Here is a 144,179-nt window from a genome sequence, read left to right as displayed (position 1 = left end):
TAATTAGACCAAAGCTGCCCTCAAAGATCTTAAAGGATCATGATTCCTATCACTTCCACACTTGACTTAACAGTTTGGCCAGTGCAAGGGCTAGATCTTGGGAAATAACTGTGGATAATCACAGACTTAATGAGATAATGACTCCAGTCACAGCTGTGATTCTGGGTATGCTAATTTTATAAGAGCAAATAAATAGACCCTCTGGCACCTGGCTTATAGCTACTGACCTAACAAAATTGTTTAAGTTATTCCTATTAGCAAAGATGAACAGAAGTCATTTGCCTTCTTAGAAGAGACAGTGGTTTATCTGAGCATATTCAAGGCTATGTCAGTTTACTTGTTCTCTGCTGTAATTGAGTCTGGAGAGTCCTTGATCATCTTGATTTCCCACAGAATATCATTCTGACACAGTATAATTATGATATTATGGTAATTGGGGCCAGTGAATAGCACAGGGACACAGCAAGTTAGTAAATAAGCAAGTCATATGCATTCCAAAAGGTAAGAGATGACACCAAGAAGATACAGGGACCTACCGCACCATTTCATTTTCTTTTTTTAAATTTAATTTTATTGTCAGGGTGATATAGAGAGCAGTTACAGTTACATACATAATGTAGTTAGTACATTTCTTGTCGAACACTGTTACCCCCTCCCACTCATTTCACTTTCTTTTTTAATTTTAATAATTGCATTTTATTGTCAGGGTGATGTATAGAGGGGTTACAGAAAGCCTAGTGGTCTGGAGTATGTTGGGTTATCACTTCTCACTAAGATAAGCTGCTGCTTCTTAACCTATCACAATGATTTTGGAGTCAGTACAGGCTGCATTTCAGGCATGCGTCTTTATTATTCTTTTCATATATTTTTATTGTAATTAATAAAAGGGTTACAGTTATATTTGCCAGACATAAGGTACATTACTTCACACACATTGATACCCCTTCTTGTACTTCTGTCCCCATTTCCTTCCCCCCACCCCATCCCCTCATCTTGTTTCCCCCTTCCCTTTCCTATTTCAAATAAACAAATAAACGTATACACAATTTACCAGATAACAAGGTAAGATACTGTAACAATATGAGAATAGCCAAGGGACAACAAAAGAGATGAGAAATAACATAGTACATTAAAAAATCATATTAAGTGAAGTAAGCCAGACCCAAAGGAACATAGCAATGGTTTCCCTCATTTGTAATAATTAGTACAAACCTTGGACTCCCCTAGAAGAGGATTACAATAGCTCAAAACCTAGATACAGAAGACCATATAGGATGAGGCTAAATGAAAGTTAGGGTGATAAATTGCCCTGGTATGCCTCAGACCAAGGGGATTCCTAACATATACAACATTCAGGGAAATCCCAGGCAAACCCCATTCTCAATTTTGAAAAAAAAAACAGTAGCAAGTGATCATTGAGTTAGGCCCTTTGTCCAAATAGTTCTAGGTGTGCCAATTGGTGCCAGGATTGGTTCTAAAAGGCTAATTCATACAATGGGATTTTAGAAGCAGAATGAACAATGATGTAAATGCAAGATTTCTATTGCTGGTTCTAAGTGGGGACAGTAGTAATTCCTGGTGTCTATCAGCATCAGAATTATTTAAGCTTAATATATAGGTTTGCAGATTAATTATGATGAAGTACAAATTGAGGGCAAGGGATTAGGAGATCAAGGGTTGATACCTTTGATTAGTATGGGGATGGAGAAAATTATAGATTGTTGGGTGCGCTGGTTGCTTTTGACACGACTGGACAAAGAAATGACAGGGTTAGCTCAGATAATTGTCTATTGAAAGCACCTTGTGAAGGTTATAAGGCCTTCATGGAATCACTTAGAGAGATACTGCTTTCATGAGCAATTGAGTGCCTTTATGAAAATCTATCTCCATATGTTAACTGTAGCAAAATGGCAAAGGAGACAGAATCTACAACCTCGGGCTTCTCTTATACTAAAGACAGTGGGTTCAGAAGAAACACATAGGAATCTGAGAACTAGGATGGCAACATTCAGGTAAGCAAGGCTGAAAATGTTCATCTCCACCCAAACCTCGTTGGGATTACAGAAGCAGCTTTTGCTACTACACTAGAAAGTAGTAGCCTTTTCATACCTGGAGACCATCCATTCCTGTATAATAACAAAATATGACGGACTGAATCATTTGTAAGCAATAGCAATTTATTGGGTACATTTCCAGAGCTGAAAGATCCAAACTCAAGGTACAGTAGGTGAAGTCTCATTCTTCACAGATGACATCACCCAGATGAGTTTATATGGTCGTAGGCATAGAAAGGCAAAAAGGGCAGAAAAGGATAAATGCTGTATTCTCATATAGCAGAAGAGTTGGAAGGGGAAATGTACCTAGAGTACCTAGGAGAAATGGGCCCTCATACCTCTTTTACAAAGCTGCTAATACTAATACTATTCATAGTGTTTCTCCTCTGATAACATAAAGGGTTCCAAAGGCCTCACTTCTTAGTGCTACCACATTAGTGATTAAATTTCAATACATGTTTTAAAATTTTATTGTATTTTTATTGTCAAGGTAATGTATAGAGGGGTTACAGTTACATTCGCCAGGTAGTAGGTGCATTACTTCTTACACATTGATATCCCTTCTCATGTTTTTTTCCCACTTCCCCTCCCCCACCCCTTCTAATTATCTTGTTTCCCACCTTCTCTTTCCTATTTCAAATAAACATACATACATACACACACACACACACACACACACACACAATAAACCAGGTAACAAAGTCAGAGACAGTAACAATATGAGATTAACCAAAGGGCAAAAAAAGAGAAGAGAAATAACATAGTACGTTAAGAACAACAATCACACAAGATAAAGCTTTTTACTTCAAATCCCAGAGATCCTTTCATTTAGTCTCATATCAATACATAAATTTTGAGGAACATTTTCAGACCAGAGCACCATCTGGGACAAAACCTCTTCAAGGATACTTTTTCTCAAGATTTATCCCATTTTCCCTCACTGTTGGAAACCAATGATAGGACTTACATATCAGTACCTAGTAAGAAAGAAAAACTTGATCTGTGCCCTAAGAAGAAGTGGTATGATCATCAAAACAATTACAAGACTTGATGTGTTGATATCAACGAGACCTGTACACCAGGCATGGCTGACTTGCACCTGTAATCCTAGCTAGTCAGGAAGCTAAGATCTGTGGATCATGGTTCAACTCCAGCCTAGGCAGGAGAGTCCATGAGACGTAAATCTTCAATTAACCACCAGAAATCCAGAATGGAGTTGTGCTTCAAAGTGGTAGAGTGCTAGCATAGCCTTGAACAATGAGTCTCAGGGATGGTGCCTAGTCCCTGAGTTCAAGCCCCATGACAAAGAAGAAGAAAAGAAGGAGGAGGAGGAGGAGGGAGAGAAGGAACAGTGGTAGTGCTAATGGAAGCAAACTAGTAGGAGTAGATTATAAAGCTAGATAAAGGAGAATTTATTTTCACAGCAGCACTGTCCCATGACTAAATGTATACTCTCTGGGCAGGAACACCCAAGGCTGGCCTTAATGCATTGTAGGATAGTTCCTTGAAGCTTGGGCAGATGTGAGAATTGTCTATTTCAAAAATGCTGCCTGCCAGAGAACAAGAAGTTCCAAGAGCAGGAGGAGAGATATAATAATAGATTCTATATTATCCCATTTTTGTTAGAACAACAATATAGGACATGCTATTTCTATAAAGAAAAGAGCATAATTTAGCCAGGCACTGGTGGCTTATGCCTGTAATCCTAGTTACTCAGGAGGCTAAGATCTGAGGATCATGGTTCAAAGCCAGCCTGGACACAAAAAGTCCGTGAGACTTTTTTTTAATTGTGTTTTACTGTTGTGGTAACATATATAGGGGTTACAGTTACATTTGTCGGATAGTGAGTACATTACTTCTTGAAGATTTACACTCCTTCTCGTGTTTTGAACCAATTTAACTCCCCCATCCCCTCCCAATCATCTTGCTTTTCCCCTTCCCTTTCCTGTTACAAATAAACAAATAAACTTATATACAATATTCCAGGTAACACAGTCAGATGCAGTAACAACATGTGATAAACCATAAGGGGAAAAAAGAAAAAAAAGAAATAACGTCTCTTATCTCCAATTAACCAGAAGTCGTGCTGTGGCTCAAGTGGTAGAGCCCTAGCCTTGAGCTAAAGAGCTCAGAGACGGCCCAGCCCCAGAGTTCAAGCCCCACAATTGACCAAAACAAAAAAAAGAAAGAAAAGAAAAAGAAGTTAATTTACTTTGAGAGATGAACTTTGGACAACCTTATTGGTTTGGCTCCTATCGTATTTACATACTTAATGGTAGATGATATCATAACAGGAAAACATTGTAGAGAAAGAGATCATGTGATCACAACTAAGTTGAATAACTTACTTCAGGAAGCCAGTTTCATTTCCTAAGTTCAGGGCTCCAGAGTCCTAAGAACCTTCAATGGGGCTTAATCTCTTAAAGGTTTGACTACTACACTGAGGATCAAACCTCCAAAATATGATCCTTTGAGGAAGCAATTACATCAGAACCATAGCATATTGCTATGTGTAGCTGGAGGACCATGTAAGGCACTGAAATAAGCTTCATGAATTCATGTACCTGTCAATACACAGATTTGGTTCTGGACTTTTCGTTGACTTTTACAAAAGTGATACCTGACTTCGTTCTCTGGGAGAATCCATCGAACACTACCTGCTTTAAAGAGTAAGGAATTTTTTGGTGAGGAGTGCAATTCTATCTTTAAGAAAGTAAAGAAGTCTTTATGGCCGTTTCCTGTTTGGAGAGTAGGAAATGTTTCTCTTTAACCAGGTTCTTGAGTCACCTAACTAGAGCCCCCATTTTCCCTTAAAAGTGTGCCTTCTCTCTCTCTCTTTCTCTCACTCTCAAATACCTTGCATTCTCACATTAAAACAGTCAGCTTAGGGGCTGGGAGATTGGCCTAGTGGTAGAGTGCTTGCCTTGCATGCACAAAGACCGGGGTTTGATTCCTCGGTACCACATACATAGAAAAAAGCTGGAAGTGGTGCTGAGGCTCAAGTGGTAGAGCTCTAGCCTTGAGAAAGTCCAAGAACAGTGCTCAGGCCCTGAGCTCAAGCCCAGGACTGGCAAAAAGTCAACTTAGTTGTCTTCTGTATTTTAATATTCAAAATAGGAGCTGTGACAATGAACTTGGGCTCATATCAAAGACGATGTTGAGAACAGATTCCCTGCCCTCTAGTTGCTATTGGGGCCCAGCAGAACAAAGTACAAGTAGGAGAGAAATGAGTTCTTGAAACTTTCTCATCCAATCTCTCCTAGTGAATCTTTCCACTATTACCCTCCTTGAAGGTCAAAGCTCTCCATCCAGCCTTTCTGCCTCCAGATTCATGACTCCCAGCCCCTTACATCTTAGACTAGCTCCAGATGATTGCACTGTTCCTTTGGGTTTCTCAGTACCTGGCTTTACTACTGTAAATAGTTTATTGCCAAATTCTCCTTAAATTACTTAATTTGACTTTACCATCTGCTTGCTGTCAAGATCTTATGCATATTCAATATACATTTGGAAATTTCCCCCAGAATCCATGGGAAGGTGGGTCTATGTGGCTACAGAACATGTGTTGGAGGACATATGTTGGAACTTTGAATTATATCACTTCTTGAAAGGAGTATTCTACATTCCTGTAAATTCTGAAGAGCATTGTTGATGTGTGAAGGGAGTTATGGCAGAGGAATGACAATGTGGCAATTGGTATGTCTTCAAAATATGACATAGTGTTTCCCCTTCTAAGAAAGCAGATTTGTCCTGGGAAAATAAAAGATTCATATAGGAGTAGGATTCACCATAGTCTTTATATGACAGAAAATTTTCTAACATTGTAAATGCTCCAGAATAGGGTCATTTGTAAAAGAAACCATGCTTCTCAAAAATAATGTTGAGGATCACAGGAGAATCTCATAAATTTTGTTAATAAAAAGTAAAATATAGAAGAGTATGTATAATAAACCATATTTATGATTTATATATATCTTGTGTATTATATATGTATTATATCTAACTATTTTTTCTGTACAGAACACTGAGTGAGGAATAGTTACATGTACTCAAGGGCATCAAGTTTATGAATTTGGGTTGAAGGAGGCTACAATTAATAGAATATCCAATCAAACAAGTTTAAGCACCAGGCACCAGGGGCTAATGCCTGTAATCCTAGCTATTCAGGAGGCTAAGATCTGAGGATCATGGCTCAAAGCCAGTCCAGGCACTAAAGCCCATGAGACTCATTTTATTGTATTTATTGTATTTATTTATTGTATTTTATGTTATTTACCATACCAAAGATATGGAACCAACCCAGATGCCCCTCAGTAGATATTGGATCAAAAAATGTGGTATTTATATCCAATGGATTTCTATGCTGCTGTCAGAAAGAAGGACATTGCCCCATTTGGAAGGAAATGGAAAGATTTGGAAAAAATCCTATTAAGTGAAGTAAGCCAGACCCAAAGGAACATAGGCTCAATGATTTCCCTCATTTGTCATAATCAGTAGAAACCTTGGGCTCTCCTAGCAGAGATTTACAATAGCGCAAAACTTAGATACAAAAAGTCATATAGGATGAGAATAAATGAAAGGATCTCCAGGGTATGGAAACAAGAGCTTACTCTTGTGTGATTGTTGTTCTTCATGTACTATGTTATTTCTCTTCTCTTTTGTTGCCCTTTGGTTAATCTCATATTGTTACTGTATCTGGCTTTGTTACCTGGTACATTATATATATATATATATATATATATATGAAATAGAAAAGGGAAGGGGAAAACAAGATAATTGGGAGGGGTTGTGGGAGGGAAATGGGGAGGAAAACATGAGAAGGGGTATCAATGTGTGAGAAGTAATGCACCTACTCTCTGGATAATTTAACTGTAACCCCTCTATACATTACCCCAACAATAAAAAAGTTTTCATACATTCAAAGTTATACGATTTTTTTTCATACAGATGTTTGGTTTATTTTAGAACTAGAGGGTGATTTCCCAGGCAGCTACTATTTGCGATAAATGACATGTTCCCATTTTGTTTCCCTAGTTGTAGAAAGATTGCATACATACCAATTTAGAACTTTGAACTTTATCTTGGCTTTTCTTTTTTTTTTTTTTGCCGGTCCTGGGGCATGAACTCAGATCCTGAGCATTGTCCTTGGGCTTTCCTCAAGGCTAGCACTCTACCACTTGAGCCACAGCACCACTTCCTGTTCTTACTAAGTGTGTGGTACTGAGGACTCGAACTCAGGTCTTCGTGCATGCTAGGCAAGCACTCTAGGCCAAACTCCCAGTCCATAAGATTAAAAAAAAAAAACAAGAAATAATTGGAAAAGGTTCAGAACATGATTCTTTTGGTCCCAACCTCCCAAGTACCTAGATTTACACTCATGAGCAGCAAGTACCTGGTTTATTACATGACTGGGGGGGGGAGGGTGTCTGTGTTCATACTTTTACTTGAACTCTGGATCTGAGTACTGTCTCCGATCATTTTTTGCCCAAGATTGGTGCCTCTGTCACTTGAGCTACAACACCACTCCTGGATTTTTTTATGTTTAATTTGATGAAGATACTGGTTTAGGGGTATTCTGAAATGAATGATCCTCACATCTCAGCCCCTTGAGTAGGTAGGATTACAGGCATGAGCCACGAGCACTCATGTAACTATATAATATATTTAAAAGTCAATTTGCTTATATGAACACAAGTCTTACCAGAAGTCATTAAGTAATAGAAGGCTATGAAACACATGGCAGTGAATACAAGTTTCCAAAATATTTAGTTTTACATGAAATTTTAAATTTTATCACTGGCAACAGATACTGTCAGTTGAGTTTTCCTTATAGTAACAGGCATACTTTGTTCATGTTTGAGAAAATACCTGCAAGATATTTGCATCCAAGAAACTATAGTTTGTCCATCAGTCATTCTTCAAGTAAAAATGGTACTTCTTGAACAGAGCAATTCATTCCATTTACAAGTCAGACAACTCCAGAAGTCCTTCACCTTGAGACAATCATCAATCTCTGTTTTGCAGCATAATTCTCATCTCCTCACTCAGACTACTTGCAGGGGAGAATTCAAATAGTGTAATTCCTTACAAAAACTTACGGTCTACGAAAATGAATGCAGGGACACTGGTACATGAAAGGAGAGATGTCAAAGGCAAGTAAAGCAAAATCTAAATTATTAATGACTTATACAAATTTAGTCTTAATAGGAATCAATGAAAAGATAATTTGGATTCTTATACATTTTTTCTAAAATAATTTGTGTTACTTAATGTTCAATAAGTCAGCATATTATCAAATTTCCAACGATGTGTTATTATCTTTTCCTTTCTCTCCTTGACCCATTCTTACCTCACCACTAATATTTGTTGAGATTGGAAACCATGTATGGATCACAGAAAAAACCTACGCTTGAGCATAATGTTTCACAAATGTTTGTTTTAGTAAATGAGTATATTTACCAATCAAGACATTATATGAACTGGGTGCCAGTGACTCATGCCTATAATCCTAACTACTCTGGTAGCTAAGACCTTAGGATTGTAGTTTGAAGCCTACCTGGGCAGAAAAGTATATGAGACTCTTATCTATATAACTGTGAAAGAGCCAGAAGTAAAGCTGTGACTCAATTGTTAGAGCACTAGCCTTGAGCAAGAAAGAAAAGTGAGAAGGGGGAGAGGGGTGATGAAGGGAGGGGGGTGTCATCCAGTCCAGAGTTCAAGCATCATGACCAATCAAAAAAAAGAGAGAGAGAGGGAAAGAAAAAGGAAGAATGGAAGGAGGGAGGGAGGGAGGGAAGGAAGGAAGGAAGGAAGGAAGGAAGGAAGGAAGGAAGGAAGGAAGGAAGGAAGGAAAAGAAAGAATAAAGAAAAAGGAGCTCAATTAGTTAACATATACAGCCCATGAAAAAATATATTTAAAAAGGTACAAAATAAATAAAAAGAAAGGTACATTCTTTTGTGTGACTGTTTGAGCTTCTCCTCCCAACTTCACATGCCCTCCCATATTTTATACCTGAATGAAAATGCTAGACTTCTGTCTTTTTTGAGACAGAAAATGATGAAACTGCTTTCTTCTACATTTACTTTCTTTCATCATTCATGTTTATCTAGTTGCTTCTGAATACAGCCATATACTTGATCAAATCACTATTTGAATAATTTTCAATACCAACCATTATAAGATAGGGTTACTAGCAGTATGTAGCTTTAATGTTTTTACTTTGAAGGATTTCTAAGATACAGATCACTGTCAAAAGAATAATTACAGTGGAGTCCTGTCATACCTCTATTTAACTGTATGAATTAGCCTATATACTTTAGACAAAAAAAGCTCAATTATAGTGTAGGCTGCTATTACAAGGTATCCTAGACTGGGTATGTTATAAACAATAGACATCTAATACTCATAATTCTAAAAGGTCTGAGACAAGGATGCCAGCATGATCATCTTCTGGTGAGGGCCCATTTCCTGGTTATAGACTGCTTACTTCCAGCTCCCCCTTTTCCTGGGTCTTGAACTCGGATCCTGGGCATTATCCCTGAGCCTTTTTGTGCTCAAGGCTAGCGCTCTACCACTTGAGCTACAGCTCAACTTGCGACTTTTTCTGAGTAGTTTTTTGGACATAAGAGTCTCATAGCCTTTTCTTCCCAGGCTGGCTTCAAACTGTGATCTTCAGCTAGGATTACAGGCTTGAGCCACTGGCGCCCAGAAGCTGCTTACTTCTTACATCTTCCATTAGAAGAAAGGACAAGAGATTCTCTGTGTCCCTTTTTGTATGAAGACTGTTTTTATTTATAGGGGATCTCCAGTCATGATGTAATTAATTACCTTCCAAAGGCCTCACCTTCTAATACCATGTTATTTCAGCTTAGGATTTCAATATAAAACTTTAAGGAAACAAAAATTCAGTCTGTTGCAGAGAAGTAATTATTTAAAACTTTTAAATATTTACTATCAGGTGGTCTTAACAAGTTTTTCGCTAATGGCAATACTTCCTAAAGAGAAAGAGCATGCTCTATGACCCATGAATTTAACATTCTCTCATTTGGTTGCTGTATGTAGTATCTAGCAGAAATGAAACATTCATAGTTTCTATAAATGCTTACTGAGAAATTACTAAGCCTCAATGCATTTCTAGGTTTCAGAGATATGGCAAAAAGAAAGATAAATATGGTTCTCAAATGGTATATTAGAGGGTTTTATACACTACACGTGAGTGTGTGTGCATGCATGTGCATACATGTACATGTGAGTACATGTGCCTGTGCCTGTCTTGGGGCTTGGCCTCAAGCTATAAAAATGCTTTTTCTCCTTATAGTGAAGCAGAATTATGTTATTTGAAGGCAAAATTAGATTACCTTTAGATATGTAGAATATTTTGTACATTTAAATGTCATTCATCCTGCTAGGATATTCTATGAACTAGCTCGATCTGTGATTTGGTATTAATCATTAATCTTGCAAAATTTTTCAAATGTTTTAACACTGTTCAAAAATGTACTCGTTACCTTACATACATAAGTACTTATGTAAGGAAACTTACTAATGTAACTTAAACCCCTCTGTACATCATATTTCATTTAAAACTTAAAGAAATTCCAATCAAACATGTTAAATCATTTGTTGTTATCTCTCAACTGCTCTTGGATGCTCTATTCTACATGTTTTCTTCTTATTTCTTTTATTTTTTTGGTGTGGATAATTTCTATTTATCTTTAATTCTCCTTGGCTGCGTAAAAAAAGATAAGCCCATCAGAGTCATTGTTCATTTCTGTTACTGTGTTGTTTTTATGGAATTTCCGTTTGATTTTTTCCAATAATTCTAGAATTGTTAGAAATGTACTGAAATATCACCTACTTTTTTCCATTAGGGAGTTTACCATATTAGTCATAATTATTTTTAAATTTCCATCTGATTATTTTGTGTTTGTGTGTGTGTGTGTGTGTGTGTGTGTGTGAGAGAGAGAGAGAGAGAGAGAGAGAGAGAGAGAGTGTGTGTGTTGGCACTGGGGCTTGAACTCAGGGCCTCATGCTCTCACTCAGCTTTTTTCTACATATAGCTTGTGCTCTACTACATGAGACATGCCACCAATGACACCTTTGTGCTGGGGCCAGAAGAGTAGCCTAGTAGGTAGAGTGATCACTTACATGCATGGAGCCCTAGGTTCAATTCCTCGATACCACATACACAGAAAAAGCTGGAAGTGGTGGTACTGTAACTCATGTGGCAGAGTGCTAACATTGAGCAAAAAATGTCAAAAGACAGTGCCCGGGCCCTGAGTTCAAGCCCCAGGACTGGCAAAAAAAAAAAAAGATAACACTCTCGAGGAATTGTGTGTTTGTTCTGGCTCCAAACCAAAACTGTCAGATCTCAGCCTACTGAGTAGCTAGGATTTTGAATGTAAACCACCAGCACACTGCTCCATCAGATTTTTTTTACTTTATATTTCATATGGGAAACTAGTTCCAGTACTTGCCTTGTATATTGAAAAGAGTGTTTATTCTTGGTTTTTTTTTTAAACCATGCTTCATTTTCTATGCTGACAGCCCATACCATGTATAGGATAGAAAATCCTGAGGCAAATATTTTTATACATGGAAATATGCATTGCTTCCCTTCTGATAAGCTTTTTAGCATGAAAGTTTTTGTTAACTGACTCAAGTTGTGAGATTTGTTGTTGCTATGGTTACCCTCAGTAAGCCTAAAGCGGCAAATTCTTCCAGTGACATGTAGTGTTTCGGATGTGAGTTGCTTTGCCAGAGGTTACTTTTCTCAGTTATCTTTTTCCTTTTTTTTTGGCCTTGGGTTTTCCATTTTTGCTGTGCCACAGAGAACATCTTTTGCAGCTTTCCAACTCTATTCTGCTGTTATCTCTACTTAATGTTTGTGGCTCCATGAGTGCCAGGAGATAGTTTCAGCTTCAATCTTAGGCAGGTGCTCTGTCTCTGATTCTCATGGACAAAGCCTTCACAAATGCCCTTGTCTCTCTCCTCCACTTGTAGTTTGGTCCCAGCAAATATCCTTGCCTTTCCTACAGTGATAAAGCTTCTTTTATTTTTCAGTCTTCCACGGTTGCCATGGGTTTTCACTAGTCCCCCAAAATGTGAACTTTCTGTTGTTCCTCTTACAAACATAGGCTTTAGTTGCATGTGAGAAATAAGAGAGATGGGTTGAACAGTTTTAGAAGTCACTGCTGACTGTCTCCTAGGCAGGAGCATGATAGAAGGTGTGTCAGGATTCTACCTGATCTCTCTTGCAAATATTTGGTGAGGTTCTTGGAAAAGAATCCTACAAGAGGATAAAGTCTTCAAACTAGCCCATTCTTGGCCTTTAGAAATTCTTTAAAAGTATTTAGCTGAATCTTCTTACCAGTTTATATAGAATACAGCAGCATCTGCCCCAGATTAATATTTAGGTCCTGGCTCTCCCTGAAGGAAACTGATTTTCTTTGGTTCTGAAGTTATATTGTTGTCCTATAATTTCGGTTCCCTGACTATGTCAAAAATATTAATTTTAACTTTGTCTAGATTTTTCTTTTATGTGCAGCTGAGAGATACTCTCCTTCTGGCTCTGTACATCTTTAAACGGAACCCAGAAATCCTTAGTGGAGGTTTTTAAGCAGCATAGTAATGGGATTTGATATATGTTAAGGGTTTGTCATGGCTATTATATGAAGAATGTACTGTAAAAGTCTGGAGAGAAAGCAAATGGAGAAGTGGAGAAACAAGATAGGATGCTGTTGCATTTGTTCAAATAAAATACAGGAGCTTCACTGAGCTGCTAACTCTAGTAACAAGAAGAGAGAGATGATGCATTTTTTTTCTTGAGGCACAATATAGAAGAAAATTGATGACTGGAGTGTATTAATCAGTATTGAGCCAAGGGACTTGAACCATGCCAGCAATTTGAACAGGAAAAATAATCTAAATAGTTATTCACTAGTAACCGTAGATTTACTTCTTAGAGGGTTGAAACAATTCTATAGAATAGTGGATGAGGGAAGTGTAACCTGTATCTATGGCTAAGAAAGAGCAGAAGAAGGAAAGAATTAACTCAGAAGAGAACACATATTCACCAGCAGGAGTGAACTTGAAATCTTATTTTAGGTAGGTGTGGCTGCTTCCCCCTGGAGGATAGAGATAGCCTCTGAAATGTCATGAACTTCAGATGAAAAGCCAAACCAACAGTCTACATACCAGAAAAAGTTACAACAGAACTGCCTACCATGATGGCAGCTAAACTCCCTACCTCTCAAATTTGTGGTAAGTTCTAGATACATATACTTACTTATTCTTTGACTCCATAATTCCATTGCTATTTTTATTCAAGAGAAATAAAAAAAATCATGATTCCAAAAAGGCTTGAAAGATCTTTCTGGGATAATAAAAACCATCTCCAGACCAGGAGTATAGCCTAGTGGTAGAGTGCTCACCAAGCAGGCATGAAGCCCTGAGTTTGATTCCTCAGTGCCACATACATAGAAAAAGCTGCAAGTGATGCTGTGGCTCAAGTGGCAGAGCACTGTCCTTGAGCAAAAAGTGTCAAAGGACAGTGGCCAGGCCCTGAGTTCAAGCCCCAGGACTGGAAAATAAACAAGCAGCAACAGCAAACCTTCTCTGTCTTGGTTACAATGGCTTTTATTTATGTATACAGTTGTCCAAAAATCATGGAAATTTCCATTTTAGTCACTGTTGCTGGCAGGGGGAGATGTCTCAGATACAAGAATAGGAAATGAAGTAGAAAATATTTGTCTGGAATGTAGGGAGTAAATTTCTAAGAGGAATCTAATGAGATTAGCCAGCAATGCTGAGGGCCTATTAGAGATTTGTGATAAATTTAAACTAAGTGCTCAGATGGGTTGTATAATTTTTTTCCAGAAAGATGATGCCTTTTCAATATTGAGACAGAAGACTGATAGAAGGCTGAGGCAAGAGAATAGGATTAAGGGAGTGGGAAAAAAACATTCAGCTATGTAGTTTCTTCTGTTGGTTGCCTTATACCATTACAGTCAGCTGGTAACTCAAGAGGGATCAAGATGGCTTTATTCATGTATCTGCAAGCTGATGTTGGTGGATATGCACACCGCAAACTACGTAGTCTATAGTTGATCCTATGGAAATTGGATCCAAAAAAAGCAGCAAAAGCAAAGGCAAGCCCCAATGTGCACACACATTCTCAGTGTCTGCTATTGAGTTTGCTAATACCCCATTCACCAAACAATAAAATGTAATTGCTACACTAGTAGGTTTGAGGTAGCATTAGGGGAAATGCATGGACCATGGACAGAGAGATGTTATGTCTGTGAAGGGAATTAGTGTAGCAATCCACCATGAGGAGATAAGGAACAGTATTTTCTTCCTACAGCCAGTAAATAACAGCTAAACTAAATAGAAACAGGAGCCAGTTATTTTTCTAGGGGGGGGGAACCCCATCATTTTCCTAAGAGTATTATAACCTCGTTTGGGATGTCTGCAATTTTTCTCAATGTCAGAAAACTCTAAAGACAATCAATTTGAAAAAGATAAGTGTCATAGAATATTTTGTAAAGAGAGAGCTCTTCCTATACAATGGTAGTATTTATCAGTTTCAAAATCTTAACTCAAACTTTCTGTTTAAATGAGCAAATTTGTAGACAAGTGATTGAACTGTCTGGCCTTTAATGTTCTTTTCAAGTACTGAGATTTTATGGTAAACCATTTAGTAATCAGTCTATTACAGCTCATATCTTGACTGAGAAAAATGCCCTTTTTTTCCCCTCTCACAAGCATATACACATACGCCTCTGCACAAAGTCAAGCTCTGAAACAAATGACAGTCCTGTTTCATAATATTTGTCTCCTGACAGAAGAGGACAAGCTCTTGAGTTATTGCCTCATTAGTGAATATAAAAATCATCGACAACTCCCAGAATTAAGGGAATGGAAAATGACAATTTTTTCCTTACAAAGGCTGTTTCTCTGACTTTCATTTTTCTTTAAACATAACAAAGTGGATTTTTTAAAAATTCTTATTCCTAGATAGTAAAAAGACTACAGAAGAAAACGTTGAAGGTTAAAAGTAGAGAAAATGTAGGCGTACCCAAAGAAAAACAAAACCAGTCAGCTTTATGTTTCATGGTGATTAGGGAAATATAAACAATTTTCATTGTTCTCTAAAGAATTGTATCTAAGAAGAAAATTTTCTTTCACAGAAAATAATAAATAGAGAACTCTGCTGACCCAGAATTAGATCCCCAAGTATTTTTCTTTGCTCTGCTGGCATAGCAAAGCTTATGGGCAACTTATAATTGCCTGAGTGCCCACAGGTTATGGATCAATCATTTAGACTGCCAGTCATGCCAAGTCAAAAGGCTGGGAATAGTCAAAGAGGCTTGGGATCTTTTTCTTACAAAGGAAAATGGCTTATTGTTACATTTGGAAGAAAAACAGAGTGAAAGGAAAATGCTATTGAGCATACTTAGTGAGAAACATCATTTATATCTGACAGTAGCACATTTTTAATAATGAGGCCAACAGGGAAAAGATAGAGAACAGGAAAGACCTTATAGCAAGAGCTCTGCTCAGTGAGCCAGCTCAGCTGTTGTGAAAGTGGACCCAAAAGTCCACAGAGGAGAAAAAAATATTGTGTTTTTAAAATGCAGTGTATGTCATTGACCTTTATTTTAAGGGGGAAAAATTCTTGAGTCAACCCCACCCACTGACTTAGTGTCATTGCTATATTTATTCTTGCTAGCAGAAATTTTGTTCTTATATACTTGTTAATTCCTTTTCAACCAAGCTTTTTCCATTATTAAGGTATTGGCTATCATCTTTAAATTAAAATAATTCAGTTTGGTGAAGTGCTACTATTAGCATTAGAATCACATACAGTTGCCAACATTCTATCTATTTCTGACCCTAATGTAGAAACTTCACATTATGCATCTTATGATACCTATAAATGATCTGCATCTAGTAGACTTAGTGTTTTGCACTTTCCGGCAAGAGATTAATTATTAACTACATGTTCCTAGGATCAGAAATGTTTGGGAGGGGAAAGTAATGAACTGTATACCATCCCATACACAAAATTAGATTTCAGACATCACTAATTATTAAATGTTATAAATAGGAAAATTAAGCTATATGGACATAGTAGCCAACTTGAAATACATGACAAGATCCTAGTCATCCTTGTGTACATAATGAAACCTGCTCACAAAAAAAATTGTAAACTTTTGATTTACAGTTTGTTTATGGCCAGAGATACTGAGCATTTCTTCACTTATCTGTGTGCCATTTTTACTTTTCTTCTGATAAGTCTCTATGTATATCTTTTGCCGTTTTAATAAATGGGTTTTAATAAATTGGGTCATTGATTCTTTGAGGGTTTAGTTTCTGAAGCTCTCCCTATAGTCTTTCCTTTCTTGGGACTAGAGATCGAATCCAGGATGTTGCTCTTGCTAGGCAAGCACTTTGCCACTGCACTACATCGTAGTCCTCCATATATTCCAGACATAAACTTCTGTCAGATGTATGCCTGGCAAAGATCTTTTCCCAATCTGTAGGCTATATTTTTAGCTTGACTGTGATGTTTTGATTTGCTGTGCTTCTGGTTCTTTACTCAGAAAATTCTTAACCTGTGCAGAGGAGTCCTAATTGTTCTTTTAGGCCTTCCTGTAAGAACGTGTGTACAATATAAATTATTGAGGGGATGTCTCCAAGGTAGTTCTTATTTTAAAACTTAGGGAAAGGGGCCATATTACATTCAAATAATACTTTTAAAGTGGCAGAATATCAATACATTTTCTTTATAACTGTAACTAAGATAAAAACTTAATTCTTTTTTTTTTTTTTTTTGCCAGTCCTGGGCTTGAGCTCAGGGCCTGAGCCCTGTCCTTGGACTTTCTCAAGGTTAGAGCTCTACCACTTGCGCCTCAGCACCACTTCCGGCTTTTTTTTTTTATGTATGTGGTACCGAGGAATCGAACCCGGGTCTTTGTGCATGCTAGGCAAGCACTCTACCACTAGGCCAAACTCCCGGCCCAAAAAACTTAATTCTTAAGGCTGAAAAAAATATAGTGACATTATTTTTTAAAGTTGGAACCTACCACACAAAATGGCATACACCTGTAATCCCAATATTTGAGATTTAAATTGTTTGCCACAGTGCTCATGCCTCATTGACTGTTCCTAGATAATAGCCCAATGGCCAATAATTGCAATTTACATAGAATGCAATTATATTCCACTTCACTTCCTTCTCCAGAGTGGAGAATAGCTCATCTAGAATCATTGTAACAATTCTAAGATGTCATATTGGCAGGGTTGGGTGATATAAATCTTACTTTGTAGACCTGGTGAATTCTGGCTTCTATAACTATTGATGGTAATAATAGCCTATTATTATCCTATTAGCATTTCCCCCTCTGCCCCCAAAACTCTCCATTCCTCTTATTTTGCTTTCGTTCTGGGCATATACCACCTTCTAATGTTTTCAAGAATTGGCACATTTCTTATTTTATTGTCTGCCTCCCCCTACTGGTATAAAGACAGGCAAAGTTTTATTGTCTTTTCATTTCTTTTCATGGCTTTTCTTTTCTGGTTCATTCACTACTAATCCTTTAATACTAGATTAGTACTTTCTCAATAACAAGACCTCAACAAATACTAATCAAATAAGTAAACGAAGAAGAGATCATTTATTGTAATTTATTTTATGGATCTCATCTACCTGATACTTTAATTCAATTTAGTAAAGAAATTTGTAGGAGGAAAGAGATAGAAATAGGCAGCAGGAGGTACATAGGTAAAAGGAGGTGGTGGCAACCCACACTTCAAGCCTTGCTAATGGCTTTGAGGGTGGTGATAGGAGTTGGTTAGTGATAAGTAGCCCACATCTCTTTTAATGCAAATTTGACAAGTTGCTTCTATCTCCCCACCAACTGTCCCCCTCTGTCACCATCATAGTCAGGAAAGGTAAGTGGGCTAAGAACACCCCTCTGTCACTTTCCTCCAGATTTAAAGCTGATGGATATTTTTCCAACAATCGAGAGCCCCATATCATGTACTGGAGGAGTGTGGCAAGACAATGTCATTAAATTGTGTCTTAGAAAGAAGACTAGTTGATAAATTCAACAAAATGTTCCTAATGGTAGTCATTTCTAATGGGTTTCTTTAAATGCACATTTAGCCTTACAACTTAGGAATTTTCTTTTTTATTACCAAGGTAATGTATAGAGGGGTTACAGTTACATTTGCCAGGTAGTAGATGTATTACTTATACATTGATACCCCTTCTTACGTTTTTGTCCCCATTTCCTTCTCCCCACCCCCTCCCAATCATCTTGTTTTACCCTCCTTCCCTTTCCTATTTCAAATATACAAACAAACATATATATGATATACCAGGTAACAAAGTCAGATACAGTAACAACATGAGATTAACCAAAGGGAAAGAAAGGAAAAGAGAAATAACTTAGTACATGAAGAACAACAATCACCTAAGATAAGCTCTTGTTTCCAAATCCTAGAGATCCTTTCATTTAGTGTCATCCTATATGATCTTATGTATCTAGCTTTTACGCTAGATACTCTCCTCTGCTAGGAGAGTTCAAGGTTTGTACTAATTATTACAAATGAGGGAAACTGTTGAGCCTATGTTCCTTTGGGTCTGGCTTAATTCACTTAATATGCTTTTTTTTTTCAAATCTCCCCATTTCCTTACAAACGGGGCAATGTTCTTTCTGATGGCAGCATAGAATTCCATTGTGTATAAATACCACATCTTGATCCAATCATCTACTGAGGGGCATTTGGGTTGGTTCCATATCTTTGTTATGGTAAATAGTGCTTCAATGAACATCGTTGTGCTAGTGGCTTTTACTTAGGATTTTTCTTTGGCTTTTTATATTCAGACACATTATTTCTGGTGGTTGACTGAAGGTAAGAGTCTTACAAACTTCCTGCCTGGGCTGGCTTTGAACCGTGATCTCATCCTCCTGAGTAGCTAGGATTACAGGCATGAGCCACCAGCGCCTGGCTCCTGAGCTTCTTTTGCTCAAGGCTAGCACTCTACCGTGTGAACCATGACACTATTTCCTTTTTTTTTCTGTTTATATGGTACTGAGTAATCAAACCCAGGGCTTTGTGCATGCTAGGCAAGCACTCTACCACTAGGCCACACTCCCAGCCCTGTTCATTATATTTTCCTGCTGTGAAAGATTAGCTTTGAAATTGTTTAAGTAGAACTGAAGTTTATGCATACACTGCTTTCTTTCCTTCTCCCCAAGCTGTCATAGCTACTGGCTGTTGCCCCTTGGTTAATCAATTAGTTCTAATGTGCCTACAAAAAGTAAAGCCTTCATCTTTAACAAAAGAGGGAAAAAGGCATCTTCTGCAGGTATAAAGCACTCAGGTTTCACAGTGTGAACAAAAAGTTCAATAAAATTATTACCAGTTCCTGACATGAAGATAATTCTTCCAGAATTGCAGGTTCCTGTCCAAATTATACTTGAAAAACTACCAGTTCCCTAGAATAAACTCTATGTAATGTCCAGCTCATACCACCCCCGCAGTAATAGGAAGAATACAGCTTCATATTTCTCCCTTGAAAGGCAATGCAGTGTATTTGATAAGAGATCAGAACCTGGCTGGTAGAAAATGTGCTATTTTATTCTGTCCTCCTCTCTTCTCCTCGAATTTCTCTTCCTCTCCCTTTCTTTCCTGTCTCCTATCTTCTATTCCTCTTCCTTTCCCCCATAACTCTCATTTCCTATTCTCCCACTTTGCTGTTTCTTTCTCTCCATTTTCTCCTCTCCCTCTTCTTCTCTCAATAGTTTTGGGGCTTGAACTCTGGGCATAATCATTCATCTCCCCTGAGATTTTGGCTCAAGACTAGCACTGTGCCACTTAAATCACAACACAACTTCTTTCTTCGTGGTTTATTGGATATGAGAGCTCCCAGGCTTTCCTGACCTGGCTTGTTTAAAACCACGATCCTCAGGTTTCAGCCTCCTGTGTACATATTCTCTGTCTCTTAATTGTTTTCTTCTCCTGTCAGCAATGTATTTCCTAAATAATAAAGGTATACTAGGATTGACAATCCCCAATGTCAACAAGGATGTAGAGGAACTAGATTTCTCATATATTGCTAGTGTAAGCATACATTGGCACAGCCACTTTGGTAGTTTTCATAGTTATTTTTTCCCCATAGTTTCTCTTTTTTTGGTTGTTGTTGTAAGTAGTTGTGGGGCTTGGACTCTTGGCCTGGGCACTGTCCTTGAGCTCTTTAGCTCAAGGCTATCGCCCTACCCCTGGAGTCACAGCACCATTTCCGATTTTCTAGTGGTTAATTGGAGATAAGAATCTCATGGACTTTAGTGCCCAGGATGGCTTTGAACCTTGATCCTCAGATCTCAGCCTCCTGAGTAGCTAGGATTACAGGTGTGATCCACTGCACCTGGTTCCCATAGTTTCCTATAAATCTAAAACATACATCTATCCCATGATCAGGCAATTCTAACATTAAGTATAAACTCATGTGAAATAGAAACTATATCCACGCAAGACTTATTCAAGATGTCATAACAGCTTTATTTGTAATACCTCTGAACTAGAAACAATCCAGTGCCCATCAATAATGCACAATGCATAACTACTTAAGAAAAAATGGCTGCTGATATAAGCATGAATTTGAATGAGTCTCAGCAGCACAAAGTTGAATGAAAGATTGTGGACATAAAATATTACATATTATTTTTTAATTTTATTGTAAAGGTGATGTACAAAGGGGTTATAATTACATGATTGTATGTATTGAATTATATAAGGTTTTGTGTTTTTTTTGGGGGGGGGGTTATCCAGGGGCTTGACCTCTGGGCCTAGGCACTGTTCCTGAACTCTTTAGGTCAAGGCCAGTGCTTTACCAACTGAGCCACAGCGCCACTTCTGGCTTCTGGTGGTTAATTGGAGTCTCATGGACTTCCATGCCTGGGCTGGCTTTGAACTGCAATCCTCAGATCTCAGTCTCCGGAGTAGCTAGGATTACAGATGTGAGCCACAAGTGCCCAGCTCATCTTTTTAAAAGGCAGTTGTAAAGCTGAAAAAGCAAATATAGGACTTCACTCAAGTAAACAAATGTTTTCTTCCTCCTTCAATGTGCTGTTTGGACATTCTTATTCAGCTACTTCTCATGAACCATTGTCCTCCAAAGGGGTAACGTGGGGATCGTGATGCCTTCATTTTATGACTTCAAGGTAGCTCTAGTGTGACATTTTAACGGATTAGGCCTGGAAGCAACAAACATCCATGCTGCCTACATTTCTGGTTTTATTGTATTTTAATGTCAAGATAATGTATAGAGGGGTTACAGTTACATTTGAATCTTGATACCCCTTCTCATGTTTTTGTTCCCTTTCTCTCCCCCACCCCCTCCCAATCATCTTGTTTTCCCCCTTCCCTTCCCTATTTCAAATAAACAAATAAATGTATATACAATATACCAGGAAACAAAGTCAGATATAATAACTACATGAGATTATATTTCAAGAACCAGAATTCATTTGCACAATTTTACTTAGATATAAAGGTAACCAATTAATTTAATTTCATATGTGCCCAGCAAAAAGAAGATCCACGGACTAGGAAGGTGGCTTAGTGGTTGAATGTTTGCTAAGCATGTATGAAGCCCTGGGTTTGATTCCTCAGTACCACATAAATAGAAAAGGCTGGAAGTGATGCTGTGACTCAAGTGGTGGATTGCTAGCCTTGAGCAAAAGGAGTTTAGTGACAGTGCCCGGGCACACAGTTCAGTATCCAGGCACAGAGTTCAGTACCCAGTACTAGGGATAAAAAAGAGCCAGATTGGTAAATACCAGCTGTCTTAACCATAGCAATTCTACATGAGCAATTAGAATACTGTAAATGCACACTGTTTAATTGCTCACCAGTAGCCAAAAGAGATATAGTGTAAAGTAGGAAGTGTGAGGAAGAGGTAGCATTCTACTCATTGTAAAGAAAGTATACTACTTCTTAGGACTATGTGAACAAATAAACAGCTGATACCCAAAGAGCAATCCTATGTCAGAAATCTAAGGTATCAATGAACCAGAAAATAAAAATAGTAGTGATGTTTATTGAAAATTACACAATTGAAGACCTTATAAAGTTGCTACTATGCTTTATGAACCCTAAACGTGGAATTGGTACATTCCTTAAAGCTGCAGAAAGTTGGAATGTGTTGATTGGACTGAACTGTTGGGAGATAGAGTTCTAGGAACTTGGCCGTGAGCTTAAAATATAGTTAGGCTCTTATTTTGACTTTGTTTAATATAGACTAAAAATGAGAGACATAAACATGGAGATACTATATGATCTAGCAATTCCATTTCTGAATATGTACCCAAATGAATTGAAAGCAAAGACTCAATCAGCTACTTGGAAACCAATGTTCTTAGCAATATAATTTACAATAACCAATAGAGAAATGACCTATCCATTAACATACTAATGAATAAACAAAATGTGTCATATATTCACTGAAATATATAAGCCTTAAAATGAAATGAAATTCTGATATATGTTTCAAGAATGATGAAGCCTCAAAGTATGAGGCTAAGTGAAATAAGCCAGCCATGATGGAGCAAATATTGTATTATTCCATTCCTGAGATTTCTAGAATAGGCAATTAATTAGAAACAGAAAGTAAAATAAAAACTACCAGAGTAATTTTTGGCCAGGTAATATTGGCTCATGCCTGTAAACCTAGGTACTCAGAACACTGAGATCTAAGGACAATGGTCAGAAGCCAACCTGTGCACAACAGTCTGTGACCAGCAAACTGTTAAGAAAGTGTGATTCAACTGGTAGAATACTAGCCATGATTGAAAAGGATAATGAGAAGTGTTTTGACCCTGAGTTCAAGATCCATTACTGGCACACCAAAAAGAAAATTATGAGGAAGGAGTAATACATAATAATTGCTTAATGTGTACAGAGTTTCTAATTGGGATGATGAAATAGCTCAAGATGATGATAGTTCTAGATTTTGGATTCTGGAAATAGTGATGGTTGAACAATGTCTGAATGTGCTCAATGCCATTGTGCACACGTTATTTTATGTATGTTTTCCTACAACTAAAAATCAAGGGGAAAATAAGGGACATTCGCTACATAATAGAGAAGAAATCTTCAGAGTCAAATAAAGATTCCACTTGGTAGATAGAGATTTGAAGAATCAAATACAGTTTCATAGAAGAGAGAATTAGTTCATCTGAGCCTTGGAGAGTTCCAAGTTGAATAATGACAGGAAGAAGGAAAAAGGATGACATTCCAGGCTGCAAGAAAATGTAAACAAATACAGTCAAGAAAGTATATAGCATACATATCCTATAAAGTAGTGATATGTCTGGTCAATTAAGTGTATTTCCTTCTCTCCCCTTGAGGGGGCACTGGTGTTTTCTCTTTGGAACTGTGCTCCATTAATTGCTGGTAGCTCAACGTAGAACATAGAATATTGCTACCTGGTTTTACATAAGAAGATATAACACTCAATCCCTGCACATGCATGTGTTTACTTTGTTCTTATCAAAAGTATTTGTATAACTTTGGCATCTACACATTACTTTTCTCAAAGGGATATCATTGTATTCTGAAGAACTTTATTATCAATATCTTGTCAGATGCATAGTATATTTTATTCTTGAAATGTTAACTAATATCTTCTCCCCTTTGTTTTTTTTCTTTTTCTCCCTGTTCAAGCAAATAGGTAAGTTTGTACATGATTCCTCAAGGGAATGAAGTGGTATTGGTTTTGATTCTTCCAAAAGTTAGAACTGTTTCTCTAAATGAGTCATTCTCATTGATTCTTCATTGATTCATTCACTCATTTATTCATTTGTCATTGTTAGGGTGTGAACTCATAGCCTTGTTCTTGCTCAGATTGTTTAATGGTTTAACTGGCACTCTACCACCTGAATCACACCTGCAGTTCTATTTGCTTGTTATTTTAGAGATGACTAAACATTTTTCTGCCAGGGTTGGCTTTGAACCTTGATCCTCCAGATCAACACCTTGATCCCCTTGATCAACCTCCAGATTAGGATTTCAGGTATGAGTCATGGTCGCCTGGTTCATTTCGATCCTTTCTAAAATTAACAAAGTGGGAATTTCTAAACATAAGGAATAAGGTTCGCTTATTCATGTGTGTGTGTTTTAACTACTGTTCCCTATCCAAGACCATTCTAAGCAGCATCAAACAGTGCTTTCATTCTTTTCCCTACAGTTTCAATCCTTCTGCAGAACATTCGCGTTATCTTTTTTGTCTCTGAGCTGCTTTGGATCAGGAACTGCTTGAGCTCATCTCTCTCAGGAATTGTTTGGACATGCCCCAGAGCCAAGCCCTGTAGGTCTGCCCAGTGTAGCCTTTTTTGGGGCAGAAATAAAAGGCTGAGGGGACCTCCATGCCCCAATCAAAGGACAGTTTTTCCTCTAGTAATTTCACCAAAAAGGAGATGAATATAAGCCCTAAACACATATTTTCAGTCACAAAATAAGACACTTTTTTAGCCAAATGATGAAAGTCAATACCACACTGGATACTGGTGGTTTATACTTATAATCCTAGCCACTCAGGAGGCTGAGCTCTGAGGATTGTGGTCCAGTGCCAGCCCAGGCAGGAAAGTCCATGAGACTCTCCTCTCCAATTAACCACCAGAAAAACGGAAATGGAGCTGTGGCTCAAAGTGGTAAAGTGCTAGCCTTGAATGAAAAAAAAAAAACAAAGGGACAGCATCCAGCCCCTGAGTTTAAATAAAAATGTGGCCAGGCGTTATGGATCTCATGCCTGTAATCCTTACCTACTCAGGAGGCTGAGATCTGAGGATCAGAGTTCAAATCCAGTCCAGGCAGGAAAGATCTTAAGACTCTTATCTCCAATTAACCACCAGAAAACCAGAAGTTGTAGAGCACTAGACTTGAGCTAAAGAGCTTTAGGTACAGCACCCAGTTCAAGCCCCAGGGTGGACAAAAAAATGTGGCCAGGAGTTGTTAATTATGTAAACCTAGGAAGTTGTGGGCCAGGAGTTTGGCCTAGTGGTAGAGTGCTTGCCTAGCATGCACGAAGACCCGGGTTCAACTCCTCCGTACCACATACATAGAAAAAAGCCGGAAGTGGTGCTGAGGCTCAAGTGGTAGAGCTCTAGCTTTGAGAAAGTCCAAGGACAATGCTCAGGCCCTTAGCTCAAACCCAGAACTGGCAAAAAAAAGACCTAGGAAGTTGTTACTGATGCAAAAGATACACCTATTTACTTACGGAATCGGGACTCTTGAGTATGGAATGCAGTCCAGTCAGGGCAATGACAAGTACAAGGCAAGTGAAACGCATAAAGCACATAGTCTAAGGACATACCTAGTCTTGGGGTCATGCAAATGCAGGGTAGGTAACTGACAGGATAGGTGTGACAATTCTGAGTCCTCTGGATGCTATATTTTCACAAATCCTCCTTAAGATTCTGATGAATGCTGGAGTTTGAGAACCACTTTTTCATTTATTTTCAGTAAATCATTATAGGAGAAGTTTTTATCTGAATCTTCTGGGCATCAATTGAGACTTAATGAGTTAACCTTTGAAAACAGAAATTTTCATCTAGTCTGTAAGCGACTGTGATCTGTTTGTAAGAGTGAAGATTTAGAAGAACAAACACAAACTATTAACTATGATATTTGGATAAGAAAAATGTATAGAGGCACATAGCACTTAGAAATACAGAGCTAGATGGGCTGTGCAGCAATCTGATGAATTCTTAAAAACAAAGAATGATTCCCAGCACTAAATCATTTGTGTTAATATAAAAATTCATTGTTTTTGTTTTGTTTTGTCATGCTGATAGTGAAGCTTAAACCCAAGGCCTCATGCTATTGCTTAGCTTTTTTACACATGGTTCCTGCTTTACCACTTGAGCCATGCCTCCATTCCAGCATTTTTCTGGTTAATGGAGTTAGTTTCATAGACTTTTCTTCCTGGGCTGGCTTTGCACTATAATCCTCCAGGTCTCAGTTTCCTGAGTAACTAGGATTCTATGTGTAAGCCACTGCACCTGGCATTACAGTCCATGGTTTTTAAATGTTCTGTTTCTTTTGGGAAAAAAAAAAGATACATCTGTAGAGTAGCAGAGAGGAAGTGGAATGAGTAATTTGTAAATAATACACCAGTAAACATAAAACAGAAAGACTTTGTGCAAGTGGAGATAATGATAGGCTATGAATTAGAGAATGTGATTAACTCAGCTGCTATATGAACTCCAAGGTGTACAAAAATCTCACAAGACTGGCGTGGAAAAATCCATCACAAACAAAATCTGCTTGCGTCTTGTGCACTGCCCCCTTCCATCAATTTTTAATTCTGAGCCATGTTTCTTCTTTAGCACTTCCATAATTTGGTCACTGTATATCTTTCTAATCACCTGCTTTGCCTTTTACAGTCCAGTAATCCAGTAAATACCATGATGTTTCCCACCCCCAGATCTTTATTCATGCTGTGTCTCCTGCCTGGAACATTCTTTTGAAGTTTCTTCACCTGACTAATTCTTCTTTTTTTTCAATTCAAATTAGTTCTATTCTTCCAGGAAAGTATATCTGATTTCTTGGTCTGGGTTAATTTTAACCCCTAGTTCTCACAGTCATTCATTATACTAGAATCATTGATTGGGGTTTTATTTTTAATCTCTTCAGCCAAGGACCTCCTCATGTCACTGTTTTACTTCAGTACTTATCAATATTGTTCCTGCAATTCAGTATGTTCTTAAATACGGTAAGGCTAACCCAGAAATAGAAATATTATATATTTGTTCATTTACACAAAACTAAACTGTCTATAAACAGATAGCCTTAGAAAACTACAGAGAGAAAGACAGTGGAGAGAGAGAAAGATAGAAAAATATTTCACTGTAACAAACCAGCCCTCTGCAGCTACAAGGATCCATCATAACTATCTCTCTGGGCAAACCACGATTCAGAGCCAGAGCCTGATGTTTCATCTCTGCCTGCTACTGCCATCTCCAGGGGACTGGTTAGTTTTCACCCAGCTGCCAGTTTCTAGCTGCTAGGGGAGTCATAGCTCTAAATTAAGATCACCTTCATGAATGAACCAAAAGTTAATTCATTCCATCCTTTTCTTCTCCAGATCTCTGAAAAGGGTATTGTAGATACCATAATTTCTACTCGGATAGAGACAAGAAGGGCCATTTTATACAATCTCCTTATATACTTCAGATAATTTTTGAATTTATAGTCTCACAAGGAGACTCCTGAAATAGACTGTCTTTATAAAGCCAAGGAGTTACATGAGAGATTAATACAGCAAATGAGAAAAAAATTACAAACCATCCAGAGAAAATACCTGAAATATACAGTCTTAAATAGTTCTTTTTTCTGAGGTTTTTTTCGATCTTATATCATTACATTTTGTAAAGACCCACTGGAGGTGTGGCTGAAGTGATAAATCACATGCCTAGCAAGTACAAGGCCTTCAGTTCCCACCCCAGTACAATAAAAAACACCATTGTAAAGTTTGGGGTTCTTTTTGACCTACCAACTTATATTTTCTTAATGATAGAAAAAAAAATGAGAAAAAATCTATTGTACTGGAAAAAAAACTTGAGTCAAGTAATAACCTGGAAAATTGAATGTATCTGATTCAGCACTAGTGATATTGTGCAGAGATATCCTCTCTGTGTGTAGTGTGGAGAAGCTGCTTCATGGACAGTAGGACATTAAGCAGCTTCCTGGCCTTAGCCCAATAGACACCAGTGGCACCTACCTACTTCCAATTATCAACAACATAAATGTCCCATGAGTGATAGTACAAAAAAGCACTACACTAGAGGGAGACACAAATCCATTCTCAGATAAAATGGAGTAGGGGCCAGGAGTTTGGCCTAGTGGTAGAATGCTTGCCTAACATTCACATAGGCCTGGGTTTGATTCCTCGGTACCACATACATAGAAAAGAAAAAAAAGAACGAATGTGGTGCTGAGGTACAAGTTGTAGAGCTCTATAGTCTTTAGAAAGTCCAAAGACAGTGCTCAGGCCCCGAGCTCAAGCCCAGGACTGACAAAAAAAATAAAATAAAATCAAACAAATAGTGGAGTGTGTAAATTAGGACATGAGACTGGTTACACATATCTTTCCCCTAATCCAAACCCTATTCGACTTACTTCAAAAGTATCAAACTGGCTCTCAACTGTAATCCTAGCTACTTAGGAAGCAGACATATGAGGATCATTGTTCAAAGCCAATCCAGGCAGGAAAGGCCATCAGACTCTTAGCTCCACTTAACTACCGCAAAATCTAGAAATGGCTTAAATGGTAGCATACTAAACTTGAGCAAAAAAGCTCAAGCATGATGCTCAGACCCTGAGTTCAAGCCCCAGGACCAGCACACAAAATGGCGAACTTGCCAAAGCTATATTTGGAAAAATAGCATTTCAAAAATCTAATGAAGAGTTATCTAACCTAGGAAATCTAGCTTTCATATTGACTTATGTTTTTTCATTGAATAAGAGCTTCTTAATTTTGGCTTCTGAAAAATACTACCCAAGATGACAAAAAAAGAGCTATGCTTATCTCAATAAACAAATTCCACCATTCTTGATATGAAATAATTACAAAAGTAAAATACAGGAAATAATTATTCAATGTTTATAGTGAGTAGAATACCAAACATTTCCTCCTAATTGTACTCTCAGCTTTTAGCATCTGAATCCCCAGAAACTATTAGGGTCATGGTAAAATTAGGAAAATGATGGCATTAGCCTGGATTAACCAGCAGAGTTCATAGTAATTACCTAAACCATAGTAAGCAAAATAGAAGACAGTGAGTCAAAGATGATATGACAGAAGCAGAATTTAGTGAAGAAATTGCTAGATTTTGCTGGGTACTAGTGGCTCATGCCTGTAGTCCTAGCTATTCAGGCAGCTGAGATCTGAGGATCGTGGTTCAAAGCCAGCTCAGGCACGAAAGTCCATGAGACTCTGATCCAAAGTTCAGTCCTAACAACTGACAAAAAATGTTAGCTTTGAAGATGGAGGAAGAGGCTAAGGAATACAAGTGGCTTATTAGTTGGGAAGAAAGTCAAGGTAAAGATTTTTTTCCTAATGCCTCCAGGAGTGATAAAACTCAGTTAAAACATTGATTTTAGCCCAATGAGACTTTGATCACGAAGGATAAGTTAATAAACTTGGGTATTCAAGCCCCTAAATATATGCTGATATAATAACAATACAAATCTAATATGTGGACCATATAAAAGCACAGTTGCATTGCAGGGAAAGTTCCAACAGCAATATTGTGTGCTGTAAAGGCATAATAAGGAGATTATTTCTTAGCTTTTATTAGCACAATTAAATCATAGTTGCTGTGATGCACTATTCACCCTGCTAATAGCAAATAACTGTATTGCTTTTTGACATCAGACACTATTCTGAGGGCTTTCAATATATTAATTCAATCAGTCATAGTAACACTACAATGAAAATAATTTTATTGTTTCTGTTTTTGTTGACAAGGAAATAACTACAAGCTCATATAGCCAGGAAAGGGAGGCCCTGCTTCACATTCACTCTCCGTAGAAATTCTATGAAGTAGCTGGGTGAGGTGGCTCATTTCACCTCATTCAAACCAAACTCCATTCAACTTTCTTACCTCAAAAGTATTAAACTGGCCAGGCACTGGTGGCTCTCACCTGTAATCCTAGCTACTCAGGAGACTGAGAGCAGAAGATCACGGTTCAAAGCCAGCCAGGGCACTAAAGTCCATGAGACTCTTATCTTCAATTAACCACCAGAAAACTGGAAGTGGTCCTGTGGCTCAAGGGGTGGTGGGGTATCCTTGAGTTGAATAGCTCAGGGACAATGCCCAGGCCCAGAGTTCAAGTCCCACAACTGACAAAAATAAATAAATTCTATGAAGTTCAGGAATGCTTATAAAGTAAAGCAAAACTCTGAACTTCTACAATGGAAGAAGATGCTAAATACAGGATACTTATGGTGTTGACCATTCTGCATACATGCTAGCTCATTTTCATATTATCATCTCGAATTTAACTTATGTGACATCCTCCCTCATTGAATACAGTTTCTGCCCTACTATAATACAAACCAGACCATTGCAACCTGCCACCACTACCACCTGATGAATTTGAATCTCAAAAATTCAGAATGGTTCTTTTCAATACCTGCTCCCATTTTTGTGGAGTTTCCCAACCTTGTCTTTTTCTGACAATTGCTTTTAATTCTGATTTGATGAGATTTTCCATATCTATCTACTAAAGCCCCCTTTTTCATATAAGTCTACAAGGTTCTGTTACTTTTCTTGTAACAAAATACATTAGCTAAATCTGACCAGTCAAGAAACTTAATTTGTTGCAAACCCCAGCTGAACCCATTACTTTTCCTATCACATGAAAAGAGGCCATAACATTCCTCTCAAAGGTGTAAAAGAAGCAGAGCACAGGCATTGGATTAGAGGCTAGATAGAGCCTCTTAAAAAGAGGCTGCAGACTACAAAGCCATTCAAATAAAACGAAGCCATAGTCCAGTAATCACTCAGTAGTAGTTTGGAACACAGACCATTTTTCCTTAGCAACCACTGTTGCACAGACTACATGCCTAAAGGGAACTATGACTAATGATTCAACCATCCCCATATCCACTGGCATGGACATACAGTAAAAGTTGCATTGAACCTCAACAGTGCTGGGAAGTAAGGACTAGGGTAGCATATTTAATCTTTTGATTATCTTCAAATACCACTATTGGTAATTGTCTTCACTCAGTATACGCTATTGAACATTGCTGCCAAGTTTTTATTGACAGAGGTGACAAATCAAATAGGAATTACTTCCAACAGAATGATATCATAATAGGGCTCATTTATTTCATAGCTACCTTTATAAAAGTAGGACATGAATAAAACTTATTTTGGATTCTTTCAGCTTCTGCAAGCCTATGCATCATTGCAATCTAAAAATGTTTCATTGAGGTACATTTTCTCTCTCTGCAGGACCTATTATGTATATAGCTATAAATCTACAGTCTCCAATCTCTCATTGTTAAGATAAAAAAAACTTTGAGATGATCAGCAGCTTCACTGGCCTGATTTTAACAGGTCTTAAAGTCATTTTTAGTTGTCAAAACTTTTTAAATTACAAAAAGCTACATTTTTTCAGTAAATGAAATGTCAAGCATTTTGAGATTGCCTGAGGCAGACTTTTTTTTTTAAGTGTTGTGGGTATTTTTTAAACATTTGATTCGTGACTGATTCCGGGATATTAAAGTCCTCATGTATACTGTCATCACCCCATCATCTATTTCAACAAGATTGTCCTAGATTCAGCCTATAGAAGTCAGGTTTTACTGTCACTCTAAGAATGCCACGAGGAAGTCATTCTACTTTACTTTTCTGAGGTAGCTAGCTCCATGTTGGGTACTACACACACACACACACACACACACACACACACACACACACACATATACTACACACACACGTTTAAAACTTCAGTTTAGACTTTTGACTGAACAATCATCATTTTAAAGACATTAAAAGAACAAGTGCAATTCTGAAAATATATTCAAATTTCAGCATATTTTGTTTCATCACAAAAGTCTTGGTTTGTACTCATCAGTTATCAAGGAGACTTCTAAGCATAACCTACTCATTAATTAGCTATACATCTAGGATAAGCTACAAAATTGTCCCAAATCTTTCACTTTCCCTATTATAACTTTCTTCATTGAAAGTCGGGATCTGATTCTTTCACCTAAACTTTTTGGTGAGTTCTGGGGTTTGAACGCAGGGCCTGGGCACTATATCTTCTTTTGCTCAAGGCTAGCGCTCTACACTTGAGCCACAGCACTTTCAGCTTTTCCTGTGTATGCTATACCAAGGAATTGAACCCTGGGCTTGGTGCATGCTAGGTCAGCACTCTATCACTAGGTTCTGCTCCTGGCCCCCGATTCTTTCACCTTTGTGATTTGCTTTGGCTACTAAAAAACAGTGAAAGGGATTTTCAAGTTGCAAGTTTCAAAAGACTTAACAGGTTCCATTCTCCTTGCTCTTGAGACTTCACATCAATATATGAATAGATCTGAGCCAGCCTCATAGAGTTAAGAGACCTCCATAGAGAGATGTACTAGCCTAGCCCAGCCTTCCCAGCCAATCCACCCTGACATGCAACTGAGTCCAGACAAGATAAGCAGAATCTGGGGCCGGGAGTTTGGCCTAGTGGTTAAAGTGTTTGCCTAGCATGCATGAAGACCCGGGTTCGATTCCTCGGTACCACATACATAGAAAAAAAAGCCAGAAGTGGTGCTGAGGCTCAAGTGGTAGAACTCTAGCCTTGAGAAAGTCCAAGGACAGTGCTCAGGCCCTGAGCTCAAGCCCAGGACTGGCAAAAAAAAAGATAAGCAAAATCTGGTTCAGACCATAAGGATTGCCCTCAGACTTGGGAGTTAAATAAATGGTGGTTATTTTAAGCCACTAAGCTCTTGAGTGCTTGTTACACTGCAAGAGTTAACTGATATAGAAGCACTAAAGCTCCCTAGGCTTTGTAAAAGATAGAAGTGGCACTACAATTTTCTCATTGTAAAAACTTTCTTAGTATCCAGTTTACTCTTGAGCACTCAAGTGGTAAGAAATCACACAATTCTATATAAAAAAACAATATATATAGTATAGTATGTGAAATATAGTATATATGAGGAAAATGTTAAAGCATTCTACAAAATTAAGCTAATTGTGTAGTTGCATAGAAGTTGGAAGTACAAATTAGTCTAAGGGAAATAATGAGACACTAGGGCAAATTTAAAGAGGAGTGCTCCATCTCTGCAGCATCCTAAGTAATAGGAAAAAAGGACTAATTATTATTGAACATTTGCAATGTTTTCAGTTAATATATATATAGAGATGATACAGACATATTGCTATGTATGAGAGAGAGAGAGAGAGAGAGAGAGAGAGAGAGAGAGAGAGAGAGAGAGAGAGAGAGAGAGAGAGAGAGAGAGAGAGAGAGACAGGAGTCCTATAGGAGCCCTTCCCCAATCATCTCAGTTGATTTCGTACTTACAATTCTTCCAACAGATAAACACATCTGTCCATGAAACAAGACAATGTGCAACATATTTTCACAAAGGTACCATGTGTTAAATTCCCAATTTCATGTCTGAATATGTAAAAATGGAAAGAGGTTCAAGTACTTTCTTGTAAATTAGAAATATCGTAAATTATGAGACAACTGCCATATTTTCTAATAATCAATAAAGACCTCCTTGAAATATATATAATATATTTATATGCACTTTATTCATAAATGTATTCAAATTAATTTGCAAATATCACTAAAAGTCTAACTTTCTTCTTTTCTCTTTGGTTATACTTAGTTTAAGTATTAAGCTCCTGAAACAATCTGCAAGTTACTTGAGGTAACTTAGGCATTTCTAGCTCAAAACGCAGAGCACTGTACACTGTGTTTTCCCCAGGGATGAACTGTTTCTTTCCTGAGTGGTTTACTAAAAAATCAGAATTCAGAGGGTTTCTAGATACAGAGATTCTGCCTTTTCTTGGATTTAACTTGCTTATCTGGTATTTGTCATTGAATTTAACCCCATCATGGCCTATGAGACAATTCTGATTCTTCTAAATTTTGTTCCTAGGCAGGCAACTTCAGGTCCACTGGCACTCTTTGAGACCCTTTGAAGTCTAGAAAGACTCAGCTACTTTTCTTACACCAGGCAAATGTGCATAGACCTGTGGGAGGCTGACATAAATTAATATGATTAATAAGATTTTTTCCAAATCTTTCCATTTCCTTACAAATGGGGTGATGTGGGGTGATGTCATTCTTTCTCACGGCAGCATAGAATTTCATTGTGCATAAATAGCACATCTTCTTGAGGGGCATTTGGGTTGGTTCCATTTCTTCACTATGGTAAATAGTGCTGCAGTGAACATTGTTGTGCTAGTAGATTTGGTATGTCCTTGTTTCTGGATGATTGGGTAAATGCCAAGTAGTGGAATTGCTGGGTCATAGGGGAGCTCTATGTTTAGTCTTTTGAGGAACTGCCATACTGTTTTCCAGAGTGGTTGAATGAGTTTGCACTCCCACCAACAGTGTAGTAGTGATTTCATCTGGTCACATCCCCACCAGCATCTGTTGTTATTAGATTTCTTGATAATGGCCATTCTAACTGGAGTGAGGTGGAATTTCTGAGTTGTTTTGATTTGCATTTCTTTTATGGCCAGAGATGTCGAGCATTTCTTCATGTGTCTATAGGCCATTCTTATTTCTCTCTTTACACAAAGCACAGCCAAGACTTCCAACCAGGTGACAGGCAGGTTGTGTCCCAAAACCAGGAAATGAGCACCAGGGCACAAGGTAGGCCTCCTTTTCTACAGCATAGGTTTCCATTTCTCTGATGTGATGTGCCCCACATCTGCTTTTACCTCAAAGTCTTTGATCCATTCAGACCCAAAGGAACATAGTTTCCCTCATTTACCATAAACTTGAACTCTCCTAGCAGAGGTTTACAATAGGACAAAACCTAGATATATAAGGCCATATAGGATGAGGCTAAATGAATGGACCTCCAGGATATGGAAACAAGAGCCATATAATGTGGGATTGTTATTCTTAATGTACTATGTTATTTCTCATCTCTTTTCTTGTCCCTTGATTATCTCATATTATTACAGTACCATACCTTATTATCTGGTACATTGAATATATGTTTATTTGTTTATTTGAAATAGGATAGGGAAGGGGAAAAAATGAAAGGAGGGGTTGGGGGAGGGAACTGGGGACAAAAATATGAAAAGGGGTATCAATGTTTGTGAAGAAATGTACCTTCTATCTGATGAGTATAATATAACTCTTCTATTAATTACAATTAAAAAAAGAATATGTTTGGAGACCTCTCTGTCTCTGTGTCCTCTACTCTGGTGCACTGGTAAATAACAAACTTGTCTTACAGAGTTATTGTCTCCTGCTATACTTGACATAGAATACAATTCTCTCTATCCTCAGATTTCCTCACATTCATCCCTTTCCATTCCATATGCATCCAAGAGAATTAGGTCCAGGTTCCATGACTCCTATTATTCACCAATCTACTATCTGGCGAATGTAACTGTAACCCCTCTATACATTACAATAAGAATAATATTCACCAATCTCTAACTCCTCATTCCTTCTTTAAATCCTTCCTCACCCCTGGAGTCATTTGTCTCCTGGTCTGACACAGAAACTACATTCACATCATCTGGAATTCTCACCCACTTCGTTGTTTACAGATAAACCTTATGTTCTAACTCACTTAGGAGGCTATAAAGGGGGAAAAAGTGGTAAAATATTCTTTGGAAATTCTAAAGTTCTTTGAAAATATAAGGTAGTATTTCAATTAGTTTTCCAAATGGATGATACTTTTCTAGTTTGAACTTAGGATTTCTTCTAACTTTTAATAGGAAACAAGAGAAAAAGAAGTATACAACTAATGGTCCTAATACTCTGAATGTATAAAGTTATTCACACAAGGTATTTTTTTTGTGTGGGTCATAGGCCTTGAACTCGGCCTGGACGCTGTCACTGAGCTCTTCAGCTCAAGGCTACTGCCCTACCCTTGAGCCAAGCCCCATTTCCCATTTCCTAGAGGATAATTGGAGATAAGAATCTCAAGTCCTTTTGTGTCTGGGCTGGCTTTGAACCTTGATCCTCAGATCTCATCCTCCTGTGTAGCTAGGATTACAGGCATGAGCCACCATGCTAGGCAAACTCAGAATTTTTTTAAACAGACTATCTTACTTCTCTAGGCATGATTCTCTTTTATAAATATTTACATTAGCCATAATAGTAGCTGATTTTTCTCCTAGGCATCAAAACTAGTTTAAGGCTTTTTTTTTTCTTACTTCTTGGGTCACATACAATTAATTATACCTCCCTCAAAAACTGAACCTGCTGTTTACATATTCAGGTCACAGACAATGGTCTAGAATTAAAATGAAGAAGAAAACGTGGGACATTCATCTTAAGATCAGAAATAAGGATTCCAGAAGTATCAAAAGGAATTCTGCATGTTGGAAGAAGAGTTTCATAACCCTTTTTTCGCTCTTGATCATATATCAGGCCATCCTGAAGGCACTTTCTCCCACAGTGCTTCTTATTTTTTTTATCTTCTACTACTTTAAGCAATTTTACCTTAATATAATCTGAGTTTTAAAAATCAAAATACAACCTTTTTTGTGGGGCATGGGGCTTGAACTCTGGGCCTGGGCACTGACACTGAGGTCTTCAGCTCAAGGCTAACACTCTAACCCTTTGAGCCACAGCACACTTCCAGTTTTCTGGTGAATAACTGGACCTAAGAGTCTCTTGGATTTTTCTACCCAGGTTGGCTTTGAACTGCAATCCTCAGATCTTAGCCTTCTGAAGTAGCTAGGATTACAGTTGTGAGCTACAGGTGCCCAGCAAGATACAATCTTCTAAATTTTTATTAACACATAATGTGTACATACCCATGCCTGGATTCTGTATGATAGTTCCACAAATACATATAACATGTACTAAATAGATCCAAATACTGTTTTCTAGCTCATTCCCATTCTCTATTTACTATATTTCTACTTCCAGATAGACTTTTTTGAGTTTCTATGTTTGAAAGAGAACAGGTAGTCATTGTCTTTCTGTGTGTTATTTCACTTAACATAATGTTTTCCTTCAACCAACATGATACCATTCCTTATTATGATTTTATTCTTTGAATAATATTTCATTGTGTACATATACCACATTTTTTGTTCATTCATCTGCAGAAGGGTACCTAGGATAATTCCATATTATACTTACTGTGAATAGTGCTATAATGAAAGTGGTTTGCAGACATCTATTTGGGATTCTGATTTTGTTTCCTTTAGATATATAGTCTTTGTAAAAAAAAAATGAAGCCTGGTACCAGTGGCTCTCATGTATAATCCTAACTATTCAGAAAGCTGAGATCTGAGGATTGCAGTTCAGAGCCAAACCAAGCAGACAAGTCTATGAGATTCTTATTTCCAATTAACCAGCATAATGTTGGAAGTAGATCTGTGGCTAAAATGGTAGAATGCCAACCACAAGTAGAAGAGCTGAGTGAGACCAAGAAGGCCTAAATTGAAGTCCCAGTACTATCATACACACATAAAAATTACAAACAACATCATACCTTATACAAATAACATACATATATAATATGTTGATTATAAAAATACACATACAGAGTAACATTAATTATTAAATATATAATTCTAGGAATCTGACATTCTAATAAGTTCAATGGACTACTAAACTTTAGAAAGAAGCAAGAACAGGTTATCGAGTGGTCAATGCATGTAACATGTATGCAGATAGGTAATTATGAAGAGAAATGAGGAAACACACCAGGCTACAACATTTGAGTTTTCTCTTCACAAACAGTGGAATTGCAAAACCCCAGATGACCAAAACACTGGATCAACAACTAACATAATGTCTTTATATCCTCCTTGTCTAACATACTTCCCCATATAAAGGCCGCATATTAACCTTGAAGGATACCCTGAATACTACATGACCTTTTACTGCCTGAAGGACAAAAAGAATCAAAGATCCAGGAATTCCCCCTCACTTTCTAAAAAGCACAGGTGTAGAAGTTTGCATACTTGAAAGTCATACCTGTGAAATTACCAAACCATTTAGGAGGTCCACAGGGGATGGCCCTAATGTCAGGTATCCTAGTAACCCTGTCCTATCAGATAGTAAACCTTCAAGCCCTAATAATTTTAAAGCAGTTGTCTCTTATAAGAATTGATGGTCTCCCAACTGGAGGTATGATTTGTCTTTGCTAATGAATACCTTCTTGGCATCTTCTTACTCTCTGTGGTCCTTTTGTATGTGAGGCACTAATCATAGACATTGCGTTCAAAGAACCAAGGAACAGACCATCTACTGGTAAAAATATATCTCTGAAACATTTTTATTACTCTTAAAACATGTGAAACAAATATAGAAGAATGTTAACATTTGATCAAGTCAAGTGTTAGGTACATAAAAACTTCTTTCCTTTTCCATAATTTGTGTTTGCAATATTTTACAGTAAGATATTCTTAGGACCTAGCAATAATTAGTTGATGCTTTCTATTATACATTTCCAGACACATGCAAATATATGTTTATGTTTTTAAAAATGTTGAGCTCATAGGATTCACAGCCCTTTGTTACATGCTATTCTCACTTCGTACTGTTAGGAGTTTAGTTAAGTGATATAACACTTGCTTAGCATACATAGTCTAAATTTAATTTCCTACGATGATAAAAAATAGTACCATGAATATTTTACATTGATGAAAATATATTTAAAATATTTTACTAGATTATAATTCCATCATGCATTTATACCACAATTTTTTGTCAGTCCTGGAGGCTACCCATCTATCACAGCTCCATTTCCAGTTTACTGGTGGTTAATTGGAGATAAGAGTCTCAGGGTCTTTTGTGCCTGGGCTGGCTTGAACCTTAGTCCTCAGATGTCAGGCTCCTGAGTAGCTAGGATTACAGGTTTGAAACACAGAGCCTTGTTTATAGCACATTTTTTTTTCTGTCATGGGACTTGAACTCTGGGACTGGGCATTTTCCCTGCACTCTTCAGCTTAAGGCTACCCTACTACCCTTTGAGCCACAGCGCCACTTCTCGTTTTCTAGAGATTAATTGGAGATTAGAGTCTCATGGCCTTTAGTGCCTGGGCTGGCTTTGAACCGCTATCCTCAGATCTCAGCCTTCTGAGTAGCTAGAATTATAGGTGTGAGCCACCATGCCCGGCTATACCACAATTTTTTGTGCAAGTGCTGCTTCACTGTTCTTTAGAAAATTCAAGGTTACTCGTGCCACAATTCCACTTCTAGCTTATTTATTGTTGACTGGAAATAAGAATCTCAAATACTTGCCTGCCTAGGCTGGCTTTGAACCTTGATGCTGAGATATTTGCCTCCTGACCAGTTAGGATTACAGGTCACTTGTGACTGGCAAGAAATGTACTTTTAAAAAGAAATGTAAATATTTTATTTTATCTGGGCTTGAGCATTGTCCCTGAGCTCTTCAGCTCAAGACTATCACGCTACCTCTATTTTTATTGCCAGTCCTGGGCTTGAGTTAAGGACTTGAGACCTGTCCTTGGACATTCTCAAGGCTAGAGCTCTGCCACTTGAGCCTCAGCATCAATTCTGGATTTTTTTCTATATATGTGGTACTGAGGAATCAAACCCGGGTCTTCGTGCATGCGAGGCAAGCACTCTACCACTAGGCCAAACGCTCAGCCTTCACTCTACTTCTTGAACAACAGTGCTGCTTCCGGTTTTCTGGTAGTTAATTGGAGATAAGTGTGTCCCCACTGGCTTTGAACCATGATCCACAGATCTCAGCCTTCTGAGTAGCTAGGATGGCATCCTAAGTAATGAGTTTTGATACCCATTACCAATTTTCCCTTTAGAAAAATATATTCCAAAAATGAAAGAAAATATATTCCAGGGGCTGGGAATGTGGCTTAGTGGTAGAATGCTTGCCTACCATGCATGAAGCCCTGGGTTCAATTCTTCATTATTACATACACAGAAAAGGCCAGAAGTGGTGATGTGGCTCAAGTGGTAGAGTGCTAATCTTGAGTAAAAGAACCTCAGGAACACTGCCCAGGGCTTGAGTTTAAGCCTCAGGACTGGCAGAAAGAAAGAAAAATAAAGAAGGAAAGAAAGAAAGAAAGAGAGGGAGGGAGGGAAGGAGAGAAAGAGAGAGAGAGAGAGAGAGAGAGAGAGAGAGAGAGAGAGAGAGAGAGAGAGAGAGAGAGAGAGAGAGAGAGAGAGAGGTATATTCCAGGGGTTGGGAATGGGGCTTAGTGGTAGAGTGCTTGCCTATCCTGCATGAAGGTTTTATTCCTCAATACCACATGGCTAAAGTGGTAGAGTGCTAGCCTTGAGCAAAAGCAGACCAGGGACAGTGCCCAGGTTCTGAGTTCAAGCTCCAGAAGAAAATGTATTCCATTTCATATTTTATATATACACATATATATATTATTGTCTTTTTCTCAATCAGTTTTAATAAAGTGCACATAGAGATGTTTGGAAAGTTAAATATCATAACTGACAAAGTTAGCCAGGGCTGGTTCTTCACAAGCAATTGTCTTAAGAGTACCATGTTTACTTAAATGTGAAACTTTCAACAAACTACCTACAATTGCATCTTGCTGAATGACAGGAAATGTGACATATCTTAGCAAAATATTGTCTATATCCTTAGGGCTAGTGTTATACATTATGCTAAAAGTAATTTTGTCTTTAGAGAAAGTATAACATTTACTTCAACTGGCAATTTAACTTGTCCTAGAATCTAATTGAATGGAGATAATCAAAGATTTAGGAAAGTAATTCAGAACAAGGAGCACTGGGAATTTTCTGCTATTTCTTAACATTGCCACAGAAGTGTCAGGAGAGAGGAACTTCCCCTTCTGTTTCTAACAACAAACTATTGGCAATTAAAATCACATTCCAGGTTTTGGTAAATGTGGGCCTCACCCTTCCAGATTCTGGTTTGACAAGTACTGTTGTGATACTACAAAACAAAACACAACACCAACTCAGCCTGGCTAATAAAATGTCACTTGTAAAGAGAAACAGAAGAGATATCCTCAGTGGCAATAAAGTTAATTAACTCTTATTCAAACTTATTGCTGCCTAAGAAATTCTCAACTGAAGCAATCATATTAATAATATTGTAATGTATGTGAAATATATGCCTTTAATATATTACAGGATTTCCCCTACTTTAGACCTGTATTAGCCCAATTCTGTATTTTATACATAATTTAGAAGATATTGTAAATGTTTATTTTTACATTTTTTCATATATTTTTTATTGTAATTAATAGAAGGGTTACATTATATTCACCAGATAGAAGGTGCATTACTTCACATACATTGATACCCTTTTTACATTTTTAAGTGAGTTTATTGTTTTTAATTGACAGATAAAATTGTGCCTACCATGTACAACACAATAGATGGAAGTATATATATGTATATATATATATATGATTAAGAATATGAATTTAAGTTGGAATAATGGAACCATTTCTTGCTCTTTCTAATACTTGCTCCAATTAAAGAATAGAAAAGGAACTGCCTGGGGCTGGGAGTTTGGCCCAGTGGTGGAGTGCTTGCTTAGCATGCACGAAGATCGGGGTTCAATTCCTCAGTACCACATACATAGAAAAAAGCCGGAAGTGGTGCTGGGCTCAAGTGGTAGAGTTCTAGCCTTGAGAAAAGTCCAAGGACAGTGCTCAGGCCCTGAACTCAAGCCCAGGACTGGCAAAAAAAGGAGCTGCCTAAACCACTTAAATAGCTTACTATTAGGCTTTTCCAATTATAGTATTTTGGCAGTAATGCTAATTTTTTGCCAGTCCTGCCTTGCACTCTGGTCCTTGGGCTTTCTCAAGGCTAGAGCGCTACCACTTGAGCAAAGCACCCCTCCCGGCTATGAGGTATGAAGGAATCGAACCTCGGTCTTTGTGTATGCTAGGCAAGCACTCCACTACTAGGCAAAACTCCGGGCCAGTAATGCTAATTTTAAAGCCTTCCTTGTTTCAGTCATGGGAAAATTCAACATTAGCAGTGGAATTTTGAAAAAATGCTCAACATATACCTTAAAATTTGCAGGATTATGGTAGTTTTCTAATGATTATATTATAAAACATATGCCCTTTACAAAAAATGTTCCACTGGTTCTTCACAACAGGAATTATATCTGTATAATATCTATCCCAATTACACCAGTGTTTTACATCCTTTATCCCAAGACACACATAGAGAGCCATAGTACCCAATGTTACTCCAATAACAGCTTGAAGGTAAAAGCTGTCTATGGCTAAAGAGAATCCAGGTTTCACCATCAGTTCCCTCAGCTCTAATACTCCTAATAAGTCTGGCTTTGAAGGCATTCCTGAGACTGCTAAGAGTGCCAAAATACTGACTTTAGTAAGTGATTCCTCAGGCATAACCCCCTATTTTGAATTTGGTAAATTAGATTAGAGAAGCATTTCAATTACTAACCAGTAAGCTTTCTTTTATAATCCAGGGAAACCACTTACTAATATAATTAAATCCTTTTAAACTGTATTCCTGGCAAAGCTTCCTTGCATAATATTCAGTTTTTCATGGCAATACCCTAATCCAACCCCAACTATAGATTACAGTCTGAAGATTCACTCCGCTTAAATATAGTATCTTGTTTCTACTTAGCAAATTTCATTTATGAAGACTGTTCAGATAATATAACTTTTGGTGATCATCTATTAAAACACAGGGTTAATTTAATTGACTGCTCCTTAAACATTGGCTGTAAAATATGAGTGTCAACTGTTATTATTTATACTTACTAGGTCCCCAGTCTCAGTGCTATTGTGGGAATTACCATCTGTCCTAATAGCTCCTGATAGATAAACCAGTGATTTTAAATGGTGTAATCAGGACCCCGTACTACCCTACTTCCCTAGCCTTGTATCTTTTTGTCCCATATATTTTTATTGTAATTAATAGAAGGGTTACATTATATTTGCTAGATAGATTTCACATACATTGATACCCTTTCTCATGTCTTGGTCCCCATTTCCCTCCCCCCACCCCCACCCCTCATCTTGTTTTCCCCTCTTCCCTATCCAACTTCAAATAACCAAATACAAATATATCCAATATATCAGATAAAAAAGTGAGATACTGTAACAATATGAGATAACCAAGGGACAACAAAAGAGATGAGAGATAACATAGTACATTAAGGACAACAATCACTCATTATATGGTAGACTTGTATCTTGTCTATTTACAAAGCTCTTTTAGATAACCTAGAATCACCTCTCACTTTTACTTCTGTTATGCAAAATATATATTTAAATGAAATTGACCTGCCAAAAATATTGATAGATTGTTCTTTTATCTAATCATCATCATAACTTCTTCTTAAAACCAGTCATGCTAAAACATCACCATCATTCAGAGCTGGAAATCTTATATTGTAATTAGGATTGGCTGTAAGTGACAAGAATGCAAAATAACATTAGCTTAAGTGTGATCAAGTTATTTCTCTTGTAAGTGCAGTCCTAAACAATTTCCTAAGCAGGCTCCGTGGAGCGCCTTTATAATAGATACCTACCTCAGCTTTACTTAACTTGCTGGACCATCTTTAAAACATAGCAATCCCATCATGTCCAAGGTAGTTACTTGAGCTTCAGTCCTCATATTCACTGTCCATCCAGCAACCCATTTAAAAATGCTTATTGCCCTCCTTTATAATGACTCCATCATAGTCTAATGACTAGAACTTAGTTAAAAGTCCACTTAAGTGCAAAAAAGGCTGGGCAATGTCTTTGTTTCAGGAATTAATAAGCCCAGTGAAAGTTTGGTGTTTCTGTTACTAAACAGAAAAGAGAAAGCCTAGCACTGGTAACAGACACCTGTAATCCTAGCTAATGGGGATTATCATTTGAAGCCCCCCCCCCCAGGCAGAGACGTCCCCATGAGACTCCAATTAACCACTCAAAAACTGGTAGTGGTACCATAGCTCCACTGGTAGAGCACTAGCCTTGATTACAAAGAAACTCAGGGACAGTGCCTAGCCCCTTGAGTTCAAGCCCCTCAAAAAAAAAAGAAAAACAGAAAGGAGAGAATGAGTATTAATGTACATATACCTTTCATACATGTACACATACAAACATCCTCTCTAATGAAGATAATGCCGAAGTCCTACCCAGTTATTGCCTCCATGTTAGGGAATCATGTATGGAGATGTGTTTGATAGCCAAGCACTTAAACTAAAAGAGGAAGTCATACATTTTCGTATCCTCGAAACACAATGGTGCCATAATTTGAAGCAAATATCCAGAGTTAATACGGTTATTAGTCTTCTGTGTTAGTCAGATGTTTGTATTGCTATGACAAATAACCTGAGGGAGAATTTTAAAGATGAAAGATTTATTTCATCTTACAGTTTCAGAGGTTTTAGTTTATAGTAAACTGATTCTTGTTTCTGGACTATGGTGAGACTGAGCATAATGGTGGAGAGGGTGTGGTACAGCAACTCCATGACAAACAGGAAGCTGTTTAGTGGGCTTCCACCTTCTTCCCCTTCTATTCCATATGAGCCTCCAGCGCACTGGATGGTATCATCCATATTCAGGGTCTGTCTTCCCCTTTAATTATCATTTCTGGAATGTGCTTTACTAACCTCCTTAGCATCTCCCAATCTAGTCAAGTTAACAATCAATTTTTACCATCACATCATCTTACCCCACTTAGTCAAAAAGTTAACTAGCAAATGCAGATTTATTTTAGAAACCATCTACCAGAGAAAAGTAATGGGTTCTATTACTACAGAGGAACTATGGGACAAATATTGTGGCAAGACTATTAGTACTTTCTGACACAAACCCCAGCTCATTTAAATGTACATATCCAATTGTTACATATTCATATTTAATTTTCTGTGTGTTAGGAAATTTAAACGTGCATAGCCAATAACTCCATATTATTTACTATTCTTCAGGGAACCCACCCTTTGAGTTCAACCAGAGGGCTGTATTAAATTATCTCAGAGATTCATCATAATCCTTGCTTTGGCATATGAAGAATCACTAATAAATTCTGCTTTGAAATGATAGGAAATGAGAAATCACTGAAGGGTACTTTATGGAATAGACTCTGAATTTGTTTGAGAGCCCAAAACTATTTTCTAAGGAATGTGCTGGTTCTTCTTTGGCTTACCTCCATGCCAGAGTGAGTTATTATATAAATTAGAATTAATATCAAAATCTACCCACCACTAGGATTTTAGTTAATCATACAAGTCTACCTTTAATCAGCAATATAGAAACATTCTGTAGTCCAAGCATGAGTAGTGATGTTTTCATATTTACAGATCTCTTTTAAGAGAAAGTGCCAGTTCATGGTCCCTGTATGAGCTAAGCAAACTGTTGGTTATAAGTAATAGAAACCAAAATCAATCTAACTCAAGCTTTTTTTCCTGTCATCTTATCTGATTGAGAAGCCCAAGAGTGGCTAGGTTTATGTGCTTATCTATTTATCTACTTGGCTGTTCTGTGCCTATTCCATGGTATGCATTCTCTGATGGTCACTTTCCAGTTTCCTGACCGGATTGCCAGATCATATTCCACTACTCATGACTCCATATATATTTTTCACATTGTTCCTCTTTTCCTCTATACAAATTTCAAAACAGGTGATCTGCTTAGAATTCTGACTACTGAGAAGGTTGTATTCATCGCTGTCTTTAAATGCTACCCCAAGCATTGTTAGGGAGCATCCCTTGCTGATTTTTCAGGCTGCATATATATACTGATCTGGACCACACATACATAAAGCATACTGTTATTTTTCTCTATCTTAATGTAGTTGGCTCTACAGAACCTCCATGTGTATCCATAGAAGTGAATTGAAGAGGTGCTGACAAAACCATGATGGCAGACATAGGATCTGATTAACCTGTTTCTGTCAGTCATGGGGCTTGAAATCTGGGCCTGGGAATTTGCCCTGAGCTCTTCAGCTCAAGGCTAGTGTTCTACCACTTGAGCCACGGTGATACTTCTGGTTTTCTAATGGTTCATTGGAAATAAGAGTCTCACGGACAACCATAATGGGCTGGCTTTGAATCACAATCCTCAGATCTCAGCCTCCTGAGTAGCTAGGATTACAGGCATAGGTCACCAGTGCCCAGCACTTGCTCATGTTCTTTGGGCCTTCTTGGGCTTGATTCTGAATGTGGAATTGCCATCTTAATGGATTCGTTCTGAGCCTAGCTACCATTATAACTCTCTGTGTCTGACAACAGCTGGCTCATATTGGCAGTTTATGACACACAGTACCTTGATGTCTAATTATCAGTCACCACATATCTACCAATGCCTAGTAGCCTACCACAGAATGATAAACACTTATTAATTCTCTCACTACATATTGGCATGAACACCACACTCCATACTGATACTCCCAATACCATGGAATCTGCTGGATAAATAAAGCTGACTGCACTGTAGCCTGCACCTACTGACCCTTTCCTGTGTTTAAGCCATTCAATGCTGGGAGACATTTGTATCTCCCAGTACACATGCCCAAAATAGCATTACTAGGTATAGAAGATATTGACTCTAAAACCTAAAGAAATCAGTAGTATTAGGGTTTCCTTTTTTTGTAAGAGGGATAAAAGATTCAGCAATCAGTTTTTAATTTACAGAAGATATCTTAGCATGTCCTAACCTGTGAGACCTTACAAAATTTTACTGTAGTATAAGATTCCTGCTGGCCTACTCCCTCTCATCCTTTCCAGTCAGCATAATGTCATCAATAAAATGGATTGATATAATCTTATGAGGAACTGCCTAGATCTCTTTGGAATATATTACAATAGAAGACAAGCAGGGTAACCCAGACTTGTGTTAAAAACTGTGAGTGCATATTATTTTTGTCCATTCTAGGTAAATGAGAATTATTTCTGATCTTCTTGCTTAACTAGGGTAGAAAATAACACACTTGCCAAAAGGATGGCTGCATATCATGTCCTGAGGTCATGTTAATCTCTTCTGACATAAATACCATATCCAGCAGAGAAGCTGTGGGTGGGCTGATAATCATTTGTAATATTTCATGAAGGATCCATGACATTAATCCCTGCCATCCCCCTAGAAAACAATATTACTTGGCACATAGTCACCACAATGGCTTCTATAGGAAACAGACAATAGAAGAGAGTATGCTTCATTTTTTCATTTACAGAGCCTCCTTTCTTTTTTTTTGTTCTGGTCCTTGGGCTTGAACTCAAAGCCAAGGCACTGTCCCTGAGCTTTTGCACTCATGGGTGGCACTCTACTACTTAAGCCATAACTCCACTTCCAGATTTTTTTGCTGGTTAATTAGACACCAGAGTCTCATAAACTTTCCAGCCCAGGCTGGCTTTAAACTGTGATCCTCTGGTCTCAGCCTCCTGAATAGCTAGGATGGCAGGGGTGACCCACACACACTCAGCTAGCCCCCTATCTTCTATGAGAGCTCTTGGCCCTATACAGACCAAACATCTAACATGGGAGTGAAACCAGTCACCATGCTTATCAATCCCAATTATACAATTCAGGAAATAGAAAAATGACCATCAGGTAGGTCCCCAGTAGAAGCATTGTAAGTTATAAGTTGGTTTGCATACTCCTGTACTCTCCTAGGAGAAGAGAGCAGGGGCAGGGGCAGGGGCAAGGGTAGGGGCAGGGGCAGGGGCAGGGCCAGGGGCAGGGGCAGGGCCAGGGGCAGGGGCAGGGCCAGGGGCAGAGGCAGGGTGATCTCTGGAGTTCAATGTTAATTCAGATATTTTGTTTCAATTTTCCCCTTTTCCCAGTATAACAGTCAGCTAAATTGACTATCATTCCCTTTCCTACTATGGAACCGCTGTGCCTTATACTTGCAACAATGTTACAAGGGGTCTTTATTTTGGAGGCTTCCTTTCCTGGCTGTCTCTTAGGTCAGCGGCTCATGGTGATGAGAACTAATTCAGCTCCAGGAATGCACAATGAGTCAGGACTTTTTATTGGCATGCACTTTGGTTTTCTTTTGATGAAGCAGTACCCTGTTTGTATGTCCATCACTATTGTCCCCAGGGAGCTGTAGCTTTCAATCCTCTTCACAATTCTGTTACTTAAAGCCCCTTGGAAGCCACTCCAACCTTCCTGGTCATAATGATAATTGCACCCCCATGACTCCTGCTGATGAAGCACTCTTACCTGACCTGCTTTTGAGTCTCACCATTCCTACTGCTATCAACCAAGCCTGTTTTACAACAGCCTCAGTGTTTTAACCCAGGCAGCATGCAGAGGAAGTCACCACTAAATGTCTTAGTAATGCTGGTGGCCACCTCATCAAAGCTTTCCTGATAGCTTTGGTGAACAATGTGTTTTGTATACTTTTCTCACAGCCAATGATCCACTGGTGGATCTTTTCACCTCACAATATATGTATTACTATCTGCATATTCCTCTCCTACTCTAGTCTCTGACCATTTGTTACAGAATATTAACATTTTAACTTAGCTCAGCTTGTTCTATCCACATTCTCTGAACATTTACAAGCACCTAACAGTGAATTTGCCCCATACCCTTGGGTTCTTGTCAGAGTGTCCCCCAAAAATGACATGAAGGCAATAGCTCTTCCTTATGAGGTTGTTGTTTTTAGCCTTACTAATCAATCACCATCAAAATCCAGTCCACTGTCAACTTCTGTAGCTCTTGCCAGTGCTTGCTTAACAAGTCTTACAACAATCTAGGGGGCATTGCCCCACCCTTCTCTTTCCCCTGATGAGTGACATTAGAAATAAGCTCCATTTTTACAGTAATATATATGTTAATTGTACAAAGTACTGCATATACTCTTAATAGGGAGGATTGGAGAAACTCTGATGGTTGTATAATATTTAAAGGAAAGTATACAGCCCAAATCCTGAGACTTACATATTCCCATTACTTGTTTCAGGGTGCAAGCCTGCCCCAAACAGAGCTCTGAACCTCAGCAGAACCTTTAATCTTCTTTGAAGGCCAATGGAGATAACTATTAGGTCATGAGTTTTAGCTGGGTGCTGGTGGCTCACACTTGTAAGTCTAGTTACTCTAGAGGTTAAGATCTGAGGATCATAGTTTAAAGCCAGCACAGGCAGGAAAGTCCAAGAGACTTTTGTTTTTCAGTCCTGGGGCTTGAACTCAGGGCATGGGCATTGTCCCTGGGTTACTTTTACTCAAGGCTGGTACTCTACCAGTTGAGCCACAAGACCATTTCTGGATTTTTCTGTTTATGTGATAATGAGGAATAGAACTCAGGGATTTCTACATGCTAGATAAGCACTCTACCACTAAGCCACATTCCCAGCCCTCTATGAGACTTTTATCTCCTATAACCTACCAAAAAGCTGCAAGTGGTGCTGTGGCTCACCTGGTGGAATGCCAGCCTTTAATGAAAAGACTAAGGAGCAGGGCCTGGAATTTGGCCTAGTGGTAGAGTGCTTGCCTAGCATGTGCAAAGACCCAGGTTCGATTCCTTGTTACTACATACATAGAAAAAAGCCGGAAGTGGTGCTGAGGCTCAAGTGGTAGAGATCTAGCCTTGAGAAAGTCCAAGGACAGTGCTAAGGCCCTGAGCTCAAGCCCAGGACTGGCAAAAAAAGACTAAGGAGGAGTACCAAGCCCTGAATATAAACTTTAGCACAGGCACTAGAAAAGTCATGAGCTTTGTTTTCAGCTTTTTCTGTTCTTCCACTGAAGCAGGTAAGGGTCTCTTTATAAACTACAAAAGAGTTCTTCTGGCCTTCACACATGTATTTTCATTTGTTCATTGCCTATCCTCAGTTTCAGCATCTTCCTGTATAGTACCATTGAAAGTTAAAGCAACCAAACTATCCCATTGTCTTTATATGAAATTGTGATTACTTTTTTTTTTGCCAGTCCTGGGCTTGAGCTCAGGGCCTGAGCACTGTCCTTGGACTTTCTCAAGGCTAGAGCTCTACCACTTGAGCCTGAGCACCACTTCTGGCTTTTTTCTATGTATGTGGTACCGAGGAATTGAACCCGGGTCTTCGTGCATGCTAGGCAAGCACTCTACCACTAGGCTAAACTCGCAGCCCCACTTCTGGCTTTTTCTGTGTATGTGGCACCAAGGAATCAAACCCAGGGCTTCGTGCATGCTAGGCAAGCACTCTACCACTAGGCTAAACTCGCAGCCCCACTTCCGGCTTTTTTCTATATATGTGGTACCGAGGAATCTAACCCGGGTCTTCATGCATGCTAGGCAAGCACTTTAACCACTAGGCCAAACTCCCGGCCAAAATTGTGATTACTTTTTAAAGCCTTGCATCAGCCAGAGCATTTCCCTGTTAATAGAAATTTTCTCCCAGATTACCACCAGTGGAAGTTTTAGCAATCTTAAGCCAAAAGCCATCCTAACTACCCAGGATGAGAGGTTCTCCTTTGCCAGTTAGGCATTGAGCAAACTGAGTTCGATTGCTCAGTGCCGCATAAACAGAAAAGACCAGAAGTGGTACTGTGACTTAAGTCATAGAATGTTAGCCTTGAGCCAAAGAAGCTCAGGGACAGAGTCCAGGCCTTGATTTCAAGTCCCAGGACTGGCAAAAATAAGTATAATAACTATTTCTTAGGAATCTGATCTTGGGCTGGGAGTTTGACCTAGTGGCAGAGTGCTTGCCTAGCATGTATAAAACCCTGGTTTTGTGCATACACAAAACCTTGATTACCTCATACACAGAAAAAGCCAGAAGTTGTACTGTGGCACAAGTGCTACAGTGCTAGCCTTCAGAAAGCTCTAGCCCAGTCCCTGAGTTCAAGCCCCAGGACTGGAAAACAAATCTGCACTTTTCAGATACTAAATCAAGTGCCTTATGTAAATTATGTTTCATCCTTAACCTTTATGTTATTCTTTGGTGCAGGATAAACAGTCTCCAAAAATATGATACTGGCAAAATTGAATAGTACACAAGCTGCTGTTTTCCAAGATTCAGGTCAGGGAATTCACATCAGGAACTTCAGTCTCATCCACTTTCCCTGGTGCCTTATCTCTTTAATTCCAAACTGGAATCTTTTACTGACACAAGTTCCTGGTTTAATCTCTGAGTTTCTTTTCCATTTGAGTCTTCCTTTGATTTGTTGCCCCTTTCATTTGTTGCACTTGTTTTTTTTTTCCTTCTAGGCTTTCCATCCAAAAGCTCTGCTGATTAGGATTTACTCATTTCCTCAGCCACCCTTATATTGCTATACTCAGTCATGAGCATAAATGTATCCAACTCTATTTTCTCTCTCTGCCACAGGATATTTCCTACTTGGTTTCTCTTAGCTAATGAGCAAGAAAAATTAAATAAAATCGCAGGCAAGGTAGATATGTTAGTTCCAATTTCACAGATAAAGAAACTGAGTCCCAAAAAACTTAGGTAATTGCCCAACAGAGCATAGCATGGTGTTTTAGCTATTGTTAAAATACATTATTTAACACTTGGGAAATAAGTAATATAACTGAGGTTGCATGTTTTTCATTCCATCCTGGGATATTAACAAGATCACCCATGCATTATTTAATTTTCTGAGGGATGAATCTCTGTACAATTTTGCCATTAACTATTAACGAAATGCTCAGACTCTACATTTATATGTTAATTTTTCTGTCTGGTATAAAAATAACCCCAAAGTTATATTTCACTGCCCTTTTGATATCAAACATTTTTCTTTAACTTTGTAAACTTATTTCAAAAAGCTTTATCTGGTAGATTGTTAGTATGTCATTGCTCAAAATGCTCTATCAACCAGACTTACACTATTATTGATTTTTCTCATTTTGAATTGAGTAATACTTTTGATATGTCTATTTTTATATTTGTATAAGAATTGTGTTTTTTAACTTTTGAAAATCACTCTTTGCTCTGTTCATCACCTTTTTTTTTTTTTTCGCCACTCCTGGGCTTGAGCTCAGGGCCTGAGCACTGTCCTTGGACTTTCTCAAGGCTAGAGCTCTACCACTTGAGCCTCAGCACCACTTCTGGCTTTTTTCTAGGTATGTGGTACCGAGGAATCGAACCCGGGTCTTCATGCATGCTAGGCAAGCACTTTAACCACTAGGCCAAACTCCCGGCCCATGTTCATCACCTTTATAATAAAAAATAATCAGTGAAAATCACTCTTTGACATTGTAATATTTGATTTCGAAGTTGTGGATCTTTCCTATTCTAGATTACCTTTGAAGACAGGAATGCCAATTTACAGAACAGGAAAGGAACCATGATTTGGGGGGGGGTTAATTTTTTTGCAATAGGGAGAGACATTTTATACTGCATTTTTCTTCATGTCAAGGATAGGCCTCCATCTTGGGCTATGTTTTGGGGAAAAAAATCTTCTTGCAGAGATTTCTGGTAAAAATAAAATAAAACACCTCAGAGGCATTGGCTATGAGATTCGCCTAGAAAACGCATCCCCTGAACTGTTGAAATCTCCAAAGAAAGTAAGGCTTTCTTTGCTTTAATTCTTTAAGGGCTCTTTTGCCTTAGGAAAGCATTTGAATGAATAAAAGGAAAGCCAAGACCTTCTTCATAAATAGACTATGAAGAACCAATCCACTCTGCATAATAGAGAACATTAATTTTGGCAAAATGATATACAGAGAGTTCATGTTCCTTCATGGTCTGGCAATATCCTACAGTCCTTTCTTTCCCTAACACAAAGCAATGTTAGGTAAGATATGAAAAAAATACTTTTTTTAGACAGAATGTTTTACTTCATAAATTGATATGTTTCTATGACATACAAACCCTTAGTCTAATTTTGATTAAGTTCCAAATACTAAGTCCCAGAGATTGTAATTAGAGATTCCCTCATTGAACACTTGTTTGTTAAACTTGTCATTTAAAATACAATGTAAACATAAGCCATATAATGAATGATTGTTGTTCTTTTTTTATATTTTTTATTGTAATTAATAAAAGGGTTACATGATATTTGCCAGATAGAAGGTGCATTAATTCTCATACATTGATACTCTTTCACATGTCTTGGTACCCATTACCCTCCCCTCCACCCAAGACCCACCCCCCGTCTTGGTTTTCCCCCCTTCCCTATCAAATTTCAAATAACCAAATACAAATAAATTCAATATATCAGATAACAAAGTGAGATACTGTAACAATATGAGATACCCAAGGGACAGCAAAGGAGATGAGAGATAACATAGTACATTAAGGACAACAATCATTCGTTAAATGGTTTTGTTTCAACATCCTGGAGGTCCTTTCAATTAGCTTCATACTATATGGCCTTATGTATCAAGGTTTTGCTCTATTGCAGATCTGACTTTTTAAGTCATAATCAAGTTGAGAGGAAAACCCCCATGTGCCAAAGCAGTAGGAAAGAAATGAAGCCAGACAACTTTTCGAGTATTAGGCCTGGATATATCCCTCAGGTGCTTAGCTTTGGCACAAAAACAACCCTGGAAGTCAAGCTAAAGAAACAAGTCAAATCAAGAAACTGGCCTTAGCTAGACTTTGTAAATAAGGCTGGGTACTAGGACGGGACTTCCTTGTTTTTTGCCAAAAAGTAAAAACTAAAATGTACAGAATTAGGGTACATATCCTTGGTCATTGTGGAAATAGAGCTACCTACAAGAAATTCAATCCCTTATTGTGATCTCTGAAGTTGGGAACAAGGTTTTAAAATCTTAGCATATGAGTGTCTTTTAATGAGAAACAAACTAATCTTGACTCTATAAAATGTGCAAGGTCAGAGTAGAGGCAAAAATTAAGTCATCTGTTTGTGACACCTCCTTGATGTACAGTATACAGAGAATGTCGTGGAAAATAATTCTCACTGAAAATGAGCTCACAGCAAAAATAATGAATGACATGAGGTAGCTCTAAGTCCTGAGTGTTAGATACTATTAATCACAAAATTCACTGCAAGGAACTGTAGTGATATCTAATAAGTATATGGGGAGCCATTCTCTCCCTCTCCCCTTATTTTTCTTGGGGTAATTATAAAGGAAACTTTTTCCTCTTTAAAAAGCATTGATTCTGTATTTTTTTTGCCAGTCCTGGGCTTGAGCTCAGGGCCTGAGCCCTGTCCTTGGACTTTCTCAAGGCTAGCACTCTACCACTTGAGCCTCAGCACCATTTCTGGCTTTTGTCTATGTATGTGGTACCAAGGAATCGAACCTGGGTCTTCGTGCATGCTAGGCAAGCACTTTAACCACTAGGCCAAACTCCCGGCCCTTGATTCTGTATTTCATGATACAGAAGTAGCTAATGGAATAAACAAAATATAAGCCCACAACTCATAAAACAATCTAAGGAAGCCCCCCATATCATTTGTCATAAAGTATAATTTAAAAAGGGCAAAGAAATTACACTTTCTAATTACGTTACCTTTCATTTTTTTATTCCCCAAGTAAGTGATAAAATCTGTTAGTAATTCTTAAATGGCTTCAGCATTTCTATGAAATTAATCCCACCATATATATGTGTGTGTGTGTGTGTGTATATATATATATATATATATATATATATATATATTTGCCAGTCCTGGGCTTGGAATCAGGGCTAGGATGCTGTCCTTGGACACATTTTGCTCAAGGCTAGCTCTCTGCCGCTGGAGCCACAGCACCACTTCTGGCTTTTTCTGAGTATGTGCTACTGAGGAATCGAATCCAGGGCTTCATGTATACTAGGTGCGCACTCTACCACTAGGCTATGCTCTTAGCCTCCCACCACATTTTATGGTAACAATTTCCACATAGAATATAATTGGCAGCTGAATGTTTTCAATATAGAACCAACACCAAATTATATTTCTCAAGGAAACAGTAAATGATAGGAAAACAATGCATCACCAAGGTAAGAGTTAAACTGACTGAGATAACATCTAGTAAATGATACAATTTACCTGAGATGCCATGTATTGTCATTCTGACATCCATCCTTACTTGAGATGCACCCACCCACACAATTACATAATCTGAAGCATTTTAAAATTCATGGTTATCCCAGTGATTGTTGTCCTTAATGCTCTCTGTTATCTCTCATGTCTTTGCTGTCCCCTGGTTATCTCATATTGTTACAGTTATCTGATATATTGTTACCTGATTATCTAATATATTGTATATTTGCGTATTTGGTTATTTGAAGTCAGATAGGGAAGAGAGGAAAATAAGATGAGAGGCATGGGTGGGGGAGGGAAATGGGGACCAAGACATGAGAAAGGGTATCAATGTATGTGAAGTAATGCACCTTCTAGCTGGTGAATATAATATAACCCTTCTGTTCATTGCAATAAAAATATATGAAAAAAAAGCATTGGGAGCAGTTGTGCCTCAGTATGAGTTCCTCAAGAAGGGAACTCTGAGACAAGGATTCAAGGACAAATAGTTTGAGAGATATGCAAATCACCTGTAAGTTGAGGGAAGAGATTAAGGACTGAAGCAAGGATAATTATAAGTTGAAGCAGTATAAACTCTCAGCAGATCACCCTGGCCTACCCTTTCAGTAAGGCAGATAAAACACAGTATTAAGCCATCTATATGAATAAGCACCTATAGTTTGACCCCAAAGGATAGCTTGAAAAAGGGTATCACAAACATACAGAATCATACCAGCTAAAGGGTAAAGGAACTAGGATGTCAATAATGAGATACAATTTATAATAAGAAGCAAGAAGTATTAAAAAGAAATTTGGGGTGACCTTTATACTAAAAGCTCTGAAGAAACTAGGAATCCATGGAACATTCCTCAGTATAATAAAGGCTGTGTATTACAAACCCACAGCTAGTATTATACTTAATGGTGAAAAGCTAAAGCCATTCCCTCTAAAATCAGGAATGAGACAAGGATGCCCACTCTCTCCACTTCTCTTTAATATAGTATTAGAATTCCTAGCCAGAGCAATAAGTCAAGAGGCAAGCATAAAGGGGATCCAAATAGGGAAAGAGGAAGAAAAACATTCCCTCTTTGCAGATGATATGATTCTGTATTTAAAGAATGCACACTCCATTCCCAAGTTGCTTGAACTGATTCAAAACTTCAGCAAAGTAGCAGGGTATAAAATTAACCCTCAAAAATCAACTGCCTTCCTCTATACCAACAATGAGAGGAACAAGGCAACAATCAGGCAAGCAACTCATTTTGCAATAGCCTCAAAGAAAATAAAGTACCTAGGAACTAACTTAACTAAGAATGTAAAGGATCTTTTGATGAAAACTTTAAGGGAAATTAAAGCAGAACTGAGGAAATGGAAAAACCTCACATGCTCCTAATTTGAAGAATTAACATCATGAAAATGGCAATCTTGCCAAGGGCTATTGAATGCAATACCCATCAATAGCTCAATGGCAGTCTTTAAAGAAATAGAAGAGGCAATCCAAAATTTCATATGGGATAATAAAAGACCCTGTATAGCAAAAACAATTCTCACCAGAAAGAACAGCGCAGGAGGAATTTCAATACCGAACTTTAGACTCTATTACAGAGCTATAATTATCAAAACAGCCTGGTACTGGCACAAGAACAGGCCTGAAGACCAATGGAATAGAACTGAGGACTCAGATATTAACCCACAGACCTATGGCCAACTAATCTTTGATACGGGAGCCAAAAAACTGGAATGGAAGAAAGACAGTCTCTTCAACAAGTGATGCTGGCAGAACTGGTTAAGCACCTGCAGAAAACTAAAGTTGGATCCTTCTTTGTCATCCTGCAGCAGGATTAACTCCAAATGGATCAAAGACCTGGAGGTAAAGGCAGATACACTGAAAACTTTACAAGAAGGAATAGGAGATACACTAGGTCTCCTTGGCACAGGTAGAAACTTTCTTAATAAGGACCCAGAAACACAACAAATCAGAGAAAATCTGGATAAGTGGGACTGCAATAAACTGCAGAGCTTCTGTATGGCAAAGGAAATAGCTAGCAAATTAACTAGAAAGCCTATAGAGTGGAAGAAGATCTTCACAAACCATACAACAGACAAAGGCCTCATATCTAAAATATATCAACAGCTCAAAAAATTGAATCACTCCCAAACTAATCTCCAAAGTAACAACCATCCCATTAAAAGATTGGCCAAAAACTTAGAGAGTCTTCTCTGAAGAAGAAATAAGAATGGCCTATAGACACATGAATAAATGCTCGACATCTCTAGCCATAAAAGAAATGCAAATCAAAACAACTCTAAGATCCCACCTCACTCCAGTTAGAATGGCCAGGATCAAGGAACCTAATAACAACAGATGCTGGATGGGATGTGGCCAGGAGGGATCATTACTACACTGTTGGTAGGAGTGCAAACTTGTTTAACCACTCTGGAAAGCAGTATGGTGGTTTCTCAAAAGACTAAACATAGAGCTCTCCTATGACCCAGCAATTTCACTTCTTGGCATTTACCCAATCATCCAGAAACAAGGACATAATATATGCACTAGCACAATGATGTTCATTGCAGCACTACTTACCATAGCAAAGATATGGAGCCAACCCAGATGTCCCTCAGTTGATGAGTGGATCAACAAGATATGGTATTTATACACAATGGAAATCTATGCTGCTGTCAGAAAGAACAACATCTCCCAATTTGTAAGGAAATGCAAAGACTTAGAAAAATCATATTAAGTGAAGTAAGCCAGACTCAAAGGAACATAGGCGCAATGGTTTCCCTCATTTGTCATAATCAGTAGAAACTTTGGGCTCTCCTAGCAGAGACTTACAACAGAGCAAAACCTAGATACATAAGGCCATATAGTATGATGCTAAAAGAAAGCACCTCCAGGATATAGAAAGAAAAGTCATGTAATGAGTGATTGTTGTCCTTAATATACTATGTTATCTCTCATGTGTTTCCCTTGGTTATCTCATATTGTTACAGTATTTTACCTTGTTTTCTGATATATTGTACATATTTTTATTTGGTTATTTGAAGTAGGATAGGGGATGGGGAAAACAAGATGAGGGGCAGGGGTGGTGGGAGGGAAAGGGGGTCCAAGACATGAGAAAGGGTGTCAATGTTTGTGAAGTAATGCACCTTCTATCTGGTGAATATAAAGTAATCCTTCTATTAATTAGAATAAAAATATATGAAAAAAAGTAATTTGGGGTGAGTGTGCTCTCAGAGTTGATGCCTGGCATTTAGATTGGCTGCATTAAGCATAGAAGCTGGGGGGCAGGAGCTAAGGGATTGGGCAGGACCTTTAGATGTATATTGAGGCCCTGACCAGTAGAAGTCCCAGAGGACATACTGAAATGATGAGGGCCAGAAGGCCAACGATTGGGTAAAGAAAATGTCAGTTATAAGCAAGTTTTTACTTTGTCTTTGCCCTTTTATTCTCTTTGTCTGTGGAGGGGGATATATTCAGGGAATTTATCCCTGTCTCAGGAACTCATTTATGAGTTACATTTCCCCTCTGACCCTTCTTTTTGCTAGTCCTGGAAAGATTTCATACTGCTTTAGGCAGCTCTGATTGATCTGGTCTTCTTCTAGATCTTTCTGTGTCTACCCTGAAGCCTTTGGGGCCTTGACTTTTGATATTTAAACCACTCAAGTTTTTGGAGGCAAAAAAAAATCCCCCACCTTTTCTCTCATATATATATATATATATATATATATATATATATATATATATATCAGCTCTGCAAATAAAGCTTTAGAAGTACAAAAGTAAATTATTCTCTTTTTTCCTGCTGATTTTAATAAAAGAAGAGCTTTAGGAGTAAAAGGGAATTACCAATAATGGAAACCACATTCATTTATACTGCAAAATATTGTTCTCAATATACTCTGAGACCAGGATTCAAGTACAAGTAGTGTGTTCGAGAGATATGCAAATCACCAATATGTTGGGGGAGGAGATTAGGGGAGAGAGGTAGGAATAATTTTAGTAAATTGAAGCAGTATAAACTCACAACAGATCACTGTGCCTATATTTCAGAAAGGCAGATAAAATACATTATTAAAACCACCTATCAGAGGGGCCAACTATAGTAAGATGTGAAATATGGCACAGAGTCTATTTATCAGTTTAAATTCTAAGTCTCCATCCAATGGGCAAATGATCTCAGTCACTACTGGAACAGCTCTCTTCTCATACTTACATGAGAATCCATCTTGTAGAGAAAAGTGGAAAGGGTTGAAGGTAGTAAAGAATGTGGCCTTGCCCAAAGGCTAATCCTGAATTCCACAGATAAATACTAAATCCTTGGCCCTTCCAAAATGATGGGAGTAGGGTTTCTTTAATTCAGGATGGGCTACTTGGGTTATACCTGATAGCTTATAGTAAGGATATAACTCTGGGTGGTATAAATCACATAATCTTGCTGTGGGGTTTGGGCACACCAGAAAGACCAATAGCATAAAGCGGTTGGGACTACAGATCGAATTCAACCACAATTTAATCAATACTGCTTATTAATAAAGAACAAAAAAACTCTACCCACTGAAGCTTGGTAGATGTTCTTCAGTGCACAAGTGATACAGAACATTGCTGGCAATACTCTGTATATGTCATTACATACTAATGTCAAAATTGTAAAGTGTGTTGGGGATAATGAGAAGTTCAGGTTTCCAGTCTTTAGAATACTTTTATACTCTTCCCTATAAATCTTTCTAGTGCCCAGGCTGGCTTTGAACCATGATCCTCAGCCTCCTAAATAACTAGGATTACAGGCATGAGCCACTGTGCCTGGCTGCTTTATGTTTTGAGATAAGGACTCACTTTTTACCTGGGCTGGCCTCAAACTATGATCCTCCAATTTCTGCTTTCTGAACAGCATGTATGATAGGCATGCACCTCTAGGCCCAAATGATCCCGGAAACATTCTTTCTTAATCTAGATACTACTCATGTGTGTGTTAACTTGGTCAAAATTAATAGAGGTATAAACTTACAATTTATGCAATTTTTGTATGTATGTATGTTTTATTCCAATAGAAAGTGTACAAAAACATAGACTCTCCCTCCTTGAACCTAAGATTTCAAAAAAAACCAAAGATGGAAAGAAATCTTGTATATGATTTCTGCCTAAGGATACCCAACTTGTCCTGACTTGCCAGGGACTTCCCTGATTATACTAAAGTACTACTTGTTATGTGTCAGAAACTATTTCCCACCCCAAAGAGTTGGTCAAACTGGGATAATTGTTACTGTAGTTTAAATGTGTTGCTCAAAGTTTATGTGTTGGACAATTATTCTCTAATTTCTATGGCAATGGTATTTGATGGAAGGAGGTACCTAGACCTGGATAAAGTAAAAAGTGTGGAGCCCTCATGGTATTACTGAATTTAATAGGAAGATGAAGACAGTTCCGAGCCAATACATTCCATCTTTTAACATGTTCAGTGCAAGTATGCTCTCATGAGATTCCAGCACCTTGGCACTGGACTACTTACCTCCCAGAACTGCAAAAAACAGATTTTTTTTTTTACTATAAATTACCTAGCCACTGTTATTCGATCATAGCAATGAAAAGTGGATTAAAACACTTGGTCATCCTATCTTTGCCTACAAATAAAGTATAAAGCCTCATCTAGGACTGTGCACAAAGAGTGGACTAGTATTTTAGAACATGGAAGGAAAAGCAATAAGGAAGAAAATACATTATCACCTCCATGAATTATCCTGCTACAATACTTCAATTTACTAATCATCGCAAACAAGCTTTGTTTGAGAAAATAGAAACTTACTCATAACTTTGAAAAGTGAGAATCCACATTAACCTAAAAGCTCAAGTCACATACACACACAAACACACATGTGCATGCACACCCACAGACACACAGACACACACACACACACACACACACACACACACACACACACACACACACACAACCATCTGAATCTGGATCCACAGGGAGATTCTCAGTCAGAAAGTTTACTTTTAAAAAGGTCAAGTTATTCTCCCTGAAGTTCCTGTAGACAAGTGATTTCAAGATAGGAGTCCTTTGAGATCTAAAGGAAATGCTATTATAATACAAATAAATGTTCATGGAACCCAGCTGTGACATTTGATACCAGAGAGAATAGGACTAAAAGTACAGAGCACCATTCTGGCTTTTCTCAGATGAAAAGGGAATTGTCAGAGACCACTCTAACTTGCAGGGACAAAAACCTAAACATGTGAATCTTATTTATAATTCAAAGGATGATAATGTTTGGGGTGGGGTGGCAGCAGTTGGCTGCAATATAACCACCAAATAGAATTAATTAGCTCAATCCTTGCCACCTATCTTCAAAATGGAAGTCCAGAGAAGGAGAAAGAGGACCCAGTTTAAATTAACTCTAGCCAATAAGTCTCATAAACAAAGTATTGTTTCTTTAAAGTCTTCTACTACACAATGATTAAATGAGCTCCCAGATACCTCTGATTAAAAACATTTTGTGAGGCCCATTTCTCCCATTCCAGTTCTATAGCGTTTAATGTTCCTTCCAAAATTGCTTTGGGGAAAGCAATTTCATGTCAGGGAAATGAATTCAAAAGGGTTTTCCTATAAGGGCTGAGGGAAATTCATACTTTCAGTTCACAACTAGGAAAATAGCAGGCTTTAGATTGCTTCTGGAAGTTTGTGAATTAAATTCAAGAAGCTTGATATAGCATGACGTGATCTTTAGACAGTTCATGTACATGCTGCTTAGTCTTTACAACTATCATTACCAATATTCTTTAGCAAAATGTGCTTGTTTCCCAAGTGAACTATCTGAACAGAATGCTTTGTAGGCATTAGCATTAATAAATATCTTTACAGAGGAAATACTTTGAACTCCATAACTTTTAGATATGTCCTATATTCAGATTCTGAGCATACATTACTTAAAATTCAACCACAGATTGAAAAGGACCCCTATGCAAATTCCTAGATCTTTTGTGTCTGTCTTCTCCCCTTGAGGACCTTGTCCAGTATATGATTCTCTATTTGACAGTCTTTCCAGACACATGGTAAGTATTGGGACAGTTTGATATCTATTTGGAAATAGAAACCCCCTTACATTCCTTTGTACATGGCTATGCCTTTTCTTTCTGCTAGGTAAATACTGTGTCAGGGAGTAAACCTTGAGGCAAAAGTGTTGAAGAACAGTGCCCAGGCCCTGAGTTCAAGCTCCAGGACTAGAAGGAAGAAAAAAAAACAATAATATTATATTATTTTCAGGGATATGGATGGACCTAAAACAAATCATGTTGAGTGAGTTAAGCCAAGTTCAGAGACACACACAGCACATATTTTCTCTCATATGTGGAAGCTGAATTTAGAATACACCCAGACATGATAAATTAAATAGGACTATAGGCATTCACACTCAATAACAACATAAGAGGATATTCTTGAAAGAGGAACACAAAGGCACAGCGCCTACGTGCATCTGATCATATGAAATAATATTTATTTAAATGAACTCTAGGAAACAAACAAGGTTTTTTTCTTTGTTGCTGTTTTTGTTTTCTTTTCTTTTTGTTTGTTTATCTGTCTTTTGGGATGATAAGGGGGAAACAGAGTGAAGAAATACAGCATTGGTACTCACTAGACACTATGTTGAAAATGAACTATAAAACTTGTGATTAAGGATGGGAGGGAAAAACTGGGAGAGGGTGAGGGAAGTGGTGGTATTGCTCAAATGAAATATATGTTACCTGAATTATGTAACTGTAACCCCTCTTTATATCACTTTTTAATAATAATGATAATAATAATACATTTTAAAAAAGAAAAACTGAGTCATTTATAGTGACTCACATTTCCCTCATTAAGGAGGTTAAGGCAGGAAGATTGTGAGGCCAGACTAGACTGCCTTAAATACTCAATACTGTCCACCAAATGCTGTTCAAGGCACCCACTATATATCAGTAAATAAAGCAAATAATATTCCCCTATACTTTAACCTAATACAAATAACTATAACATAAACTTCTTACCAGTCTTCTCACTTTGTCCCAGAACTTTAGTTTAGAATGAGCATTTTTTCCATTCTCAAATAAAATGTATTTTAGTAGTGTAGACTAATGAACATAGCTTTAGTGATAGAGAGGAATTAATCTTGAATACATTTACCAGATGAATTGAACATGAATAAAATGACTTGCTGGGAAAGAATAATTTTTGACAATTTTTAAGGTTTCTTCAGAGGTGTATTTCATACTGTAAGAAGGGAATTAACATCACAAGGTATTTAGAATGTAAGTGCCAAACAAATCTACATTAAAGGTATATAAAAGAGAAAAAAGAATTTTAGATATAATTTCAGTAATCTGGCAACCACAATAATGAGTTCTAATTGTGCATGAGGTTTCTCATCTTCATAGGTTTTTTTCGTTTTTTGGCCAGTCCTGGGCTTGTGCTCAGGGCCTGAGTTCTGTCCCTGGACTTTCTCAAAGCTAGAGCTCTACCACTTGAGCCTCAGCATCACTTCCAGCTTTTTTCTATGTATGTGGTACCGAGGACTCAAACCCCGGTCTTCGTGAATGCAAGGCAAGCACTCTACCACTAGGGCAAACTCCCGGCCCCATCTTCATAGGCTTTAAATAAGCAGATTTGACTTTCCAAATTGCAATCATCTTTTGTTAGTTTTTGACAGGGCCCAGAAAGACAGTTTCATTGCTAGCTATAAGCTAATATTTAGGCATTTGTTCTAATCATATCAGAAGCAGAAAAATTCAACTATGATTTGTTTGATGTGGAGGAGGCTGTCTGGGTTTGCCTTGTACAGTGAGTCCTTTCATACTGTACAATACGGCAATCTAACGATGCCAGTTTTCTATTTTACTGGCCTTGTGCCTTCTATGAGTTGCTGACTCACTTGATGGAGTAGAATTAAGAGCCAGTTTGAATCAAAAGGCATTTGTAGCAGAGAATGCTAGTTTTTCCACACTATCCATTTTCTCTTTTTTCAAAGTACTAGAAATTTTAGTTAGGAATAGCATCAGCAAAGGTCAGCAATATGTTGGAAGCAAGCTTGCAGGTATTAAAAGCAATAGCAGTGGAATAAATGATAGGAAAGATTTAAAATGCTGGGGGATATCTGCTGTATCTCACAACTTTCAGCACTACTCTGTAGAGAGATAAACCCTGGTTAAAGCTAGCTAGATAGTAAGCAAAAATGGAAGGGAACATAGTTCTGTCTAGAGTACAGAGACTCTGTGATCTGCAATTTCAGAGACCCACATAATAACATTGTTACTTAAGTCAAATTTCTGAAGCTTCACAGTACAGTAAGTTAAAGACTGGCTGGCTCCTCAAGCAACTCTTTCCCCCCCTCTCCTCCTCCTCCTGTTTCTCCTCCTCCTCCTTCTCCTCCTCTCTTCCTCCCCCTCCTCCTCTTCTTCCTCCTCTTCTTTTTCTTCTTCTTAACCAGTCCCAGGGCTTGTACTAGAACCCAGGGCTTCATGCATCTAGGCAAGCACTCTACCACTAAGCCAGATTCCCAGCCACCACTTTCCTTCTTGATCAGTAAATAAGAGCTAGGGAAAATGTAAAACTTGTATTAACAATTTCAAATTCCCAATTATACCTATTTGAGAAGACATTACGGAAGCAAGTATGGAACTGAATGAGAGATGTCAATTCAACTCAAATAGTGACATAGCAATGGCATGTTCTTGGAAAAGACCTTAGGCTATGATAAATTTTGTACCTAACTATTAAGTAGCAAATAAACAGAATCCTACGATAAAGTATGGTTTATTGGAGATAACTCTCACAGACTTTTCTGCTCAGGTTGGCTTTGAACATTCAACCTCAGCTCTCAGCCACCTAGGATTACAGATGCAAGCCAACAGCACCTGGTTCATTTATATTTTTTTAAACAAGCATGCTCAATTAAGTATTATCAATGTTATTTTAGTCTATTTTTGAACATTGCAAAAACAAATTATATTATGGATTTGAAAGAAGCATTTTGGGGGGGAGTAGAGGGTGTCCATCATGGGGCTTGAACTCTGGGCCTGGGCACTGTCCCTAAGATTATCAGCTCAAGGCTAGCACTCTACCACTTTGAGCCACAGCACCACTTCTAGTTTTCTTGTGGTTTATTGGAGACAAGAGTCCCATGACCTTTCCTGTGGCTAGCTTTAACTGTGGTCCTCAGATCTCAGCTACCTGAGTAGCTAGGATTACAGGTGTGAGCTACCAACACCCAGCTACTAGCTCTTTCTTTCTTTCTTTCTTTCTTTCTTTCTTTCTTTCTTTCTTTCTTTCTTTCTTTCTTTCTTTCTCTGTCTCTCTCTCTCTCTCTGGCTCTCTCTCTCTTTCCTTCTTTCTTTCTTTTTCTTCATTTCTTGTTTTTTTTTCACAGTCCTGGGGCTTGAACTCAGGGCCTGGGTGCTAACCCTGAACTTTTGTAGCTCCAAATATGATCCTTAGATCTCAGCCTCCTATGTAGCTGGTATTTCCAGGCATAAGCCACTGGTGCCTGGCAAAACTAGCTTTTTTTTGCCAGTCCTGGGCCTTGAATTCAGGGCCTGAGCACTGTCCTTGGGCTTTCTCAAGGTTAGAGCTCTACCACTTGAGACATAGCAACACTTCCGGCTTTTTTCTATGTATGTGGTACTGAGGAATCAAATCCGGGTCTTCATGCACGCTAAGCAAGCACTCTACCACTAGGCCAAACTCCTGGCCGCAAAACTAGCTTTTTTTTGTTTTAAAAAGTATTTATCTGGAAATGTACTGGGTAAAGCAGTAAAAATGGAGTATATGTTCTTTTGTTTCTTGTTTTGAGATAGGCTTTCTATGCAGCCAAAGTTGGCATTGAAATCACAGTCTTCTGCCTTAGTTTTCTGAATTCGGGAATTATAAGCTTGTATTACTATACTTGGCTGGTTTTAACAAGCTTCATTGCTGCCTCTTTTCCTCTGATGCTCCAGTGAGTATTTCAAATGAAGATATAGAAATGTTTTGTTATAAAAAGCCATATAATGAATGATTGTTGTCCTTAATGTACTATGTTGTCTCTCATCTCCTTTGCTGTCCCTTGGTTATCTCATATTGGTATAGTATCTCACTTTGTTATCTGATATATTGAATTTATTTGTATTTGGATATTTGAAATTTGATAGGAAAGGGGGGAAAACCAAGATGGGTGGGGGGTGTGGGGGGGGAGGGAAATGGGTACTAAGACATGTGAAAGGGTATCAATGTATGTGAATTAATGCACCTTCTATCTGGCAAATATCATGTAACCCTTTTACTAATTACAATAAAAAAATTTAAAAAAAAATTAAATAAAAAAAGAAATGTTTTGTTATAAAATGAAATCATTTCTGAGCTCTCCAGAATCTGAAACCATAGGACTTTATTACTATTTTCAAGTGAAATTCTAAGTTATTAAAAAAACAGGAAATTTGTTTTTATGGTTTTCTGTTTTTTTCTATTATTGAGGCTTGAACTCAGGGCCCAGGTGCTGTCCCTGAGCTTTTTTGCTAAAGGCTAATAATCTACCAATTGAGTCACAGCTCCACTAACAGGTTTCTTTGTAGTTAATTAGGGATTCAGTCTCACAAACTTTACTGCCTGAGCTGGCTTTGAACTGAAATCCTCAGATCTCAGCCTCCTGAGTATCTAGGACTATAGATGTGAACCACCTGGAAATACTATTTTCAAATGCTCTGAAAAAAAATCAAAATTAAATTTAACTCACTCTAGTTAGAAATAAAGCACAACATCCTCAGGATCACAGAGTTGTATTTCATCAGAACTAACTGTTCATGAGACGATCAAGTATTTTAGCTCATAAGACTCACAGAAATCATTTAAGTGTTTCAAGATATGGATTAATTTAATAGGAAACCCAGCTGGAGCCTTGGCCAAGGACTAATGGCTAGTCATGGAACTGCAAAGCTAGTACTTAGCTTGTCATAGTTAAAAAAAGGAAAACAAAACAAAACTAAGCATACGATTTATCAGTGACTCTAAGACCATCCTCTGGATTACAGATGCTATTCCACACATGATGGGTTACCTCCTCAATAAACCTATTGTTATGGTGAAAATAGAATAATCACAAATGCACTGAATACATCTATCCTACTGAACACCATAGCCTACACAATTCTCCACTGGGAACTATTGCCTATTTCTCTTCCTGATCCCTAGTGATCCCCTAGCTAACTGGGAGCTCCATTTGCTGCCAAGTATGGCTAGAGATTATCAGACCACATCTGGGGAACCAAATCAAAATTTAAAGAACATTTTCTATGGAATGCATATTGTTTTTATTTCATCATATTTTAAAAAATGGTTAATTAAACCATAGTAGTTCAGGGACCATCTGTATATAAGAAAACCCATTCTCATGTACATGATTTATTTCCAATTGTTCCTTTTCAAATCACTGAGCTCATAATGAGTCAAGCTATGAAATGAGAGATTTAAAGGTTTATCTTAGAGGTTTAGAGGTTTATCTTATCATATCACCACTTTTTGATCTTGAGCATGAGATTTGGAAATAATCAAATGATTTTTAAGTGCCTCAAGGGAATATATTTTTTTCAATCATTTATCAAAATTTCTCCTTAGTTGAACTGAAATAATTATAAACTTTAATTTTCAATGTTTATTTCATTTACTACATATATTTATTCTTTTTTTGCCCGTTCTGGAGCATGAACTCAGGGCCTGAGCACTGGCCTTGGGCTTTCTCAAAGCTAGATCTCCACAACTTGAGCCACAGCACCATTTCTGGGTTTTTCTATATGTGGTACCAAGGAATCGAACCTGGGTCTTTGTGCATGCTAGGCAAGCTCTCTTACCACCAGGCCAAACTCCAGGCCCCGACATATATTTTTTCTTATGTATATACTTTTTGAGACAGGGTCTCACGATAGAGCCCAAGCCGGCCTTCAACTTACTACCCTCTTGCCAGAGTCTCAGAAATATTCCCTATATATTAGGAATTTACATATGACTTTCTTTGGGACAACCTCTCCAGACAACTTTTCCTTACTTACCAGTTTTCCCAACTCCCCCAAATACTTCTTTAAGCTTCTACAGCTTCTAGAATACCAAAGGTAACAACTATAGCTGCCGTTTGCTACATAATATTTACTTATTTCTTTATGTAGAAATTTTCACCAATAGATTGGAAATACTTAAAGCCAGGGATTTTTTTTTGCCAGTCCTAGGCTTTCAGTACCACTTCCAGCTTTTTTCTATGTATGTGGTACTGAAGAATCGAACCCGGGTCCTCATGCATGCTAGGCAAGCACTCTACCACTAGGCCAAACTCCCGGTCCCAAAGCCAGCGATTTTTGTCCTATTCATTTCTGTTTCCTCAAAAGCTGGTTGCATGCATATAGGTTGAATGCACAAGATGAATGAATCCCTAAGGCAACTGGTCAATGACACGGGTTCTGTGTTCCTAGCAGAGAACTCATTACATTGGGGAAGGGAAGGCCCGAATTCCCTTCTTGGCTGGACCTATTACCTTGGGCAATTCTCATAACCTCACTTTTCATCTGTCAAATGTCTCTTTGTACTATCATGTGTTTATAGTGAAAAAGAAACTGTGCTTCACAAGGATCCCAAGACCATTTGGAAAACAAAGCAACTAAAGCAATCCATGATGTTTTATGCATATTAAAGAGGTTAGCTACATGGTCCAAAAAAAGAGCACTCACCTATAATACTTTGTAAGCAATATTACATTACCTAAGTGATTTTTTGAGGGAAGAGCTTTAAATCCTCCTATGTAAAAATTCACTGTGTTACCTTAGGTTCTTCAGGTTTATTTCCATTCCAACACCTATGCTCTTGGCACAGATTAGATTAATTTTATGAATGAAGAGTATAACCATTTTGGTCATTTTGCCTTCTATATACTCATAGTATTCGGTGTCTATTTGTAATATTAAAGGTAGATAAATTTATATTCTTTTGATTACAAGTAACATGAAATTTATCTACAGCTATATAAAAGGAAAATATGTTCATTCATGACTTTGAATATGATAAGTATACCACAATGCAATGAAATTACACCTAGATTCTTCTTTCTCATTCTCTTTTGCTGTCTCCATGTCTTGTTCTCTCTGTATCTTGCTTTCTCTGTGTCTGGCTTTCTCTCTCACATTTTCTCTCTGTCTCTCTCTCTCTATCTCTCTTTTACACACACACACACACACACACACACACACACACACACACACACGAGCGCATGCACATTTCTCCTTCCTTTAGGTTAGTATCATTCTTTGAACACAGTTTCTGCTCCATTGCTAAGATGGCTGTAGCAACTCTAAATCTCAGGAAAAAGTAAATGAGTAGTTAGATATTTCAGCAAAAATTTTCACTGCATCCATTGTCTATTCTTAAGCTATGTGCTTACTTCTGCATCAATGTTAGTGGCTTGATATAAGGCTGTGATTGACCAGGACTATGTAATATGTTTAGTCTTGGAATTAGAGTTGGAGACTACTTCACCAAATCTACATGCTCTTTAAAAGGGAGATACTGGCCTCCAGTGAAAAGAAAACTGAGATAGTTGCTAGAAGGATCTGTAGATATTAATATTAGCCAATAAAACATCTGAGTCCATTAAGAGGTGTTATTATAATAAAAATACCCGCTACTGGCTAATTTATAGAGAACAAAATAGTGTGTCTTGGAGTTCTGGAGGCTAGGAAGTCCACAATTGTGGGACCTACATCTAAAGCATACTTCTTGCTCCCTAATCCTGTGAAAGGGTAAGAGAGAGAGAGAAAAAAGAAAGATGGGCAAACAGGGGAGGCCAATTAGCCTTTTTAAAAATATAATTAACTTCTTCCTATAGTAATGGCATTAATCCCACCGTGAGAGTGGAGCCTAATAATTTCTTAAAAGTCCCACCTCAACACTGTCACAATGAGAACTACATTTCCAACAGGAGTTTGCAGGGGACATTGCATCATTCATTATCCATTTATTATCCTTAAGTCATATGTTAAGTTCTGAAGAAGCAGATGTTGAGATAACTGAGTGCACAGGGTTTAGTGAGACATTCTCTTAGGTAATACACCTTTAAAGAAGTGGGATCCAGGCTGGGAGTTTGGCCTAGTAGTACCTGCTTGCCTAGCATGCACAAAGACTTATGTTCAATTCCTAGGTACCACATACAAAGAAAAGCCAGAAATGGTGCTGGGGCTCAAGTGGTAGAGCGCTAACCTTGAGGGAAAAGCACAAGGAGAGTGTTCAGGCCTTGAGTTCAAGGCCCAGGTCTAGCAAAAAAATGGGATCCATAACCATTAATTCCTGACAGTTAACATATATGTCCCTTGCCTTCAAGCAAGTCCTCCATAAAGATATGTACTCTCACAGTACGTGGACAATAGCCAAAGGTGATGTATATTTATAAGAGCCAATCATCTTTGCTTTAATTTGGGATCTCTCTGAAGTGCCATTCAGCTTCAGTGGTCCCTGTCAAATAGCCTAAAGGCTTGATTGCAACTACATCATGGGTAAGTCTCTATCCAATCCTGTCATCCTGGACCAGGATGCTAGCGTAGAACTCCAGATTGAGCACCACAACACCACTGCATGTGTTCTCTACTATTACTACAATTTTGGTGATGTCACTCCATAACAATGTTTCCTAATTCACCAACCTATTTGTTAGCTTTGCCTTAACCCAACTATTGCTTTCCTCTCCTGTATTCCCAATAACATTATTCACTCACTTAGTCTGTAGCAAGTCTACCTTGCTGGCCCATTAAAGGAAAATTTTTGTTAAGCATTTTATTTGTAACTAGGCAACACCAGCAACTTGGGAGTGAAAATTAACACATAGGGCATTTTAACTGAAGGAGCAAATCTGTCAGTTATAATGCTTGGAAGTCATGATGGGTTGCAAGCAAGAGGCTAACTAAAACAGGGGTTTGCCCTGTTCCAGAGAAGAGTACACTCAAGCTCAATTTCCCATGGTACATCTTTCCCTCACAATAGGATTACAATAATCCACGAATCAATCCCAACATCCCAAATAAGGGATGTATATATATCTAGCACTCCAAATTTACATTACCTGGTATCAAGTAACCTGAGTAGTCCATTGCTGATAAGCTTTCTTTTAGATTTATACCATAAGAAGGGAGTGTAAGGAGCCCTTGTAATAGAACCTAGAGTCACCCTTAAGGCTCAGTAAAGGATCTGGTTTACCAAGACTCAATTAATTTACTAGTAACAGAGACTAAATCAGCCCACAGCATGGCACCATTTCTCAAAGAGACCAGTTAGCTACTTTGGCAGATGAATTGTTTTGGATCTTTTCCACAGGGCGTGTGTGTGTGTGTGTGTGTGTGTGTGTGTGTGTGTGTGTGTGTGTGTGTGTGACTGTAGGCCGGAATTCATTCTTTCCAGAACTGATTCATAATGCTAGTAAGAGTTTTCCTTCCCTATCTGCAGTTGCTCCACTAGCACCACTGTTCAAATTTACAAAATGGTCATCTCATACAGTATTGTCCTAAAACAAAGAGGCCATTTCACTACAAAGTAAAATTTGCACAATGAAAACCACAGCTCTCCTTAGGCAACTCCTCACTAAAAAAAAAAAAAAAAACACACAAAAAAAACAAAAAACAGGCAGTGAAAGGAAATGGCCTATGAGACCCCAAGCTAACATTTTAGTTTGTAGATTATATTCTATGGAGTTGGGGTGACATTACATATTCTTATCACTATGAATAACCTTAGGGTGAGAAGGTTGAGCCCAAATTGCTGACTCACTGCATAATGCACAAATACAATAATTACTATTTTAGACTTTTATATTTTAAAATGGTTACTTCCATGTCAATAGATTATTTCATATAATATATGAAGCCAAAAATACCTGAAATGGTACATAGGATAGGTTGGATGTCTGTGAAAAGAATACACATTTTATTCTACTCCATTCTAAAGAGAGAGTCCAGGCCCTTTTCAGTAGGGCACACCAGGAGGTTGCAAAACTGGTTCTATGACTATCACTCAAACACTTCCTCCAGCTCAAATAAAAGAAGACTACAAGGGAGATGTTTATTAGCTACTCACTTTGAAGAACTACTGCAGATTTTTTCTCCCAGTGGGAAAGGGGGGCCTCTTAGAGTTGAGTTAGATTTGTCTCCAAAACATAACAACAACTGCTTGATTATTCAACTGCGGATCTCTATAGATCATACCCAGGGAGTTGTCTCAAGAGATGGTCACTTAGATTTTGAAATTGGAGATTTGTATCACTACAGACACTGCTGTTTGACTTTTTTAACAAAATTAACAGGGTAATGTATAGAGGGGTTACACTTATATTCGCCAGATTACTTCTCTCACATTGATACCCCTTCTCATGTTTTTGTCCCCATTTTCCACCCCCGCCCCCTCCCAATCATCTTGTTTTCCCCCTTTCCCTTCCTATTTGCCTCTTAATCAGAATTCAGATTATAGCTAGCTTTCTGTAACACCAATGACAACAGTATACTTATTCAGCATAGAAAGGACATATGAGTTTTTCATGAATCAGATATTTGTCTCTGAATGGAAGGAAGGAGGGAAGGAAGGAAGGAAGGAAGGAAGGAAGGAAGGAAGGAAGGAAGGAGTACTAATTCACCAGTGATACTCATTAGACACTATGTTGGAAATGAGCTATACAACTTTGAGCCAAGTGCCAGTGGCTCATGCCTGTAATCCTAGATACTTGGGGTGCTAAGAGCTGAGAATCACTGTTCAAAGACAACACCAGCAAAAAGGTCCCCATGACACCCTTATCTCCAATTAACCACTCAAAAATCAGAAGTGGGCTGGGAGTTTGGCCTAGTGGTAGAGTGCTTGCCTAGCATGCACGAAGACCCGGGTTCGATTCATTGGTACCACATACGTAGCAAAAAAGCCAGAAGTGGTGCTGTGGCTCAAGTGGTAGAGCCCTAGCCTTGAGAAAATCTAGGGACAGTGCTCAGGCGCTGAGCCCAAGCCCAGGACTGGCAAAAAAAAATCAGAAGTGGTGCTCAAGTGCTAGAGTGCTAGCCTTGAACACAAAGAGTCTCAGGGACAGTGCCCAGGCCCTAAGTTCAAGCCCTACAACTGGCAAATAAATGAACATAACTTAGGGAGGAGCTGGATGGGAAGGAGAAAATCAGAGAGGGTGACACTGTTCAAGCAGAAATATAGTCATTACCTGACATATAAATATAGGCCCTCTGTACATGTTTTACAATATTTTTTTTTGTTTTACAAAAGCTTGAGTCCTTTGTGCCCTGCCTGAGGTCTACATGGTGAGTGGATACTGGCAGTAAGAAGCTGTTGGGGGGCATGAAAGGGGGCTGAGAATGTGGCTTAGTGGTAGAGTGCTTTCATGCATAAGGCTCTGGGTTCAAGTTTTTGGTACCACATAAACAAAATTAAAATGAATTAAAAAAGAAGCTGTGGATATTCCACAAGCAATAGAGGAAGACAAGATGTCAGAAAAGATTCATTCAGTATTTTAAGAACTATGCAGTGATGGGCATTCAGAAGAATCATGCTTGAACTGAAAGGTCAGCATCTGGATGCCAACTGACCACAAGGCACTGACAACCAAGACCGTAACACTGAAAACAGACCAAGGGTTGAGGAAAGAGTATCATTTATGGGCTCGAGTATGCTATCAAATCTTTCCAGTAGGAGCGTGAAAATGAACCAAAAATAAATCAAGGAGGAAAGGACTAGTCAGGTGTGGTAGCAGCACACACCTGTGATCCCAGCACTCAGGAGGAGGAGGAGGAGGAAGGAGGATGGAGATTTCAGTGCTAATCGGACCTATATTTCAAAACAATCTAAAAACAAGGAATGAGAAGAAAAGGGATGGAGGAAGGGAGAGAAGGAGGTGGAACTATTTGAGGTATCTGCCATGTCCACAGAGGACAAAGACATCTTATGATAGAATCATGTAAGGCAATATCTTGGCCAACTCTATTCCTATCCTCATCACTCCTGGAGAAGAAACTATTGTTAGTTGGTGGAGTTGGGGAAAGGAGTTTATGAAATAGAAGTTCAAGTATAGATAGGAAAGATCATTTTCTCATAATTCTAGGCTTCTTACTGGCAGCAAGAGTGACAACATGATCTAACTATAAATGCAGGTTGAGTTTTTATCATTCTAGGGAGATTGTCATGATTTTTCTCAGTCTTTTCCCCTACAAAGTAATAGAATTTTTATCTATTTTATCTTGTAAACAAATGCAATAATATGATTAAGTTCTGGCCAATGGGTTGTTTACAACTTCCAGATCATGAGCTTAAAGGAACTGGGTAGCTTTTTCCTTCTTTTTTTTTTGCCAGTCCTGGGCTTGAGCTCAGGGCCTGAGCACTGTCCTTGGACTTTCTCAAGGCTAGAGCTCTACCACTTGAGCCTCAGCACCACTTCTGGCTTTTTTCTATGTATGTGGTACCAAGGAATCGAACCCGGTTCTTTGTGCATGCTAGGCAAGCACTCTACCACTAGGCCAAACTCCCGGCCCCAGCTTTTTCCTTCTTGGTGGCTGGAAGTGATGTAGTGGCTGAGCCATTCTGCGCTGCTGTAGACTAGGATGACTCCATTATTGTTATTATTGTTGTTGTTATCATTAAGTAATTGTACAAGAGGATATCAATTTCAATTCAACATATCAATTTATGAGTAAACTGTACTGTTTTGTCGTGGGGGGGGGATCATAGTGCTCACGGCTACTACCTTACCCCTTGAGCCGAGGAGCCACTTTCCATTTTCTAGTGGTGAATTGGAGATAAGATTCTCATGTTCTCTTGTGCCAGGGCTGGCTTTGAACCATGATCCTCAGCTCTCAGCCTCCTGAGTAGCTAGGGTTACAGGTGTGAGCTACTGCACCCAGCCAATGCATCTTTTTTTTTTGTTGTCAGTTCTTAGACTTGAACTTAGAGAGCCTGGGCACTGTCTCTGAGCTTCTTTTGCTCCAGGCTAGCACTCTACCACTTGAGTCACAGCTCCATTTCTGCCTTTTTTTTTCTATTTGTGTGGTACTGAGGAATCCAACACAGGACTTCATGCATGTTAAGCAAGTGGTCTACCACTAAGCCACATTCCCAGCCCAATGCATCTTGATTGATGTTACTCCTTTCATCATTCTCCCCCATGGTTCCAAACCCCACCTATCCCCTTAATTTTCCTATTTACAATGGTGGAGCAAGAATGCAGAGACAGGCTAACCTCAGCTTACTTTGTGGAGCAAAGCTGTTGCCTTAGTCTGAATTTGTTACAAAATAAGCAAAAATCTCAGTGTTTTTTTTTTCTACATCAAGCATTCATGAATCCTTTTAAGTTGCCCAGAGGGTACTTCGCTTGGCCTGAAGCTTTGATGTTGAAGCATATTTGTGCAAGTGTTCTAGCAAGATATAGTCTTCAATTTGTGGGGTGTGTGATAAAAGTACATGGATTCTCTCTCTTACCACATACTTCTGCTTTAATATGTATAGGTAAAATTCAGCTCTATACTCCATGTTTTGTTCTTAAACCCAGACTGAAGGGACACTGGAACTGTTAAAGGAGAAGCTCATATCTTTTCCATAGCAGCAATTAGATTCAGTTTGTAGATTTCCTACTCCTACACTTGCAAGTCCAGTGTTGTGAGTCCTGTCTGAAATGTTAATGCCAATGGGTGCTGCTTTCACAGGCCTGAGTTTTGCTTCCACAAATGCCCTTCTAAATATCTCACCTACATCAATCTCTTTCATTTCTCTTTGTCCCTCTTATTCCAGACAGAACAGGCACAGTTCCTACCTGAGTGAAACAGAATTCTTTGGCACTTTTCATTTTCCTAATAATCAATTCTTTCTGTTAACTCATGTTAAAAATTATTAAGGTGGTTTGTTACTTGAAACCGCTTTGATTGAGTGGACTAAAGCTTGAGTGACACTTTTGAATAATTTCCTTTGAAAGGAATTATCATAACATCCTTTCCATATCAATCACTGCTCCCTCTGCTTATTTCTATCACAGAACTTATTGTGTTAAATTATGATCATTAGACATTTCTTTTTATACATTACCTTCTCAGGCTAATAGTTTCCAGTGGTAAGAGCATATGTGTTTCCTCAGTACCTGGCACACAAGAAATTGAACACACGTTTGAATAAATGCATGTGCAAGGTAAAATACAAGTGAAAAAAAGAGTTACTTGTATGAGGTCTAGAAGGCTTTTGAACTACCAAAATTAAAGACAAATTTAGCTGGTGAACAACAGAACGGCTGTGGCTGGTGTGAAGCACTTCTCTAAGTGTGTAGTAAACTCTTGGTAACCTGAACCAACTAATAGGATGGAGAAGGAGCACGGTCACAATAGGAAGAGAGAGGACAAAGTAGTAGAGGACTGTTGGTGGGTGCAAAAGTGTGTAGAGTATTTGACATTCTGAGAGTTACCAAGCTTTTAAGGGACACCTTACACTTTGCCACCTGGTCCTGCGAAACCCTTCTCGGGTTTCACTCCCGGGCACCTCTATAGAGTAAACAGGTAAGACATCAGAGAACTACGTCCAAATTCAGGGGCTTCTCTGGGCATGCGTCATGCCCAAGCTTAGGCGCAGGCGCAATAATCTTCCCTTGTAAGCAGTACTGCCCATTTCCGATATGGGGGAGCGTCAGTTCAGGATAATTTATCACCTTTTCTGTGCGTGTGCAGGGAGGGGCGCCCTTCGGTTCCTGTGGGGGAAGCCTCGCGAGATTGCCTACTGCAGTCCCCGGCGGCGCCATCTTTGTGCCTGGCGAGCTACGGCGTCCGACGGAATCCCTGAAGCTGGAGGTTCGCTTGCCAAGCTCTCACCGAGACCGGATCCAGGAAATACGAGGCGGGCCGCGGTGGGAGGGACACATCAAGGGAGGAGGGAGTGAAGTGAAGGGGGCGGCGGCGGCGGCGGTGGCGGCTGTGGCGACGGCGGCTCACACCGGATCTGGGCTTTGCAAGGCGTGCACCCGAGGGGGTTCGGGCGGGGAAGCTACACCGGCCCGGACCCCCCCGCGGGAGCAGACGAGCGGACGGCGGGCGTGAGGGCGAAGCCACGGTCGGAGAAGCTGTGAGCGCTGGGTGAGTGTCTGGGAGGAGGCCCGGCACCTGCCCGAGCCAGGGCGTCGGGTGTGCCCCGGGGTCGTTCTAGTCATCCTATGCCCACGACGGAGAGCGTGTGCACAACTGCAGGTGTCCCGGGGGCTTCGCTGGGCCTCGAACTGTAGCTGCCACCAGGAACTGCGGGGTTGCAGGAGATCCGCGCCGGGCCTGACGCGTCCGCGCCGGTCCCGGACGCCCCAAAAGGCAGAGAGGCCAAGGGGTGAGAGAGTGGCTGAGGCGCGCTGTCTGTATGCGGGGTGAGGTGTGTGTGTGTGTGTGTGTGTGTGGCACGGTGGCTTGATTGACGTTCGTCCCTAGGGCAGAGGGGATGCCTTGCGGGTTCTTGAACATGGAGAAGTGTGTTACCTGTGCACGGACTTCACGCCTCAGTGAGGTGTTGTGCGGTGACCAGCAGAGCTCAGGGTGACTGGGTTGAGGATGTTGGGACTTGGGAAAGCGTAGTAGTAATAATAGCAATAATGGTTGTAGATGAGATTTGCAAATAATTCTTGGCAGGTGTGGAGTAACAAGAAAGAAAAAGAAAAGAAAGAAAGAAAAAAAAGAAAAGAAAGACACTATCTACATTCATTTAAAGGAGATTCCATTAAAGGAACTCTGAGGTCCAGGAAGGAGACTTAAAAGTTACTTTCAGTTGAAGTTCTGTAAGTTTAATACCTCATGTGTCTGTTCCTACAGTGTATAAAAGCAGGGTGTGTGTTGGAGAATAACTTGTCAAAAACTTGAATAAAGCTTACTTAGTACAAGTAAGGTGCATTTCTTTTCAAAAGCCAAAGTTGTACTGCTTGATATGTTAAAATATAAGGCATTTTCTGTCATTACTGAAACAAATATTTCAGCTCTTTCAAGAAAATTTGTTACTTTCGATCTGGACAGAACCTTTCAATTCAATTTGTTCTTCAGTGACATGTATCAGGAAATAATTTTGGCATAATTTTACTTATGGTTTGTAGAACAGGAATGAAAAGGATAAAACAACAATTCAACCAAAGAAGTTCTGTTGCAATCTTACTCATTTGGGGAGGTTTACAGTTTTCCTTGCCTTAGGAATTTTCTGCAGTTGTACACAAGAACGTGTAAGACATATTTTGATCAAGCAAGGGTTTTGTGATGTGGTGAGAGTTGATTGAATTAATGCAGTGTTAAATTTTTTAAAAATGCATCATCTGTCATGGTAAATTTTGCATCTTTTATGAGCACTGGAAGAATGCAAGCATATACAAATAGATAGTTTTAAATCAGTGTGTAATAGGGACTTTTAGAACTTTAGATTTCTCCCTCCCCTAACTGGCTTAAAACTCAAGAGAGTTAGACTTCAGCAAAGGTAAATATTAAATATGTGAGTTCCATCTTTACATTTGACAGAACATAATCTATGTTCAATTACCCTGAATTTTTCTCATGTTTATTTGACACATTCTTCTCCTTAATTATAGACCACACTGTACAATTTGTGTTGGACAAAATTGAGTTGCCATTGAGTATATCCAGACACTGGGCTTGTAGGTAATGTGGACTTCAATTTAATCCTTATAGTTACCCTGTGCTAAAGATAATGTCTCTATTGCAGAGATAACCACAGTAACCTCTGGTATTGCTCTGTAGTTTATATAGCTGGGTAGGTCATATACCTGGTACACTGCAGATCTAGAACTTAAACACACATGTGTCTAGTGTCTAATTCATTTTCCACATTCTGCAGACATTAAATGCTGACTGAAGACATTTTATGAAAATGAGAATTTGTGGTATAAGGAAACTTTTTCAGTTCTGTTAGTAATCTTGAAAGTTTTTCAATGTCCTTGACTAAAGATAATCGCAAGGCTTTTTTGTTTGTTTGTTTTCATGTGTCCATTTTCTTGCCAGGGGTAACATTTGAGCAGAATTCTAATCTGGAAAGATTCTTAATAGTCTGTAGTTTTGATGTTTCAATAACTAATAATTCAATAATCAGTAATATTTAAAATTACATTGCCAAAGTTATATATCAGCTTTGTTTAGGGATTTGAGTTTGTTTAATGGTAACTGGGATGTATACAATTATACATCCTTGCCTTCTCTAGAATAGGCATAGTGGATAGCTCACCCTGTTTTTCTCCTCTTCAATTCAGTGCAAAGGTTTTGGGCTTAGGTCATGCTTTGCAGAAAATACAGCAGCTGTTTTGTGAATCAGCATAATCTCTTAAAAGGGCTAGTAATTACCAGACTTAAGAGGTTCTAATGCAGTATCTGAGTCGTTGGTGAAATAGCTAGGAATATTTTTCTGGGTGAGGGTGGAGCGTCACCTTGTTTCTCATTGGTGTCTGCTGTTGCTTCTCTGATGTGCTGTTCTGCTTGTCATACTGACCCTTATCTCTGGTTAAGAGAGATGGCTCACATCTGAGTAGAGTTCAACTGGAAGAACCCCATAGAATCAGAGGGTAAAACATGATATCTAAGTGATCCTTATACTCTTATTTGGTCGAGTTTACTTATGAAAGTATCTTTGCCCAGAAATTCTAGAAAAAAATTGTGCAATTTGGAGTTTGTTGCTCCATTTTTGAAGAAGTAAATTGTTTGAACATTTGGTGAAATAGCTATGTCTTTTCTTAGAAAAGGAAAAACAATTCTTGTGTTACTCAGTGCATACATCATTAGCATGTGTGTCTGTGTGTAGTGTGGAATATGAGGCTGTTTTAAATAATACTTTGGAGACCTGGCAGCCTTTAAATGAATGAGCAAGTTCATAATTATAGTTGTACTTTCAAGAAAGGGTTAAATATACTTCACTTGTGAAGGCTATTATTCATAATATTTGGGCTATTAGAGTAAAAAACTTGACAAATGATAATGTAACTGAATGCATACCAAGTAAAAAAAGAAGCCTTGCTGAATTAATTTTTATTCACTACATAAAAGATACCAGGAAATTGTCTTAGATATAGCTAGAAGTTTATTTTCATACATTCTTCAAGATAAATATTAGATTATCACCTTGGCCACAGATATTTGTCTAAAAGTGAAATCAAATGGAGTCAATATTTAACAGCATTTTATTATAATTCAATTCATTTACAGATCTGTTATTTGCTTGCTTCTACAATATCCTACATCCTTCCTTCCTTCCTCTCCATGCTTATTTTCCTTCCTCTCTATCTCTAGCTGTTTGTGTCATTACCTTAGTTCCCAGCTGACAGTGAAGTCTTTACTGGATGAATCATGACAAAGAGGGCTCCAAAACTTCCCTAAGTTCATTCCCCTTTAAATCCCTGTGCTCTAACACATCAAGGGGGAAGAGTAAAAGGCCTCATTCTTTCTTGAAAAGGGGATTGAGAATAACCTGAGGAAGGACTCTTTTCTCTTTTTCTGTGGCAGTCTTCTGAGGCTTGAACAAAGGGTCTGAGCTTTGTCCCTAAGCTTTTTTTCACTCAAGGCTAGAGCTATCCCATTTGAGCCACACCTCCACTTAAAACTTTTGGCAGAATTTTTGTTTTGAGACAAAACTTTCCTAACTAAGCTGGCTTTGAACCAGGATCTTCCGATATCAGCCTCCTGAGGAGCTAGGGTTACTTGTGTAAGTCACCAATCCCTTATACCCAGGGTTCAGTTTCTATTCTCATCACATTTTTTTGTGCCAGTCTTGGGGCTCGAACTCTGTGTCTGGGTGCAGGCTCTGACAGGTTTTTTTTTGCTGAAGGCTAGTGGTCTATTACTTGAGCCACAGTTCCATTTCTGGCTTTTTTGGTGCTTAATTGGAGATAAGTCTCTTGGACTTCCTTGCCTAGGCTGGCTTGGAACCACAATCCTCATATCTCTGCCTCCTGAGTAGATTCGATTACAGATGTGAGCCGGTTGCACCCCATTTTTCCCCTCTTTTTAAGTATGAAAGAGGAAAGGTTGTAGACAGTGGTGTGCAGCTGGAGCAGGTCCTTTTCCTTCATCCTCTTCACAGGCCCTCTACCAATCTCTCATACTCCTATCTCTCCTTATGGATATATCTCACCCTCCATCTTACTCTGCTGAGTAAGTCTTGCCTTCCTCATCCCCAGGTCTTTTCCCATCCCAGCTCTGCCTTTTCCCCCATTCATACCTTTCCTTCTGTTGTGCCATAATCTGGAAGGCGGAGGATCCTAAAGAAGCTCAGACTCCCAGTTAGGGAGGGAAGATCTCTCTATTCTACTCCCTGGACACAGTGGAGCAGGGTAGTAGTTTTTATATTAGTTGGAATGCTAAATGGGGTTTCCCATAGAAATATTGTCCACACAAGGTTTGGTATTTTGTTACACTTCTATAACTTTATGTTTAGGTTTTCATGGGCTGACTTGCAAACCTAGCACACTAATAATTGTTTCTTCAGAAGCCAAGATCTGAGGTTCAAATAGACGATTTAAAAAATCAACTTGTTCTCTTGAAGTTACTGGAGGTTGCCTGTTTTTTTATAACAAGTAGTGTACTTTAGCTAACAAAATTAAGTTTGCCATGTGGATCACTTGGCTCTTCTAGGAAGTAAGCAATAGGCTTTTTAGTTTGTCAATGAGGAATTCTTTAAGCACATATTTTGAAATAAAAATTAATGTTTAGTTCATCTCAACTTAACATTTGTTGTTAAAGCAGATCTTACAGTGCTATTGAAAGAACAAAATTTTAATTTGTCATGAAAGGAATATCTAGTTCTCACTTCTTCCTGATGTTTTGAAATTTTTCAAAGAGTTGGCCCTCTTGCAGTTATTTTACCATAGTTTACTTAAGGGTAAACATGGACAATGTGTTTTACCTGAAATTTTTAAAATACAGTTTTATTAGTCCGTTCAGTAACATATTGCTAACCACTGTTTGTGGTGCTCAAACAGTTGAAGATTTCAGAGTGATAAAAGCAAAGCCAAATACACTTAAATGTGTACTTCATAAATGTATTTAATCTTAGTTTGGTTGCAGGAAATATTCCTTATAAAAGCCAGACAAGCCTTTTGGGGGGCTCCAAACCACTCTAATTAAAGAATGAATTTGAGTATGTACCCTATGTTTATTTTAAGCTTATGACTTCTTAATACCGAATATGGTGGTTAAAAACATGATCTCTGAGGGTAAAATGTTCAGCTGATCAGATCTTCTGACACTAACTCTGCGTTCTTAGGCAAATTGCTTAATCTCTGACCTATTTCCTCATTTTTGAAATGGGGATAATGTGGTATTTACCTCATGTGAGGATTAAATGAGCCAGAAGATATTTTGTATTTAAAACTTGCCTAGCAATTGTAAATGCTTAAAAAGTCATTCTTGATATTATTGACATTGTCTTGGTCATTACTGCTGTTCCTGCTTTTTAACCTCCTGAATTGGTAGCCCTTTCCGTTCTGGGAGTGGGATAACTGTGAAATATGTATTTAGTAATTTTAAAGTCTTCTTCAGGGAGATAGTGGAAATGGTATGTTTACTGCTATGGTCAACATAATGGTATGATGACTCCATCCAAAATTGGCCACAGTACAGGAAATCCATAAAATATTAGGCTATTTTTTTCCAGTAGCACCATTTCTATCATGTTAAGTATAAAGAGCTATGCCTCTTTGATGTATAAGGAAAACTAGATTGAGTAACTGCAGTGCCTTTATTAAAATTTAATGATCTTGGCATCCATAAGGCTAGAGTCTATGAGAGTCTCACTTTCTAAACGATCTATAAAGATATTTTTGTTTTGTTCTTTTGAAATCAGCACTATTTTTCCCCACAGAAAAAAAAATGTTGCATATGGTATTCAGGTTCCCAGACCAGCCCAACATTTTCGAATTTGAATACTGATAATACTATAAAAACTAACTTTTATGTATAACTGTCTCAGCAAGAAGGACAAGTACCAAGCACATCAGATTATGAATGCAATCTTGTAGACTTCACGACCAGCCAGGTTCTCTTTCTTCCTGGCATGAGCAAGAACTCCCCATACATTGGGAAGAGCACTTGGTTATTTGGAGGAGGTTAAGGATAAGGTAAATATCATATTCTGGTCTTTAAAATGCTGGCAATTTTTCCCTGCCTGGATCCTCAAAAGCCTGTCGTGCATAATATGGTGGCTGAAAGCATGGATAGGATGCCTGCCTTCAAATCTCTGTTCCATTATCCATGGAACATCTCATCTATAAAATATAGATAAAATATTACCCTCCTTACAGAATACTTGGAATGATTCATACTCTTGATCTTTGAGTACACAGGAAATGTTAGATACTTATCCTTATTAATCCTTACTATGTTTTTGTGGCTGGTTTGGGGACTTGAACATAGTGCCTGGGTGCTATCTCTGAGCTTTTGTTGTTGTTTAAGAATAGTGCTCTACCACTTTGACCTATAGCTCTACATTTGGCATTTTGATGGTGAATTGGAGATCTCAACCTACTGAGTAGCTAGGATTACAAGTGTGAGCCCCTGACACCTTGGCTCTTTACTATGTTTGAACCTTTGAACCTCTAGAATACCCTAATCTGCTTGGTTGTCTATCCCTGTTGTACCTTATGTACGTTATACATTACATACAAAATCTGTTACACCTTCAAGAGGGTTCTTATCTTCATTTTCCATTGAGGGATAGTTTCAGACTTTTATTTCATTCCTCTCATTTTGAGCCTGATTTTGTTTTAAAAGTTAGGAGGATAGCATTTAGGTTTTTTTTTGGGGGGGGGTGAGCTTGTCTTACCCTCCCTTGAGGCTTTGCTATTTGAAAGTAAATACTGATTAGACTTTTGACTTTTTTTTCTGATTAGACTTTTTTACAATCATCTTGAGAAGAAGTAGTTTCTCAGCTTTGGGCAGTGTTTGCCCTTTAAAATTTTCTTTCTTTTTCTCTCCCCCCTCTTTCTTTTCCCCCACCTTCATTTTTTGTCAGTTCTGGGGTTTGAACTTAGGGCCTGGGCACTGTTCTTGAGCTTTCTCAAGGCTAGCACCCTACCACTTGAGTCACAGCACCACTTCTGGCTTTACACACCTTCCGTGTATGTGGTACCAAGGAATCAAATCTAGGGCTTCGTGCATACTAGACAAGCACTCTACCACTAAGCCACTCTCTGGAACCCTGCTTCCTTCTTTTTTGGTGCAGGTACTAGAGAGCTTAAACTCAAGGCACTTCTGATCTTGCTTGGCCTTTTCATTTAAGGATGCTACTGTTCACTTGAGACACACCACCACCTCCAAATAGGCTTTTTACTTTGTGATAATTTTAGACTCACAATAAAGTTACAAAGATAGTACAAATCTTCCATGTACCCGTCACCCAAAACTGGTACACATAATAAAAACTAAGACTATTGTTAGTGCTATCTGAACTGCAGTTTTATTGCTTTTCTCACTTAGTCTTTTCTGTTTCAAGTAACTATGTTGTAATTTTGTCTCTTTTATTTCTCTATCCCTCTCTCCTTTTCTCTGTCTCTCTCTCCCCTCTCCCTACTCCTTTCTCTCTCCCTTATCAGTAGAGACTCTTGAACTCAGAGCCTCCTGCTTGCTTAGCATGCTTACTCATGGCTGGCATTCAACTACTTGAGCCATGCGTGCAGACTAGGTGCTGAATGATTTTTAAATGTTTGTATGTATATTGTTAAGTACTTTAGTTCTTCAGTGAAGAAGTGCCCTTGGTACTAAAGCCATTCCCTGATATATTTTTAGTTTTACATACGACCTCAAAGGCTAGATCTTTCCTGTAAAATATCAATTTAATAAAATAAAGAGAGAGAGTTCTGTGATAGTGGAAAGAACCCTGTGGGGACTTATTTTATATACTGTTCACTTTTTATGAACTTAGCTCAAAATATCAAGTCATTCTCTCCCCCCCACTTGCCAGTCACGGGGCTTGAACTCAGGGTCTGGGCATGGTCCTTGGGCTTTCTCAAGGCTAGCACTCTACCACTTGAGCCACAGCACCATGTCCAGTTTTTCTATGTATGTGGTATCAAGGAATGGAACCTGGTCTTCATGCATGTAGGCAAGCCCTCTTACCACTAGGCCAAACTCCCAGCCCAATAAGCCATTCCCTTAAAATAAATGTTAAGCATACTTCTTATTCTTGAATGTAAAAGTAAATTGGGCCAGGTACAGGTGGCTCATACCTGTAATCTTAGCTACTCAGGAGGCTGAAATCTGAGGACTGAAGTTCAAAGCCAGCCCAGATAGAAAAGTATTCTGAGACTCTGATCACCGATTAACTACCAAAAATGTTCAAAATGGAGCTGTGACTCAAGTGGTAGCACACTAGTCTTGAGCAAATAAACAAAAAACCCAGTAACAGTGCTTCAGGATCCTAAATTCAAACCCCAGGATAGGTACCCCCCCAAAACCAGTAAATTGGTATGAATTGAAGAATTTAATTATTTTTGCACTTATAGTTATGACTGAATTTAAAAATTAGTTTTCAGCTACTATAATAATTTAGTGTCAGTAAGCTAGAGCATGTGTTTGTTGACATCTAGAAACTTCTTAGTTTCAAGTTGAGTTCATGATTGATTTCCAAAGTCTGTTTTCTGGGATACCATATGCCATAAGTGCAGGTGTTATTGATATTCCAAATTACCACACATGCTTTAAATTAAAGTCATCATTTACTGTGAACAGAGAGTTATCTACTAAGCAGCACATCACAAACTTTACTTTTAGAAAGTCTTATCTTTTCTGCCACAGAAATAACTTTCAGCTATTAGTCATAGATACCAAAGAAATAGCTTTTGAGTTGTTTGGATAAAAATGTTTCAGTTTAATATGGTGTGTATTGGTGGACCCTGCTAGAGAATAGGTGGAAATCCTTTTGAATTTAGAATATTAGGGCAGTTAAACATAATTAAACAACTTAAATTGTTTATACTTAGAATAAAACTACTTACTTGGACAAATTAGTCAATCTCAAATCATCCTCGGTTCTTTGTAAAATTAAGAGGTTTAACTAGGTACATCAATCAAATAATTATTGATGGCTAAGGTTTAAAATCCCCTTTTTTCCCCAGTCCTGGTCCTTGAACTCTATGTTTGATGTCCCTAAAGTCTCAAGGCTATCACTTAACTACTTGACCTATGGCACCACTTCCTGCTTTGTCTGTGATTCTCACAGACTTTCCTGCCTCTGCTGACCTACAAATCTCAGCCTCCTGAGTAGCAAGGATTACACAAATAAGCCACCAACACTTGGCTTTAAAATCCTTCTTTAACAAAAACCCACAAGGTGATATTCTTGTCTTACATCTTTATGAATCAATTTGTCTCAAAGCCTACACTTAAGGCATTTTCTCCTATTTGAGCCAAATAATTTCAGATCAACACTACTGTAATTCAGTTCAGGTATTGTGACATTTCTATGAATTCTTGGTAATTAGCATATTCCTTTAAAAATATTGGCTGTTTATTTTTTGTTTTGACCTGAAGCAATGGAATAAAGGCTTTCATTCTCATAGTCCCTAAACAACTTTGAAAGGTGTACTACTTTACATACAAAGAACAAAAAAACCTTTACTGAACCTTAGTGTGTAGGAAGTACACATTTTAGTAGTGAATACTTCAAATGAATTTCCATCACCTGAGCACATTTTTGTACCAGCTCCCAGATTAAGAAATTAAACATCATTCCAACTCTGAAGTCCTGCTTAATACTACAGATTTCATCTACTTTTGTATGTTATGTAAGTAGAATCCTACTGTTTGTGTTCTTTTTTTTTTGCCAGTCCTGGGTTTGAGCTCAGGGCCTGAGCACTGTCCTTGGGTTTTCTCAAGGCTAGAGCTCTACCACTTGAGCCTCAGCACCACTTCCAGCTTTTTTCTATGTATGTGGTACCGAGGAATCGAACCCGGGGCTTCATGCATGCTAGGCAAGCACTTTAACCACTAGGCCAAACTCCCGGCCCCTGTTTGTGTTCTTTTAAGCAAAATTGTGAATATGAGATGTATCTGATTTATGTGTTGTTGGAGACTATTCATTTTCATTACATGTAGTATTCCATTGTGTGAAAATGTCACTGTGTCTGTGTGTCTATGTGTGTATATTGTTAATATTATTGAAGTAGCTCTCAATATTTGGAAAATGTCTTTATGGATTTGTCTAGGAAATCTTTGTGCAATTCAAGACTTTTCATATTCTTCTCCTAGCCTTCAGAGGAGGAATAATGTCTGGTTTGTTGAAATGTGAACATTTAATAAATTTGTTTCTAAAGTGTTTATATATATATAAAGCAATTACTGTATAAAGATTAGAATATGTGCATTTGTAACTAAGTCTTCTAGATGCATGTGCTTTTAACATGATTTTTGATAGAATTCCTTGGGGGGAAAATGTGTCATATGCCAGGCACAGTGGCCCATGCCTGTAATCCTAGCTACTCAGGAGGCTGAGATCTGAGGATTGCAGTTCAAAGCCAGCCACGGCAATATGAGACCCTTAGGGCTGTGGCTCAGGGTAGGGCAGTAGCCTTGAGCTGAAGAACTCAGGGACAGCACACAGGCCCAGATTTCAAGCACCATGACCCCCCCCCCCCCCAACACACAAAAATGTGTCATACATCTTTACCTGTTTTGACTTGCTGATAGGTGTTTTTTGTTGTTTAGGAGGGGGCTTTTATTTTGTTTTGTTTCATTTTTTTTACTATATGCTGAAAATGAGTCCTTGTTAGTTACAAATATATTCTGTCATTGTTTAGTATTCTCTCATTTTTATTTGTTCTGTAAAGACACATTTTAATGTAGTTGGCATTTTCTTTTATGTTTAAATTAGACATTAGACACAGTTAATACTTTCTCTGAACCATTGTTTTACATATATTTTCACTCATGTTCTAGAAGCTTTATGGTTTTTGAGCTGAAACTTACGTGTGTGTGTGTGTGTGTGTGTGTGTGTGTGTGTGACGTTAGGTAGAGGAAAATGCTATGCTTTTTCTCCTATCTGGGTAGCTGATGGTCTTATCATATGTCTTTTTCCACACTATTGTGAAGGATCAAATGGTCATATGTGTTAAGGTTCTGTATCTGTGCATGCTGTTCTCTTCTAGTAGCCTATTTGTCTCTTTCCTGATACCACATTGTCTTGTTTATCATACCTTCAGAATAAGTCTCCATAGTCAGTAGAACAAGTTCTTCTACTTTATTGTTCTTTGAGAACATCTTGGCTATCCTCAGTCCTTTACTCATTTTTTATAAACTTAAGTATCGTCTTGCCATTTTCGACAAGCACACTCACACACACAAAAAATCTGTTGTTGATTTTATTGGAATTATATGGCATCTAAAACAATTTAGGGAGAATTGACATCTTTGTAATATTGTTTGCTATTTCTTTGTGTGTGTGTGTGTGTGTGTGTGTGTGTGTGTGTGTGTGCGTGTGCGTGTGCGTGTGCGTGTGTGCTGGTCCTGGGGCTTGAAAAGTAGGGCATGGGTATTGTCCCAGCAGGCTTTTTTTTTCTTCTCAAGGCTAACACTTTGCCACTAGTTCCTCAGCTCCACTTCTGGATTTTTGGCTACTTGATTGGAGAAAAGAGTATGATGGCTCTTGGTATTTATCTATAGATAAATACTTTCTATTGGTATTCAATCTTCTTAACTATAAATAACATTTTTTCTTCCTTTCAAATTGATATGTGTTCATTTAATTCTTCTTTCACTGTTCTAACTAGCACTTTGATATAATTTTAATGGAAGCGAAATTAGTAGGCATCAATGTCTCTTCTTAAAGGAAAATGTTTCAAATTGATATGCTTTCATTTAATTATAGTTTCAGTAGTACTTTGATATAATTTTAATGGAAGTGATATTAATGGCCATCATTGTCTTTTCTTTTCTCAAAGGAAAACATTTAGCATTTATTCACTAAACATGATTTTTGTTTTAATATTTCCCCAGAATATTTACTTTTCTAAAAAACTTATAGTATGAATGGATATTAGAATTTATCAGCTGCTTTTGTTTTGCCAGTACTGGGGCTTGAACTTGGGACCTGGGCACTGTCTTTGGACACTGTTTGCTCAAGGCTAGCGCTCTGCCACTTGAGCAACATTACCACTTCTAGTTTTTCCAAGTATGTGGTACCAAGGAATCAAACCCAGAGCTTTGTGCTTGCTAAGTGAGCATTCTACTACTAGGCTATGCTCCTGGCCCCAGTGTTTTACTCTTTGAGAGAGTTTATATTAAAATGTGTTTTAATTCACTACATATGTGATAGAATTTTGCAGTAAAGCCATGCAGGCATGTAGACCTACAGTTTTGTTCTTTTTGTGGAAAATTTTACTTACAAAATCAGTCTCTTAAGTTAATAGTAGTATTTACAAGGCTTATTTGTGTTTACAACTGTTTTAGTAAATTATACTTCTTTAATAAGTTTGTCTCATCTGAATTTTTAAATGTACTGGTACAATGTGCACAAAAGATTTCTGATCCTGAAGTTACTATGTTTTACAGTACTTTTTCATTTTCTGTGTAATCTTTTTTGTCAATTATTTAAAGCATGTCTAAGAAGTATTTTCTCTCCTATATTAATATGCCTCTAATGAGCACATTTTATTATATAACTACAAGGATATTATCTTCTACAGCACAGTTTAGAAAATATTTAGTCTCTATTCTGACTTTCCTAGTTTACTATCTCCCAAGACCCCTCTCTTCTTTCATAGTACAGTGTTATTGGGGGGTTTTTTTGTTTGTTTTTTTGCCAGTCCTGGGCTTGAACTCAGGGCCTGAGCACTGTCCTTGGGTTCTTTCAAGGCTAGAGCTCTACCACTTGAGCCTTACCACCACTTCCAGTTTTTTTTCTATGTATGTGGTACTAAGGAATTGAAGCTGGGTCTTGGTGCATGCTAAGGAAGCACTCTGCCAGTAGGCCAAGTGTTATTGTGCTTAATTGTTTTAGGATAGTACAAGTGTACATGCTGTCCTTTTATTTTACACCACATCTGGAAACACATACTTATTCAGGTGAACACCTTGATTTTATGCAGTCCAGCCTTTTACCTAGTGCTTTTTGCCATAAATTGTTTCCAGCATGTAAATTTGTTATTTGATTAAAAGTTTCAAAATTGTGATTGTTCACATTTGGTCACATCTGTCATTATTAGCTAAAATTTTTCTCTATGAAAAATATTTTCCCTATTCGCTAGGGTTTGCTTAACCCTGTCTTGTCAGTTCCTGAGTTATTAGAGTCCTTAATTGGGAAACTAAAGATTGCTTACTTCTGTAAAATTCTTTGTATTTTTTCTACATGGTTTATGCTGAAGTAAATTTCTTCCTTCTTGGGGAAGTTAAAAGTCATTCCCAAATGGATCATTAGCAGTTTCATGGGTTAGGTTGTAGGAAATATCACCAATCCTGAGTGAGCTGTTCTTATTCTACTGAGAAGACATTCTGCTTTGAAAATAAGCCATGAAGAAAAGACTTTCCCTGATGCAATGAGTGCTGTTAGGACATGGTGCTCACTTATGGTGTGGGAATTTACAAAGTCCTGTACTTCACCAGAGACTAAATCAGCCTCTGTATAGAATCATTTAAATGTAAAGACCTGCAGCCCTAAAAGGTCTCCAGCACACTTTTGTAACCAAATTAAATTTTAATGACTACTTTATCTTGGGAAACTGCTGAGACTCCTGATGATTTGCTTCTTGCTTGCTTTTTTCTGATACCCTAATCTCAGCAAAAGTAGTGCCTCAGCCTGTTGGAAGCTCTTGCCTTAGGCACTAAGAAGTGTCTAAAGGGAGGGAGAAGTATGGTATTGTTTAGATACTTTCTCTTTCAATTGATTAAACAAATTTCATTCACTGAAATTTCAGATGACTGTATTTTCATGCATTTTTTGGTGGGACCTAGTTCTTGAACTCAGCGCCTGGGAACTGCCCTGAGCTTTTTTATTCAAGGGTAATGATCAGTCATTTGAGTCACAGCTCTACTTCCAGCTTTTTTGGGGGCAGGTATTTAATTGGAGATAAAGAGTCTCAGAGGCTTTCTGCTGTTGCAGCCTTTAAACCACAATTCTTGGAGCTCAGCCTCCTATGTAGCTAGTATTACAGTCATGACCCAACAGCTCCCAGTTCTTCATAACATTTTTTAGAATATACTAGATCACTTGCTCATGTTCTTTTAAAAAAAAACTTCACTGTTTATTCTTACCTCTTTGATCTTTTTTTTTAGGACAGTGTTTTCTGCTTTTCAAGTTTTTCACCGTGAACTATATTATGTCAAACTGTACAAGGTATCTTAATTGAAGTATTACCAATTGAAAAATTGGAGGTAAGTAGTGTATATCTCTTTTGTAAATGAATCTGCGTTGTTACTAATATGTTTTATGTTTACATACCTCCCTCTGTATAATCTCTTCCCCTTTATGCGTTCAAGAGTAAGGATAGGATGGTGGCATGTTGCCTATTAGTTATACTTGTTTGTGAAACTGAATTGGGAGGGTCACTTGGGTCTACAAATTGAAATATTATCAGAAAACAAAATCTAAAAAGGTGAAGAGCAGGGATTAAAAAAAGATGTCCATGTGATTTACATATTTAGATTTAGGTATTAAATCAAGGCCCTAAACAGTTACTGTGAGTTGTGTTACAGTGAGTGGTACAAATTCTTTGAACAATATATTTGGTCTTAGATAATTCATCAGCAAATGATTCCAAATAAAAGACATTAATTTTGTCCAAGACCCACTGATTGGTGCTTGTGGACTTTGGAAGATCTGCCCCATGTCATGAGTATGTTTTTTTGCTGTTATGAAGTAGAAAACCTTTTTTCTGCCAGGGGCCTTTTGCATATTTAACAACTCATTCTTAGGCCATACAAAATTATCAGTACAGGCAGATGGCTGTAGGCAGCAGAGAAGAAGCATAAAAAAAGCATGTCCTGTCACATAACAAATGATTTCAAGCCCTTGGGATAGACATTTTTCACACCTGAAGAGCAAAATGTACTCTTGCAATCCAGCTTCAGCCCATTGCTTCTATGAAGCTTTCCTTAGTTCTTCTTTTTATCTTACCTTAACTATTTATCTTTCTGACAACTTAACCTTATTCTATTAAAACTACCTCTGTGTTTTACTCACTTTAAGGGCAGGCATCTTCTTTATCTCTAAGCATACATTTTGTTAAGTGCATGTCCAGTGGATTTAGCAATATGGTCAGGTTGGAAATTGTTAAATAAATCATTTAAAATAATGTTTTGTGAGCTTTACCAAACTCATCTACTAGCATATTCTCTCAGAACTTGAATTTTCAGGATAAGACTATACCATTAAAAGAAAATCTTTGGGCCAGGAGTTTGGCCTAGTGGTAGAGTGCTTGCCTAGCATGCACGAAGACCCGGATTCAATTCCTTGGTACCACATACTTAGAAAAAAAAGCTAGAAGTGTTGCTGAGGCTCAAGTGGTAGAGTTCTAGCCTTGAGAAAGTCCAAGGACAGTGCTCAGGCCCTGAGCTCAAGCCCAGGACTGGCAAAAAAAATCTTTTAGAAATATCAGAAATGTGTGAGAATTACATGATTACATGTATGTTCTATTTATGAGAAATAAAGTAACATAAAAATTCATATAATAAAGAGTTAAGCCTTTAACATTTTTATAGTCAAAGATTTCTCAAGTCTCTCCACTTTATCAATTCATCAAAAAGTTTCCATCTATTTGGAAGAATAAAAGCAAGAAAGGTAAGAAGTGTTTTCTTACATAAGCTAGAATTCCTCACTATATTCTAAGCTAGTACTTCTCAAAGCAACCCACAAGGGGCCAGGAGTTTGGTCTAGTGGTAAAGTGCTTGCCTATGATGCATGAAGACCTGGGTCCGATTCTTGAGGAACACATACATAGAAAAAGCCGGAAGTGGTGCTGTGTCTCCAGTGGCATAGGACTATCTATGAGGAAAGTGCTAGGACAGAGCTCAGGCCCTGAGTTCATGCCCCTGGATTGGAAGAAAAAAAGAACAAACACCAATACTCTTAGCCAGGTGTAGTGACTCCCGCCTGTAATCCTAGCTACTTAGGAGGCTGAGATCTGAGGATCAAGGTTCAAAGCCAGCCCCGGCCCTAAAGATAATGAGACTCTTATCTCTAATTAACCATTAGAAAACTGGAAGTGGCGCTGACTCTCAAGGGGTAGGGTGGTAGCTTTGAGCTAAAGAGCTCACGGACAGTCCCCAGGCCTAGACTCCAAGCTCATGTCTGACCAAAAAAAGAAAAAACCCACAGTAAGAAATAATCCTTTCATAAGCTAGTGCTTATGGTATTTTGTGTTTTCTTTTTTTTGAAAAAGAGTACTGTTGGAGCCAGGAGTTTTGCCTAGTGGTCAAGTGCTTGCCTAGCATGCTTGAAGACCAGGGTTTGATTGCTCAGTACCACATACATAGAAAAAGCCAGATGTGGTACTGTGGCTCAAATGGTAGCGCCTCTAGTCTTGAGAAAGTCCAAGGACAATGCTCAAAAAAAAAAGAGTACTGTCATCCAATAAATAATGTAATTTAGTAATCAGTCATAACCAAGCAACCGAAAATCACTAGTAAATAATATGATGTGGAGTCAGGCACCAATGGCTCACATCTATAATCCTAGCTACTCAGGAGGCTGAGATCTGAGGATCACAGTTTGAAGCTAGCCCAGGCAAGAAAGTCTGTGAGACTTTTATTTGTAATAAACTACTCAGAAAAAGCATGAAGTGGAACTGTGTCTCAAGTGGTAGAGCATAGTCTTGAACATAAAGAGGCTCAGGGACAGCATATAGCCCTGAGTTCAAACCCCAGGACTGGTGTGGAAATGATCTGCCTCTGGCATATGCCACCAATAGGTTATCCTGTCTTTAAAAAAAAATCTTATTGACAGTTGATCCAACAAATGCATTAAGACACCTTAACCAAGAATAATTAGGTGTCCAACTATCTAATGATCCTATACTTGGTTATTTATATTGAATATTTTGTATTACAAAACACTTAGCCAAAGGAACATGTTTTAAAGTAATTCAAGATTTATATTGATAAAAACCTAGAGGATAAAATGTTAGTAGTTTTTTTTTTATTTCAACTGCTGAAAGTAGTAATAAACACATTTAAGAGGAGAAGACAGCTAACATTATAGAAAAAGCTATACATAGTGGATACTATGTTTTGCTCATACTTGCAGTTCATTTTTTTGGATAATCAGGATAAAGTGAAAAATTAATAAATAAGAAAACTATGGCAAAGTGCTAAAAATGTAATATAGGGTATGTGATTTTGGCTGTTTTGTGGTTGTAAATTGAGGTTTACTCAAGAGGTTAATTAGAACCTTGTATTAACAATAACTCTGATATAAGCCAATACTTGGCATAAAATGTTAACATGGACTTATTAAGTTTGCTGAAAATGTCTGTATCTTGTATGATCGAAAGAATAGACTCATCTGTAATACAACAAAATGTGATTAATAGTCTATATATAAATTGCTCTTTGAGGAACAGAAATAGTTGTATAATAGTCATAAATTTAAAAAAATCATATACTATTTTAGCTGTATAATTTACAATTAAATGCCTACATCATAGACTCAAGCTTAATCTTTTCTAATTAAAATGAGAAGCTCAGGATGGTTACTTACACCATGTGTACCACAATAGTCTTAATAATCACTAGACTGTATTTTGTCTTTTTGAACTGAGCTTTCTTCTGTGGAATAATGTATAGCTTAATTACTATAAAAGGTATTTCTGATCAAAAGATGTTTCAACTTCTGATTGTGTTTGGGAAAAGAGCCACTTGCTGTCAAAGTGTGGTCTAGCAGCTTATCTGCTGTTTTTGTCATTTTCCATATTGAGTTGAGAATTTAGCAAAAGGATAAACTTTTTTTTCATTTTGTCAGATTTCTAGACTACTGAAAAGAAGGTGCTTTCAGAGCTGGAGATGTGAATGCAAAATTCCTGTGCCAGGGTTCATAAACCATATTGAGGTATTTTTCTATAATTTAAATAGATTTTATAACAGTTTTAGTTTTACAGAAAATTGAGTAGTATAGAAAACTCCCATATACATGACATCCAGTTTCTCCTATGAATAATTTGCATGATGCATTTGTTACAGTTAGTTGGTATTGGTGTATTTTTATTAACTGAAACCCATCTTTTATTTCGAGTTCCTTTTGGATATATATTTTTCTGTTTCAGAATTCTGTTCAGGAAGCCATATTATATTTGGTGGTTATATCTCTTTAGGATGCTCTTGGCTGTAGTGGTTTTTCAGACTTTCCTTGCTTTTGAAGACCTTAACAGTTTTGAGGAATACTGATCAGGTATTTTGTAGAATATCTTTTGGTGGGGTATTTGTCAGATGGTTAGATTGTGGTTATAGACTTTTTAAAGGAAGATCATAAAGAGAAAGTGCCATTTGACATTCTCATTACTTTATCTTCACAGTATATACAATGAACATGATTATTGCCATTCATGTTGACCTTGATCCACCTGGCTGAAAAATTGTTTGCCAGGCTTCTTCATTGTAAGGGCAGTCTTTTGGTCTTCATTCCTTTCTAAATTGTGCTCTTTGGAAAGAAGTCACAGTGTGCAGTCCCTACTAAAGTAGTAGAAAGTTATGCTGTATCTCTTAACATCGTTATAAACAAAGGAATTCTGACACCAGTAGTTCATTCCTGTAATCCTAGCTACTCAGGAGCCTGTGATCGGAGAATCACAGTTCAAAGCCAGCACAGGCACAAAAAGTCCCTGAGACCTTTATCTTCAATTAACCACTAGAAAACTGGAAGTGGCACTGTGGCTCAAGCAATAGAGTGCTAGCCTTGAGTTGAAAAGCTCAGGGTCAGCTCCAAGGCCCAGAGTTCAAGCCTCACGACCGACTTAAAAAAAAAAAGGAAGAAATCTGAAAAAAATGGACTTTAGTTAATGATAGTGGTTCAGGTTCAGTGAGGGTATGTTATATGTATAAAGTATTTGGAATTTTTGGAAGGTTTATCTAATTGTTTGTCAAATGGATATTTATTTCTATTTTGAGTTATAATCTAATGCTCCCTTACTTAAATTGATTTTCCAGTTTTTCTAGCTTTGAACATTGGGATCTCTTTTTTTATTAAAGAATTTATTAACGTTCATTTTTACATCATATTTCAAATGACATGTTTAACAAACAAATGTTCAAGAAGGGAATCTATATACAATCACTGGCACTTAGTTTTTAGAACATAATCAAATTAGGCTAAGAGTTTGTATATCATAGATACATATTAATTTATGAAATAAAAAATTATGTCTATAGAGTCATAGGTTTTTATGTCTATGTAGTTATATTTATATTTCCAATACCATGTCCATAGCATTGGGTATGCAAATATTGAGTCCTCTCTTTTATACTGTTTTGGGAGCTCTTTTAATGGGTTCTTTTGTTGTTTTAACATGTCCTTCTTGTTGTGGGATTTTCATCTGTCTGAGCCCTTTCTTCCTATAAGATGCTTCATATTTATCCTTTGTATTTCTTGACTCAGTTCTATAGTGAGCCACTTCTCTATGGGGCCATGGTTCCTTTTGTTAAATAATGGAATTAGATCAAAATCTAAGTGCTAGATGTGTTCATTGATGTTTGGAAGTTGTTTCTTGTGAGCTCTCTTGGCTGAATTTCTGTTTGTATAACATCTATATATGTATACCTGTAAACATTTCTATGTATGGGTTACTGATGACAAACTTATTAATTTGGGGGATGTTAAATCTGAGTATGCTTCTGTTTGTTTCTGGGGGACTATATTTAACTTGATTAGGTATTTTTTTTCAATACTGGGGACTGAACCCAGAGCCTCACACATGGTAGACAACTCTACCACTAGATACATTCCCACAGTCCTTAAAAATGTTTTTGGTGATGATTTTAATAGAAAAGTAGTTTTTGATATTACAGTATATCTCTTTTTAGAATATAACTATATGAAATAGATGTAGCAAATCTGTGACTATTTTAAATGGTTTGAACTATAAAGAAAATCCAACAGGATGATTACTTTAGATATTATTTGGGAGGTTTATTTGGGGGAAATAATTACTGTTTTCCTATCTGTCTTGCTATTTTGTACCAATTTTACATACATGTGCAAAATTGGAGCTCTGACTTTTGTCGGAAAAGATTATTATGCTCCCGTATAATATAAACAGACTCTTGTTGCTGTTTATCTTGAAAAATTCAGTCCAATGTAAATACTTCTGCTGGATACAGTGGCTTACACCTGTAATCCTAGCTACTCTGGAGGCTGAGATCTGAGGATCAAGGTTCAAAGCCAGTCCGGGTACAAAAGGACTTGAGACTCTTATCTCCAGTTAACCTAGAAAATGGGAAGTGGGGCATGGCTAAAGGGTAGGGTGGTAGCTTTGAGCTGAAGAACTCAAAGACAACACCCAGGCCCAGGGGTAAGGTGGTCGCTTTGAGCTGAAGAGCTCATGGACAACACCCAGGCCCCAAGACCCCTCCCCCCAAAAAACAAATTATGACATCATGCAGGAATATAATGGTGAAGAGTTCAAGTTTGTATTCTTGTTTACTTACTAACATTGCAAAGGCAGGCAAATTATTTAACTTCTCTAAGTCTCATTTAATCATTTGTAAAATGTGAATATTATTACCTCATGCACTGGGTTGTTTTGTGGATTAAATTAGATAAAGCTTTTAGCACACTGCCTGACACATGGATGGGCTTCAGGAAATATTTAAAATCACAACCTCTACAGCATCAAGCAAAAAAGAAAGTTTACAAAAACTTTATAATCATATACATACTTAGTTTTGTCAAACAGTTATCACTAGACCGGTCCTTTTCACACAAGAAGAACCCTTGAGACCTTGGAACCTGCTCACACCACTGATCTTAACATGTTAACAAGGGTCATCCAGCCAAGGTGTTATTACTGCTCTAGAAGCTGTTTGTGGTTGCAAGATTTTATGGGAAGGGACAGGATAGTGAATAAATTTCCTTTCCTGAGGCAATATTATATAATGATAAATTATCGTGCCCCATATTACTGCATCAACAATATGTTATTAAAGCACACTAAACTGACACAATAGTATCTTTAATTAATTAGATAATTTTTTGGCTGTAGGAGGGTTTGAACTCATGGCCTTGCACTCACATGGCTCACTTGCTCAACTGGTGCTCTACAAGTTTAGATCATGCCTTCAGCTTAGCTTCTTTCTGGTTTTTATGGAGGTGGAGGCTTCTGGTGTCTCTGCCCTGCCTGACTTGAAACTGCATTCCTTTGACTCTCAGCCTATTGAGTAGCTAGGATCACAGGAGTAAGTCTCCAGTGCTCAGCCAGTAATATCTTTAAACCTCACTGCAGAACACATTGCAGGTACCATTAACCCTGCCAGTATGTAAATAAATGAAGCAAGGCAAGTCTTGTCTTTTAGAACTTCTAGGCAGTGTAGGATTTATGCAAAGTGGAAGGTGGCATTTCAGGTTCTCTCAATTGTTGCCTGCATTTTATAGACTACATTTTCAGAGGAAAGCTAGATGTTTAATTTTTATGGAAAGTCTTCCTATTTTAAAATGTAGTGCAATTTGTTTTTAAAATCCAAACAGATCTGGGCTAGATTTCAGCCCACAGACCATTGGTCTGCAACCACTGATATAATTATTTCAGGAAGTAAGCTAAAATTCTGGCAGAGGTAAAATTCTCTGAGACATAAAGACACCATTCTGTATATTTGCTGAGCTCAGAGAAGGCTGTGGAAACAAAGCATTTAAATATTCACATCATTTTCTGGAGTGTGGGGAATTGTGGTATCAGAGCAGAGCTCTGGGGGAGGTTCCTCTTCAATTAGGAAGAGGAATTCTTTTGGGAGAAGTCCTAGCAGCTACTTTTTTGGGAACAGAACCTACTGTACTTATGGTGCCAGTTCTCCTGAATTAGGGAAATGGCTATAAAACTAAAGACTGTCTCCATTATGGCATTTCTAAGCACAGCATCAGGAACCACAGTCTTTGTCTTGCCTGCAAAAATCGAGTGCCCCCTCCCCCCAGAGCTGACAGGCAATAAATGTTACCTCTGCAGAACCTCCTAGCTCATGTGGTCCATGAGGTATGATGATCAACAATATTTCTTTCTTGATTTAGAACACTACCCACATGATTTCCTGAGCTACAGTTATGGCTATCTGGGCTTTAGTGCTAGCATTTCAAGGGTGTTCTGGGAGTTTAGTCAGCTCTGAGCCTAGCCCATAGAGTTTAGATTCTTTGTGTCTTTTTTAATGTTTTATTTTAAAGTATTTAAATAATTCTATAATAGTTTTTATTTAAAAATTAAACACAGAAGGTGGAGATTTTGGCCTAGTGGTAGAGTGGTTGCCTAGCATACATGAAGACCCAGGTTCCATTCCTCTTACCACATGCATAGAAAAAGCTGGAAGTGGTCCTGTGGCAAAAGTGGCAGAGCTCTAGCCTTGAGAAAGCCCAAGGACAATGCTCAGTCCCTGAGTTCAAGCCACAGGACTGGCAGAAAATTAAACACAGAAAATCATGTCATACAAACTATGGTATAATTAATTATTCTAAAGTAAATGTTCTTATACGTCTACAAAATAAAACTGTGACAGCCAACTTAGAAGTCCCTTGTCTCATCTTGATCATAGATACATTTCATCATTAGAAGGAAAAACCAGGGCTGAGAATGTGGCCTAGTAGTAGAGTACTTGCTTAACACACATGTGTATGTGGTCCTGGGTTCAATTCCTCAGGACCACATACACATAAAAAGCCAGAAGTGGTGCTGTGCCTCAAGGGGTAGAGTGCTAGCCTTGAGCAAATGTAGCTCAGGGGCAGACCCTGAGTTCAAGCCCAAGGATTGACCAAAAAAAAAAAGAGAGAAGAAAAACACTGAAGTTTTATAGTGATGACATCTGCAGCTTTTTACCCCTTTTTACCAAAGATATGTGTCTTTTTACCTAGACTAAACCAATTTAGTCTCATCTGCTTTTAAAAAATGTGATCTGTTTTACATCTCTCTGAATCTAGTAGTCTCTTCTTCTAGCCCTTTCTTTGCCCTACAGTTTGAAGGACTGGGTTCTTTTTATCTGTCAAATTTCCCAGGGTCTAGATTTTGCTTATTAGGCATCTAGAGAGCAGTTCATGATCCTCTGTGCTCTGAATTTCTGTTTGTGGACATCTAGATCCAAAGGTTGATTGGATGCACATTTTAGCATATCAGGAAGTTCTAAGTGAAGACTATGGGAATCGCTTATCTGTTTTTCTCTTTTATAATATTAGTAGGCATCAATTTTTAATTCGTATATCCATTTTCACTTGGGATTGCAAAACAGTAACATTTTGTCATTTTTTTGCCAGACGTGGGGCTTGAACTCAGGGGCTGAGCATTGTCCTTGGACTTTTCTCAAGGCTAGTGCTCTACCACTTGAGTCACAGCAACACTTTCAGCTTTTTTCTATGTATGTGGCACTAAGGATTTGAACCCGGGTCTTCATGCATGCTAGGCAAGCACTCTACAACTAGGCCAAACTCCTGTCCCACATTCTATTATTTTTACCTTAGTAAAGTGAAAAACTTTTCTAAAAATATCTACCTGCTGTGGCTCGCATGGTAGAGCTCTAGCCTTGAGAAAGCACAAGGACAGTGCTCAACCCTCAGGACTGGCAAAAAAATATCGTTTACAATCACATATTTTAAAATATGGGACTACTTATAGGCATAATTTCAGTCTAAGAATGTGGGGGATCCTGAATCTCTGTCATGCACAATAGCTAGGAAGTTATACAAGATAACTTAATATCATGTCAAATTGACATAGAGCCAGCTTAGAGAAATCTGCTGGTTAAAACTGGAAAATTTTGAACATCCAAGTGATAGTAGCAAATGTATTCAAATTCATGATTTCAGGACAACACTATAAAGATCAAAAAGATTTACCTTTGGAGGTTGATGCAGACTAATTATTTTCTTGAACATATGTAAAAAGGGACATTCTTATCCTAATATATTAATTTTGCTAATACATAACAAATAATAGTTGGCAAGTGTCTGCATGGTTTCAGATTATATTCTGATATTGTATAAAAAGTAGCAAAGCTGGGCACAGTGGCTCACATCTGTAATTCTCACTACTCAGGAGTCTGAGATCTGAGGATCGCGGTTCAAAGCTAGCCCGGGCACTAAAGTCCGTGAGACTCTTATCTCCAGTTAACCACCAGAAAACCAGAAGTGGTGCTGTGGCTCAAGCGGTAGCCTTGAGCTGAAGAACTCAGGTACAACACCCAGGCCCAGAGATCAAGTCCCACAACTGACACCCAAACACACAAATGTAGTAGTCTATTTTAGTGTTCATAAACAATATTACTGTATGTTCTGTATAGTAGTCACTGAATATTCTGATAAATATAGACAATAGATTGTCTGATCTGCATTGTAGCAAAGACTAATGTAATACAACACTATAAGAAGGTTTCAATTTAGTTGTTTTTGATGGCACTAAACACAATAGTACAGTATAGTACTTTGTGCTTTGTTTATTCATTATCTCTAAGTAATTGTTCAGAGTCTTCAATTCAGTATATCAGTTTATGAATACAATAATCTTGATCAATGATACTCCTTTGATAATTTTCTTTTTCTCCCAAAACTTTATCCCAATTTTCCCTAGTTTCATTTTCACATACATTTCTTGAATATTATGTCTGCATTTGCCTGTCCTTTTCCTCTCCATTAATCTACCCTTCTTCTCATGACCTTACCTCACTCTGACAACAGAAGTTTTTAAAGGAACTTGACTTAATTTATCAACTGAAATTTTTATTCTTAAGCTGGTTTTGTTTTTATTTTTTTATTTTGCCAGTCCTGGGGCTTGAACTCAGGGTCTGGGCAATGTCTTTGAGCTTTATCAAGGCTAGCACTCTACCCTTGAAGTACAGCAACACTTCCAGCCTTTTCTGGGTATGTGGTACCAAGGAATCAAACCCAGGGCTTCATGCACGCTAGACAAGCATTCTACCTCTAGGCCACACTCCCAGGCCCCCTTAAACTGGTTGTAATTATTTATTTATTTATTTATTTATATTTTATTATCAGGGTGATGTATAGAGGGGTTACAGTTACATTCATAAGGTAGCAAATACATTACTTCTTGAATATTGTTGCTCTTCCCCATGATTTTCTCCCACGTTCTCCCCAACCCCCTTCCAAATTTTAAAGTTCATTCCCAACATATTGTTTTGTGACTATCACTGTTATACTGGTTCATCCTTTGTCTTATCATCTTGTTTTTCCCCTTCCCTTCTCTGATTTAAATAAGTAAATGAACATATATACATATAGTACACCAGGTACCAAAGTCGGTTACAGCAACAACAGGGGATAAACCATAAGGGAAAGAAAAAGAAAAAGAAAAAAAAGAGTAAAGAAATAACTTCACGTAGTGCATTAAAAACAACAACCACAAGGCTAAATCTCTTGTTTCCCTATTCTGGAGTTCATTTCACTTAGCCTCATCCAGTTTTAAAAGTTAGTTTTGAACTGTTGCTAACCTCTTAGTGAACAAAAGGGAAATTACTTTTTAAACAAAATATTTTAACATGAGTGTACAGGGCAGAATGTTAGCTACTATTAATATTACATGCTATAATCCTTTAAGAAAAATTTTATATCAGGTTTCTATTTGTTGTGAAATCTTCTTTTCAGGTTATAGCCATCTTTGGGGGGTGTTTTAAGTCACTGGCTTCAATTTAAAAGTGCTTTACTAGCATATTTCCAAGGCAAATATTTGAAACCCCTAAGAAAAGATAACTTCTTTCTGTAGCATTGCTTTTTACATTCTGAAACAGCCAGCTCATTTGAACAGGACATGTTTCCTTCCCTCTCAGCTCTCTACCTCCCTGAATACCTTGAAATCTCTATTCTGATGATACACTAAATGGTGCTCATCATTAGAAATGTGCCCTGGGGATTCTTGCTTCCTGTTGGTGACATGGTGGAAAAATTATAGATTTGGGGGGCGGGTCATGGGGCTTGAACTCGGCCTGGGTGCTGTCCTTGCTATTCAGCTCAAGGCTACCACCCTAACTCTGGGCCTTGGGTTGTTCCTGAGCTCTTTAACTCAAGGCTACCGCCTTATCCTTGAGCCAAGCCTCACTTCCCATTTTCTAGAGGTTAATTGGAGTCTCAGGTCCTTTTGTGCTGAGACTGCCTTTGAACCTTTATCCTTAGATCTCAGGCTCCCGAGTAGCTAGGATTACAGGTGTGAGCTACTGCTTGGCTAAGATTATAGACTTTTTAGAAGACTTGTTTGGATTTGAATCAAGATTCCGCCATATACTCAGTCTCGGAGCTCATTTTCTTATTTGTAAAATGGAAATAATTATAGTTAAGTTTGAGGACATAGTAGCTGATAATAATGATAAGATTAATGGTAATTTTGTCCTGGAGGCTGACAAAACCAGCTGAGAGCTAGCAGCTCCAAAGTCTTGTGAACTGCATGGAGCCCAAACTCTTCTTGCACTGGAATCCTGTGTGTCTTTCTTGACACTTGATCTTTCTTCTTTCTCATAAAATGATAACTATATTGTCCTTGTATTTTTAAAGACTTCTAATTAAGGATAGTAACCTGCAAAAGGAAAAGAATAAGTTTTTTTGTTTATGTTAGTGGGGTATCTAGCATTTGGAAGCTTCAGAATTTTATAGACATTTGGAGTTGTTCCAAATGTGGTCAGCTCCTGATAGGAATTCCAAGTTCTGATCATTTCATGACAAGAAAGCCGTTAACATTTTTATTAAACTTAAATTTATTTTTCACTCTACCTAGTATCTACTGGATTATCTAGTTTCTGACATGCCCTGTGTCTAATCAGCTGTAGATGGTTAGAAGATACAAAACCTAGCCACCTAGCTGGGCATGGTGGCTCACGCTGCAATCCTAGCTACCCAGGAAGCTGAGATATGAGGATCAAGGTTCAAAGCCTGCCCCAGCACAAAAGTACCTAAGACTCTTTTTTTTTTGCCAGTCCTGGGCTTGAGCTCAGGGCCTGAGCACTGTCCTTGGACTTTCTCAAGGCTAGAGCTCTACCACTTGAGCCTCAGCACCACTTCTGGCTTTTTTCTATGTATGTGGTACCAAGGAATCGAACCCGGGTCTTCATGCATGCTAGGCAAGCTCTTTAACCACTAGGCCAAACTCCCGGCCCTAGTACCTAAGATTCTTATCTCCAGTTAACCTCTAGAAAATGGGAAGTGGGGCTTAATTGTAGGGCGGTAGCCTTGAGCTGAAGAGCTCAGGGACAGTGCCCAGGCTCAGAGACCAAGCCCCATGACCCATAAATAACAAAGAAAAAAAGATACAAACCAGGCACAAGTGGCTCATATCTTATAATCCTAGCTACTCAGGAAGCTGAGATCTGATGATTATAGTTCAAAATTAACCCAGACCAGAAAGCCCATGAGTGTCTTCTGTACAATTAACTACCAAAAAGGTGAAAGTGGAGTCGTAGCTGAACTGATAGAGCACTAACCTTGAACAATAAATCTCAGGGACGGCACTCAGTCCAAAGTCAAGCCTCTAGAGTAGAACGTGTTTGCATGCACATGCATACATGTGTGTGGACAGGAACACACATTATGTCCTTTACTCTTGAAAGCTTCATTGTCTAATTCCTAAGACTAAAAATATTTTTACATGCAACTACAGCAATTACTGATTGAGTAATCTTAGTTAATTCAATACTTCTCACATTGATTAAATACTTCTAATGTACTTGCTTACATTTCAGTTTTGTTCATTGATACATTAGTTTCCCATTAACCAGCACAATGTAAGAAGTACAGTTGTGGCTCAAATGGTAGAGCACTAATATTGGGCACAGAAACTCAGGGACAGTGCCCAGGCCCTGAGTCTGAGCCCCAGACAAGCACAAAAAAAATACTTGATCATCTAGTGATTAAACACAGCATGATATTTACTATATTTACTGTACTTTTACAAAAGGGCAAATACAGATTAAGGAATGATTGCTTAATTGACCTTGCATGCTACCAGTTTGTTTATGAGGCATTGTTGCTTCCACAGTTGCTTTATCATAGTACATTACTTGAGTTTTGGCCTGAAAGCCTGCATTTTAGTGCATGTGCCAGTGACACCAGAAGTAGGAGAAAACCTAATAGGTCTGGCTAACAGTGAACCACCAGTAATTTATTTTTTAAAGTATCATTTAGACATTGTTTCCTTTATTTAAACTCTAAATTCAAACCTTTTTTTCGCTTGAAAGTACAAAGAGAATGTAAGGCAGACCATACAATTGTGGTTGGTGCTGTTTCCAGTCTCCGTCTCTTTATTTCATTAGTCCAGACATCAGAATGATTACTGTGCTTTAGAAGAGTGATGTGAGAGCCCTTGGGCAAACATGAGTGGCATACATAGGTGGGATTTCTAAAGGCCAGAAAAATGTGGTTGCCAAATAATACTCTACATTTTATCTGGCTGATGCTATTTTTTTATTTCAGCTTTAAAATGAAACAAGATTTTGGATTTTTAGATTTTTTTGATCTTATTTTGGTTTTAAGCCACTGACTAGCTGTGTTACATGAGAAAAATATCTGGCTAAGTTCATCTTGGTCTATTTTCTCCCCTTGAACTTAGCTATATACATATTTTATGTTTTTCACTTTTAATGTATCTATGGTAATTGTATGAATGCAGTGAAATAAGTAATTGGGGCTACTCACAATTTGTTTTCTTTTAATAGAAAATGACTGTGATGTTGGAAGAGCATTTCTTTTGGAAAGCCAGTTAAAACATCCATTTTCTAAGAGAAATTCAACTACCATTTGTTCTGGCATGGCGCAAAGCAGCCCACAGCTTGATATACAGGTGCTTCATGACCTCCGACAACGTTTCCCTGAAATTCCAGAGGGTGTGGTGTCTCAGTGCATGTTACAGGTAAATTTCTTGTTGGAGTTGTTTTTGTGTGGTGACAGAGCAATTAAATTTCATCACTGTTCTGTATGGGGACACTTAGAGCAGAATTTTCAGCCATTAACATTTTGGGCTGGACAATTCTTGGTTGTGAGGATTTGTCGTATGCTTGGCATAATGTTTAGCAGTTCCTTACATACTAGTAGCATATCCAAAGTTGGGATAACTAAAACTGTCTCTAGCTGTTTCCAGAGTTTCTGTGAAAGGCATAGTTTCTCCCCACTGAGAACCACTAATACTGAGAAGAATAAAGGCATGTAGTAAAAAGAAAATAATGTTTTTACATTTAACTTTCTGCATTTTGGGGGGTTGTCATTGTCCCCCAAATCCTTAGTTTCTTTCTTCCCCTTAGTTGCAGTCTGGGGTCTGATAGAACCCAGGGCCAGAGGTGTACCACAGAACTATACTCCAGAGTTGAATATAGAATTTCAAATTTATATTATATATTTTTAAAGTGGACTATGCTTTCTGAGCTTTGATACTGCTTGTCAGGTTGGTACATCCTTATTGGTACTTGAATTTAAGTATATTTCCATAGCTTATAAGAATTAATTTTTAATCTCTGAAATAGTGTATCTTCCTGCTTGAGGGAGAATAAAGACATAGGCCTGTTGCTCCCCTGTTAAACTTTATATAGTCTTTCACAGGCTCTCAGTGGGTTATGGCATCTTCTTATTAGTCTTCTAGAAGCAGTATTCAATACTGCTCAGTAGACTTCACCACACACAGCCAGTACTCTTACCTGTGTTCACACTACCCTAACTGCAGTGTAAACAGTTGAGAGTATAGCAAAATATACAGGAGAGGATCGATTATAATAGAGACTCATGACAATAATGGTAACAGAGGAGTTTCCATTGTTTGTAAGCCCATTATAAGGTTTAAGCCTTTGGTATTAAGATTTTTTTGTGATTTTTTTTTCTAACTCATTCCCAGTTTGAATTTTCAGCTCTTTAGCTCCATTTTTTTTAGTAGAGCAAAGGTATTTCTCTACTGCAGTGAAACCAAGCACACTAAATCTTCCTAGTGGAAACCACTTCCTAGCAATCACAGTCCTGTCTTATTCTAGGTTTACAGTGAGTTCCAACCTTATTTTATTTATTTTCTGATTATCTGCCATTTAACCAAACTGAGAAAATAGGACTTGAAATTCAGCTCAGTGAATATTTGTTTCTATTTAACTTGTGCTGAATCTTTCACTTTTTTCTTCCTTTGTATTTAACTGTGTATTGTTATAGAGATATACCCACCTACTGGCTGAAAATTTTCTGTGCTTTCTTTGACTTAATCATTCTTTAATTTAGGATCACTTTTAGGTGTGTGTGTGTGTGTGTGTGTGTGTGTGTGTGTGTGTGTGTGTGTGTGTGATGGGGCTTGAACTCTGGCTGGGTACGCTGCTGTCTCTGAGCTCTTCAGCTCAAGGCTAATGCTCTCACCTTGAGCCAAGCCCCACTTCCCATTTTCTAGAGGTTAATTGAAGATAAGAGTTCTTTAGAGGCCAGGCTGGACGATCTCAGGCTCCTGAATAGCTAGGATTACAGGCGTGAGCCACCTTGCCTGGATAAAAAGGTTAGAATTTTTAACAAGGAATATTTGAACATTGTTGACAAAGGATTGAAGGCGGAAAAAAAAAGGCATCATACTCCTAGAAAGTGATCCTAAATTAGGAGGACATGGTCCAAGGGCCAGGTGTAGGGCAGTAGCCTTGAGCTGAAGAGCAAAGGGACAGCGCCCAGGCCCAAAGTTCAAGCCCCATGACCGACAAAAAAAATTCTAACCTTTTTTTTTTTTTTAAATGTAATTAATAGAAGGGTCACAGTTACATTCACCATATACAGGGTGCATTTCTTCACACACATTGATACCCTTTCTCATGTTTTTGTCCCCATTTCCCTCCCCCCACCCCTACCCTCATCTTGTTTTCCCCCCATCTCTTTCCTATTTCAAATAAACAAATAAACGTATATACAATATACCAGATAACAAGGTAAGATACTGTAACAATATGAGATAACCAAGGAACAACAAAACAGATGAGAAATAGCATAGTACATTAAGAACAACAATCCCACATTATATGGCTCTTGTTTTCATATTCTGGAGGTCCTTTCATTTAGCCTCATCCTATATTGCCTAATGTATCTAGGTTTGCGGTATTGTAATCCTCTGCTAGGAGAGTCTAAGGTTTGTACTAATTATTACAAATGAGGGAAGCCATTGAGCCTATGTTCCTTTGAACTGGCTTTGAACTGAGATCCTTAGATCTCAGCCTCCTGAGTAGCTAGGATTACAGGCTCCCTGAGCTTCTTTTTGTTCAAGGCTAGCACCCTACCACACTAGAGCCAAAGCACCACTTTCAGCATTTTCTTTTTATGTGGTATTGAAGTATTGGACCCTAGGCTTCATGCATGCTAGACAAGCACTCTACCACTAAGCCACATCCCCAGCCCTTGTCTTAATTTTTTTCATATATTTGTCTCTGGTTTATTCAGCTTGTCACTATAAACATGCCTTTGAATAAATTGCCAAATTCACTCCTCATTTTGAATTAGTATCCTTTTTGTGAAGATGCTAATTAATGCCCTATTACGATGGTAGAAAGCATTAAATTTCAAGAATATTAATAAAATTGTCAAATAATAAAATGTGTAAGCCATGGGTTTATTTTTGCATATGTCATTTTGCAGAGCTTTAGTTAACTAAATATAATTAGTTCCTAACTCTTAAGTTCGATAGAATCTTTTTGGCCAAATACCCTGTCCCTTGAAATTGTTGTATAGAAAGAGGACTTGGATGGATGAGACCAGGAATTTGGAACTGGCCCTCCAGTTAACTAGTTCCATGCTTACTGTCAAACCATATTACTTTGTAGGCTTCTCTTTTTGTATAAGTGTAAGTTGGACTGTAGATGAACCCTTACACAGTTTTCTCTGTTCTGAAATTAATTGCCTTTATGTCCCATTGAAAATTAACTTTATTTAGTTCTCAACAGAAGCTAAAGTGTTTCATTTTTATATCAAATTTACTTTCCCTGAAATAAATGTATATGTGTGTATTTGTGTATTATCTGTATGTGTTATTATAAGTTATAAAGAAAGTCATGATTATTGGAAACCTTTACCAATTATTTCAAAAGCAGTCAATAATACATATTTAATAAAATAGTTAGACATTCTATATTTTAATAGAAAACATTTTTTGTATGTTTCCCAGTCTGGGGCTTGAACTCTGGGTCTGGGAACTGTCCTTGGGCTTTCTCAAAGCTAGCGCTCTATCCTTGAGCCACAGCACCACATCTGGCTTTTTCTGTGTATGTGATACCCAGGAATCGAACTGAGGGCTTCGTGTATGCTAAACGAGCAATCTGCCACTAGGCCATACTCTTGGCCTTGGGAAACATTTTAATAACAAAATTTGTGTTTAAAATCAGTTGGAACTATTAAAATAACAGTTTGTAATTACTGTCTTTGTGAAACAATTCAGATTTTTCAGTGAAATAGAGAATTTTATCTGGCAAAATCTTTTTAAATTATAAAAGTAAATTTCATTAGGGTGGTCCATATGAGGAATTTTGTTTGTTAACTTACCACAGGCAAAGTAACAGAGCCATAGTTCAAAATAAGGAGTTGGAGTTTTATTTGTTTATTTTACTGATTTATTTTTGCATGAAAGCTTGAAATTATATAGGAATACATTCAAGGAAAAGAAAAGGCTGCTTTATAATTTTATTACTTTAACTTTTAAAGAATTTTGTCTTTTTCTTCTTGTGGTCATAGTGCTTAAGAATTAATTATGAATTATATATTACAGTAATTGTGGTAAACCCAAGATTCAGCCAACATTTTAATTTGTTGAGATACATCAAGTATAAAATTGATCCTGAATTTGGAGTTAGAAAACTTGGGGGTTGATAATATAAATTGTTTGGGATCTTTTTTCCAGAATACAGGCCATATTATTCTCTGCTTATGAGAGTAATATTTTTATACATTTCTAGTAGAGCCTGTCTTCTGCTATTAAGCTTTGTTAATTTTGCCAATGATGCTTTTACCATTTTTCTCCCATAGAATAATAACAATCTTGAAGCCTGTTGCCGAGCCCTTTCCCAGGAAAGTAGCAAATACTTATATATGGAATATCATAGTCCAGATGACAACCGAATGAATAGAAATCGCCTTTTACATATTAACCTAGGTATCCATTCTCCTGGTAGCTACCACCCAGGAGATGGAGCTCAAATTAATGGTGGTCGAACACTGGTACATAGCTCAAGTGATGGACATATTGATCCACAGCATACAGCAGGTAAACAGCTAATCTGTTTAGTTCAGGAACCACATTCAGCTCCAGCTGTTGTGGCTGCTACTCCCAGCTACAATCCATTTTTTATGAATGAACAGAACAGAAGTGCAGCTACTCCACCTTCACAGCCACCTCAACAACCATCTTCCATGCAAACAGGAATGAATCCATCTGCTATGCAAGGGCCTTCACCACCTCCACCACCTCCGTCATATATGCACATACCTCGGTATAGTACAAATCCAATTACTGTTACAGTATCTCAAAATCTCCCTTCTGGACAAACTGTACCAAGAGCTTTACAGATTCTTCCACAAATTCCAAGCAATCTCTATGGTTCTCCTGGTTCTATTTATATTAGACAGACATCTCAGAGTTCATCAGGAAGACAAACTCCCCAAAGTACGCCATGGCAGTCCTCACCACAGGGCCCAGTGCCTCATTATAGCCAACGTCCTTTGCCTGTTTATCCACACCAACAGAACTATCAACCTTCTCAGTATTCTCCCAAACAGCAGCAAATCCCTCAATCAGCTTACCATTCACCCCCTCCTTCTCAGTGTCCTTCACCCTTCAGCTCTCCACAGCATCAAGTGCAACCTCCCCAGTTGGGCCACCCAAGCTCCCATGTGTTTATGCCACCTAGTCCTTCAACTACTCCACCCCATCTGTATCAACAAGGACCTCCTACCTATCAGAAGCAAGGAAGTCATTCAGTGGCCTATCTCCCATACACAGCATCTAGCTTACCCAAAGGTTCCATGAAGAAGATAGAAATTACGGTTGAACCTTCTCAGAGACCTGGGACAACAATTACTAGGAGTCCATCACCCATCAGTAATCAGCCATCTCCACGGAATCAGCACTCGTTGTACACAGCCACCACACCACCTTCAAGTTCTCCTTCAAGAGGAATATCTAGTCAACCAAAACCTCCATTTAGTGTTAATCCTGTGTATATTACGTACACACAGCCAACTGGACCTTCATGTGTTCCATCGCCATCTCCTCGGGTGATACCAAACCCAACTACAGTTTTTAAAATTACTGTAGGCCGAACAACAACTGAAAATCTTTTAAATTTAGTGGACCAAGAAGAGCGCTCTGCAGCACCAGAACCTATTCAGCCCATTTCAGTGATACCAGGATCTGGGGGAGAAAAGGGAAGTCATAAATATCAAAGAAGTTCTAGTTCTGGATCAGATGATTATGCCTATACACAAGGTATAGTGCTTTTTATGAAATGTAATATTTGTGGTGGAATAGCAGTCTCTTATTCGAGTAAAACACTGTTTATCAGCTATTTTAAATTAAATGTTTCATTTTTTATTAATATTGGGCTAACCATTAAGGGTAAGGGTGGTGCTTCTGAGTTACCTACTGACTTTGTTTTAAAATATGAAAGTGCAGGTATAATGATTATGAAGTAGATGATTTTGTTGAAGGGAGATCATCCACTGGGAAAAATATAGCCATATGAAATGACTGCTAAAAAGAGTAACTATAGCCAGGTGCTGGTAGCTCACACCTGTGATCCTGGCTACACAGGAGGCTGAGATTTGAGGAGCACGGTGCAAAGCCAGCTTGGGCATACAATTCCATGAGACTCTTAGTACAATTAATCACCAGAAAACCAGAAGTAGTGCTGTGGCTCAAAGTGGTAGAGTGCTTGCCTTGAGCTGAAGAGTTCAGGGACAGCACTCAGGCCCAGAATTCAAGTCCCACAACCAACCAAAAAAAATAGTAACTGTAGAGTGGGGTAAAGTCTATACAGAATAAACTAGCTCAGCAGATCAAAGTATTTTCATCTTTTCTAAAGAGGATAACCAAAAGACATAATGGTATTTATAAGCAGTAAGATTATTAATGATGAACATTGCCAGAACTAATAGTAGACCATTTTTTTTAGATTTTAAAACTCTATTCTAATTATTTTAAATTGCTTCAGGATATTTTGAGAATTTAGCGTTCTTTCAGTATGTGAAGTAATGGAATTAAATTGTAATTGCGTGTGTATATAATTTATACATTTATCACCCTTTTAAAACACAGGTAATTATGTTAAAGAGATTCCTAGGGAAGGTAAAGAATAGCCTTAGAAAAACTATGATGACAGAACAAATGGGTGATGTCATTTTGGTAGCAGTTACAATCTAAATTAAAATGCATATGGAAGCCAAATAGCACTTAGGCCTTAGAACAAATGTCAGCCCCTAAATTGGCATCTTTTATACACAGCAATGCATGTTCAAAATTTCCAGTGATGTTTTCAATGTTATTCTTTGCAATGACTTTATCTGTAATGCTATATAGCCTTGCTGTTACATCAGCGAGCAAGGATGGAGAGGTTAGCAAAGCAATTGAAACTTGAAAAAGAGGAGCTAGAGCGACTGAAGGCTGAAGTTAATGGTATGGAGCATGACCTTATGCAGAGAAGACTCCGAAGGGTCAGTTGCACTACTGCAATCCCCACGGTAAGTGATCCATTGGGATGTGTTGATAAGGACATAAGTACATTGTCTGTATAGACCATTTGTTTCTGTGTTAGGTTGTTCCTAGCAGGGTTTTTGCTTTGTCAAAAAAATGGATGTGAGACTTGCTTTTAGTAGTTCTCATCAATATTTTTAAAGACTGACAAAGTGACATGTCATTCATTATAAATTGCTATCACAGAAAAAGCAAACTCTTACCAATCTTTTTTTTATAAATTATTCTCTATGTACACATTCTTCTAAACACACAACACATAATTTTTCAAACATTCATTTTTCTAAGTGTTTTAGTTAAAATCAGAGTAGAGTTTTGAAGAAGTTATAGAATACTTTGAGGCAATTTTGTTAAGTGTGATTGTAGAAACAAGATGATAATATTGACTGGTAGTCATTCAAGGAAATTGCTACTGTAAAAAATGTGTTGTATTTACATTTGCTGTCTTATTTAATGGGTATGAATTCTAATCATCTGAAACACCTTGGAAAATTCTAAAACATGTCTCCTAAAACTGAGTGGTTTTTCAAACTTCTATTCAGCCTCTCATTTCAACTTTCAACATTGATTTTTCAAGAAATATTTCTTTGCATACAGTTTATGAGTGTTGTACTAGATTATACCTGCCAGTATAAAATTAGATATGCCAGCAGGTAACCATATTACACTTCAGTATGTGAAGTGCTGTATATGTTCTTGGGCAATGAGAGAATCCATACATTAACTGGTTTCTGAATATACTCAATGTACTTGTACTCTAATAATTCTCCTGGAATGCCCCTCCAGTGATCTGTGTTTGTAAATCCTGTTGTTCTTTGAACTCACTTGCCCTCTACTTTTTCCACATTACTTATCCTCTCGTATACATTTAAGGCAATCTCTCACTGAAAGTTTACAGATTTAAAGAAGCAAGCAAATGCATCAGTTGTCCTACAATCAGCATGCCTTCAGATTTTCTCACAGAGTCATTTTCATCTGAACTTTCTGGTTTTAAAGGGGGTCTATGAGTTTCCTGACATTATATGCACTTTGATTTGCGGGATTATATAGGAGGTGAATATGTAGCTTTTGTTCAGTTATCTTAAGGTTACTACATTGAAAGGAATGAGGAACAACTGCCTTACAGTACAGTATAGATAGTATTGCTATAGGCAGAGTGCAAAAGGGAAAGATTTTATGACGGAAAAAGAACTTGAAGTAATGAAGGCTTTAAGGTAAAACAGAGTCTTACTTTTAGGAGGCAGTGAGTGAGTAGAGTTCCCTGGTTTAAGCACGAAATTTCTGATGAATTTACAGGGGTTAATAATATACATAGAAGTAGAGTGGAGGCTTAGACCTTGAACAGTTTTTCCAAGGTGTTACTCTTGAAAAATGTACTCTGCTGATAACTGGGACCCAGTAGAAGTTCTTGAGAAAGAGTCCCAATAGAGATATTTTCAGTGAGTTAGCATTTGTTTTAATTGATTGTTCCTTAGTTTAGTCATCATTAGAAGGGAGAGGTTAAATTACATAGTCATTTAACAAAACAAATTGAAAAGCCAGGCCCCGGTGGCTCATGACTATAATCCTAGCTACTTAGGAGGCTGAGATCTGAGGATCACAGTTCAAAGCCTGCCTGGGCAAGGGAGCCCATGAGCCACATATCTCCAGTTAACTACCCAAAACCAGAAGTAGCATTGTGGCTCAAGTGATAGAGATCTAGCCTTGAGCTGTGAAAGCTCTGGAACCATGCCCAAGTCCAGAGTTCAAGCCTCATGACTGACCAAAAAACAAAGACAAAACCAAAAATCCGACAGGTGCAAAAGAACCTGAGACTCTTATCTCCAATTAACCCTTAAAAAACAGGAAGTAAGGCTTGGCTCAAGGGTAGAGCTGAAGAGCTGAAATGCTCAGGGGCAGCGCCCAGGCCAAGTTCAAGCCCCAAGACCCACAAAAAGAAAAAGAAAACTGAAAAATTATGTCAGTTGTCTGGTATTTGGTGAAAAAAATGGCTGAAGCCTGTGACTCATAAGGGAATCCTTAGATAATTAAAGAACATTAAACGAACCTATACCTTGGAAGTCATATTCTTTAAAATGACTGTGTAAGCTTTGTTTAGCAATTCTTGCTGCATTGTAACTACTACTTTAAAATCATATTGATTTTTCTAAAATTCAAAGTAGAACACTGTTTAAGCTAGTATTGTGTTATTGCTTCCAAAAACTCTGTAACTTAAATTGAACTTTGATTGACAGTCCTTTTAGGAAAATGACATTGATAAAACCTTCTGTCGGTGGACTACAAAAAATAGGCAGAAAAGTATAATAAGCCCAAGTGTAGACACTCCTTCAGCATCAAAAATTGACAGGTCACATGACTGGTATTCAAGAGATAAAAAGTTGGAATGAGCTTTTTAAAAATTTTATTATATTGCATAGAGGGGTTAAAGTTATGTTTGCCGGATAGAAGGTGCATTATTTCTCACACATTGATATCTCTTCTCATATTTTTGTCACCATTTCCCTCTAGAATGGACTTTTTAAATAATTTTTTTGTTGTTTTTTTTTTGTTTTGTTTTGTTTTGTTTTTTTGATTTTTTTGCCAGTCCTGGGCTCGAGCTCAGGGCCTGAGCACTGTCCTTGGACTTTCTCAAGGCTAGAGTTCTACCACTGGAGCCTCGGCATCACTTCTGGCTTTTTTCTATGTATGTGGTACCGAGGAATCGAACCCGGGTTTTCATGCATGCTAGGCAAGCACTTTAACCACTAGGCCAAACTCCCGGCCCTTAAATAATTTTTTATTGTGATTGATTGAAGGGTTACATTATATTCACCAGATAGAAGGTGCATAACTTCACAAACATTGATACCCTTTCTCATGACATGGTCCCCATTTCCTTAACACCCTCCCCCCGCTTATCTTGATTAGAATGGACTTTTGAAAGAGTTGTAGATCTGTTTTCCAGTACTGTGTCACTGGAAAATCCTTGGATAATTAGCATTCACTTTAAGCTTATGTTTTATGTAATCCTGGCTACTAAGGAGGCTAAGATTGGAAGGATCTCAATTTGAAGCCAGACTTAGCAGCACTGCCCACAAGAGTCTATGTCTGATTAACCACCAAAAAGCTAGGCTGGAGGTGTATACAGCTCAAGCTGTAGAATATCTGCTATAAGCAAAAAAGCTCAGTAGGTATGAGGCTCTGAGTTCAAGCCCCAGTACCAGCAAAATGAAAAAAAAGTTTATTAGAATTCTTAATGAAAGTGGAATGCACACCTGTGATCACTACAGTGAAATATTTTTTTAAGGCAAGCACAAAGTGTGAGATAAGTAATAGTGTCATTCTCCCCCCCCATTTGCTATTTACAATGCATTGGATTAAATTCTACAGAAAATACCATCATTAAAGAAAGATACCTGTGAGAAAAAAATTGTATACCTACCCACACACATGTATATTTACAAATCTAGAGAAAAGATGAATCAGAAGTATTAACCAACTAAAATGGTAAGGATACAATTATTTTCAGTGTTCAGAGATAGAAATATTAGCCTTTTGCTAATAACATACAAAGATGATATAATTGTATGGAGTGGAGGAATATTTTACATTTTACCTTGAAGAGTAAAGAAGGTTTTAATAAGAAAGCTGCCATTGTCCCTATCCTGAAGTTACTTTTCTGCCTCATCTTATTCTAATTGGATTTTTGAACTACTGTCTAGCTTTTGAATCCCAGATATATAATTTGGGAACCAACAAAGAATATCAATGGTCTTTAAAGTGCCCAGGCAGTTGACTTATGATACTCCCCCACCTTCTGAATAGAACTTAGAATTTTTCATTTTGAAATGTTAGAAATAAACATTCTGTTACCACACACACACACACATTTGCTGCTAGTAGGGCCTAAACTCAGAGTTTCATGCTCACTTGATTTGCTTGCTTGCATGAGGCTGGCACTATACCACTTGAACGACAACCCCAACTCCACTTTTTGTTGGATGATTGGAGACAGAGTCTCAGGGATTTTTTTGCCTCGCTGATTTTCAGTTGCAATCTTTCATATTTTAGCCTTTTGATTAGCTAGGAATACAGGCATGAGGCACCAGCTCCTAGCTAACTCAGAAGCAGTGACAAAGAACATAGAAATCTTAACAACCCTGAGTTCAGTGTGTTCCAGTGGTTTTTGTTGCCAGCACATGTGTAGTTGTAGCCTGTTGACTGTAATGCATATTGTCATGCTGAGTTAGAGCTTCCCTACTCAGGGCCATCATGACTGAAACAACTCTCTTCATTCAGATGGCTCAAAATACCTAGGGAAGGTCAGCCTTTTCTGCTTCTTAACTGCCACAAAGAATCTGTTCTTTTTACATGTTTTTATTAGTATAGTATAATTATCCAGCTCTTTTCACTGAGTGCTTTATCTTTGAAAATTCTCAAGCATATGTTTTAAACTATTTTAATATTGCCTAATAATTAAGGAAAGCATGCTACACATTATTATCACATGAGTAGTTTGCCAGTAGGAATGAGGAAAGTAAAGCGGTCCCTAACAAATATTTTTAAGTGATTTTTGTTGTTGTTCTCTTGCCAGTCCAAGGGATTACAGCTCAAACCCTTTTTGCTATTTTTTTGAACTTCTGGTTCATGCTAATTTAATGGGCATTCCAACTCATTCTTACAATACCTCCTAAAGATCTTGTACTTTTGTAAACTGAAAATAACATTTCTGCTCATTTTCTTCATTGTTAACATATTTAACTTTTGCCCACCCCCCAGTTTTTTCCCACAGAATAGGATGTTTCCATTTATTAATAGATACTTAACATTTTATACTATATAGTTGAAAGCATTATAGTTAACTGAGTTAACTCCTGGGATGTGCTAAAAATTCAGTACCCATGCCTCTAGAATTCACACACTGATTTTACTGTTTATGGATATGCACAGTAAAGAATAAAGAAGGTAAGGCTTCCAAAAATCTTTCTTGCTGCATTTTGCTGACTCCTGTGCTGAAAGGACTAAGAAGTTGGATGGGCTTGAAAGTTGGCAATAAACAACGTTAAAGAAAGAACAAACTCTATTTGTGCCTGAAATGATCATGTACTAGGTTAAGTACTGAGTTCAATTAAAAAAGACAAAAAGATTTCTAGATGAATTACTATGTAAGACATGAATGTCAGTCTTGGTCTAGCAGTCATTGGATTTTATTATTTTGCAAAAATTAACTTGTCTATGTCTCAGTTTTATCATCAATAAATTGGTGTGTTATATGGTAAAAGGTGCTTGAAACTAACACTAAAATGAGTACTTTTGTTATTTTTGCCCGTATAGACAAACTTAAACCATAGACATTTCTTGTTTGAAATGTTGATTCTTAGAGTTTACCTTGCATGAAAACATAAAAATAAGTCATTCTCTATAGTTGATGTTTTAGATGGTCTTTTCTGATAGAACATAGTCCAGAATCATAGCAAGCTGCTATATGCAGCTTTTGTTTATTAGTAGCTTTTTGTTGTTCACATTTTACTTGATTATTCCTTTAAAAGCATAATGTAAGGCTTCTTAAACATGTCCTCTTATGGAATAAAGCCATATTCTTGGTAATACTCAACCAAAGCAACTAACATGAAACCTAGTTCTTAACTGTTGAATTTGATAATGACTTTCCCACAATTGTTATTTTGGATCCTTTCTTACTAGCCTGAGGAAATGACAAGATTGAGAAGCATGAACAGACAACTCCAGATAAATGTTGACTGTACACTGAAAGAAGTTGATCTTCTTCAATCCAGAGGTATAGACTTGAATATTTGGTAAATTATAAGTAATATTGTGGTATTTTAAGCTGCCTAGCTAGCAATAATTTTGATATCATAGGTTTAAGAGACAGCTTTTATCCATTATAAGATTAAGAGATTCCTATATCCCATGGTCATATAACAGATTTGGGGAGTTTCAGAAGTTATTTTTTCTTTGGCAGTTTCATCATTTAGTTTTTAGCATTTTAGACTGTAGAACAGTTGTTATTTTACATTTTTTAGTCATTTAGTGACTATATTTAATAAATTGATAGGTTTCGTATTCTAAAACAGTAGAGTTTATATTATAGTCATCTAAAAAAATGAATATCCCAAATTAAGAATTCAATATGCTACTTTGGGGTTATCTGTTACATAAAAATATTAGAGAATAATCATAGTACAGTTCTTTGGATTTCTGATAGAAGTATGATACAACAGCAGCACTTTTAACTGCTTTTCATCCACATCAAATGCCATACTATAGATGGCCTTCATTTCTTTTGGAAAATAGACTGTTTTCTAAGTTGCTGCACACTATTAACTAACAGATGACCTTTTTTTGCAAGTCCTGGGATTTGAACTCAGGGTCTGGGCAGTGTCCTTGGACACATTTTGCTCAAGGCTAGTGCCCTGCCACTTGAGCCACAGCACCACTTCCAGCATTTTCTGAGTATAGGGTACTGAAGAATCCAACCAAGGGCTTTGTGCCTGCTAGGTGAGCACTCTATCAGTAGGCTCTGCTACCAGCCCCAAAGATGACTTATCTTTAAGATTCCAAGACAAATCACTAAAAATGCAAAGGACTTTGAATTAGGTATAGATAAGAAGGTTAACTGGGGAGAATAATCATTTTTAGATTCTAAAGAAATGAAACATAAAATTACTGATCAGTGTTCTGCAAACACATCCACCTCCCTGTTTTTGAAAAGAAGTTTTAGTGAAGTAGTAGACACACCTATTTGTTTACATATTGTCCGTGGCTACTTTTGTGTTTCAAGGACACAGTTGAGTATTTGCAACAGGGATTATATTATAGGCCACAAAGTCTAAAATATTTATTATCTGGCCCTTAAAGTTTACTGAGCTTTGCTTTAGGTCATTGTGGATGAGTACCGTTTCTGTAAGACAATGTGGATACTCAATTATAGTCAAACATTAAAATATTGATATATTAGTTAAATATGCAGCTCAGTGGCAGTGTGATTGGATTACCTAGAGTATAAAAGGCTCTGAGCTCATTCCCCACATAAGAACAAAATACTACTATATTCATGTTCTACTACATTAAAGTTGATATGTAACTTTAAACAATTAGCATTTTTTAAAACAACTTTCCCCCAAATCCTTATACTTTCTATTCTTAATTATGACAGCGAAGAGAACATCTACATAATCACTTTTAGGAAAGAGAAAAGAGGTAGGTGAACACAAAAGATACAGAATTATCTGAACAATATAAACAGACAAATTTGAACTCAGAAGTTGAGCTGTGCACTAGAGGTTCCCTTAAAGTTATTTTTAGATGCCTAGTCACTGTATAACCTACTAGTTTTAAACAGTAAAAGGAATCAGTATGTATGATGGGGAGTTTATATAAGCTGTTGCATCAAGTTTTGTACTTGTGTGGTCTTTAAGCAAAACAAACGACACTAACTGAAACATTTGGTTAAGATATGTATAGGAAACCTTATAGGATCCAGAAATTAGAACATCAGTTGTACCTTTAGTAATTGAAGAAATAGAGAAACAGCATCTTAAAAATAAAAATCTAATTAATTCACCAATAGCATTGTGACTTTTATGAACTATAATAGGAATCATTTTTAGAAAATTCTCTTAAAATAAATGAACATATCCAACTAGGATATGTAATAGGACCTGCAAGCTTTTAGTCTGCATTTTGCATGCACTCTTTGTAAGCATTTCTAAATCTCTTAAGGAGTACAAAATACTTTACGCTAAATTTCACAGCTTAGAAAACCTTATATTAAGTTTTTGCCTAATTTTTGGTGGGGTGCAGCATGTAGATTACATGTAAGTCAGTGTATGGATTGTAAAGCGGCTTAAATGTTTAATAAGGAAAAGTTTTGTTGGGAGAAAAATCAAATTTAGAAAACAAAATTTGATGTACTTAAACTGTGAGTACCAAATAGCATAAAGCATGGGTACATGTACAAAGCTTATTTGGATTCATGTAGAATAACCCTAGTACAGAAGTGAAAGTAACACCCAGAATTACTGGATCCACACTGAATTTGGGAGAGTCACAGTAGGTTTAAGGAGTGATCAATTTAAGGGGTGGCAATTCTCAATGATTGTTCTGTGTATTCAGAAATAGGCAACATTGTCAAAGCTTCTAGATAGCATTTAACATTAAATTTAATATTGCTTTTTCCTGAAAATTTAAAATTATGAGCTGCTGATATTTCACATTTGTTTTGGTTCTTTGATAACTCAAAATATAATTTGAGACTTAATTTGTATCTTTGACTTCTATAGATGAATTTATGACAATAAAGTTTTAAGGTAAATTATTAAAGTAAGCTTTCACTGTCTTATGGCTTGTTCATTAAATTAAATCAAGCAAAACAAGTAAGTCAGCAATTCTTTCCTTTCCCTTCATTAACCTCTTCAAATGCCCTCTGTGCATAATTCTGCTGAAGGAGACTAGTTTTACCATTAGGATTATTTTTCCTTAAGGTAAGACATTATAGACAGGTATTGGTTTGGTTAGATTTGATTTTTTTAAATCTTTTCATACAGGGATAAACAATTTCAGTGGGAAAAGGACGATAGGAATAATGAAACTATTTTCTCTTCTTTGTTTTCTCAATTTTTAAAAAATTCAAATAACAACACAAAAGAAACAAATATTTATATTTTCTTTATAGGAAACTTTGATCCAAAAGCTATGAATAATTTTTATGATAACATAGAACCTGGCCCAGTTGTACCACCAAAACCATCTAAAAAAGGTGAGTAGGGACACACCACAAACACTTTAGAAAATAAATAACCAAGGTTTTGAGGATTTCACATAACCATTTGGAGTATATCGATGATATTAATATGGACATACTGAAGGTCTCCAATTTTTTAAAACATTAAAATAACTCAATTACTAACAATGATACTTTAGATAGAATATTTTTTTTGCCAGTCCTGGGCTTGAGCTCAGGGCCTGAGCACTGTCCTTGGACTTTCTCAAGGCTAGAGCTCTACCACTTGAGCTTCAGCACCACTTCTGGCTTTTTTTTCTATGTATGTGGTACCGAGGAATCAAGCCCGGGTCTTCGTGCATGCTAGGCAAAGCACTCTACCACTAGGCCAAACTCCCGGCCAGAATATATTTTTAAAAGAAATGAAAATAGTACGTAGTTGAAATATTATTCAGCATTGTAGAAACCATAATTCTAAAAGGTAATTCTTACAAAAGCAGTAAGAATTGTAAAGATGTTATATGAGAATAAAAAGTGAGATCTACAGATTTTCAGGCAATAGAAGCCTTGTATGTTTCTAAAACATACCTTCCAAAACAATCGTTCATAACAAAGATTTGAGTGAATTATTTTCAGATACTCATTACATAGAAGTGATTTTATAGTAAAGGCATCAAAAAGGTAATTAGAATCTCATTCTTATTAACAGCCCATATTGTTTTATAATTACAATGCTAAAGACTGTATTAAAGTTATGTATTTGATTTTGTAAAGATAGTTTAATCACAAAGACGTTGAGGCAGTGGAAAATGTCTTATATTTAAATAATATTACTTGAGAGCTAAGTGTGGTATTGCTCCTCTGGAATCCCAGCTGCAAGGATACAATAGAATTGAGGCCCAATATAGCCAAGTACATGAGACAGTCCAAAAAATTACTGAAGCAAGAGAAGGTCTAGAGGTGGGTTTCAAGTGTAGAGCATTTGCATAGAAAGCACAGGTAATTACTTGGCAGTATAAGGATTTAAATTTTAGAATGGTTAAAATGTATTTAAATAATGTATCTTGACCTAATTCAGAATGCTTTGTATTTTGTTTATGGATTTCAACACAGATTCTGTTTTCTAAAAATGTCACAAAGAACAGTGTTGACTACCAAATTTGGCAACGTTACATGGAGTTTCCTGCTCAAAGCCATGGGGTCATATATATATTGATCACTTTAGTGTTTTAGGTTCATAAAATATGAGCATTTGAACTTAAGAAGTGTCATGTACTGGCAAACAAAATCTATCATGGAGGAATTGTCCTATTAAGGAATTGTGTTGAGAAACTGTTCCTCTGAGAGCAGAGGACCAAGTTGATCAGAAATGGTAGACAATTTATCACGTGCCCAGTACAAAAAACAAAGACATTGTTATTACTCAGAAAATTGCAAAGTTGCAGAAGTTATCTCATAGTAATAGGAGATAATGTAATGTTTTGAAGGAAATTGATAGCTTTAAAATGTGTGTGTGTGTGTATACATACACGTATACACTACATTCCACTATAAGAAGCAAAGGGCTGGGAGTGTGTTTTAGTAGTCTAGTGCTTGTCTGACATGTAGAAAGCCTTGGGTTACATTCTCAGGACCATATAAACAAGAAAAATCCTATGCTATCAAGTGATAAAGTGCTAGCCTTAAGCAAAAGAAGCTTGGAAACAGTGCCCAGGCCCTGAGTTCAAGCACTAGGACAGGCAAAAAAAAAAGAAGCAAGCAAGAAAGAGCCTACCCTATTTGAGTGGGATTGAATGGGATCTGACTAAGATTTTTTTGCCCAGGCTGACTTCACATCAAGATCCTTCTGAGTAGTTGGAATTACAAGTGCAAGCCACAGTACATGGCTCCCATTATTTTAATTACAAATCAAATATTCAATATGTAGATTATATAAATAGTGCTACATCCTATAAAGAGAATACTTGACCCCTTACTCCCAAGGAGTTTATACTATCCTCATGCACAGTTTGTGTGTGTGTGTGTGTGTGTGTGTGTGTGTGTGTGTGTGTGTGTGTGCGTGTGTGCGTGCGTGCGTGCGCGCGCGCGCGTGTGCACGCACGCTAGTCCTGGGGCTTGAACTTGTCCTATATGTTGTCCCTTAGTTGGTTTTTTTTTCCTTCATGGCTAGTGCTTTACTATTTCAGCCACAGCTCTACTTCTGGCTTTTTTGCAGTTTATTGCAGATAACCTTCTGGTTTATTGGAGATAAAAGTCTCATGGACTTTCCTGCCCAGACTGGATGCAAACTTTAATCCTCAGATCTCACCTTCCTGAGTAGCGAGGATTACAGATGTGAACCATTGGTGCCCAGCTCACAATTTTTCCTTAAGAGTAGAGTGCCATGTAAAATCATATTCTTTTCATAAATAATAAAACTTAGTTTTGTCAAGCTAATTCAATTGTCTGTATGAAGTCAGACTTGTTTTCTGTTAAGCATATTCTTTTTGGAGGCCAGGTCTTTCTATATATCCCAGGTTGACCTCAAACTAGAAAATCTCCTGCCTCAGCCTCTGGAGTTCTGGGATTGCAAGTGACTCACTACATTTGGCTTCGTTTTGTTTCTTAAATTAAATCACCCTTTAAAAATACATCTAATTTAGTACAGATTTATTTACCATTCACTTTAAACATAAAATTCTACTAGGATTGGTTTTTTAGTTTGAGTAAATGTCTTGGAGTTATTATAGAAATAGTCTAGAAATCCATGTGGACTATGGAAGTTTAGCAGAGTATTAGGGTGATAGAGACATAGAAACGTCTTTGGCTTGGACTTTGCCATTAAGCAATACAGTCTACCTGTGTGACTCAGCACGTCTCCCCAAGCCCTCATTGGAAACTTATAGAGGAGTAAGAACACTCACGTGGTGTTGCAAGACCTGAGTACTGCTAATCTGTGCACTACATAGAGGTGATCTGTTCAAACACTTAACTGTGTATCTTACAAAGTTTTTGTTAAAGTCAGCACATGACATTGTAAAACTTCTTCACAAATAGAGCTTTGCCCTTATCCTTTGGAACCTAAAGAGACATTTACTCTGATAGTGGAGTTAAATTTAAGTGCCTAAGCAGTATGCTTAGAATTCTGGAACAGTGATTTCCAGAGGAGGATTTTACTAGGGGATTATATGTGGGCTGAGGACTGATTAGAAAATGCAAGATCTTTTTTTCTTTGCTTCATAAAGGCAAATAATGTCTAAATTGACAACACTTTTAACTAATATAAAGATTTACTTACCAATAACCTATCAATTCATAGAAATAATACTCCATCAAAGCTTTGGCATACTCTAGTTTTTATCTACGTTGCAAAGTATCTACTGATCTGCTGCAAATTTAGGTAATTGGAATTCATAAAATGATTTTATTTCTTGGTACATTGTATTTTGAGTTATTTCTGCTCTTAATTTGGTTACATTTATATATTTAGTGTGTCTTTTTTGTGAGTATATCTTTTTTGGTGCTGGTCCTGGAGCTTGAACTCAGGGTCTGGCCACTGTCATTGAACGTTTTTGCTCAAGGCAAGCATTCTGCCACTAGAGCCACAGATCCATTTCTAGGTTGTGGTGGCTAATTGGAGTTAAGAGCCTCATGGACTTTCCTGCCTGGGCTGCCTTTGAACTACAATCCTCAGATCTCAGCTATCTCAGTGGCTAAAACTACAGGTGTGAACCATTAGTGCCCGGCTGTGTAGTGTATTCTTGACCCATAATTTTCTATTTACTGTTTATTCATATTTACTGAAGTGTGATCTCCTAAATATGATTTTTCACAGTGACATTTAATTGCTATTGCTGAGTTAATTGATGAAAAAGTGGAAATCTAGTGAGATAGGGCATTTGTTCCAAGTAATCAGAAAGGATTGAAAAGGTTGTAAAAGCCATAACTCTATGTAGGTTGCAAAGAAACATCAAATGTAGTACTTGCAGTTCAGCCAACTAAAGGCAACATGAGCACAAGAAATCATGTAAACACACTCGGCTGTGGGTTGCACTGTCGATCTTTTGTGAGTTTGTACATTCTAGCTGAAGAATGACTTGATTTCACCTAACTGGATTTGTTTTTTATTATGCAGACTCCTCAGACCCGTGCACCATTGAGAGAAAAGCCCGAAGAATTAGCGTGACTTCCAAAGTACAGGCAGATGTCCATGACACCCAGGCAGCAGTTGCAGATGGTTTGTACTTCTGTGTCCAGAGTTTGTGTTAACCTGTGAAGAGTTACCATAATGAAAACCTTATTTTCTTGCTTGTAAAATTATAAGTCACATGTATAATTCATAAGAATAGCCAAAGTAAAAAAAGAAATAAAAATTCATTTTAATGTACTTTAATCTAGCATATATAAACTTTCGATATGAAAAATATATACAGTTTTTCCAAAGTTGTCAAAATCTGTTATTACATATTTTTAGTCCTGATTATAGAGTTTGAATTCAGGTCCTTGGTGTTTAAGTTTTTTTTGCTCAAGGCTAACACTCTGATACTTGAGCCACAGCTCCACTTCCAGCTTTTCGGTGGTTAGTTGGAAATTAGTATCATTTTTTAAAAAAAAATTTTTTCGGTTGTGGGGCTTGAACTCTGAGCCTGGTCACTGTCTCTGAACTCTTCAGCTTAAGGCTTGCGCTCTACCACTTGAGCCACAGCACTACTTCTAATTATTCCATTTTAAATTGTCAGGAAACTAAACAGTCAAGAATCCAAGAATCCCTAGATGTCTTATGTTAGGTTAAAAGAGGTTTAGTGGCTTTTTTTTAGTTATTAATGTAATTAAAAAAATACTCAGTTTGAAAACTTTTTTCACGTTGAAGGCTTCGTTTAGAATTAACAAAGACAATGTAACAGCTAGAAGTTTAATGCCTTAATTTTTCTTACTCTATAATAAATATTCATGAAATATATCATCTGTTCTGGCAAAGGATAAATTGAGCTGTTAAAACTTGTATGTATTTTAAGGTATATTTTCCTTTGAAAAGACAGACTTACTGTATAAGATCTTTTCTATAAACATTCTTAGTTTAAGCAGAAGGCTCTGTTCTTTCTTCCATATAAGAAAAAAAAAAACCATAAAATCTACATGTTCACAAGTCAGAAACCAAAAGACAGGTGGTGATGGTAATTGGAACTGGCATTTAAAGCAAGAGAAACAAGCATCTCTTGGTTTGTAGTTATAGGAATAGGCCAGAGAATCCAATAATTTTCTTGTTGTATTGTAAAACTAGGGTTACCTACCTGATTGGAGCTAAGTCTTATCATGGGGTAAAGTTCAGGGTCTTCACCTCAGTTCCCTTTACCTCTTGGGGAATGTTCACACCAGCCATTTGTCACAAAAGGCAAAATTGATAAGCCAGAAGTCACCTAGTTAATTTTCAGTGGACTATATGCTCAGCCTCAAATAGTTAACTGACAAAGGTTCCTCAGATCTCAGTTTCTTTTGTTACTTATTTGGAAAACTTGCTTACCTTAGATCTTAATCGCATTTTCGGGTCATAGTGAGGGTTTCCAGAGGATTCTCTCAATCTCGTGGTCTTGCCCCACTTTTCTAGGATGAATTCCATCTGGAGAGCTTTAGCCTTTTAGTCACTTGCCTTATTTTCAGGGATTGTTCCCAAAAGGTAGGATTTACAAATTAACTAGTAGAGTCACAAAGCTCAGAAAGAATGAAGACTTTATGGGAACACAAGTTTAGAGGTTTTCTTTTTTTAAATTCTAGAGATCAATATAAGGTTACCAGTATTTGATATTGCCAGTTAGAGACAATTTTTCAAAACTACTCTATGAAGTATATTTTTAAGTCTTACATTGAATAAATTTTAATTTTATGAATAAGTATAGAGTCTTCATCTGTTACAAACTCTGTATGATATTTATGAGCCATTAGTATAGAAGGCCATCATTGGATATTGGAGCTTTAAGGCCTCATAGAAGATGACACACATTGCATAAGACACATAGTCGATAATACTATAGAAAGGAGAAGTCAGTAGGCTGAAGATATCAAGGACATTATCCTATGGAGATTATTTATCATGATATAAAATAGTTCCCATTCTTAAAAATGTCTAAGATAACGCATAACTGTTCAGTATTTAAGAGTAATGAATTAGGAAGGCAATCTCTTCTGGATTTGTATCTATCCTCTTCTGACAGCAAGTAAATCAAAGTATTTAGAGCAAGGTAGATTGTATATATTATAAATGTTCTGTTCATTTATGCTTTTCCAGTCAATGTCTTTGCCAGTTGGCTTACCCATTAAATGTTAGGAAATGTTTTCCCTCGCTGATGGTAGTTTTTCATTCCAGTTTAAATCATACTTCAGAATAAATTTAATTGATGTTCCCTTCTCCTTTAATCCTTACTTCCCCCTCAGAGCATCTAAGTGGCGCTAAACAAAGTCCTCGGCCACAACCTCGAGATGAAGACTATGAAGGGGCTCCGTGGAATTGTGACAGCTGCACCTTTCTCAACCACCCTGCACTGAATCGCTGTGAGCAGTGCGAGATGCCACGGTACACTTGAATTCTGAAGAGTCTGCACCAGGTTGAGAGTGAAACTTTGAGCACCCACCAGAAGAAAAGGAAACCTGGGGAATCTGTTCATCTGCCCAGCCTTTTCATTTCTGATTTCATGGGAGGGGAGGAGAAGGAATGGCACTGGAAGTCATTGTGCTCACGAAAGGAGAAAGAGGGAAGTTTTTCTTGTTGTTGTTTTGTTATTGTTTTGTTTTCTTAACTCATTACAGAATGAGAGAGAGAAGGGGATACTTGAAACTGGGAAAGGATTCACTCCTGAAAGAATGTACACAGGGGAGTCAAGAGCTCTTCTATAGAATCCCAGTTGTTAAAAGTTACTGCTGAGTGGCCCTTACTTTTTAAAGTGGAACTTTGAATTGTGGGATGAAATGTTACAGTTTCTGCAGACAAACTGTGAATTCCAGAGCAGACTTAACATGGTCATGGCTCTTTGGAAACCAAGGCTCCCTGTGCTTCTTCCCGGCTACTTCCTATAAAGAGAAGTACAGGAAAAAGCACCTAGAATGTGGGTATTTTATCTTTTTGTGGCAAAATAATGAGGGTTTTTTTGTAATTGCTGCTTTTTTCAGGGGTAATTTCAAACATAAGTACAGATATACACAAAATGTTTTAAAATGTGATTTGTAACAGTCAGGAATTGGGCTTATCAGGCACTTAGTGGGAAAGTACAATCAGAGGAGGTAAGTTCCCTTTGGCTTGTACAATGGTGTATCAAGCTACATCAACACTGGTAACTAAAGACCTACTTATGCTGCGTAAAAGGCAGATATTTCAGTTACTGTATGCTTTTATTAGGCCCTTAGTTTAAAAAGTAAACCCTTACAAAGTATGATTTTATATGTGACATTTTCATAAAACTGTGCTTTACCAATAGCACAATGAATGTATGCCAAATACCAGTCCATTCCAAAATCTGTTTGGAAATCTAGAGCTCAGATGTGCTTCTTATAAAATGTTTGCAGTCCATAGGGCCAATTTGTCCCTCCTTTCAATTATACCATGAATTCATAATGTTTACAGCACAGATAATACTTTGTGCCATAATCCTAATTTAGCTGTAAAAAAAAGTCAACATGAGCTGTTCAGTAAAGAATTATTTGCACATGTTAATAAGCCAATGTGAGGGATTAAAGTTGGCCTGTATCACATAACACACTGCATTATTTGAGCAAAAGAATACTATGAATTTAAGAAATACTATGTGGCTGAAATTATAGCCTAGTGTGTACAGGGCCCTAGGTTTGACCCTAAGCGCGCATATATATATATATATATATATATATATATATATATATATATATAAAGAGAATAATAAATGCAGAATACTTTCAAACAAGCAACCTTTTTTTTGCCAGTCCTGGGCTTGAGCACTGTCCTCTGACTTTCTCAAGGCTAGCACTCTACCACTTGAGCCTCAGCACCACTTCTGGCTTTTTGCTATGTATGTGGGGTACTGAAGAATTGAACCTGGGTCTTCGTGCATGCTACACAAGCATTCTACCACTAGGCCAAACTCCCGGCCCCACAAGCAACCTTTTTAATTACTATTTTAAAAAATCACTGGCTTTGCTTAAATAATGTTAAAGCACTATTTCTAAATAAATTTTTGGACTGAACAAATAAATTCTGTGACTCATCAGAATATATCAATGGAAAAAAATTACTACTAGCACATTTAAATTATTTGCCATTGTTGAATTTCCTTCTTGGCTCAGAATTGGATTTTGGAGTCCCCTCCATTTTATTGAATATTAAGAGCAATAAATTTGATAGGTTTTCCCATTCTGTATAATTTTATGTGAGATTATAAATTTAGGAATACCAGGTTTCGCCCCCCCCCCGTTGTGTATACATACATATAAACATGCACTGTTTGTGCTGTCATTGTATTCTGAGTTAGCATTAATCCCTTGACAGACCTGGAAAAACAAAAGCTGCACTTAATAGCATAATGAAACCAAAGGTATAACTCATTGTCATAGCTTTCCATCAAAATCATAACTTCATACACTGAGTATAGCTTTGAAAGCATTTTTTTTCACATGTGGAAAACTCCCCAGAATATATCCACTTGTCTCTCCAAGTAAGCCAGGCTATGTAATTACACTGATAAAACATCTCTCATATAGCAACTGTGGAAAAACTGTGAAAATAATGGTGAGAAAGACAGATTTGAGAGCATAAGCTTGAAAATGGTTTTCTTCAGAGGCTTTTATAACACTGGTTTTTGTCCATCTTCACTAATAATCTAGCGGTCCTACTATCCTGTAAGATGCATTTTTATTGTTTCATATTGTGTTAGTGATGGTCAGCCCTACTTGGTATCATGAAACAGCTTGGGGGAGACTTTACACACACACACACACACACACACACACACACACACACACACACACACACACACACACACACACTATTACATACATGAACACTGCTCCAGATTCTAGTGAGAAGGTTTACCAGTGTTTGTAGTGATATGCTGAAGTGGCAGCAATTATCTTGGCAGTTGTGAATTGAAAATGAAGGTAGCATGTATGAAAACAATCTGATGCTTTATTAAAACCATGTAGCTGACTTAAAACTATTGCATGAAAATACATCAAGGTTAATAAACTGTTATCATACAGTAGATGCATGGTTTCAAGCCCTTTGATGACATATGTAGTCTACCATTGCTTTCACCTGCCAGGAAAAAGGAGGAAATCATGGATCTGCTAGGTGTGGAGGGTGGGGTATGAGAAATCAGAGTGACTTTAAGGGAGTTTTGTATACAGTAATTTTTTATTGTGCACATGTTTCAAATGCCACCATTGGCTGCATTGTGTTTATAAAAATGAGTAAAATAATTTGACACTGGTAAATTTGATATATTTAACTGTGCCCCATATGTAAACTGCTTTTTTACATAAGATCAGCTTGGTTAAGAATTCACCCAATTTTCAAGGTGTTTTTTCAGAAGGATCTTTTGTCAGATTGGTGTGTACAAGCACTTGGCCTAGAAGTGATACGTTATAAAGTTGGGTGATTCCTGGCTACAGAGGTGCCTCTGCCCTTCGATCAGTTATTCTGGTTCTTGTAAGAGGCTTGCTTTCTTAAAAATACTAGTTTGGTGTATCTGGTATTATAGACTTGACTATCCATTTTACATCATTTCACTGTTTTGTAAACTGGATTTTTAGAAAAAAAACATATTTACCATTGTGTTAAAAGAATATTGCCCCTTAAAATTGGGACTTCTTAAAAAAGTGTATAATGGTAATAGAGGAGCAGAAACTTATAAGCATTGTATATTGTTTTGATATTGACCTAGTTTGGGAGAAAGTAGAGGCAAGGGATTTTAAAGAAATGTGTTGTAAAAATGTAGTTTTAGAGCAGATTAATGATGGTGGGGGAAAGTGTTGCTAATTTGCTTATTTCCCTGAAACAAATGGGAAATATAAGCAGTTTAATTTTAAGGAGCTGGTCTCAACTTTAGTACTTTGAATTACAAATGAAATCAATGTTTCTTTAAATTTTGTCAGTTGCTTTATCACAGTTACCTAGGGTTCATATCCAACTTTTGTCACAACTCCATTTTATGTAGTCTTTTAAAAGGTAATTGTAATGTCTTTCTGACAGTATAAACAGAAAGCAAGAATATAAGGTGTAGAAGAATTGTCCTTTAAAAATATCAATTATATATCCTGGAATGTGAAGCTGACCCTTTATAGTTATAAATTGAATTATTTTAATATTGTACCACTGTTAGATCTTGAGTGAGCCCATGTTACAGTGTGTGTGTATCTGTAGAAAGAAGAAAATGACTATTAAAATGTTACTTTTAAAAAAATCTGAATTGGGCACCACTGCCTGTGTTGCACCACTACTGTATCTTTTTGAAAGAATTAACAGTATTTTCCTATTGTGAAAGTTAATTCTGATGTTTTCACATTCACCAGACTTTTTCTGTATTATTTGCATCCCCAAATATTTAATACAAGTAGATTCTGCATGGCTTGGGCATTCAGAGATTAATAGAATGATGACTCAATTTTAATTTTTAAAGCCATGAAAAGTTGCTTTGAGACTGAACAATTCTGAATTCTTATTTATAAATAACAACACCCAATGTCCATGTTTCTTTCCCTACTGTAAAAGAATTGATCAGTTTCTTCATTAAAGCAGCAAAAACTTATTAAATCTTGTAAATACCCTGTGTCTTTTAGATTTCTGTGTATGCTGTGAATGAAGTTATTTTGAAATGAAATTGTACAAAGGCATTTTTAAAGGCTATGCATGCACCGTACCTCCAAACAGTACATATTCAGAAAGTCAAAGATTTCTGCAAAATAAATTAATAAACTAAAGCACTACATTCTGCATCTTTTCTGTGTAGTTAGATATAATCAAATAGTTCTTATCCATTCATTTGCATCTCTGGATTAACAAACCTACTTAAGCACATTTAGCTTCATTAGAACATGCAGTGATGATAGATTTGGGACCAGTATTAAAAGCATAGTTCTCAACTGGAAGATTTCGTGAAAATGTGTATAAACAGATTTTATGTAAAAGTTGAAAAATTTTAAGGACTTTCTTATTCCACTTGGCATTATACAAAAGGATGAACAAATTGCTCTTAAAAATGTCAGCAGAGGGGCAGGGAGGTTGGCCTAGTGGTACAGTGCTTGCCTAGCATGCACGAAGACCCGGGTTCGTTTCCTCGATACCACATACATAGAAAAAGCCAGAAGTGTGCTGTGGCTCGAGTGGTAGAGTGTTAGCCTTGAAAAAGATGCTGCAAAGTGGTTCTGGAAGAACACTCAGGCCTCAGGACTGGCATCATCATCATCATCATCATCATCATCATCAATCACCATCATGTCAGCAGGGCACCAGTGGCTCATGCCTGTAATCTTAGCTACTCAAGAGGCTGAGCTCTGAGAATCAGTTTGAAATAATCAAGGCCAAGAAACTCCCATATTGACAAACTCCCATACTGACAAGAATAACATTAAAGTGATTTAAAACAGAAAGATAGCAACTGTTAGAAAAGATGTGAAAGAGGGGAATCAGTATACCCCTTTGTAAGTATGCAAATTACTACAGTTACATGTGAAAGAGTATGAAGTTTACTCAGAAAATTAAATAGTACTGCCCTGTGATACAGGATTCCAGTGCTGTTTCTATCCAAATGAATTGAAATTAATAGTCTTCAGCTTTTACATTTCCATGTTCATTTCAGAATTATTTTCACTAGTATAAGATGCCCACAAATAGTCCTTACACATACACATAACTTTAATGCTGCATATACAATGTATATATACAATATATTGTGTTTATACTATATGTACACATGCACATGGTAAAATATTGTTCATCTTTGACATAGAATGAAATGTTTCCCTATGGGAAGTAATGCAGATGATCTTAGAAGGCCTAGGGATAAATTTTAAGAAATAAGCCAAAGAAAACAAAACATTAGGGGCCAGGAGTTTGGCCTAATGGTAGAGTGCTTGCCTAGCATGCACGAAAACACGGGTTCAATTCCTTGATACCACATACATAAAAAGCTGGAAGTGGTGCTGTGGCTCAAGTGGTAGAGCACCAGCCTTGAGAAAAAGTCCAAGGACAGTGCTCAGACCTTGAGTTCAAACCCCATGACTGGCCAAAAAAAATTTAGCTGAGTGCTGGTGGCTCATCCCTGTAATCTTAGCTATTAAGAAGGCTGAGATCTGAAGATCTCAGTTCAAAGCTAGCCCAGGCATGAAAGTTTGTAAGGGTCTTCAGTTTACCATCAGAAAACCAGAAAGTAGTGCTGTGGCTCAAGTGGTAGAGCACTAATCTTGAGCTGAAGAGCTCAGGGACAGTGCCCAGGCCCGTAGTTTAAGCCCCATAACCGACAAAAAGAAAACAAACTTTGATCTGTTGTACCCGGGATCTAAAATTATCAAACTCAGGAGTTAAGGGTCCGGCTTAGGTGTAGTCTACTGAGAAAATGAAGAAATTGAGAAATAATTATTTGAGATATGTAAGATATTCGGAAGTTATGCTATGCATCACAGTTTTGCAGCTAATAATATTGTGTATATTTAAATTTGCTAAGAGAGTAGATTTTTTTTTTTGCCAGTCCTAGTGTTTGAACTCAGGGCCTGGGCATTTTCCCTGAGCTACTTTTGCTCAAAGCTAGCACTCTACCACTAGAACCACAGTGCCACTTCTGACTTTTTCTGTTTATGTAACACAGAGGAATCAAACCCAGGGCTTTAAACATGCTAGGCTTATTCTATATACAAAAAGATACAAGAAAATAAAGGAATTAATAGGAAACCTTAGGAGTTGCTAAATATGTTGATAACCTTGATGCTAATGATTGTTTCATGCACACACGCCTAACACATCAAGATAAAATATATGTGGGGCTTTTCTCTGCCAATCATTCCTTACTAAAGTAGTTTAAAAATATACTTGTAAATCTTAGTTTTGTCAATTCACCCATGTGGATGAACTCCTTTGCCAAAATATTTACATATGCTTCAATTAACAAGATTTCAAATAGTGAGCATAATGATTATTTACATTAAAATATTAATGTGTGGGTATATCAGTAGATTTTTTTAAAAAAACTGTCATAGCGTCTCAGAATAGAACCGTTTATCTTACAGAATTGAATATATTATGACTTGACTTTAAGATTGGCACATTAATTACAGGAAACAGTATGGAAATTTTTAAATAAAATTTTGAAGATAGACTAATTTATAGAGAAGTGAAGATTATCAGCTAATCATTATTCACTGTTAAATTTAGAGCAGATAAACGTTCAACTACATTCTAAGTAATGAATATTTCTCTCACATATGCAAATTTTCATCACATCCATGATTAAGACATACACGAAAAGAGCACATTACCATTCTTTTTTCTTTTTAATTTCATTGTAAGGTAATCTTTACATTGCTTTTTTTGGCCAGTCGTGGGGCTTGAACTCAAAGCCTGAGCACTGTCCACGGACTTTCTCAAGGCTAGAGCTCTACCACTTGAGCCACAGCACCACTTCCAGCTTTTTTCTATGTATGCGGTACCGAGGAATTGAACCCAGGTCTTTGTGCATGCTAGGCAAGCACTCTACCACTAGACCAAACTCTTGGCCCTATATTTGTTTTTGAACAGTGTTACCCCCTGCATCATTTTCTTGTTTCCTCACCAGACTGCATTCCCCCTCAACACCAGTCTTTTTCAATGCAATATTTTCACAGATGATTTGGCCAATGAATTTTCTTCCTCTTCTTCAAACCTTGGCCTTTAACCCCATTATTAAGATAAAATGATATCCTAGTATTATATAAGATTTTTACCATGAGGGGAAGCTTCGTGGGGGGGTTCTTTAAACTATGTATTGTTTCTGCCACTACAATCATGTTCTGGTCCTGGAGCTTAAACTCAGGGCCTGGGTGCTATCTCTGAGCTTTTGTGTTCAAGGCTGGCTCTCAAAAAATTGAGCCACAGCTCTATTTTCAGCTTTTTTGGTGCTTAATTATTAGAGTCTCAAAAGTGCTCCTGCTCAGGCTGACTTTGAACTATAAGTCTCAGAGCTCAGCCTCCTGAGTAGCTGGAAATACAAATGTGAGCCACAGGTGCTTGGCCATAAACACTATTGTTTTTAACTGTGGGGATGGCTGACACTGTTGGAGTGATGGAATGTCCACTGGCACAGAATTGAGCCATAGAACAGTTCTCAACTTACTTTGTCTGAAGTAGGATTAATAGAGAATAGAACCAAGAAATTAATACTAAAAGAAAAAAAAAGACTCCAGCCAGTGGTTTTAATCTCCAGCCAGGGATTAGTACCACTGGGATAAAGTAGCCTTTTTCTATTTATTTACTTTCCTGTGCTAGGGCTTGAACCCAGGGTCTGGGAGCTGTCCTTGAGATTTGTGCTAAAAGCTAGCACTCTATTACAGCCAGTTTTGGCTTATTCTGAGTTTATTGGAGATAAGAGTCTCACAAACTTCCTGCCTAGGCTGTCTTTGAACCATGATTCTCAGACTCCTGAGTATCTAGGATTACAGATATAATCCTGCCACAGGAACCTTTCTCTTTAAAATATGTGAGCATTAAAATTTTGTTATGGCACGTAGTTTCTCCACTGAAATATTTGAGATTCTATAGGCATCAGGCAAATGTCCTGATGATTTCACTTTGCTAACTCCCTGGGGAGAAGATTTTTTTCCCCTCTGAGATTTTTTTCTTTAAGTATCTGAGTGAAAGTGAGATGCTCATCAAAAAATGTATTCTGAGTACATTTGGTTTGTAGTACTCTTAAATTGTTCTTTTTAAATTATATAAAAAAGTCTGTATTGATGTTGTTACGGTTTGAGCACAAGATAAATGAGAAGATATCTCTTTCCTTGTAATATACCCACAGTTGTGCATACACTCCCCAGCCTCCACATACTGAGACAGTTTTTCCATCTTAGCATTAGAATTCTGGTTTATTTTTTACTAACCAGCAGTTATAACTAGTATAAAACACAACAACTATTTTTTGCTAGTCCTGGGGCTTGACCTCAGGGCCTGGTCATTATCCCTTAGATTCTTTTGCTCAAGGCTAGCGCTCTACACTTGAGTCACAGTGCCACTTCTGGCTTTTTCTATTTATGTGGTACCGAGGACACAAACCAAGGGTTTCATGCTTGCTAAACAAGCACTCTACTACTCTACCACCTTCCCAGCCCAGCTTTCCAATTTTTAAAATATTGCTGCAGGGATGTCCTTCATTTGCTGAGCAGTTTTGTTCACTTGGGATGGAACTTTTCATAAGTAAATTTCAGCAACATCTTATTTTTTTGCCAGTTCTGGGCTTGAGCTCAGGGCCTGAGCACTATCCTTGGACTTTCTCAAGGCTAGAGCTCTACCACTTGAGCCTCAGCACCACTTCCGGCTTTTTTCTATGTATGTGGTACCGAGGAATCGAACCCGGGTCTTCGTGCATGCTAGGCAAGCATTCTACCACTAGGACAAACTACCGGCCCCAGCAACATCTTTTTATCATCTAATTTCAGCCTTGATATATACACTGCTGAGAATATTTAATTAATGGCTTCAGATATGTACATTGTGTGTTTTAATGCTTTGACTTGAAATTACTTTCTTGGCAGATTCAGTTGGTCATACTCCTAAGTGTTTTCTGCTGGAAGGCAGAGACACTTCCATAAATTGTTGGTTGCAGAACTCATTCCAGTAAAACACAGAGCACTCGACTACATTGCCACACTTCTTGCAAATTTGATCAGAAATGCTGTGGGCTTTAGCTTAAAAGTTCTTCTAAAGTAGAAGTAGTTCAACATACATTTAATCCCCCAAATTAATAAAACATTCCCATTTCCTCAAGCTCTGAGTAAGCCATCTGGAACCCAGAATGACCAGGCAAATGGGCAGCATTGGTTACTATTGCTTCTCCTCAAGGAACATTAACTAAAAGATCCTCTTAAAGGAAAGCATCTGGACCTATTTATCACTGTTTAACTATGTGAACAAGGCTGAACGCTAACCAGAAAGTAGTATAGAGATGCTGAATGGGCAGCAAAAGGGAATTCAGCAGGAAAGGAGTGAAGAACATTTCTTCCCCCTCTCCTTTGCCTTACACCCCTTTGGCATCATGCAGGGCAGAAAGGGAGAAAAGGCCTTGGTCCATATTTTACAGTCTTTGGAATTTTCAAAGTGAGATTTGAACTTCCCACTAGATTAGACTCTACAGAAGCAAGTGAATACTGAGCCTTTCCCTGCTCTCCCCGCCTTTATCTCTCTCTGCCTTGGGGAGCTGGATCAGGAACTGTTACATGTGTCCCACTTCATCCTTAAAACATAGGGTTGGCCAAGGTGCATTCTTCCTGTGATGATGGCAGAGGCACGAGTGGTACAAGTTTTAAAACACGGAATGTTTCTCTTTGGCCTTTTGGTTCCAGTTTCCGAATTTCTATAAATGAGAGTTAAATTTATAGGAGAAAAAAATTTTATCCATTTTATTTACGGCAATTATAAAGACATTTTCAGGCCTAACGTCTTCTGTCTTCTGTTTCTTCCTTCCTTCCTTCCTTCCTTCCTTCCTTCCTTCCTTCCTTCCTTCCTTCCTTCCTTCTTTCCTCCCTCTCTCCCTCCCCCCAGCATGCACTCTCTGTCTCTCCCCCGCATTTTAATCGAGACATAATAGTACTATATATAGGCCAGTCTTGTCTTAAACACACTATTTAGCCCAAGCAAGCCTTGAACTTCCAAAATCTCCTGCTTCTGTCTCCTACATCCTGGAGTTAAAGATGTGCACCACCACAAATTATTTTATCTGTTATTTGTCTATTATTTCTGTATTTGCCTGTTGCCAGGAGAGGTGGATTAGAAATATATTCATAGCTGAAAGCCAGTGGCTCATGCCTGTGAGACTCTTATCTCCAATAAAATAGCAGAAATAGTTGGAAGTGGAGCTGTGGTTCGAGGGGTAGAGTGCTAGCCTTGAGCAAGAGGAGCTCAAGGACAGTGCCCAGGCCCTGAGTTCAAGCCTCAGGACCAGCAAAAATCCCAAAACAACAACAAAAGAAATGCATTCAGTTGTATCATACTGGTATGGAGTATATCAAGAGATTCATTCGTTTTTGCTATGATTTTATTATTCACAGAGGAAAGACCAATTTTTGTTCCTATCTTTAAAACTTTAGCACTTTCAAAGACTATTCAGGCCAGTTATCTGAGAAGCAATGTACATTAACAGCTCTAAAATCCCCCTAGAGAATCAGTGATTTAAAAAAGGGGAGGCTGGGAATGTGGCCTTGTGATACAGTACTTCCTTAGCATGCCTGAAGTCCTAGGTTCGATTCCTCAGTACCACATTAACAGAGAAAGCTAGGGGTGGCACTGTGGCTCAAGTGGTAGAGTGATAGCCTTGAGCAAAAAAAGCTTGGGGACAGGGGCTGGGAGTTTGGCCTAGTGGTAGAGTGCTTGCCTAACATGCTCAAAGACCCAGGTTTGATTCCTCAGTACCACATACATAGAAAAAGCCGAAAGTGGTGCTGAGGCTCTACTGGTAGAACACTGGCTTTGAGAAAGTCCAAGGACAGTAGACTCTGAACTCAAGCCCAGGACTGGCAAAAAAATCTTGAGGACAGTGCCCAGGCCCTGTGTTCAAGCCCTAGAACTAGCAAAAAGAAGTGAAAATAAATAAAAATAGATTACTCTTGGAATGAGTAAATCTGTGGTTGATAGGACAGGAATTTAGGGTTATCTACTTAAGTACAATCCTGTAAGCTTCCTGAATTAATAAATATTAATGGTACAGGTTACTGAAGTAGGAAATAAAAAGCTGGAAGTAAACATATCTAAAAATATTCATTGTGGCCACTTCACTGAATGGAAATGGCCATAGTTCTAGAGAGAAAGTCTCATAGAATAACTAGCATGTGAAATCAAAAGTCACCTAGTGGGATTTAAAGACAGAGGGCTGCATTGTTCATAAAAATATATTATCTCACCATTTGGGGATAACATTTATGAATGTGTAAATCATCCATGTTTTGGCCCCAGAAATGCATATGGCAGGAAACTGGTTAGTCGTGATCAGAAGAGAATCAATGACAAAAGAGTTATTGGCAGTGTTAACTTTGGAAATGGACAAATTTGGATTTGATTCTCAATTCTGTCACTCATTCGCTCTTTTTCATTGGGCAAAATCATCCAGTCTGTCACTTCATGACAAATGAGACAGAAAAGGATGTTTTAAGTAAAATAAATAAAAAGTGGACATAATATACATGTATAAATATACATTCTTTTATAATATTTTCAGAAATATTTCAATATATGCACACATTTATATGTCTATAAGAATATACATGTATTACATATAACTAAATATTGGTAATAAACCCTTAAATATTCATGAAAGCATTGTAAAATTTGTTTCTTTTAATTTTTTTAAATGTCTGGATAATGTATAGAGGGGGTCACAGTTCTATTCGCCAGATAGTAGGTGCATTATTTCTCCCACATTGATACACCTTCTCATGGTTTTGTACCCATTTCCCTCCCCCCACCCCCTCCCAATCATCTTGTTTGTCCCCCCATTCTCTTTCCTATTTCAAATTAACAAATGTACATATATACAATATACCAGGTAACAAAGTCAGATACCGTAACAATATGAGATTAACCATAAGGGCAACAAAGAGAAATAACATAGTACATTAACTCCTTAAATATTCATGAAAGCATGGTAAAATTACATCACACACCTACACATTCATCTCATTCAATGAATTTTAAATTTAACAAAAGTAAAGCACACTAATATGAAAGATTATCTGTTTTAATTAAGCAAAGAACAAATATCTAACAGCTGATTGATCACACTACTGCTACTCATCATTGTTTCTAATATTCCTCAGTTTTTATTTTCCAGAACAGAAGAAGACTGTGCTTGAGTCCACAGTTCATGTGTGGAGAACTGACCAACTGTTGACTTGACCAGTGAAATGTAAGGTGTGCTGCAAAGACTGGCAATATTCCTGTGGGTTTCTATGAAGATTTGTGGAGCACAGACTGCCATAACTGTAATGAACACATACATGATCATAAAGTTTGCATTCATCCATCATTGGCTCTCACAACACGAAGAGTGGCGATTATTATCGTCTTTATTTTCTTGATGAAGCAATGATGCAAACAAGTTAAGCAAGTTCATGAAGGCCTCAAAGAAATTACAGTGTTAAGCCCAACATTCTAATTACATTTTCTTCATTGTTTCCCTGTGGTGTTTAAAGTGTGTTTTCTTTTTTCAGGATGCTTGCAAGTTGTGATTTGATTTCAATTTTATGCTGTTGTTAATAGTGTTGCAATTCTTTATGAAGCTTTTTCTTTAAAGGTCAAATAATGCAGGAGTATGTATAGTACACGTGAATGTCTGTTTTCCCATAATTCACTAGGAAAGCACTATTAATAGGAGTACAGACGTGTATAAACTTTCATTGCATTCTTTAGTTATACCACCATGGCCATATTAGGAGAAAATCAGCATTATGGAGTTTATAATAGGATGAGCATTATATGCAGGAACTCTGTCCAAGACTGTACTCAATTCTTTTCTTATCATTTTGGACGAGCTTTCCTCATTTTGCCTCAGCATTTAAGGAGAAAGAGGAAACAGAAAAGTGACTCCAGGAGCAACTTCTAGGAGATTAAATAGCTAGCAGGCCTTCTTTCAAGCTGGACTTCAGGGATTGATCACCGCACACATGATGGAAAATCACTACTGAAGCTACCAAGAAGTAACATTCTAAAATGCCTGTCTGCCTGCCTGCCTACCTGCCTGCCTTCGCTCCCTTCCTTCCTTCCTTCCTTCCTCCCTCCCCTTCCTCCCCTCCCTTCCTTCCTTTCTCCCTCCCTCCCTCTCTCCCCCCTCCCTCCCTCCCTCCCTCCCTCCTTTCTTCCCTCTCTTCCTCTTTTCCTTCCTTCCTTCTTTCCTTCCTTCCTTCCTTCCTTCCTTCCTTCCTTCCTTCCTTCCTTCCTCCCTCCCTCCCTCCCTCCCTCCCTCCCTCCCTTCCTTCCTTATATACATATATATGTAGCTTAATTCCTAGGCTCTGGAAAAAATTCCCTATCATCTTCTTTTTTCTTTTTCTTCTTGCTAGTCCTGAAGCTTGAACTAAGGGCTTGGGCACTATCTTTTGAGCTTCTTTTTGCTCAAAGCTCTGCCACTAGAGCCACAGCGCCACTTCTGGCCATTTCTGTTTATGTGGTACTGAGGAATCAAACTTAGGGCTTCATGCATGCACTCTATCATGGAGCCATGTTCCCATCCCCAAATTCCCTGTCTTCATGTCCCTTTCCCTTTAGAGGACAGCGAAAGGGAGCAAAGTAGTTGATTTTATTTTGGTTGCTTTTTATTTCTTGTTGAAGGCACCTTCTCACTTTTCTTAAGCATTTATTTTTCAGGATTTTTTTACACTCTTTTTTTTTGTGCCAGTCCTGGGCTTTAACTCAGGGCCTGGGCACTGCCCTTAAGGTTTTTGTGCTCAAAGCTAGAGCTGTACCAATTGAACTACAGCTCCACTTCCAGATTTTTGGTGGTTAGTTGGAGATAACAGTCTCATGAACTTGCTATCCTAGCTAGGTTTGAACCATGATCCTCAGATCTCAGTCTCATGAGTATTACAGGCATGAGGCACCAAGTCTTTTTTAGCCTATTTAATAAATTGCAACATATAATTTACAGACCAAAATGTACATAAAACATGTGGTGAAGCAAATTATTTTTATAGAGAATACTCCTTTACTTAGAACTCCAGTGACTTACAAGAATAATCATTATCCTACAAGCTTTGTGAACTCCTAGACGCACCTGCTCTAGTGACTTGTACATAAAGCACTTCCTTGCACCCTTAAAAGTTTTATTACCTGCGTGTGCTGCCAGATTTTAGCATATTGAGGACCCTCTCAGATTTTTAACACAAGATCATGCTTTTCCTAGGGTGGCCCATGAACAGAGACAAAGCAGGTGGTGACACTTGGCTCTGGCCACTTCTGCCTATTGTGGTACTCTTCTAATGAGCAGCAATCTTTACATCTGAAGTCAGATGGCAAAGACTTTTCTTTCTGTCCTCATTGCTGAATATGTTATATAGTTTATTAATTAAAACTGGGAGATTTAATATATCAAATCTGCTGTCAGGTATACCTTCTACATTCTTAATTTTGCTTGCTAGATTTGCTAGATTTTTCTACTCCTAGAAGCTCTGGTTGGTTCTTTTTTTTTTGCCAATCCTGGACCTTGAACTCATGGCCTGGGTACTGTCCCTGCAGTTATTTTGCTCAAAGCTAACACTCTACAACTTGTGTCACTTCTGAATTTTTGGTAATTTATTAGAGAGAAGAGTTTCACAGACTTTCCTGCCTGGTCTAGCTTTGAACCATGATCCTCAGTTCTCAGCCTCCTGAGTAGCTAGAATTACAGACATGAGTCATCAGCGCCCAGCTGAGTGTTTTGTTATGATCTGTGTATTTTAATAGCCTGTATTTTGTATACATCTAGATCTTGGACTTCTGCATTTTATTTCTATGTTTCAAGCTTATTTTTGGATTGTCCAATAGCTCTGATTACAGGCTATCATCCAAAGATCTAAAATTGCCCTAAGAGCTCATTACTGTCTATTCAGCCTCTCAGTACTTTCATAAGGCATTATTTTGACATTTTCAATGAAAAGGTTGATGTGAATAACCAATTTAATGTGATAGATGGATATGGTCACTGACTCCAGGATAAGGGGCACATGGAGTCTATTTGCCCTTCCCTCCAATCTAGGCTGGCACTGAGATTTGGTTTGACTAAAATGAAACAGTGCAATTTACATTGTGGGACTTCCCACAATACAAAACAAAGGCTTTACAGTATCTACTTTTTCTTACTTGGAACCCAGCCACCATGGAAAGTTATGTGAGCTATTCTGCTGGCTAGGCCACATGGAAATAACTCAGCTGAGATTGATGGCCTCAGCTACCTGCTAGATGTGAGAATGAGAACAAGTGGGACTCTAGGCCCAGGAGTGACACAAGTGAGTCCAGCATAACTGCCTTCACTTAGACCAGAACAGGTCAGTGATCTGTAGAACTGCAACAACTAACATGGTTGTTACTGGATGCTGGTGGCTCACATCTGTAATTCTAGATACTCGCAGGAGGCTGAGATCTGAGGATCATGGTACAAAACTACACATGGTAGAAAAGTCTATAAAACTCATCTCCAGCTAATCACCCAAGATCTGGAAATGGAGATATGGCTCAAGTAGAAGAGTGCTAGCCTTGAGCAGAAAGTGAAATCCCAAGGCCTCGAGTTCAAGCCCCAGTACTGGCAGAACAGCAACATGGTTGTTATAAGTGACTATGATTTGGATTGGTTTGTTATGAGGCAATAGATAACTAATGGACACGACTCACTAGTTAACACACTCTGCAACTCTCCTTAATTGCAATTTTAATCCAAAGCATCACTTTATTTTTGTTATTCACTATTCTGAGATTTAAATTTAAGTAAAATTTCTTAAAGTAAATTTTACCACAGAAAACACACATTTTGTGCTAACTGTGTTGATCCCCCCGAAAGCTTTAAAAAAACAATTAAAATGGTCACGTTCATTTGGATACACCAATGACTCAAGCCTGGTAAGAACATTTGCTCCTTTCATTCTCCCATCTTTCCCTTAAGGGGGACTGAAATCCCTGTAAAGCAATATTTAGAAACAAAATTCATTATTCCTTAACCTAAAATCCTGGCAACAGAGGAAGAAATAGTATAACCCTAAGGCCATTTATTTTATTTCAAGTTTGGATAAAACCTTTTTGATGACATTCTGCAAGACAGCTCCAAAAATAGTTTGTGAACAAGGCAGTCTTTCTGACTACACCTTCATGGTGTGTGTGTGTGTGTGTGTGTGTGTGT

At 37.7% G+C, this 144,179-nt stretch overlaps 1 protein-coding gene across 3 annotated transcripts; it reads left to right on the top strand.

Annotated features, from left to right (window-relative positions):
- The first annotated feature begins 76,402 nt into the window (after window positions 1-76,402).
- Window positions 76,403-132,066, top strand: Tab3 (TGF-beta activated kinase 1 (MAP3K7) binding protein 3). 3 transcript variants are annotated; one of them, XM_090327022.1, is made up of 10 exons: window positions 76,403-76,704; window positions 90,853-90,951; window positions 94,535-94,621; window positions 105,406-105,599; window positions 109,703-111,161; window positions 112,251-112,411; window positions 118,107-118,200; window positions 121,099-121,182; window positions 125,261-125,362; window positions 127,555-132,066. In XM_090327022.1, exons 4-10 carry the CDS (start codon window positions 105,498-105,500, stop codon window positions 127,701-127,703), a joined length of 2,151 nt encoding a protein of 716 aa, XP_090183148.1. In that variant the 5' UTR covers window positions 76,403-76,704; window positions 90,853-90,951; window positions 94,535-94,621; window positions 105,406-105,497; the 3' UTR covers window positions 127,704-132,066. The 3 variants fall into 3 exon arrangements, with proteins under 3 accessions (XP_090183148.1, XP_090183149.1, XP_090183150.1); XM_090327023.1 differs by lacking the exon at window positions 94,535-94,621; XM_090327024.1 differs by lacking the exons at window positions 76,403-76,704; window positions 90,853-90,951; window positions 94,535-94,621 and adding an exon at window positions 100,839-100,923.
- The last annotated feature ends 12,113 nt before the right edge of the window (window positions 132,067-144,179 follow it).

Source organism: Megascapheus bottae, chromosome X (genome assembly GCF_031878675.1).
Source record: "Megascapheus bottae isolate mThoBot1 chromosome X, mThoBot2.hap1, whole genome shotgun sequence".
In the NCBI taxonomy this organism is placed as follows: Eukaryota; Metazoa; Chordata; class Mammalia; order Rodentia; family Geomyidae; genus Megascapheus; species Megascapheus bottae.
Note: the sequence above shows the minus strand (reverse complement) of the source record. Positions and strands in the feature narration are given on the sequence as shown.

Excerpts from the sequence above, each read along its gene's own strand:
- Tab3 (XM_090327023.1), top strand. The coding sequence starts at position 105,498 with ATGGCGCAAAGCAGCCCACAGCTTGATATACAGGTGCTTCATGACCTC. Across the intron at positions 121,183-125,260 it reads ACCAAAACCATCTAAAAAAG|ACTCCTCAGACCCGTGCACC; the intron begins GTGAGTAGGGAC and ends TTTATTATGCAG. Across the intron at positions 125,363-127,554 it reads CCAGGCAGCAGTTGCAGATG|AGCATCTAAGTGGCGCTAAA; the intron begins GTTTGTACTTCT and ends CTTCCCCCTCAG.